The sequence below is a fragment of the Heptranchias perlo genome, chromosome 2, assembly GCF_035084215.1.
Source record: "Heptranchias perlo isolate sHepPer1 chromosome 2, sHepPer1.hap1, whole genome shotgun sequence".
Lineage (NCBI taxonomy): Eukaryota > Metazoa > Chordata > Chondrichthyes > Hexanchiformes > Hexanchidae > Heptranchias > Heptranchias perlo.
The window spans coordinates 2,707,419-2,847,994 of record NC_090326.1 but is presented as its reverse complement, the minus strand read 5'-3'; the positions used below and the strand labels follow the sequence as shown (position 1 = coordinate 2,847,994).

The 140,576-nt window shown below is 46.0% G+C and overlaps 1 protein-coding gene, 48 non-coding genes and 1 pseudogene across 49 annotated transcripts; all 50 read right to left on the bottom strand.

Moving 5' to 3' along the window:
- Positions 1 to 1,017: 1,017 nt before the first annotated feature.
- LOC137300377 (probable G-protein coupled receptor 139) lies at positions 1,018 to 8,162 on the bottom strand. Its single transcript, XM_067969466.1, has 2 exons — positions 7,790 to 8,162; positions 1,018 to 1,919 (listed from the first exon to the last, which is right to left on the bottom strand). The coding sequence occupies exons 1-2, from the start codon at positions 8,160 to 8,162 to the stop codon at positions 1,018 to 1,020; spliced, it is 1,275 nt and encodes a 424-aa protein (XP_067825567.1).
- A 26,756-nt stretch (positions 8,163 to 34,918) lies between these two features.
- trnae-cuc (transfer RNA glutamic acid (anticodon CUC)) lies at positions 34,919 to 34,990 on the bottom strand. Its single transcript has one exon. It is a non-coding gene; the product is annotated as a tRNA-Glu (tRNA).
- Positions 34,991 to 36,807: 1,817 nt separating this feature from the next.
- trnae-cuc (transfer RNA glutamic acid (anticodon CUC)) lies at positions 36,808 to 36,879 on the bottom strand. The gene has a single exon. It is a non-coding gene; the product is annotated as a tRNA-Glu (tRNA).
- A 1,826-nt stretch (positions 36,880 to 38,705) lies between these two features.
- trnae-cuc (transfer RNA glutamic acid (anticodon CUC)) lies at positions 38,706 to 38,777 on the bottom strand. The gene has a single exon. It is a non-coding gene; the product is annotated as a tRNA-Glu (tRNA).
- Positions 38,778 to 39,646: 869 nt separating this feature from the next.
- trnae-uuc (transfer RNA glutamic acid (anticodon UUC)) lies at positions 39,647 to 39,718 on the bottom strand. Its single transcript has one exon. It is a non-coding gene; the product is annotated as a tRNA-Glu (tRNA).
- An 885-nt stretch (positions 39,719 to 40,603) lies between these two features.
- Positions 40,604 to 40,675, bottom strand: trnae-cuc (transfer RNA glutamic acid (anticodon CUC)). The gene has a single exon. It is a non-coding gene; the product is annotated as a tRNA-Glu (tRNA).
- An 869-nt stretch (positions 40,676 to 41,544) lies between these two features.
- Positions 41,545 to 41,616, bottom strand: trnae-uuc (transfer RNA glutamic acid (anticodon UUC)). Its single transcript has one exon. It is a non-coding gene; the product is annotated as a tRNA-Glu (tRNA).
- Positions 41,617 to 42,501: 885 nt separating this feature from the next.
- trnae-cuc (transfer RNA glutamic acid (anticodon CUC)) lies at positions 42,502 to 42,573 on the bottom strand. Its single transcript has one exon. It is a non-coding gene; the product is annotated as a tRNA-Glu (tRNA).
- Positions 42,574 to 43,442: 869 nt separating this feature from the next.
- On the bottom strand, positions 43,443 to 43,514 carry trnae-uuc (transfer RNA glutamic acid (anticodon UUC)). Its single transcript has one exon. It is a non-coding gene; the product is annotated as a tRNA-Glu (tRNA).
- Positions 43,515 to 44,399: 885 nt separating this feature from the next.
- trnae-uuc (transfer RNA glutamic acid (anticodon UUC)) lies at positions 44,400 to 44,471 on the bottom strand. Its single transcript has one exon. It is a non-coding gene; the product is annotated as a tRNA-Glu (tRNA).
- An 883-nt stretch (positions 44,472 to 45,354) lies between these two features.
- Positions 45,355 to 45,426, bottom strand: trnae-cuc (transfer RNA glutamic acid (anticodon CUC)). Its single transcript has one exon. It is a non-coding gene; the product is annotated as a tRNA-Glu (tRNA).
- A 1,826-nt stretch (positions 45,427 to 47,252) lies between these two features.
- On the bottom strand, positions 47,253 to 47,324 carry trnae-cuc (transfer RNA glutamic acid (anticodon CUC)). Its single transcript has one exon. It is a non-coding gene; the product is annotated as a tRNA-Glu (tRNA).
- Positions 47,325 to 48,193: 869 nt separating this feature from the next.
- trnae-uuc (transfer RNA glutamic acid (anticodon UUC)) lies at positions 48,194 to 48,265 on the bottom strand. The gene has a single exon. It is a non-coding gene; the product is annotated as a tRNA-Glu (tRNA).
- An 885-nt stretch (positions 48,266 to 49,150) lies between these two features.
- trnae-cuc (transfer RNA glutamic acid (anticodon CUC)) lies at positions 49,151 to 49,222 on the bottom strand. Its single transcript has one exon. It is a non-coding gene; the product is annotated as a tRNA-Glu (tRNA).
- An 869-nt stretch (positions 49,223 to 50,091) lies between these two features.
- trnae-uuc (transfer RNA glutamic acid (anticodon UUC)) lies at positions 50,092 to 50,163 on the bottom strand. Its single transcript has one exon. It is a non-coding gene; the product is annotated as a tRNA-Glu (tRNA).
- An 885-nt stretch (positions 50,164 to 51,048) lies between these two features.
- On the bottom strand, positions 51,049 to 51,120 carry trnae-cuc (transfer RNA glutamic acid (anticodon CUC)). The gene has a single exon. It is a non-coding gene; the product is annotated as a tRNA-Glu (tRNA).
- An 869-nt stretch (positions 51,121 to 51,989) lies between these two features.
- Positions 51,990 to 52,061, bottom strand: trnae-uuc (transfer RNA glutamic acid (anticodon UUC)). The gene has a single exon. It is a non-coding gene; the product is annotated as a tRNA-Glu (tRNA).
- An 885-nt stretch (positions 52,062 to 52,946) lies between these two features.
- trnae-cuc (transfer RNA glutamic acid (anticodon CUC)) lies at positions 52,947 to 53,018 on the bottom strand. The gene has a single exon. It is a non-coding gene; the product is annotated as a tRNA-Glu (tRNA).
- An 868-nt stretch (positions 53,019 to 53,886) lies between these two features.
- trnae-uuc (transfer RNA glutamic acid (anticodon UUC)) lies at positions 53,887 to 53,958 on the bottom strand. Its single transcript has one exon. It is a non-coding gene; the product is annotated as a tRNA-Glu (tRNA).
- Positions 53,959 to 54,843: 885 nt separating this feature from the next.
- trnae-cuc (transfer RNA glutamic acid (anticodon CUC)) lies at positions 54,844 to 54,915 on the bottom strand. Its single transcript has one exon. It is a non-coding gene; the product is annotated as a tRNA-Glu (tRNA).
- Positions 54,916 to 55,783: 868 nt separating this feature from the next.
- trnae-uuc (transfer RNA glutamic acid (anticodon UUC)) lies at positions 55,784 to 55,855 on the bottom strand. The gene has a single exon. It is a non-coding gene; the product is annotated as a tRNA-Glu (tRNA).
- Positions 55,856 to 56,740: 885 nt separating this feature from the next.
- On the bottom strand, positions 56,741 to 56,812 carry trnak-cuu (transfer RNA lysine (anticodon CUU)). The gene has a single exon. It is a non-coding gene; the product is annotated as a tRNA-Lys (tRNA).
- Positions 56,813 to 57,680: 868 nt separating this feature from the next.
- Positions 57,681 to 57,752, bottom strand: trnae-uuc (transfer RNA glutamic acid (anticodon UUC)). The gene has a single exon. It is a non-coding gene; the product is annotated as a tRNA-Glu (tRNA).
- An 885-nt stretch (positions 57,753 to 58,637) lies between these two features.
- On the bottom strand, positions 58,638 to 58,709 carry trnae-cuc (transfer RNA glutamic acid (anticodon CUC)). Its single transcript has one exon. It is a non-coding gene; the product is annotated as a tRNA-Glu (tRNA).
- An 868-nt stretch (positions 58,710 to 59,577) lies between these two features.
- On the bottom strand, positions 59,578 to 59,649 carry trnae-uuc (transfer RNA glutamic acid (anticodon UUC)). The gene has a single exon. It is a non-coding gene; the product is annotated as a tRNA-Glu (tRNA).
- Positions 59,650 to 60,534: 885 nt separating this feature from the next.
- On the bottom strand, positions 60,535 to 60,606 carry trnae-cuc (transfer RNA glutamic acid (anticodon CUC)). The gene has a single exon. It is a non-coding gene; the product is annotated as a tRNA-Glu (tRNA).
- Positions 60,607 to 61,474: 868 nt separating this feature from the next.
- Positions 61,475 to 61,546, bottom strand: trnae-uuc (transfer RNA glutamic acid (anticodon UUC)). Its single transcript has one exon. It is a non-coding gene; the product is annotated as a tRNA-Glu (tRNA).
- An 885-nt stretch (positions 61,547 to 62,431) lies between these two features.
- trnak-cuu (transfer RNA lysine (anticodon CUU)) lies at positions 62,432 to 62,503 on the bottom strand. Its single transcript has one exon. It is a non-coding gene; the product is annotated as a tRNA-Lys (tRNA).
- An 868-nt stretch (positions 62,504 to 63,371) lies between these two features.
- trnae-uuc (transfer RNA glutamic acid (anticodon UUC)) lies at positions 63,372 to 63,443 on the bottom strand. Its single transcript has one exon. It is a non-coding gene; the product is annotated as a tRNA-Glu (tRNA).
- An 886-nt stretch (positions 63,444 to 64,329) lies between these two features.
- trnae-cuc (transfer RNA glutamic acid (anticodon CUC)) lies at positions 64,330 to 64,401 on the bottom strand. Its single transcript has one exon. It is a non-coding gene; the product is annotated as a tRNA-Glu (tRNA).
- Positions 64,402 to 65,270: 869 nt separating this feature from the next.
- Positions 65,271 to 65,342, bottom strand: trnae-uuc (transfer RNA glutamic acid (anticodon UUC)). Its single transcript has one exon. It is a non-coding gene; the product is annotated as a tRNA-Glu (tRNA).
- An 885-nt stretch (positions 65,343 to 66,227) lies between these two features.
- On the bottom strand, positions 66,228 to 66,299 carry trnae-cuc (transfer RNA glutamic acid (anticodon CUC)). Its single transcript has one exon. It is a non-coding gene; the product is annotated as a tRNA-Glu (tRNA).
- Positions 66,300 to 67,168: 869 nt separating this feature from the next.
- trnae-uuc (transfer RNA glutamic acid (anticodon UUC)) lies at positions 67,169 to 67,240 on the bottom strand. The gene has a single exon. It is a non-coding gene; the product is annotated as a tRNA-Glu (tRNA).
- Positions 67,241 to 68,125: 885 nt separating this feature from the next.
- trnae-cuc (transfer RNA glutamic acid (anticodon CUC)) lies at positions 68,126 to 68,197 on the bottom strand. The gene has a single exon. It is a non-coding gene; the product is annotated as a tRNA-Glu (tRNA).
- Positions 68,198 to 69,055: 858 nt separating this feature from the next.
- Positions 69,056 to 69,127, bottom strand: trnae-uuc (transfer RNA glutamic acid (anticodon UUC)). The gene has a single exon. It is a non-coding gene; the product is annotated as a tRNA-Glu (tRNA).
- Positions 69,128 to 70,012: 885 nt separating this feature from the next.
- trnak-cuu (transfer RNA lysine (anticodon CUU)) lies at positions 70,013 to 70,084 on the bottom strand. The gene has a single exon. It is a non-coding gene; the product is annotated as a tRNA-Lys (tRNA).
- An 858-nt stretch (positions 70,085 to 70,942) lies between these two features.
- trnae-uuc (transfer RNA glutamic acid (anticodon UUC)) lies at positions 70,943 to 71,014 on the bottom strand. Its single transcript has one exon. It is a non-coding gene; the product is annotated as a tRNA-Glu (tRNA).
- Positions 71,015 to 71,899: 885 nt separating this feature from the next.
- Positions 71,900 to 71,971, bottom strand: trnae-cuc (transfer RNA glutamic acid (anticodon CUC)). The gene has a single exon. It is a non-coding gene; the product is annotated as a tRNA-Glu (tRNA).
- An 869-nt stretch (positions 71,972 to 72,840) lies between these two features.
- trnae-uuc (transfer RNA glutamic acid (anticodon UUC)) lies at positions 72,841 to 72,912 on the bottom strand. Its single transcript has one exon. It is a non-coding gene; the product is annotated as a tRNA-Glu (tRNA).
- Positions 72,913 to 73,797: 885 nt separating this feature from the next.
- On the bottom strand, positions 73,798 to 73,869 carry trnae-cuc (transfer RNA glutamic acid (anticodon CUC)). The gene has a single exon. It is a non-coding gene; the product is annotated as a tRNA-Glu (tRNA).
- An 858-nt stretch (positions 73,870 to 74,727) lies between these two features.
- trnae-uuc (transfer RNA glutamic acid (anticodon UUC)) lies at positions 74,728 to 74,799 on the bottom strand. Its single transcript has one exon. It is a non-coding gene; the product is annotated as a tRNA-Glu (tRNA).
- An 885-nt stretch (positions 74,800 to 75,684) lies between these two features.
- On the bottom strand, positions 75,685 to 75,756 carry trnak-cuu (transfer RNA lysine (anticodon CUU)). The gene has a single exon. It is a non-coding gene; the product is annotated as a tRNA-Lys (tRNA).
- An 858-nt stretch (positions 75,757 to 76,614) lies between these two features.
- trnae-uuc (transfer RNA glutamic acid (anticodon UUC)) lies at positions 76,615 to 76,686 on the bottom strand. The gene has a single exon. It is a non-coding gene; the product is annotated as a tRNA-Glu (tRNA).
- Positions 76,687 to 77,571: 885 nt separating this feature from the next.
- On the bottom strand, positions 77,572 to 77,643 carry trnae-cuc (transfer RNA glutamic acid (anticodon CUC)). Its single transcript has one exon. It is a non-coding gene; the product is annotated as a tRNA-Glu (tRNA).
- Positions 77,644 to 78,512: 869 nt separating this feature from the next.
- On the bottom strand, positions 78,513 to 78,584 carry trnae-uuc (transfer RNA glutamic acid (anticodon UUC)). Its single transcript has one exon. It is a non-coding gene; the product is annotated as a tRNA-Glu (tRNA).
- Positions 78,585 to 79,469: 885 nt separating this feature from the next.
- Positions 79,470 to 79,541, bottom strand: trnae-cuc (transfer RNA glutamic acid (anticodon CUC)). Its single transcript has one exon. It is a non-coding gene; the product is annotated as a tRNA-Glu (tRNA).
- An 869-nt stretch (positions 79,542 to 80,410) lies between these two features.
- trnae-uuc (transfer RNA glutamic acid (anticodon UUC)) lies at positions 80,411 to 80,482 on the bottom strand. The gene has a single exon. It is a non-coding gene; the product is annotated as a tRNA-Glu (tRNA).
- Positions 80,483 to 81,367: 885 nt separating this feature from the next.
- trnae-cuc (transfer RNA glutamic acid (anticodon CUC)) lies at positions 81,368 to 81,439 on the bottom strand. The gene has a single exon. It is a non-coding gene; the product is annotated as a tRNA-Glu (tRNA).
- An 869-nt stretch (positions 81,440 to 82,308) lies between these two features.
- On the bottom strand, positions 82,309 to 82,380 carry trnae-uuc (transfer RNA glutamic acid (anticodon UUC)). The gene has a single exon. It is a non-coding gene; the product is annotated as a tRNA-Glu (tRNA).
- A 17,452-nt stretch (positions 82,381 to 99,832) lies between these two features.
- Positions 99,833 to 138,062, bottom strand: LOC137300374 (G-protein coupled receptor 39-like; annotated as a pseudogene).
- Positions 138,063 to 140,576: the final 2,514 nt, after the last annotated feature.

Here is a 140,576-nt window from a genome sequence, read left to right as displayed (position 1 = left end):
GCTCTCCCCAGGGGTGTGTGGGGAAAGAGTATGGACTTTACCACTCACTGCTCTCCCCAGGGGGGTGTGTGGGGGGAGAGTGTGGACTTTACCACTCACTGCTCTCCCCAGGGGGGTGTGTGGGGGGAGAGAGTGTGGACTTTACCACTCACTGCTCTCCCCAGGGGTGTGTGGGGGAGAGAGTGTGGACTTTACCACTCACTGCTCTCCCCAGGGGGGGTGTGTGGGGAGAGTGTGGACTTTACCACTCACTGCTCTCCCCAGGGGGGTGTGTGGGGGGAGAGAGTGTGGACTTTACCACTCACTGCTCTCCCCAGGGGTGTGTGGGGGGAGAGTGTGGACTTTCCCACTCACTGCTCTCCCCAGGGGTGTGTGGGGGAGAGAGTGTGGACTTTACCACTCACTGCTCTCCCCAGGGGTGTGTGTGGGGAGAGTGTGGACTTTACCACTCACTGCTCTCCCCAGGGGTGTGTGGGGGAGAGAGTTTGGACTTTACCACAACATAACTCATCTGTGTGTAAACTTAGGGATGGGACCTGCATCTGTGTTTTACGTGTGCGATGTCTGATCTCTGTTCAGACTCCGTGCAGACAGTAGACTGTTATTTTTAGCAAATAACAGGTACCAGCTACCTTTAAGAAATTTCTAAGAAACATCCTCCCTTTAAGGGATTGAGCTCCCCTGGTGGTGGAAAGTGCGAATTGCATTGATTCCACCTGCAAGGCCTGGAATGGAATCCTGATTGCAGGTCAGTCCTCTGGTGGGCTGAAACTTGTGACCTGCCTGTGCAGGAGTCATCGGGCGGGGGTAATAGCACATCACGCTACCAACGCCCGAAAACGGCCCCTATCCAATTTTTACCCCATGAACTTTGGGACACGCTCTGAAATGAGTTGATAAATAGCCTCAAGTTATAAAGGTTTCAGTGATTGCAGAATACACAGTGTCTGGTGGAGAGAGAATCAGACACCGTATGATACAAAACTGACTCTGCTCTGAGAAAGTCTTCAGATCCTCTCATGATTTAATGATTTGAACACTTGCAATGAAGGGATATTTCACCACATTCTTCAACTGCTCTCTGAATTTCGTTTGGGTCACGGCATAAATAAAAGTGTTTGTGCAGCAACTCAGGAGCTGGAGCATGTGTCCCAGTTCGAGTATCAACTCAGGTAGAAGTACAGACTCAAACCCCAAATAAAACATCCGGTTCCATATGGAATACACTAATAACAATGCCCATAACAGTATGAAATTCCCCGAGATAAGAAACAGTAAAATGATGGATTTCCTTCTGCTCTCCATCTCTGGGTCTCTGGGACTCTCCACACTGCTGTGACCCCGGAGTCTCCTGCGGGCTCTGCTGGCCACTAAAATGCATCTGACGGTGAAAGCATTGAGCAGCAGAATCAGAACAAATGGGACCCCCGGGGTGAGGATATACTGCAGGAGTTCGATCACTCCCCACACACGTGATTCCAGAACACTGATTGTTACCAAACAAAACCAGGGCGTATTGGAAAATTGATACCAACCCGTGAACATAAAGTACCAGGAAATGTTCTTCAAACAGCTCAGCAAAATCACTGTTCCCAGAACCACAGCCGCCGTTCTCTCGGTGCAATATTTAGTTTTCAGCTTCTCACAACAAATGGCCACAAATCGATCAAAGGTGAAAGTGACGGTGAACCAGACAGAACAGTCTGTGGCTGCAAAAAGCAGGACGGCGTGGATATTACACAAGGGGATGGAGTACAGGAAACGAAAGTGACTCTCATAAGCAATCGGAATCTGTCTGAGTATCAGATCGAAGATAATGACCATTAAATCCCCCGCTGCCATCGCCACCAGGTAGCGAGTGACACATTTGGAGAGACCGCACTTTCCCCGAGACAGGGTCACAATCGCCAGTAAGTTAACTGTAAGAAAGGGAAACAAACAGGGGAATTATACATCAGGCAGGGACACTGTGTAAATATTAGCACAGTCTCTGGAGCCCCTATAAGTATCAATACCGTCTCTGGATATTCTGTAAATATTAGTAACGCCTCTGGATCCCCTGTAAATATTAATACTGTGTCTGGATCCTCTGTAAATATTAATACCATCTCTGGAGCCCCTGTAAATATTAATACCGCCTCTGGATCCTCTGCAAATATTAATACCATCTCTGGATCCCCTGTAAATATTAATACCTCCTCTGGAGCCCCTGTAAATATTAATACCGCCTCTGGATCCTCTGTAAATATTAATACCATCTCTGGAGCCCCTGTAAATATTAATACTGCCTCTGGATCCTCTGTAAATATTAATACCATCTCTGGAGCCCCTGTAAATATTAATACCATCTCTGGATCCTCTGTAAATATTAATACCATCTCTGGATCCTCTGTAAATATTAATACCATCTCTGGATCCTCTGTAAATATTAATACCATCTCTGGAGCCCCTGTAAATATTAATACCATCTGTGGAGCCCCTGTAATTATTAATACCATCTCTGGAGCCCCTGTAAATATTAATACCATCTCTGGAGCCCCTGTAACTATTGGTAAATTCTCTGGATAACCTATAAATATTAATACCATCTCTGGATCCTTCGGTAAACATTATTACAGTCTCTGGTTCACCCTGCGAATATTAGCACTGTATCTGTATCCCATGTAAATATTAGTACTGTCTCTGGAGATCCTGTAAATATTAGTCCTGTCCCTTGATCCCCTGTAAATATTAGTAGTGTACGGGATGCTCTGTAGGTATTATTACCTTCCCTTGATCCCTTGTAAATATTAGTACCTTCTCTACATCCTCTGTAATCATTAATAACGTGTCTACATCCCATCTAAATATTAGTGACGTCTCTGGATCCTCTGAAAATATTATTACCATTTCTGGATCCTTCTTTAAATAGTAGTAGTGTCTCTGGATACAGTGTAAACATTAGTACCATCTGTGGATTCCCTGTAAATCTTAGTACAGTCTCTGGATCACCTGTAAATGTTAGTACCAAATCTGGATTCACTGTAAATAATAGGACTGCATCTGTATCTGTCTCTGGATCACCAGTGAATACTAGTACCATCTCTGGATCCCCAGTAAATTTTAGCACCATCTCCGGATCCCATGTAAATATTACTCCTGCCAGTGGATCCCCCTGTGATTTTTGTTACCATTTCTTTCTCGTCTGTGAATATTAGTAACTTCTCTGGATTCCTGTAAATATTAGTACTGTCTCTGGATAGCCTGTAAATATTAGCACTGTTTCTGGATCTTCTGTAAAAATTATTACCGTCTCTGTATCACTCTGTAAATATGAGTACCAACTCTAGAACTGCTATAAATATTGGATCCCCAGTATATATTAGTACTGTGCCTGGATCCGCTGTAAGTATTATTACTGCATATGGATCCTGCAATGAATATTAGTACCATCTCTGGATCAACTGTAAATATTAGTGCTGTCTCCAGATCCCATTGTAAATATTAGTACTGTCTCTGGATCCCCTGTAAAAATTAGTATCATCTCTGGATCCCCTGTAAATATTATTATTTTCACTGGGTCCCCTGTAAAAATTAGTATCATCTCTGGATCCCCTGTAGAATCAAAGAAAGGTTACAGCACGGAAGGAGGCCATTCAGCCCATCGAGTGCACACCGGCTCTATGCAAGAACAATCCAGCTAGTTCCATCCCCTGCCCTATCCCCGTAGTCCTTCAATTTCTTTTCCTTTCAAGTACTTATCCAGTTCCCTTTTGAAAGCCACAATTGAAACTGCCTCGGGCAGTGCATTCCAGATCCTAACCACTCGCTGTGTAAAGAAGTTTTTCCTCATGTCACCTTTGGTTCTTTTGCCAATCACCGTAAATCTATCTCCTCTGGTTCTTGACCCTTCCGCCAATGGGAATAGTTTCTCTCTAACTACTCTGTTCATGATTTTGAATACCTCTATCAAATCTCCTCGCAACCTTCTCTCTTCCAAGGAGAACAACCCCAGCTTCTCCAGTCTATCCACGTAACTAAAGTCACTCATCCCTGAAATCATTCTGGTAAATCTCTTCTGCACCCTCTCTAAGGCCTTCACATCCTTCCTAAAGTGCGGTGTCCAGAACTGGACACAATACTCCAGTTGTGGCCGAACCAGTGTTTTATAAAGGTTCATCATGACTTCCATACTTTTGTACTCTATGCCTCTATTTATAAAGCCCAGGATCCCGTATGCTTTTTTAACCGCTTTCTCAACCTGCCCTGCCATCTTCAACGATTTATGCACATATACCCCCAGACCTCTCTGTTCCTGTGCCCCTTTTAGAGTTGTGCCCTCTAGTTTATATTGCCTCTCCTCATTCTTCCTGCCAAAGTGTATCACTTTGCATTTTTCTGCGTTAAATTTCATCTGCCATGTGTCCACCCATGCCACCAGCCTGTCTGTATCCTCTTGAAGTCTATCACTATCCTCCTCACTGTTTACTACCCTTCCAAGTTTTGTGTCATCTGCAAATTTTGAAATTGTGCCCTGTACACCCAAGTCCAAGTCATTAATACATATCAAGAAAAGCAGTGGTCCCAGCACCGACCCCTGGGGAACATCACTGTACACCTCCCTCCAGTCCAAAAAACAACCGTTCACCACTACTCTCTGTTTCCTGCCTCTTACCCAATTCTGTATCCATCTTGCGACTGCCCCCTTTATTCCATGGGCCGCAATCTTTATGATAAGCTTACCGTGCGGCACTTTATCAAACGTCTTTTGAAAGTCTATATACACCACATCAACTGTATTGCCCTCTTCTACCCTCTCTGTTACCTCATCAAAAAACTCTATCAGGTTAGTTAAACACGATTTGCCTTTAACAAATCCATGCTGGCTTTCCATAATCAATCCACACTCGTCCAAGTGGCTGTTAATCCTGTCCTGGATTATCGTTTCTAAAAGTTTCCCCACAACTGAGGTTAAACTGACTGGTCTATAGTTGCTGGGTTTATCCTTACACACTTTTTTGAACAAGGGTGTAATATTTGCAATTCTCCAATCCTCTGGCACCACCCCCGTATCTAAGGATGTTTGGAAGATTATGGCCAGTACCTCCGCAATTTCCACCCTTACTCCCCTCAGCAACCTAGGATGCATCCCATCCGGACTGGGTGACTTATCTACTTTAAGTACAGCTAGCCTTTCAAGTACCTCTTCTTTATCAATATTAGGACCATCTCTGGATCTCCTGTAAATATTAGTAGCATCTCTGGATCCCCTGTAAATATTAGTACTGTCTCTGGATCCCCTGTAAATATTGGTACCCTCTCTGGATCCCCTGTAAATATTAGTAATGCATCTGGATCCTGTGCACCATTATTAGCAATATTAGCACCATCTCTGGACCCCCTATAAATTTCAGTACCATCTCTTGATTCCCTGTAAACATTAACACCATCTCCGGATCCCACTGTGAATATTAGTACCATTTTTGTTTCATGTTAGTATCATATCTGGATTCCCTGTAAATATTAGCACCGTCTCTGAATCCCCTGTAAAGATTAATACCATCTCTGGGTTTCCTGCAAATACTAGTAATGTCTTTGCATTCCTCAGTAAATATTATTACTGTCTCTGCATTCCACTCTGAATGATACTAACATTTTTTTGTCCCCTGTAAGAATTAGTACTGTCTCTGTTTCCCCTGTAAATATTAGTAGAGTCTCTAGATAACCTATAAATATTATTACCGTCTCTAGACCCACTGTAAATATTAGCAGTGTCTCCAGATCCCTTGTAAATATTAGTATCTTCTCCACAGCCCCTGTAAATAGTAATAACGTCTCTACACCCCTGTAAATATTAGTAGATTCTCTAAATCCACTGTAAATATTATCACGATTTACAGTGGATTGAGAGAATCTGTATATACTTGTACCGTCCTGTAAATATTTGTACCGTCTCTGAACCACATATAAATATGAGTACCATCACTGGAGCCCCTGCAAATATTAGTAGCATCTCTGGACCACATGTAATTATTATTAGCTCTCTAGATCCCTCTGAATATTAGTACCATCCCTGGGTCCCCTGTAACTACTAGTACAGTCTCTGGATCCACTATAAACGTTCTACTGACCCTGGATCCCCTGTAATATTAGTACCGTTCCTGGATCCCATGTAGTTATTAGTAGCTTCCCTACATCACCTGTAAATATTAATTATGTCTATACCTCCCCTGTAAATATTAGTACCATCTCTGGACCACCTTTAAACATTAGTACGGTTTCTGGATCCCTCTGTAAATATTATTACCATCTCAATATCAATGTGTGAATAATAGTACAATCCCTGGATCCCCTGTAAATACCAATGCATTTTCTACATCTCCTGTAAATATTAATTCCATCGCTGGATCCTGTGTAAATATTTGTACCATCTCTACATCCGCGATATTTATTTGTAACGTCTCTACATCACCTGTAACTATCAGTACCATCTCCAGATCCCTTGTAAATATTCGTACCCTCACTGGATGGCCTGTCAATATTGGAACAATCTCTGGATCCCCTGAAAATATTTGTATCTTCTCTACATCCCCTGTACATATTATTAATGTCTCTACATCCACTGTAAATATTAGTAACGTCTCTGTATCCCCTGTCAGTATTAGTACCGCCTCTGGATCCCCAGTAAATATTAGTACTGTCTCTGGATCCCCAGTAAATATTAGTACTGTCTCTGGATCCCCAGTAAATATTAGTACTGTCTCTGGATCCCCAGTAAATATTAGTACTGTCTCTGGATACCCAGTATGTATTATTTCCATCTCTTTATCCTCTGTTATTATTAATACCATTTCTGGATCCCCTGTAAATATTAGCACCGTCTCTGGATCCCCAGTACATTCGCACCGTCTATGGATCCTTTGTAGTTATTAGTAGTGTCTCTGGATCTCTCTGTAAATATTAGCACTGTCTCTCGATCCCCTGCAATTGTTCATAGCTTCCCTTTGTAAATATTAGCACCATCTCTGCACCCCCTGTATATTAACACCGCCTCTGGATCCCCTGAACATTAGCACCGTTTCAGTATCCCCTGTATATTAGTACCATCTCTGAATCTGCTGTATATTATCACTGTCTCTGGACCCCTTGTATATTAGTACCATTACTGGATCCCTTGTATATTAGTGCCATGCCTGGACCCCATTCAAACACTGACACACCCCAAGGACCCTGTGAAACATGCATACATTCAGAATCCCTGAAATACAGCCTCACTCTCAGGGATCCATTGTGAATTAAATCTCACACCCAGAAAATCACCTTAAATATATCTCCCATCCCTGTTCCACCCATCAATATATCTCCCTTCCCGAGTGCCCCCTTTAATTTTTGAGCTGGTTATAAAAACTTACCATCAAATCGTACAGCAGCAAATGCAGGGCAGGGGACAAAAATAACAGTGATACAGTGAAACCTGGTTTATAGAATTAATAACTGGATATAGTGAATTACCTGGAACAACAATGGCAGTGAGTATGGGACAGGGGAAAAAAGAACAGTAATGCAGTGAAACATGGTTCATAGAATTAACAGCTGGATATCGAGACTTACCAGTGACATCGACAGCAGCGAGTGTTGGTCAGTAAATGACTAGAAGAGCAATACAGTAAGATATGGTTTATATAATTAACAGCTGGATATGGAGACTTGTCATCAAATCGAACTGCAGCGAGTGTGGGACAGGGTACTACAAGAACAGTCATAAGTGAATCATTGGTTATAGGATTAATAGCTGGATATCGAGACTTACCAGAGACACCAACAGCAGCGAGGGGAGGATAGTAAATTACTTGTAGACCAAGAATCACATAAAGTGCCCGCTCCTCGAATGCTAGTGAATCATAAAGTAGATACACAACTTGAAAAGTCCATAATGGGCTGTTCCAATCTATTGTTCCCAGATTCCGATCCATTGTTGAAATATTCCAATCTGTTGTTCCCGGATTCCGATCCATTGTTGAAATATTCCAATCTATTGTTCCCAGATTCCGATCCATTGTTGAAATATTCCAATCTATTGTTCCCAGATTCCGATCCATTGTTGAAATATTCCAATCTGTTGTTCCCGGATTCCGATCCATTGTTGAAATATTCCAATCTATTGTTCCCAGATTCCGATCCATTGTTGTAACATTCCAATCTGTTGTTCTCAGATTCTGATCTATTCTTTCCCTCTCTGTGGAGTCGCTGATCCCTGTTAGTGCCGGAGGTGATGCTCCCACTGACACTATGGGATAACACGTTGAAAGAAGTCGCTTATTAATAGCAGAGAGAAACACTCCAGTGACACAATTAGGGCCCACGGAGACTGACATTAATTACACTCACTGAACAAACAGATTCAGTTAAACCAAACAATGTTTATAACATAACATATATTTAACCAAATATTACAAGGATAGAAAGCCCAAAGCCCAGTATACTATTTTAATGAATGTTTGGAAGAACAGAAACTATGAGACCCACAGTCTGGCAGCACTGATGTGAGGAGAGAGCAGGTTCATTTACATATTGAGCCCCACACAGAGCAGGAAAGGCCCAGGCTCGATCCTCGGCCTGTGCTGTGTTATTCAGGAATGAGGTGGGCCAAGTGGAGCAAGTGTCAGTGGGGGAGCATTTAGGGAGCAGCGATCATAGTATCATAAGGTTTTGAATAGCTATGGAAAAGGACACGGACCACTCTAAAGTAAAAATACTCAATTGGAGGAGGGCCAATTTCAGTGGAATGAGAACAGATCTGGCCCGGGTAAATTGGAATCAAAGATTGGCAGGTAAACTGTAATTGAACAATGGGCAGCATTTAAAGAGGAGATGATTCGGGTACAGTCTAGGCACATTCCCATGAGGGAGAAAGGTGGGGCAACTAAAGCCAGAACTCCCTGGATAATAAAAGAGATAGAGAGTAAGACAAAGCAGAAAAAAGAGCATATGACAGATGTCAGGTTGATAACACAAGTGAGAACCAGGCTGAATATAGAAAGTTCAGAGAGGAAGTGAAAAAGGAAATAAGAGGAGGAAAGAGAGAGTGTGAGAATAGACTGGCGGCCAACATAAAAGGGAATCCAAAAGTCTTCTATAGGCATGTAAACAGTAAATGGGCAGTAAGAGGAGGGTCGGGAATGACTAGCGACCAAAAAGGAGAGGGCATGGCCGAGGTGCTAAATGAGTACTTTGCATCTGTCTTTACCAAGGAAGAAGATGCTACCAGATGCTACCAGAGTCTCAGTAAATGAAGATGTAGTTAAGATATTGGATGGGCTACAAGTTGATAAAGAAGAGGTCGTAGAAAGGCTAGGTGTACTTAAAGTAGATAAGTCACCCGGTCCGGATGGGATGCACCCTAGGTTGTTGAGGGGAGTAAGGGTGGAAATTGCGGAGGTACTGGCCATAATCTTCCAAACATCCTCAGATACAGGGGTGGTGCCAGAGGACTGGAGAATTGCAAACGTTACACCCTTGTTCAAAAAAGGGTGTAAGGATAAACCCAGCAACTATAGGCCAGTCAGTTTAACCTCATTGGAGGGGAGACTTTTAGAAATGATATTCCGGGACAGAATTAACAGTCACTTGGACAAGTGTAGATTGATTAGGGAAAGCCAGCATGGATTTGATAAAGGCAAATCATGTTAAATCAAATTGATAACGTTTTTTGATGAGGTAACAGAGAGGGTAGATGAGGGCAATGCAGTTGATGTGATGTTTATGGACTTCCAAAAGGTGTTCAATAAAGTGCCGCATAATAGGCTTGTCGTCAAGATTGAAGACCGTGGAATAAAAGGTGCAGTAGCAACATGGATAAAGAATTGGCTAAGGAACAAGAAAGAGAGAGTAATGGTGAACGGTTGTTTTTCGGACTGGAGGGAGGTGTGCAGTGGGGTTCCACAGGGGTCAGTACTGGGACCCCTGCTTTTCTTGATATATATGAATGACTTGGACTTGGGTGTACAGGACATAATTTCCAAATTTGGGAGTGAAACAAAACTTGGAAGTGCAGTGAACATTGAGGATGATGGTGATAGACTTCAAGAGGCAATAGACAGGCTGGTGGACTGGGCGGACACATGGCAGATGAAATTTAATGCAGAAAAATGCGAGGTGATGCATTTCGGTAGGAAGAATGAGGAAAGGCAATATAAACAAGAGGGCACAATTCTAAAAGGGGTTCAGGAACAGAGAGATCTGGGGGTATATGTGCACAAATCATTGAAGGTGGCAGGGCAGGTTGAGAAAGCAGTTACAAAAGCGTAGGGGATCCTGGGCTTTATAAATAGAAGGCTGGAGTACAAAAGCAAGGAAGCTATGGAGAACCTTTATAAAACACTGGTTCGGCCACAACTGGAGTATTGTGTCCAGTTCTGGGCACCGCACTTTAGGAAATATGTGAAGGCCTTAGAGAGGGTACAGAAGAGATTTACTAGAATGATTCCAGGGATGAGGGACTTTAGTTACATGGTTAGACTGAAGAAGCTGGGGTTGTTCTCCTCGGAACAGAGACAGTTGCGAGGAGATTTGATCGAGGTATTCAAAATCATGAAGGGTCCAGACAGAGTAGATAGAGAGAAACTGTTCCCATTGGCGGAAGGGTCAAGAAACAGAGGATATAGATTTAAGGTGATTGGCAAAAGAACCAAAGGCGACATGAGGAAAAACTTTTTTACACAGCGAGTGGTTAGGATCTGGAATGCACTGCCCGAGGGGGTGGTGAAGGAGATTCAATCATGGCCTCCTTCTGTGCTGTAACATTTCTATGATTATCTGATCTCACCTGGGGTGGGAATGAGCCCCACTCTGAACTGGAAAGACACAGTCTCAGTCTCCAGCCTGTGCAAAGTGAACTGTTCTCAGGTTCATGGGATCGAGCCCCTCGTTGGGCGGTTCCTATTTTAATATTTAGGCTGATTTCACAGGCGATTCCCAGTTATGAATTCCCCAGGCAGAGAATTCAAGGAGTATTTGATATAAATTATATTCAAGGACAGTATCATAAATGTCCTCCTTGTTTCCGGACTCTGATCTCTCTCCAACGGCTCACTGCTGCAGGTTGAACTTTATTTCATTTCACCCGCAGCTCGGGGTCAGTGCGGATCAGAGGGAACTCGGGCCGTCTCCCCCTTCACAACCCATCAGAGGGAGCTCAGGTCCGTCTCTCCCTTCACAACCCATCAGAGGGAGCTCGGGCCCACCTCTCACTTCACAACCCATCAGAGGGAGCTCGGGCCCGTCTCTCCCTTCACAACCCATCAGAGGGAGCTCAGGTCCGTCTCTCCCTTCACAACCCATCAGAGGGAGCTCGGGCCCACCTCTCCCTTCACAACCCATCAGAGGGAGCTCGGGCCCGTCTCTCCCTTCACAACCCATCAGAGGGAGCTCGGGCCCGTCTCTCCCTTCACAACCCATCAGAGGGAGCTCGGGCCCGTCTCTCCCTTCACAACCCATCAGAGGGAGCTCAGGTCCGTCTCTCCCTTCACAACCCATCAGAGGGAGCTCGGGCCCACCTCTCCCTTCACAACCCATCAGAGGGAGCTCGGGCCCGTCTCTCCCTTCACAACCCATCAGAGGGAGCTCGGGCCCGTCTCTCCCTTCACAACCCATCAGAGGGAGCTCGGGCCCGTCTCTCCCTTCACAACCCATCAGAGGGAGCTCGGGCCCACCTCTCCCTTCACAACCCATCAGAGGGAGCTCGGGCCCGTCTCCCCCTTCACAACCCATCAGAGGGAGCTCGGGCCCGTCTCCCCCTTCATAACCCATCAGAGGGAGCTCGGGCCCGTCTCTCCCTTCACAACCCATCAGAGGGAGCTCGGGCCCGTCTCTCCCTTTGCAACCCATCAGAGGGAGCTCGGGCCCGTCTCTCCCTTCCCAACCCATCAGAGGGAGCTCGGGCCCGTCTCTCCCTTCACAACCCATCAGAGGGAGCTCGGGCCCGTCTCTCCCTTCACAACCCATCAGAGGGAGCTCGGGCCCGTCTCTCCCTTCACAGCCCATCAGAGGGAGCTCAGGCCCGTCTCTCCCTTCACAACCCATCAGAGGGAGCTCGGGCCCGTCTCTCCCTTCACAACCCATCAGTGGGAGCTCGGGCCCGTCTCTCCCTTCACAACCCAGCAGAGGGAGCTCGGGCCCGTCTCTCCCTTCACAACCCATCAGAGGGAGCTCAGGCCCGTCTCTCCCTTCACAACCCATCAGAGGGAGCTCGGGCCCTCTCTCCCTTCACAACCCATCAGAGGGAGCTCGGGCCCGTCTCCCCCTTCACAACCCATCAGAGGGAGCTCGGGCCCGTCTCTCCCTTCACAACCCATCAGAGGGAGCTCGGGCCCGTCTCTCCCTTCACAACCCAGCAGAGGGAGCTCGGGCCCGTCTCTCCCTTCACAACCCAGCAGAGGGAGCTCGGGCCCGTCTCTCCCTTCACAGCCCATCAGAGGGAGCTCGGGCCCGTCTCTTCCTTCACAACCCATCACTGCTGAGAAAACAAAGAAGAATTCTACGCACAAATTGTGTTCCGTGACTTTTTATAAACACTTCAGTGTATTTCACCCCATATCCAAGGCTGTGATTTCTCGGATACTGAGTGACACAGATTGTAATGTGTGTCAGTAAACATACCCAGATACTGAGTGAAACAGATTGTAATGTGTTTCACTAAACAAACCCAGATTCTGATTGACAGAGATAGTAATGTGTTTCTCTGAACATCCCCACATACTGAGTAACACAGATTGTAATGTGTGTCAGTAAACATCCCCACATACTGAGTGACGCAGATTGTAATGTGTGTCAGTAAACATACCCGGATACTGAGTAACACAGATTGTAATGTGTTTCAGAAAACATACCCAGATTCTGAGTGACACAGATTGTATCAAGTGTTTCAGTAAACATACCCACATACTGAGTGACACAGGTTGTAATGTGTTTCAGTAAACATACCCGGATACTGAGTGACACAGGTTGTAATGTGCGTCAGTAAACATACCCGGATACTGAGTGACACAGATTGTAATGTGTTTCAGTAAACATACCCGGATACTGAGTGACACAGGTTGTCATGAGTGTCAGTAAACATACCCGGATACTGAGTGACACAGATTGTAATGTGTTTCAGTAAACATACCCGGATACTGAGTGACACAGGTTGTAATGAGTGTCAGTAAACATACCCGGATACTGAGTGACACAGGTTGTAATGTGCGTCAGTAAACATACCCGGATACTGAGTGACACAGATTGTAATGTGTTTCAGTAAACATACCCGGATACTGAGTGACACAGGTTGTCATGAGTGTCAGTAAACATACCCGGATACTGAGTGACACAGATTGTAATGTGCGTCAGTAAACATACCCGGATACTGAGTGACACAGATTGTAATGTGTGTCAGTATGCATACACAGATACTGAGTTACTCAGATTGTAATGTGTGTCAGTAAACATACCCGGATACTGAGTGACACAGATTGTAATGTGTGTCAGTAAACATACCCGGATACTGAGTGACACAGATTGTAATGTGTTTCTCTCAATATACCCACATATTGTCAACAATTTTACAACAACAAGTTATAGTCCAACAATTTTATTTGAAATTCACAAGCTTTCGGAGGCTTCCTCCTTCCTCAGGTGAATGTTGTGGAAAATACCCACATACTGAGTGTACCCACATACTGAGTGACACAGGTTGTAATGTGTGTCAGTAAACATACCTGGATACTGACTGACACAGGTTGTAATGTGTGTCAGTAAACATACCCGGATACTGAGTGACACAGATTGTAATGTGTGTCAGTATGCATACACAGGTACTGAGTGACTCAGATTGTAATGTGTGTCAGTAAACAAAGCGGTATACTGAGTGATACACGGTGTCATGTGTGTCCGTAAGCATACCTGGATACTGAGTGATACAGGTTGTAATGTGCGTCAGTAAACATACCCGGACTCTGATTGACATTGGTTGTAATGTGTTTCAGTAAACTTTCCCACATACGGAGTGAAACAGATTGCAGACAGAGGTGGAAAGACAAAAAGACGGATGAAATCAGGAGGGAGAAAGAGAGAGAGAGAGAGAGGGGCACAGGGAGGCAGATGTAAAAAAGGCAGAATCATAGAAAGTTACCGCAGAGAAGGAGCCATTCGGCCCGTCGTGTCCGTGCCGGCCGAAAAACAGCTGTCCAGTTTAATCCCACTTTCCAGCACTTGGTCCACAGCCCTGTTGGCTACAGAACTTCGAGCGCACATCCAAGTACTTTTTAAATGACTTGAGGGTTTCTGCCTCTGCCACCCTTTCAGGCAGTGATTTCCAGACCCCCACCACCCTCTGGGTGAAAAAAATTCTCCTCAGCTCCCCTCTAATCCCCTTACAATCACTTTAAATCTATGCCCCATGTTCACTGGCACCTCTGCTAAGCGAAATAGGTCATCTCTCTTCACTCTATCTAGTCCTGTTATAATTTTACATACCTTAACTAAATCACCCCTCAACCTCCTTTGTTCCAAAGAAAACAACCCCATCCTATCCAATTTTTTCTCATAACTAAAATTCTCTAGCCCTGGCAGCATCCTCGTAAATCTCCTCTGTACCCTCTCTCGTGCAATCACGTTTTTCCTGTAATGTGGTGACCAGAAGTGTACGCAGTACTCAAGCTGTGGCCTAACCAGTATTTTATACAGTTCTGTCATAACCTCCCTGCTCTTATATTGTATGCCTCGGCTAGTAAGGAAGGTATCCCTTATGCCTTTTTAACCACTTTATCTACCAGTCCTGCTACCTTCATGGATCTGTGGACGTGCACTCCAAGGTCGCTTTTGATCCTCTACACCTCGAATTATCCTCCCATTTACTGTGTACTGCTTTGTCTTATTTGCCCTCTCCAAATGCATTAACTCACACTTCCTTGGATTGAATTCCATTTTCTCTGCCCACCTGTCCGGTCCATTGATATCTTCCTGCAGTCTGCAGCTTTACTCTTCACTATCAACTACACAGCCAATTTTTGTATCATCTGCAAACTTCTTGATCAAGCCTTCTCAAACTTCTCATTCAAGTCCAAATCATTAAAATATACCACAAAAAGCAAGGGACCTTGTATCACAGGGAACAGCCTTCCAGTCACAAAAACACTTGTCAACCATTACACTTTGCTTCCTGCCACTGCGACAATTTTGGATCCAATTAGCCACTTTCCCTTTCATCCCACAGGCTTTTACTTTTTTGACCAGTCTGCCATGTGGGACCTTGTCAAAAGCCTTGGTAAATCCATGTACACTACCTCAAATGCGTTACCCTCATGGCCCCTTCTTATTACCTGCTCAAACAAATCAATCAAATTAGTCAGACATGACCTTCCCTTAACAAATCCATGCTGACTATCCTTGATTAACTCGTTCCTTTTTAAATGACGATTTATGCTGTCCTTCAGAATCGATTCCAATAATTTGCCCACCATCGAGGTTAGACTGACTGGAATATAATTACTCGGTCTATCACTTTCTCCCTTTTTAAACAACGGTACGATGTTAGCAGTCCTCCAATCCTCCGGCACCATGCCTGTGTCCATGGGAGATTGGAATATGATTTTAGAGCCTCTGTTATTTTCTCCCTTGCTTCTCTTAGCAGCTGGGGATATATTTCCTCTGTGTCTGGCGATTTATCGACTTTCATAGATGCTAAACATCTTTACCTCATTCAATATTTCATAATCCTCCTCCTTAACTACATTCTCTGCATCGTCCCTCTCTTTTCTGAAGAAAGACGCAATGTATTCATTAAATAACATACACACATCTTCAGACTCCACACATAGGTTAACTGTACTTTCTTTAGTTATCTTTTTACTCTTTATGTATTTTCAAACATTTTTGGGTATTCCTTAATTTTAGTTGCAGGATTTCTTAATGCCCCCCCCAACTTTGCTTTCCTAATTTCCTTTTTAATATCACCCCTGCACGTTCTATACTTGTCTTGGCTTTCTGCAGTATTGAGATCTCGCTGTCTGACATAAGATTCACTTTTTGACTTATCTTATCCTGTATGCTTCTTGTCATTCACGGGGCTTTAGATTTGGCAGTCCCGCCCTTTTTCTTTGTGGGAACATGTTTCCTCTGAACCCCTTGAATCTCCCTCTTGAATGCCTCCCACTGCTCTGACACTGATTTACCTTCAAGTAGCTGTTTCTGTCCACTTTTGCTAAATCACTTCTCAGCTTAGTAAAATTGGCCTTTCCCCAATTTAGAACAGTAATCCTGTTCTATTTCTGTCCTTTTCCATAACTATACTAAATCTAACTGAATTATGATCACTACCAGCAAAATGCTCTCCCACTGATACTCCTTCCACGTGCCCAGCTTCATTCCCCAAAACTAAGTCCAGAACTGCCCCTACTTGTTGGGCTTGCTTCGTACTGGCTAAAAAAGTTTTCCTGAATGCACTTTAAGAATTCTGTGCTCTCTATACCTTTAGCACCGATTCGATCCCAGTTAATATTAGGGTAGTTGACATCCCCTACTATTATTGCTCTATTGTTTTAGCACTTCTCAGAAATTTGCTTACATATTTGCTCTGCTATCTCCCTCTGAATGTTTGGTGGTCTATAGTACACTTCCAGCAGTGTGGCTGCCCCTTTTTTGTTCTCCAGCTCAACCCATGTGGCCTAATTTGATGATCCTTTTAACATATAATTCCTCCTCACAGCCATAATTGTTTTTTTGTAACCAATATTGCAACTCCCCCTATTTCTTTATCTCCCTCTCCATCTCGTCTGAAAACTCTGTAACCAGGAAGGTTGAGCTGCTATTCCTGCCCCTGTTTAAGCCATGCTTCTGTACTAGCTAAGATATCGTACTTCCACGTATCTATCTGTGCCTTTAGCTCATCTGCCTTATATTCACTATAATCCTTGCATTGAGGTATATACCATTAAGCATGGCCAAATACTTTTGTTGTCTAGTATCTAACCTTTGTTTCCTCTGCCTTTAAAACTAATTTTCTGCCTTCCATTTCCAGCTCTGCTTCTCGCCCTTCTGAATCTATGCTCAGGTTCCCATCCCCCTGCCAAGCTCATTTGAACCCTCCCCAACATCACGAGCAAACCACACCACAAGGATATTGGTCCCGGCCCTGTTGAGGTGCAACCTGTCCGACTTGTACAGGTCTCACCTCCCCCTGAAGTGAACCCAATGCCCCAGGAATCTAAAGCCCCCCCTCCTTCCCCATCTCTCCAGCCACGCGTTCATCTGCTTTATCCTCCTATTTCTACAACCGATAGTGCATGGCACTGGGAGTAATCAAGAGATTACTTCCTTTGAGGTCCTGCTTATTAATCGCTTTCCTAACTCCTTAAAATCTGTCTACAGGACCTCATCCCCCTTTCTATCTATGTCATTGGTACCAATATGGGCCATGACCTCTGGCTGTTCACCCTCCCCCTTCAGAATGTACTGCATCTGCTCGATAACATCTTTGACCCTGGCACAAGGGAGGCAATATACCATCCCGGAATCATGTCTGCAGCCGCAGAAACGCCTATCTGTCCCCCTAACTATAGAATCCCCTATCACTATCGCTCTCCTGACCATGCTCTTCCTCCCCTTACAGCTGAGCCACCCATGGTGCTGTGGACTTGGATCTGGCTGCACTCCCCAGAGGAACCCTCTCCCCCACCAGTATTTACATTTGAATACTGGCTGGAGAGTGAGATGCCCTCAGTGGAGACCTGCTCTACCTGCCTCGTCCTCCTTCTCTGTCAGGCGGTCACCTAGTCCCTCTCTGCCTGCACTCTCTTAAACTGTGGGGTAACCACCTTCTGAAACGTGCTATCCATGAAACTTTCAGCCTAGCGGCTGCACTGCAGTGACACCAGCCGCTGCTCAAGCTCCGAAAACCGGAGCTCAAGCTCCTGCAGTTGATGACACTTCCTGCACTCCAGGAGAGGGAAAGTTTCCTGGAGTTCCCACATGGCACAGGCCGTGCATTCAACTGGTCTGAGGTGCCCTGTATGACTCGATTTATTATATTATTAACTAAACTTAAAAAAACGAAAAAACTTTTAAAAAAACTCACCAGAAAAAATACTCACCTGCTACTCACCAATCAGCTCCTTCCCTTGTGCTGAATTCACTTCAGGTGTTTTTTTTTTACCTCTCTTCCCGCCGGTGCTCCGCTCTCCGTCCCTTCTCTTGTATTATCCATGATCCGGCGCTCCGCTCTCTCGCTCCTCCTTTTATCGCTGATCCCGCGTTCCGCTCTCTCTCTCCTCTCTCGCTCCTCTTATCGCTGATCCCGCGCTCATCTCCCTCTCCTCTCTCGCTCCTCTTATCGCTGATCCCGCCTTCCGCTTTCTCTCTCCTCTCTCGCTCCTCCTTTTATCTCTGATCCCGTGCTCCGTTCTCTCTGCCTGCAGAGAAGGCAGAGAGAGAAGACAGGCAGCGACATAGAAACAGAGAGAGAGAGATGAGTAGAAAAGAAGCCAAGAGTAACAGATGGAAAAGGTTGAGACATAAACAGCGGCAGAGAGATGGAAATTAAATAGAAGTAGAAATAACAAGATAGAAAAACAAACAGAAAATAAAGAAAGGATCAACGATATTACACAGAGAACAAACACAATAAAAGATGGACAACCATATACATTGACAGAAGGGTAGAAACAGGAATGAGAATAGAACACAGAAAGCATGCAATAACCAAACAAACTGTGTAATCAGCCTGGAGTGTGTGAGAGTGCTGACTAGCAGAACAGCAGCAGATGGAGCAGGCCAGACAGTTCATGTTTGTTCCGGGGTAATGCTCTTGTTTATATAATGTTGAGAGTTCTAAAGGTGATGCCTCGAGGCTGCAAAATAAAGTCACCCAGTCTTGTTCAACTGACCCTGACCATTACTTATTGCAGGAGTTTCCCCAGAGCATTTTTGTAGTAAAAATTCACCTGATAAACGAAAGCCTGGTATTAAATCGGCTCCAGTATGTCTGAACAAAAAGGATTCTTAAAAAGTGAAAGGACTCTTAAAAGGAGTGTTAAGGACACATTGTAAAAGATCACACAACAGAGGATGGATCGCCAGAGCATCAAGAACGATTCCAGAAGGGCTAGAGGTCGTTTGAACACCTGCCTGCTTAATGTGGTTACGTTGTGGCCGCTAAGACAAAACAAGTGAAGTGTCAATCAATCGTGGGTTGTATTTGTAGCAACCTGTTGTGGAAAAGCCACCGCCCCAGAGGTGTGGTTCTGTGTTAAAAAGGTCTTTGAAAGCTGGCAGAAGTTGAGTGGGAAGAGACACAGATCCACCAGGACTGCTCCAATCTCGCCCTTCGCTTCCTGGCAGCGCCACCACACTTCAATCTTCAAGGCTGCTCCCTGCCTCCCAGTTTGATGCCTCCATGCAGGTTTAGAGACTGCCTGTGAATCAGATGAACTGGTTGCAAGAGAAAGCCATGCGACCCTACAACGGTATCCATCAAAATACCTGGAATCTTTCCGGCAATCTTGAGCCAACTATAAGGATATGACTTTCCTTATGGGGTTAGTCTAAGATAAACATTTGATTTCCAAACTGTTATGCATTTTGAGAATTCAGAATGTGTTGTTTTGCTGTTGTTAAAGCAATTCTAAATCGGGCACCAACCCAATATTTTGTTTAAAATCTAATGTCAATTTTCTAGTGTATTAATAATAAATGATTGTTTTTTTTTTATAAAACCCTGGTTTGTACCTGAAGTTTCTTTAGAAAAAAGACTCCATAAAATTAAATCTTGTGGAGATAAAAAGACATTGCCCCAAATTAAAATGTAAAATCACTTTGCACTTTTTTGCTCCAACATCTGTGCCATGTGTAACTTTCCCAGAGACCTGTTGGATTCTATAATAAATCACAATGTACTCTTACCCCCTCTGCAGTGTTACTAAACTGGACAGGGTCCCGCAGCTCTCTTCTGCAATGCTACTGTTACAAATACTGTTATTATAGAATCATAGAAGTTACAACATGGAAACAGGCCCTTCGGCCCAACATGTCCATGTCGCCCAGTTTATACCACTAAGCTAGTCCCAATTGCCTGCACTTGGCCCATATCCCTCGATACCCATCTTCCCCATGTAACTGTCCAAATGCTTTTTAAAAGACAAAATTGTACCCGCCTCTACTACTGCCTCTGGCAGCTCGTTCCAGACACTCACCACCCTTTGAGTGAAAAAATTGCCCCTCTGGATCCTTTTGTATCTCTCCCCTCTCACCTTAAATCTGTGCCCCCTCGTTATAGACTCCCCTCCCTTTGGGAAAAGATTTTGACTATCGACCTTATCTATGCCCCTCATTATTTTATAGACTTCTATAAGATCACCCCTTAACCTCCTACTCTCCAGGGAATAAAGTCCCAGTCTGTCTAACCTCTCCCTGTAAGTCAAACCATCAAGTCCCGGTAGCATCCTAGTAAATCTTTTCTGCACTCTTTCTAGTTTAATAATATCCTTTCTATAATAGGGTGACCAGAACTGTACACAGTACTCCAAGTGTGGCCTCACCAATGCCCTGTACAACTTCAACAAGACATCCCAACTCCTGCATTCAATGTTCTGACCAATGAAACCAAGCATGCCGAATGCCTTCTTCACCATCCTATCCACCTGTGACTCCACTTTCAAGGAGCTATGAATCTGTACTCCTAGATCTCTTTGTTCTATAACTCTCCCCAACGCCCTACCATTAACGGAGTAGGTCCTGGCCCGATTCGATCTACCAAAATGCATCACCTCACATTTATCTAAATTAAACTCCATCTGCCATTCATCGGCCCACTGGCCCAATTTATCAAGATCCCGTTGCAATCCTAGATAACCTTCTTCACTGTCCACAATGCCACCAATCTTGGTGTCATCTGCAAACTTACTAACCATGCCTCCTAAATTCTCATCCAAATCATTAATATAAATAACAAATAACAGCGGACCCAGCACCGATCCATGAGGCACACCGCTGGACACAGGCATCCAGTTTGAAAAACAACCCTCGACAACCACCCTCTGTCTTCTGTCGTCAAGCCAATTTTGTATCCAATTGGCTACCTCACCTTGGATCCCATGAGATTTAACCTTATGTAACAACCTACCATGCGGTACCTTGTCAAATGCTTTGCTGAAGTCCATGTAGACCACGTCTACTGCACAGCCCTCATCTATCTTCTTGGTTACCCCTTCAAAAAACTCAATCAAATTCGTGAGACATGATTTTCCTCTCACAAAACCATGCTGACTGTTCCTAATTAGTCCCTGCCTCTCCAAATGCCTGTAGATTCTGTCCCTCAGAATACCCTCTAACAACTTACCCACTACAGATGTCAGGCTCACTGGTCTGTAGTTCCCAGGCTTTTCCCTGCCGCCCTTCTTAAACAAAGGCACAACATTTGCTACCCTCCAATCTTCAGGCACCTCACCTGTAGCGGTGGATGATTCAAATATCTCTGCTAGGGGACCCGCAATTTCCTCCCTAACCTCCCATAACGTCCTGGGATACATTTCATCAGGTCCCGGAGATTTATCTACCTTGATGCGCGTTAAGACTTCCAGCACCTCCCTCTCTGTAATATGTACACTCCTCAAGACATCACTATTTATTTCCCCAAGTTCCCTAACATCCATGCCTTTCTCAACCGTAAATACCGATGTGAAATATTCATTCAGGATCTCACCCATCTCTTGTGGTTCCGCACATAGATGACCTTGTTGATCCTTAAGAGGCCCTACTCTCTCCCTAGTTACCCTTTTGCCCTTTATGTATTTGTAGAAGCTCTTTGGATTCACCTTTGCCTGATCTGCCAAAGCAATCTCATATCCCCTTTTTGCCCTCCTGATTTCTCTCTTAACTCTACTCCGGCAATCTCTATACTCTTCAAGGGATCCACTTGATCCCAGCTGCCTATGCATGTCATATGCCTCCTTCTTATTTTTGACTAGTGCCTCAATCTCCCGAGTCATCCAAGGTTCCCTACTTCTACCAGCCTTGCCCTTCACTTTATAAGGAATGTGCTTACCCTGAACCCTGGTTAACACACTTTTGAAAGCCTCCCACTTACCAGACGTCCCTTTGCCTGCCAACAGACTCTCCCAATCAACTTCTGAAAGTTCCTGTCTAATACCATCAAAATTGGCCTTTCCCCAATTTAGAATTTTAACTTTTGGGCCAGACCTATCCTTCTCCATAGCTATCTTAAAACTAATGGAATTATGATCACTGGTCCCAAAGTGATCCCTCACTAACACTTCTGTCACCTGCCCTTCCTTATTTCCCAAGAGGAGGTCAAGTTTTGCCCCCTCTCTAGTCGGGCCATCCACATACTGAATGAGAAATTCCTCCTGAATACACTCAACAAATTTCTCTCCATCCAAGCCCCTAATGCTATGGCTGTCCCAGTCAATGTTGGGAAAGTTAAAGTCCCCTACTATTACCACCCTATTTTTCTTGCAGCTGTCTGTAATCTCCTTACATATTTGCTCCTCAATTTCCCGTTGACTATTTGGGGGTCTGTAGTACAATCCTATCAAAGTGATCTCTCCCTTCTTATTTTTCAGTTCTACCCATATGGACTCAGTGGGCGAACCCTCGGATATATCCCCTCTCACTACTGCTGTGATGTTCTCCCTAATCAAGAACGCAACTCCCCCTCCTCTCTTACCTCCTGCTCTATCTTTCCTATAGCATCTGTACCCTGGAACATTGAGCTGCCAGTCCTGCCCCTCCCTTAGCCATGTTTCAGTAATAGCTATAACATCCCAGTCCCATGTACCCATCCATGCCCTGAGTTCATCTGCCTTGCCCATCAGACTTCTTGCATTGAAATAAATGCAGTTTAATCTAGACTTCCCTTGGTCTTTGCCCTGCTTTCTCAGACCATCTGTCCGGTCATGTTCTGTACACTCTCCCTTACTGCCTTTTGTTTCTGTCACCACTTTATTTCCCACTGACTTCCTGCATCGGTTCCCATCCCCCTGCCACATTAGTTTAAACCCTCCCCAACAGCACTGGCAAACACTCCCCCTAGGACATTGGTTCCAGTCCTGCCCAGATGCAGACCGTCCAATTTGTACTGGTCCCACCTCCCCCAGAACCGGTTCCAATGGCCCAGGAATTTGAATCCCTCCAGCTTGCACCATCTCTCAAGCCACGTATTCATCTTAGCTATCCTGTCATTCCTACTCTGACTAACCCGTGGCACTGGTAGCAATCCTGAGATTACTACCTTTGAGGTCCTACTCTTTAGTTTAACTCCTAACTCCCTAAATTCAGCTTGTAGGACCTCATCCTGTTTTTTACCTATATCGTTGGTGCCTATATGCACCACGACAACTGGCTGTTCACCCTCCCCCTCCAGAATGTCCTGCAGCCGCTCCGAGACATCCTTGACCCTTGCACCAGGGAGGCAACATACCATCCTGGAGTCTCGGTTGCGTCCGCAGAAACGCCTGTCTATTCCCCTTACAATCGAGTCCCCTATCACTATAGCTCTGCCACTCTTTTTCCTGCCCTCCTGTGCAGCAGAGCCAGCCACGGTGCCATGAACCTGGCCACTGCCACCTTCCCCTGTTGAGCCATCTCCGCCAACAGTATCCAAAACGGTATACCTGTTTTGGAGGGAGATGACCGCAGGGGACCCCTGCACTGCCTTCCTACTCTTCCTCTGTCTGTTGGTCACCCATTCACTATCTCCCTCAGTAATTTTTATCTGCGGTGTGACCAACTCACTGAACGTGCTATCCACGACTTTCTCAGCATCGCGGATGCTCCAAAGTGAGTCCATCCGCAGCTCCAGAGCCGTCAAGCGGTCAAACAATAGCTGCAGCTGGACACACTTCCCGCAGGTGAAGGAATCAGGGATACAGGAAGGAGCCCTGAATTCCCACATCCCACAAGAGGAACATGACACGGCGCTGGGATCTCCTGCCATGACTTAACCCTTAAATTAGCTTAAGAACAACTACAATGTCAAGAGAAAAAAAAAGGAAAGAAAAACTACTTACCACTCCCTTTAAGGAGTTTACTCCTTTAAATTGTTCTCAATTTAGAGAATGTTAACTACACTAGGGACCTTGATTCACTAAAAAATAAACGCTACTTCCTATAAGACCTGCAGACCTTCCCTTTCCTTTTACTTCAGTTACTGTAGATAAGGAGAAATACTCACCTGAACCTACTCACCAATCAGGTGCCTCCCCTGTGTCGCGTCCCGATCTGATTCCTGACGTCACTTCGAACTCGGTCGCAGCTCCGCTCGGCTCCTCTCAGCGCTCTGAAATCCCGCCTTTTATCGGACGCTCCCTCCGCTCGGCTCGGCTCCTCTCAGCTGTTCTCAGCGCTCTGAAATCCCGCCTTTTATCGGACGCTCCCTCCGCTCGGCTCGGCTCCTCTCAGCTGTTCTCAGCGCTCTGAAATCCCGCCTTTTATCGGACGCTCCCTCCGCTCGGCTCCTCTCAGCTGTTCTCAGCGCTCTGAAATCCCGCCTTTTATCGGACGCTCCCTCCGCTTGGCTCGGCTCCTCTCAGCTGTTCTCAGCGCTCTGAAATCCCGCCTTTTCTCGGACGCTCCCTCCGCTCGGCTCCTCTCAGCTGTTCTCAGCGCTCTGAAATCCCGCCTTTTATCGGACGCTCCCTCCACTCGGCTCGGCTCCTCTCAGCTGTTCTCAGCGCTCTGAAATCCCGCCTTTTATCGAACGCTCCCTCCGCTCGGCTCCTCTCAGCTGTTCTCAGCGCTCTGAAATCCCGCCTTTTATCGGACGCTCCCTCCGCTCGGCTCGGCTCCTCTCAGCTGTTCTCAGCGCTCTGAAATCCCGCCTTTTATCGGACGCTCCCTCCGCTCGGCTCGGCTCCTCTCAGCTGTTCTCAGCGCTCTGAAATCCCGCCTTTTATCGGACGCTCCCTCCGCTCGGCTCGCAAACCTAGATCCGAACTACTTTAACGTTGAGTTCAATTTTACTTTGATTTATTTACTAGAAGCTGGAATTGCATTCTCTACACAAAATGGCTAATTTGACCTTCCCTCCGAATGTCTGGTCTCTCCATCTCTGTAAGCATTATGTCGAAATAACCAAATGTTAATCGATTTTATTTGCAGAAGTTCACGTTTTAGTGTTTAATTCACTCACTGCACCACTGTCTTTGTCTTAAACACCAGATAGTGCCATTCTCACTCAGTTTGTATCTTTAATTATAGTGCAACAGTGATTTAACAGGAACAGCAAATGACCCCTCTCCGTGGCTCTCACCATAACAAGTTTTGACTGGAATGTGTGTTTTGTTCATGACGAAGATGAAACAATTTTGCACGGTTATAATCACCACACTTTAATAGAATAGTAACGGTTGAAACATAAGATATGTTGTCTCCAAACCAGCTATGATTTTTACACAAAGCCTTTGATTCTTCATTAAATTTCGTTAAACTGACACCGTCATCCTTACTTTGCCTACCCCGGCAGAATCCTAACGACCTAATCTAAAACAAGTGTAGCCTCTATTAAAATAATACATTCTCATAATACATTAATACTGACTTTTGTATTCTTATTCTTTTTTTACTATATTATACACATGGATATAGAGATTTAAATATAAACTAAATCTGCTCCGGAAGGAGAGAGTGTAAACATAAGAACATAAGAAATTGGAGCAGGAGTAGGCCAATCGGCCCCTCGAGCCTGCTCCGCCATTCAATAAGATCATGGCTGATCTGATCCCAACCACAAATCTAAAGAACACAAGAAATCGGAGCAGGACCCGGCCACATAGCCCCTGGGCCCTCTCCGCCACCCACAGGGCATTGACCGATCCGAACTCAGCTTCATGTCCAATTTCCTGAAACGGTCTGAAATTTGGGAACGACATAAAATTAAAGACATAAATCACCAAAGGAAGGGAAAAAATGAAATTACAAACAGAGAATGGCCTGTAACTGTTCACGAACACTTCAGCAGTGAGACTGGGAATAAGCTGCGAAGAGGGCCTTAAACTGATCACAGGCACGTCAGGAGAGAGACTGGGAATAACCTGCAGAGAGGGAATGAAATTAGGAATGAACAGAGATTAAACATGGAAATCACCTCAGGAAGAAGAGAGCGAATAAATTAGTGGAAGGATCTGATGCCAAGAATCAGCAAAGATTTCAATCTAAAAATGACTTCTGGCAGAGACACAAGGAAAAACACAGAGATCGGATCCGGAAGTAGGAATACAGATTTAGCAGCAAAATCATGATAGCAGGGAGAGAGGGAAAACATGAAGATAGGGGCAAATATTGGGAAGAAACAAGGACCTAAATATAAAAATCACCTCAGGGAGCAGATGTGGAATAAAAATGTGTAGGGGACTTGCGAAAAATAGAGAATTAACCGTAAATATCACCCCGGAAGGGGGGAATTAAACACATAATAATCGCTGGACAAAAGATGAGCAAGGTCCAGCTAGTCCGATACAATGATAATGAAGTTGGTGATTAATCATAGCACTCGATCACCATCAATGGGCTAGATTGTGACACATTGTGATCGTGTAAAAGGGGTGAGAATGAATTGACAGTCCCTTTTACATCTCTCCAATTTTTATTTCATTGAGATGTAAAACCTGCTGCGGATTCCCTGTCACCCGTTTTACACGACCGCACAAAGTCCCAATCTACCCCAATGAGTCGACAACAGACCCAGATATGAGCTATGGAAAGCTTTGTGAACCATAGGGCATAAATTGATTTCTGGCCGTAGTGTAAAACGTTCGGTAACGAATCAGCAGCCCCTTCTACAATCCGCCCGATTTCCTTTAACATTGAAATCAATTGTTTGGAAAATCGGACCAACAATAAAACGGGCTGCTGGTGCTCTATCGCTCATTTTACACTGTCGCTCATTTTGCGCTTTCGCTCATTTTGCACTACTGCCGGAGACCAATTTCAGCCCCAGTTTTTTTTCAGAGAGCATTGAATTTTGTAAGTCATCTGGGGAAGTAGTGTGCGATGGGATACTCTGCGATTGTGTGTACAGTCTGCCAGAGAACAGTTTGTGATGGAAAGATTTCATTCTGCAAGTGCTGTTGATGTCAGGGCTGATTCCACGAATGGGCGCTCCCAGCGATGAGCGCCACTCTCGGGGAGAGCCGAGCTCTCAAACACAAGGCCGCAGCGCTTTATTTTCCACCCACTAATTTAAACCGACTGGAGTCAGACGCAACCCGTCTGTGGGCCCGAGATTTCCCCATCCCGCCACTCCACCAGTTGTGTCAGACCTTTAGTTTCTAAAGAAGCAGATTCTAAACGTGCAAAGACAGAAAACCCTGGTGAAAGCAACTCAGAAACAACGAGGGTAAAATTCAACTTCGACCAGGGCACAACACAGACGGTAATGGATGGGCCGCCCATTATACATCCCACTCAATTCTCCTTTCCATTGAAGTCATGGGGTGCAAAACGAGCGGCCGATGCACTGCGGCCTATAATTCCGCCCCGCCGAAGTTACATTTCATCCCTGATAATCCACAGGGTGCAGCCACCAGCCTCCGACCTGATCCGGGGCACTCAGCCGATTGACTCCAGACTGAAATCATTGAACACCTGTCAAGCAGCCCATATCTTTCCACATCTCGGATAGTCGAACACTTAATTCCTGCACCAAAACATTGTTTAAGCCTGGTCAACTTGAGTATAAGGAATATAACATTTTAATTTATGACTGTTATCAATCTAACGCAAACTATCTTCCCGTCAGCCATTCTGTGTCAGGTTCAATACCGGAACAGCAATGAGACTTGGACATGAGATAAAGGATCAGCCATGATCATATTGAATGGCGGAGCAGGCTCGAAGGGACGAATGTCCTACTCCTGCTCCTATTTTCTATGTTTTCTATGTTTATGTTTTCTAAGGAATTCAGGAGAAACTTCTTTATCGAGAGAGTGGTTAGAATGTGCAATGTGCTACCACAAGGAGTAGTTGAGGCGACTCGCATAGATGCATTCAAGAGGAAGTTAGATAAGCACACGAGGGAGAAAGGAATAGGAGGATATTCTGATACGGTGAGGTGAAGTAGGGAGGGAGGAGCGTAAAAACTGGCTGGACCTGTTGGGCCGAATGGCCTGCTTCTGTGCCGCAGCTTCTACGAGATAGAATGTTGATGTGCTCGCAGGGCCTGCTTCTGCTCTCATCTCACTTGTACTTGCCATGCCTACTGGGTTCAGTCCATAACCACAAACTGGAATGAAACAACCTCATTAACCACGTCATCAGAAACACTGAAATCAGCAACCATTTCTTGCATGTCATTGGTACTGGGAATGGGCTCGGTTGCGCTGAAGGTCAGCGTGAGACAGACCAAATTGTTACAATGAAGTTGTGAAAGCCCTGAGATATGATGTTGTTAAAGGCATCACACAATTAATCTATGGAAGCCGTAATAGCTGCCATTCAGAAGTAACGAACTCCCTTAGAATCTCCACCAGATTCCTTGCTGCTGCTGGATTCACCTGGACTGTCACATTGTCCAGAGTGATCTGCCTGGCCTTACATACCTCATGCGTTGTCTTACAAATGCGGCTCTTGAACTTCTCCAACTAATCGGCCATCTCCAGAATGTGGGAGATGAATGTCTCCACGGCCTGCACATTAGGTCTGTGCGAGCAAGTCTTAATTCTCTTGAAGACTGGGACCCTCAGCCAAGGACAGTTGTTTCTCGGCCTCCCCAGGGGAGAAATATAGAACTATTTCCAGCTCCTCCTGCTCGCTGGTGCTTGGTGCTTCACCCCGTGATATATCCTTAGCCGCACTTTATACATCCTCTCGAGAGGGTTCATCTGGGTTGGTGATGGACACGGTGCAGCAATAGATGCTTCGCAGTTATCAAGCTCACTACCATATCCTTACTTCTTTAAATGGTGGGAGACCTTACAATTAACAACAACTTGCATACATAGCGCCTTTAACTAAAGAAAACACCCCAAGGTGCTTCACAGGAGTGTTATCAGATAAAATTTGGTACCGATCCACAAAATGAGATATTAGGGCAGGTGACCTAAAACTTGGTCAAAAAAAGTTACGTTTTAAGGGGCGTCTTAACGGATGAGTGAGAGGTAGAGAGGCTGAGAGATTTAGAGAGTGAATTCCAGAGCTTCGGGCCTAGGTATTTGAAGGAACTGCCGCGATTGGTGGAGCGATTAAAATCGGGGATGCGCAAAAGGCAGTAATTGAAGGTATGCAGAGATGGTTATAGGGCTGGAGGAGGTTACAGAGATAGAGGGGGATTTGAACGAAAGAATGTTAATTTTAAATCGAGCCATTGTCGGAATGGGAGCTAATGTATGTCAACAAGCATAGGGGTGAAGGGTGAACGGGCCTTGGTGTGAGTTTGGATACGGACAGCAGGGTTTTGGATGAGCTCAAGTTTATGGAGGGTGGGATACCGGAGGTCGGCCAGGAGAGCATTGGAATAGTCAAGTCTAGAGGTAACAAAAGCATCGATGAGGGTTTCAACGGGAGATGGGCAGGGTGTAGACGGGCGATGTTACAGAGGTGGAAATAGACCGACTTGGTGAGGAGAGACTATGTGGTCAAAAGCTCAGCACAGAGTCAAATAGGACTCCGACGTTGTGAAAAGTTTGGTTCAGCTTGAGACAGTGGCTCAGCAGGTGGATCGAGTCGGTGGCTATGGAATGGAGTTTGTGGTGGGGCCAAAGACAATGGTTTCGGTCTTCCCAATATTTAATTGGAGGAAAATTCATTACTGAATTTCGGACAAGCAGCGTGACAAATCACAGGCAGTGGAAGGATCGAGAGATGTAGGTAGGTGAGGTAGAGCTGGGTATGGTTAGAGTACATGTGTGTATCTGATGCTGCATGTAGCGGAGAAATCGGAGGGTGTCAAGGATAGATCCTTGCGGGCTGTTGACCTTCTTCCTCCTAAGTTTCACCACCACACACTTCGAGTAAGTACAAGACACTTGATGGTGGAATATACAGAACAGACTGTAATCCTTTACAGTGCAGGTGGTCAATTTATACCGTATACAGGAATAGCTCCGGATCCCTCTCTCTTTCGAGCTCTCCCAACTAACTCTGGAACTATCCACCCTTCTTATATACTTCAGTTTTCTGACTTCAAAGGTATACCTCACAGATAAGACTTCATGACTGATCTGTTCTTGGATTCTTTCAAGAACAACTTATTAAATAAACAGTCTTAGTTGAGTACATTCCATAAACAAGACTTCCTGACAAACTGTCCTCGGAACCTTTCAAGAACAGTTTATTGACAGCTTATTTACCTAAACCACCACTCTATACCATGGTTAATTGATCCCTCTACCTATGTTTATTACACTAATCACTAAGTTGTACAATAATCACTCATGGTCGATGCAATCCCAAACACTATCTCTTTGCAACACCCCTTTGTAGATTGTTATCAGACACTTGAAGAAGTCCATCGCCTCTTCTCCCAATTCCCTTCTAGTTTCCTGTTTATCTTATAAAGCCTGTTGCTTTCATAACCATTTGTAGTTATACAGGTTATTTCGATTATTAACCATTAACTCTCCAACATTTCCAACATATTCACCACTTTTTATTTCTTCTTATGCATCATATAGTGATGATGTGGAGATGCCGGTGATGGACTGGGGTTGACAATTGTAAACAATTTTACAACACCAAGTTATAGTCCAGCAATTTTATTTTAAATTCACAAGCTTTCGGAGACTTCCTCCTTCCTCAGGTAAATGTTTCAGGAGCTCCTTGAAGCCTACGCATTTATACATATAGAACAATACATGGTGTTTACAGACTGCCCCTGCAACTGCCCGTTGCCAAGGCAATCACCGTGTTCAGACAGAGAGGTGTCACCTGCAGAACCCCCGAATACACATTCAACAAAAAAACAAACAGGGAAAAAAAACAGAGAGAGGCAGAAACATCCGGAAGGCAGAGAGAGCCAGCAAATGACCCATTATATTAAAAACAGATAACATTTGTTCGCTGGTGGGGTAACGTGTAGCGTGACATGAACCCAAGATCCCGGTTGAGGCCGTCCTCATGGGTGCGGAACTTGGCTATCAATTTCTGCTCGATGATTTTGCGTTGTCATGTGTCTCGAAGGCCGCCTTGGAGTACGCTTACCCGAAGGTCGGTGGATGAATGTCCATGACTGCTGAAGTGTTCCCCGACTGGGAGGGAACCCTCCTGTTTGGCGATTGTTGCGCGGTGTCCGTTCATCCGTTGTCGCAGCGTCTGCATGGTCTCGCCAATGTACCATGCTCTGGGGCATCCTTTCCTGCAACGTATGAGGTAGACAACGTTGGCCGAGTCACAGGAGTATGAACCATGCACCTGGTGGGTGGTGTCCTCTCGTGTGATGGTGGTATCTGTGTCGATGATCTGGCATGTCTTGCAGAGGTTACCGTGGCAGGGTTGTGTGGCGTCGTGGACGCTGTTCTCTTGAAAGCTAGGTAATTTGCTGCGAACGATGGTCTGTTTGAGGTTGGGTGACTGTTTAAAGGCGAGTAGTGGAGGTGTGGGGATGGCCACAGCGAGGTGTTTGTCCTCATTGATGACATGTTGAAGGCTGCGGAGAACATGGCGTAGTTTCTCCTATAGTGAGGTGGACTGTGTATGATGAGATGGACTGTGTATGGTGAGGTGGACTGTGTGTACATTACAGGCTTCAGTTGCTCTTCTGACAGTTGGGTCAATGACATTATCTTCTTCGCCCAACTGCAAAGTGTTAACATGATGATCAGTAACAGAATCTGAGAGGTCACAATGCAAACTATGGGGTGCAATGCAATATTCGAAATTTCCAGTGGCTGATGGTGACCACGCTAGTTACTGCTCCCACTTAGAAACGACTCCCACCCTTGTAATATCTCCCACCCTAGTAACAGCTCCCACCCTAGCAAAGACTCCCAGCCTAGTAACAATGCGACCCAGTAAAGGCTCCCACCCTCTTAACGGCTCCCACCCTAGTAACGACTCCCACCATGAGTGCTTAAACTCACGCTCTGTTCTCGTTTGGATCACCTTTATCTGATCCATATCGTCTTCAGTTCCCAAATCTAACCTCCAATCACTATATTTCAACTTGTTCAGTTCCATCTTCACATGCTCATTACCTATTAATTGTCTACTTTTCTTGATATTTAGTCCCACCTCCATATTACTAATCGAATAGTTAAACTGTCCCACAGTCTTACAATATACCATTGTGGAGCATTCAACAAGGAACCGTCACACATTGATATCGATCGAGTACCGTGTACACAATACAATACATATATATAGTCTGACAATCGATCATATCAATAGTCACAATATTACATTTAGTTCTAAAACATAACAGTCCACGTCTAGCACTATATAACATAGGCTCACAAGTTTCCACACATGGGTTACAATCACCCGAGTTACGTTCTCTCTAATCGGCTGAGTGGGTGGAAAGCTTATCCATCCAAACTTATTATCCAGGCAACTTGTTACATGATAGTGCAGATAGCTGCCTGTTGCGGTATCAAAGGTGGATCCCCAGTCTTCTCGGTCTTTACAAACGTATCGGAGCCCCCCTATAATTAGTCTCACGTCGACATAAGAGTATAGCATTAACATCCTGTGGGATTCACCAGAACTATTGGCAAACCATTTCAGTACACAGTCCGGACAGTAGGGCCCAGGAGCGCAGGTTACCATTAGCAAACTGGCTAAGATGACTAGAAAGTTGACTCCAGCCCAGTAGGGTAATTGAGTGCCTATGGTCTGTTGTAGTGACATTTTCTAGCCATCCATGACAGCTTGAATATCGAGACAGACCACAGCCCAAGATATCTTTAAAGGATCCGAAGTAATTGCTCTTAATTTTATCCCATAAATCTTATGATTCAGTAATTACCATATTTACAAGCTCCTGAGCCATGGCTGATTCAGCCCCGAGCTCACCTTTCATGGAGTGGGCCACTGCTTGTACATCTTACAACGCTTTGTAATTTGTTCATGAGGACCTCATTACTCAGCATTAAGGGACGCCGCTCCCAGTGTTACTCAGGCCGCTTGGGTATCTAGACGGTCATGTTTTACTCTAATTTGGACACTGGACAAGGACCGTGAACATTTATTATACTTCTGCGACAAATCACATTAGGATAGGATAAATGTTTCACCCTTATAGGAAACGATATCATATTGCCTGCTCTCCCACACAAAAATGTCAGGAGAGTGGAAGTGTTACGTGCAACCTCCCAATATTGCCTGTGTACGTATGTGAAGTATTTACACAGATGTTCATGGCAATATTCTATTGTTGGTTGAAAAGTTTTACGTGTAAGAGGTTTCATTACCATGCCACCACGCAGTGAGAAAGTGACTGAGGATGGTTCCATCATTACCCCAGACCATTGAGATCACTCCACACGGAGGCCGAGCCCCTTTTGTGAACTATCTGATAACGGACTTTTTATTGTAAACAATCATAGTGTCCCATACATTCGTCACTGCATCACATAAAAGGCTGCAGCTGCGACGCGCAATCCTCTTTCTTAATACACGTACAAAGTTGTTATTTAATTTACACCGTAAGCACCCTGGCGCAAACATAACAGAAATATAATATTGTCCCCGCATTCCATTGTTGTAAGGACCTTAACTCTGCCGTCCAAAACTGATTCATTGATTCTCAAAGCATTTCACCGAGCAATTATACCAACACAAATCCTCATCTCGGGTCACATCGGTAAAAGCAGTCCCAGAGATACGACAGTGATCATTTACTTCTTCCACCCATTCAGCCCGATGGATAACAAGGCTCGGTTGGACAAAGGCAAACGTTTCATAGGTGAGAGTTTTATTCAGTACCATTGTAAACCAACCATGAGCAAAAACATACCACAGACAAGAGAGTATAACCACAATGCCATTTCTCTCAATCGCATTGGATCGTGGCTCGATTCACTACCAGGGATTCTTTATTAGCGCTCATCTGTAAGAGTAACAACGTTTTCATCGTTCACTTCAACATTTTCTCCTTCTTCTGATTGTTGACAAGGTTCAAGCAGAGTCAAGCACATACTAGAAACCAAAAAAAAAAGATACACAATTTTTTGTGGAAGCCGTCAACTTCTTAGCAGGAAGAAGACGGACACAGGCATCACCAACCTGTGCCACACAGCCATTCACAGCTTTCAAGTTAACTTTTAAAAAAAACTTTGCCAAATGAAGAAGAGCAACATTCCATTCTTCTCTTATAAAGATATCGTGTCTGCTAAACATGCTCAAAGTTCCGAATACAACTAAACCCAGATTTTTTTTTCGAAGTCGTCTACTCTGACTTTAACACTGTGCAACAATGCTGTAGTCCATTTCACTAGATTTCATCAGATTGTTATCACAGAGACAGCAGTAGATCCTTTAAACTTGAGGGAAGGAAACGGAGCCACAGCCAACAGCATCGAAATATTGACAAAGGCTTTTAAAGAGACAATACCATTCAGACAGTCTTTTTACAGAGACAGTGAAAACAAAATAATTTGTACGATGGAATAATGTGTCTCACTCCTGATTTTTTCTCATTTCCCCCTTTTGTGTTCCAAGTGGTTTAATTTGCGTTACACGCGACCATGAGACTCCCAATGACCCAATGTTGACAGCATCTTCAGACAGAAAATCTTCCCACAAACTTTGATCAGCGTCAACACTTTTTAAAGAAAAATAGGCATTTTACAGAAGGCATCAAAGTCGCTCGAATGGCTTGTTAGATTAAAGAATGATCGGCTGCCCGCTGCTCGATTAGCATTTATGGTGGCGAAAAAGCAAATGTTGATCAGGAACAAGCATTGGGCTCAGTGGTGGGACATTCGTTGGGACCAGAACGACGAGCACCAAGAAAGCAATGTTCCCTGAACGGGAATCGAACCCGGGCCGTGGCGGTGAGAGCACCAAATCCGAACCACTAGACCACCAGGGAAGCTACGGCTGATGCCTGCGAGAGAGGAGTCCAACCTTTTCTTTCCTAATTGTCCCTTTGAAATTCAGGTCTCTTTCGATCCAAAAAAAAGCTGCTGGCCCAAAATGGCATTTTCTTTTAGTACATCGGAACATGGAACATTCACGGCACAGTGGGAGGCCATTCGGCCCATCGTGTTTGTGACGGTCATTGAACAACATAAAACACTGGTTCAGACTATGACAGCACCAAGTTCGGGTAGGCATGCACACAAAATGGATGAAAGATGATGGACTTTGAGAGACGATGGGTTTTGCAGATGCCAGGATAAATAAACTGAAAGAGCTCATCAGCCTGCTTCTTTCAGATACTGAATGTCTTTGTGCTCAAGAGATGTTCTCACTGCCCATTATCTCCAGTCGCACACTCCTTCCAATCTTGCACACCTCCCTTCGCTTTGAAACCGTGCATTTTTTTACACTGGGCCTCATTTTGAAGAAAGCGGTGCTGTGATCAGCTGGTGTTGTTAAGGAGATGTAGTGGCAGAAGAGACATAAAAGACTTATATAACAGAGACTGTTCTGACACTGTGAGCTATAGTTAAAGGTAGGCGACAATTAGAGTGTCAGGCAGCAGATCTTTTCCAAATCTGTTAGAAATGGCAACAAAAACCTTCCCACAAACTTTGATCAGCGTCACGACTCTTTAAAAATAAATACTGGCATTTTACAGAAGGCAAGAAAGTACATTGTGTGTCACTCTAATGGGTTGTGAGATAAAGGAATGATGGGCAGCCCCTTGTTGCAACCACAGCAGTGTAAAACTGATAGCGATCAGGAGCAATCACTGGCATCAGAACGAACAGCACTTTGCAAATAACGTTCCCTGACCGGGAATCATACCCGGGCCGCGGCGGTGAAAGCGCCGAATCCTAACCACTAGACCACCAGAGAAGCACATGGCACGATCTTGCAGGCCATCAGTCCAAGCCTCTTTTTCCTATTTGTCTCTGCAATTCACGTCCCTTTCTCCCCAAACAAGCTGCTCGGCCAAAATGGCATTTTCTTTTAGTACATAGAAACACAGAACATTCAGGGCACAGAAGGAGGCCATTCGGCCCATCGTGTCTGCGACGGTCATCGAAGAACATGAAACACTTGTTCAGACAATGACAGCACCAAGTTCGGGTCGGCATGCACTCGAAATGGATGAAAGATGTTGGGCATTGAGGGACGATGGGTTTTGCTGATGCCAGGAGAAATAAACTCAAAGATCTCATCTCCCTCCTTTCAGGTACTGATAATGTTCAAGAGATGTTCTCACTGCCTCAGGCCCATTATCTCCAGTCGCACACTCCTTCCAATCTTGCACATCTTCCTTAGCTTTGAAAACGCTCATTTTTTACACTGGAATTCAATTTGAAGAAAGAGGTGCTGTGATTAGTTGGTGTTGTTAAGGAGATGTCGTGCCAGGAGAGACATGAATGGCTAATGAGAACAGTTACTGTTCTGACACTGTGAGCTACAGTTAAAGGTTGGCGACAATTAAAGTGACAAGCAACAGGTCTTTTCCGAATCTTGGGAGAAATGGCAACAAAAATCTTCCCACAAACTTTGATCAGCGTCAACACATTTTAAAGAAATGTAGGCATTTTACAGAAGGCATGAAAGTGCATTGTATGTCGCTCTAATGGCTTGTTAGATTAAAGAATGATCGGCTGCCCGCTGCTCGATTAGCATTTATGTTGGCGAAAAAGCGAATGTTGATCAGGAGCAAGCATTGGGCTCAGTGATGGGACATTCGTTGGCACCAGAACGACGAGCACCAAGAAAGCAATCTTCCCTGACCGGGAATCGAACCCGGGCCGCGGCGGTGAGAGCGCCGAATCCTAACCACTAGACCACCAGGGAAGCTACGGCTGATGCATGCGAGAGAGGAGTCCAACCTTTTCTTTCCTAATTGTCCCTTTGAAATTCAGGTCTCTTTCGATCCAAAAAAAAGCTGCTCGCCCAAAATGGCATTTTCTTTTAGCACATTGGAACATAGAACATTCACGGCACAGTGGGAGGCCATTCGGCCCATCGTGTTTGTGACGGTCATCGAACAACATAAAACACTGGTTCAGAAAATGACAGCACCAAGTTCGGGTAGGCATGCACACAAAATGGATGAAAGATGATGGACTTTGAGAGACGATGGGTTTTGCAGATGCCAGGATAAATAAACTGAAAGAGCTCATCAGCCTGCTTCTTTCAGATACTGAATGTCTTTATGCTCAAGAGATGTTCTCACTGCCTCAGGCCCATTATATCCAGTCGCACACTCCTTCCAATTTTGCACACCTCCCTTCGCTTTGAAACCGTGCATTTTTTTTTACACTGGGCCTCATTTTGAAGAAAGCGGTGCTGTGATCAGCTGGTGTTGTTAAGGAGATGTAGTGGCAGAAGAGACATGAAAGTCTAAAAAAACAGTGACTGTGCTGACACTGTGAGCTATCGTTAAAGGTTGGCGACAATTAGAGTGTCAGGCAGCAGATCTTTTCCAAATCTGTTAGAAATGGCAACAAAAACCTTCCCACAAACTTTGATCAGCATCACGACTCTTTAAAAATAAATACTGGCATTTGACAGAAGGCAAGAAAGTACATTGTGTGTCACTCTAATGGGTTGTGAGATAAAGGAATGATGGGCAGCCCCTTGTTGCAACCACAGCAGTGTAAAACTGATAGCGATCAGGAGCAATCACTGGCATCAGAACGAACAGCACTTTGCAAATAACATTCCCTGACCGGGAATCGAACACCGGCCGCGGCGGTGAAAGCGCCGAATCCTAACCACTAGACCACGAGGGAAGCACATGGCACGATCTTGCAGGCCATCAGTCCAAGCCTCTTTTTCCTATTTGTCTCTGCATTTCACGTCCCTTTCTCCCCAAACAAGCTGCTCGGCCAAAATGGCATTTTCTTTTCGTACATAGAAACACAGAACATTCAGGGCACAGAAGGAGGCCATTCAGCCCATCGTGTCTGCGACGGTCATCGAAGAACATGAAACACTTGTTCAGACAATGACAGCACCAAGTTCGGGTCGGCATGCACTCGAAATGGATGAAAGATGTTGGGCATTGAGGGACGATGGGTTTTGCTGATGCCAGGAGAAATAAACTCAAAGATCTCATCTCCCTCCTTTCAGGTACTGATAATGTTCAAGAGATGTTCTCACTGCCTCAGGCCCATTATCTCCAGTCGCACACTCCTTCCAATCTTGCACATCTTCCTTAGCTTTGAAAACGCTCATTTTTTACACTGGAATTCAATTTGAAGAAAGAGGTGCTGTGATTAGTTGGTGTTGTTAAGGAGATGTCGTGCCAGGAGAGACATAAATGGCTAATGAGAACAGTTACTGTTCTGACACTGTGAGCTACAGTTAAAGGTTGGCGACAATTAAAGTGACAAGCAACAGGTCTTTTCCGAATCTTGGGAGAAATGGCAAAAAAAATCTTCCCACAAACTTTGATCAGCGTCAACACATTTTAAAGAAATGTAGGCATTTTACAGAAGGCATGAAAGTGCATTGTATGTCGCTCTAATGGCTTGTTAGATTAAAGAATGATCGGCTGCCCGCTGCTCGATTAGCATTTATGTTGGCGAAAAAGCTAATGTTGATCAGGAGCAAGCATTGGGCTCAGTGATGGGACATTCGTTGGCACCAGAACGACGAGCACCAAGAAAGCAATCTTCCCTGACCGGGAATCGAACCCGGGCCGCGGCGGTGAGAGCGCCGAATCCTAACCACTAGACCACCAGGGAAGCTACAGCTGATGCATGCGAGAGAGGAGTCCAACCTTTTCTTTCCTAATTGTCCCTTTGAAATTCTGGTCTCTTTCGATCCAAAAAAAAGCTGCTCGCCCAAAATGGCATTTTCTTTTAGCACATTGGAACATAGAACATTCACGGCACAGTGGGAGGCCATTCGGCCCATCGTGTTTGTGACGGTCATCGAACAACATAAAACACTGGTTCAGACAATGACAGCACCAAGTTCGGGTAGGCATGCACACAAAATGGATGAAAGATGATGGACTTTGAGAGACGATGGGTTTTGCAGATGCCAGGATAAATAAACTGAAAGAGCTCATCAGCCTGCTTCTTTCAGATACTGAATGTCTTTATGCTCAAGAGATGTTCTCACTGCCTCAGGCCCATTATATCCAGTCGCACACTCCTTCCAATCTTGCACACCTCCCTTCGCTTTGAAACCGTGCATTTTTTTTTACACTGGGCCTCATTTTGAAGAAAGCGGTGCTGTGATCAGCTGGTGTTGTTAAGGAGATGTAGTGGCAGAAGAGACATAAAAGTCTAAAAAAACAGTGACTGTGCTGACACTGTGAGCTACAGTTAAAGGTTGGCGACAATTAGAGTGTCAGGCAGCAGATCTTTTCCAAATCTGCTGGAAATGGCAACAAAAACCTTCCCACAAACTTTGATCAGCGTCACGACTCTTTAAAAATAAATACTGGCATTTTACAGAAGGCAAGAAAGTACATTGTGTGTCACTCTAATGGGTTGTGAGATAAAGGAATGATGGGCAGCCCCTTGTTGCAACCACAGCAGTGTAAAACTGATAGCGATCAGGAGCAATCACTGGCATCAGAACAAACAGCACTTTGCAAATAACGTTCCCTGACCGGGAATCGAACCCGGGCCGCGGCGGTGAAAGCGCCAAATCCTAACCACTAGACCACCAGGGAAGCACATAGAACAATCTTGCAGGCCATCAGTCCAAGCCTCTTTTTCCTATTTGTCTCTGCATTTCACGTCCCTTTCTCCCCAAACAAGCTGCTCGGCCAAAATGGCATTTTCTTTTCGTACATAGAAACACAGAACATTCAGGGCACAGAAGGAGGCCATTCGGCCCATCGTGTCTGCGACGGTCATCGAAGAACATGAAACACTTGTTCAGACAATGACAGCACCAAGTTCGGGTCGGCATGCACTCGAAATGGATGAAAGATGTTGGGCATTGAGGGACGATGGGTTTTGCTGATGCCAGGAGAAATAAACTCAAAGATCTCATCTCCCTCCTTTCAGGTACTGATAATGTTCAAGAGATGTTCTCACTGCCTCAGGCCCATTATCTCCAGTCGCACACTCCTTCCAATCTTGCACATCTTCCTTAGCTTTGAAAACGCTCATTTTTTACACTGGAATTCAATTTGAAGAAAGAGGTGCTGTGATTAGTTGGTGTTGTTAAGGAGATGTCGTGCCAGGAGAGACATAAATGGCTAATGAGAACAGTTACTGTTCTGACACTGTGAGCTACAGTTAAAGGTTGGCGACAATTAAAGTGACAAGCAACAGGTCTTTTCCGAATCTTGGGAGAAATGGCAAAAAAAATCTTCCCACAAACTTTGATCAGCGTCAACACATTTTAAAGAAATGTAGGCATTTTACAGAAGGCATGAAAGTGCATTGTATGTCGCTCTAATGGCTTGTTAGATTAAAGAATGATCGGCTGCCCGCTGCTCGATTAGCATTTATGTTGGCGAAAAAGCTAATGTTGATCAGGAGCAAGCATTGGGCTCAGTGATGGGACATTCGTTGGCACCAGAACGACGAGCACCAAGAAAGCAATCTTCCCTGACCGGGAATCGAACCCGGGCCGCGGCGTAGAGAGCGCCGAATCCTAACCACTAGACCACCAGGGAAGCTACAGCTGATGCATGCGAGAGAGGAGTCCAACCTTTTCTTTCCTAATTGTCCCTTTGAAATTCTGGTCTCTTTCGATCCAAAAAAAAGCTGCTCGCCCAAAATGGCATTTTCTTTTAGCACATTGGAACATAGAACATTCACGGCACAGTGGGAGGCCATTCGGCCCATCGTGTTTGTGACGGTCATCGAACAACATAAAACACTGGTTCAGACAATGACAGCACCAAGTTCGGGTAGGCATGCACACAAAATGGATGAAAGATGATGGACTTTGAGAGACGATGGGTTTTGCAGATGCCAGGATAAATAAACTGAAAGAGCTCATCAGCCTGCTTCTTTCAGATACTGAATGTCTTTATGCTCAAGAGATGTTCTCACTGCCTCAGGCCCATTATATCCAGTCGCACACTCCTTCCAATCTTGCACACCTCCCTTCGCTTTGAAACCGTGCATTTTTTTTTACACTGGGCCTCATTTTGAAGAAAGCGGTGCTGTGATCAGCTGGTGTTGTTAAGGAGATGTAGTGGCAGAAGAGACATAAAAGTCTAAAAAAACAGTGACTGTGCTGACACTGTGAGCTATTGTTAAAGGTTGGCGACAATTGGAGTGTCAGGCAGCAGATCTTTTCCAAATCTGTTAGAAATGGCAACAAAAACCTTCCCACAAACTTTGATCAGCGTCACGACTCTTTAAAAATAAATACTGGCATTTTACAGAAGGCAAGAAAGTACATTGTGTGTCACTCTAATGGGTTGTGAGATAAAGGAATGATGGGCAGCCCCTTGTTGCAACCACAGCAGTGTAAAACTGATAGCGATCAGGAGCAATCACTGGCATCAGAACGAACAGCACTTTGCAAATAACGTTCCCTGACCGGGAATCGAACACGGGCCGCGGCGGTGAAAGCGCCGAATCCTAACCACTAGACCACCAGGGAAGCACATGGCACGATCTTGCAGGCCATCAGTCCAAGCCTCTTTTTCCTATTTGTCTCTGCATTTCACGTCCCTTTCTCCCCAAACAAGCTGCTCGGCCAAAATGGCATTTTCTTTTCGTACATAGAAACACAGAACATTCAGGGCACAGAAGGAGGCCATTCGGCCCATCGTGTCTGCGACGGTCATCGAAGAACATGAAACACTTGTTCAGACAATGACAGCACCAAGTTCGGGTCGGCATGCACTCGAAATGGATGAAAGATGTTGGGCATTGAGGGACGATGGGTTTAGCTGATGCCAGGAGAAATAAACTCAAAGATCTCATCTCCCTCCTTTCAGGTACTGATAATGTTCAAGAGATGTTCTCACTGCCTCAGGCCCATTATCTCCAGTCGCACACTCCTTCCAATCTTGCACATCTTCCTTAGCTTTGAAAACGCTCATTTTTTACACTGGAATTCAATTTGAAGAAAGAGGTGCTGTGATTAGTTGGTGTTGTTAAGGAGATGTCGTGCCAGGAGAGACATAAATGGCTAATGAGAACAGTTACTGTTCTGACACTGTGAGCTACAGTTAAAGGTTGGCGACAATTAAAGTGACAAGCAACAGGTCTTTTCCGAATCTTGGGAGAAATGGCAACAAAAATCTTCCCACAAACTTTGATCAGCGTCAACACATTTTAAAGAAATGTAGGCATTTTACAGAAGGCATGAAAGTGCATTGTATGTCGCTCTAATGGCTTGTTAGATTAAAGAATGATCGGCTGCCCGCTGCTCGATTAGCATTTATGTTGGCGAAAAAGCTAATGTTGATCAGGAGCAAGCATTGGGCTCAGTGATGGGACATTCGTTGGCACCAGAACGACGAGCACCAAGAAAGCAATCTTCCCTGACCGGGAATCGAACCCGGGCCGCGGCGGTGAGAGCGCCGAATCCTAACCACTAGACCACCAGGGAAGCTACAGCTGATGCATGCGAGAGAGGAGTCCAACCTTTTCTTTCCTAATTGTCCCTTTGAAATTCTGGTCTCTTTCGATCCAAAAAAAAGCTGCTCGCCCAAAATGGCATTTTCTTTTAGCACATTGGAACATAGAACATTCACGGCACAGTGGGAGGCCATTCGGCCCATCGTGTTTGTGACGGTCATCGAACAACATAAAACACTGGTTCAGACAATGACAGCACCAAGTTCGGGTAGGCATGCACACAAAATGGATGAAAGATGATGGACTTTGAGAGACGATGGGTTTTGCAGATGCCAGGATAAATAAACTGAAAGAGCTCATCAGCCTGCTTCTTTCAGATACTGAATGTCTTTATGCTCAAGAGATGTTCTCACTGCCTCAGGCCCATTATATCCAGTCGCACACTCCTTCCAATCTTGCACACCTCCCTTCGCTTTGAAACCGTGCATTTTTTTTTACACTGGGCCTCATTTTGAAGAAAGCGGTGCTGTGATCAGCTGGTGTTGTTAAGGAGATGTAGTGGCAGAAGAGACATAAAAGTCTAAAAAAACAGTGACTGTGCTGACACTGTGAGCTACAGTTAAAGGTTGGCGACAATTAGAGTGTCAGGCAGCAGATCTTTTCCAAATCTGCTGGAAATGGCAACAAAAACCTTCCCACAAACTTTGATCAGCGTCACGACTCTTTAAAAATAAATACTGGCATTTTACAGAAGGCAAGAAAGTACATTGTGTGTCACTCTAATGGGTTGTGAGATAAAGGAATGATGGGCAGCCCCTTGTTGCAACCACAGCAGTGTAAAACTGATAGCGATCAGGAGCAATCACTGGCATCAGAACAAACAGCACTTTGCAAATAACGTTCCCTGACCGGGAATCGAACCCGGGCCGCGGCGGTGAAAGCGCCAAATCCTAACCACTAGACCACCAGTGAAGCACATAGAACGATCTTGCAGGCCATCAGTCCAAGCCTCTTTTTCCTATTTGTCTCTGCATTTCACGTCCCTTTCTCCCCAAACAAGCTGCTCGGCCAAAATGGCATTTTCTTTTCGTACATAGAAACACAGAACATTCAGGGCACAGAAGGAGGCCATTCGGCCCATCGTGTCTGCGACGGTCATCGAAGAACATGAAACACTTGTTCAGACAATGACAGCACCAAGTTCGGGTCGGCATGCACTCGAAATGGATGAAAGATGTTGGGCATTGAGGGACGATGGGTTTTGCTGATGCCAGGAGAAATAAACTCAAAGATCTCATCTCCCTCCTTTCAGGTACTGATAATGTTCAAGAGATGTTCTCACTGCCTCAGGCCCATTATCTCCAGTCGCACACTCCTTCCAATCTTGCACATCTTCCTTAGCTTTGAAAACGCTCATTTTTTACACTGGAATTCAATTTGAAGAAAGAGGTGCTGTGATTAGTTGGTGTTGTTAAGGAGATGTCGTGCCAGGAGAGACATAAATGGCTAATGAGAACAGTTACTGTTCTGACACTGTGAGCTACAGTTAAAGGTTGGCGACAATTAAAGTGACAAGCAACAGGTCTTTTCCGAATCTTGGGAGAAATGGCAAAAAAAATCTTCCCACAAACTTTGATCAGCGTCAACACATTTTAAAGAAATGTAGGCATTTTACAGAAGGCATGAAAGTGCATTGTATGTCGCTCTAATGGCTTGTTAGATTAAAGAATGATCGGCTGCCCGCTGCTCGATTAGCATTTATGTTGGCGAAAAAGCTAATGTTGATCAGGAGCAAGCATTGGGCTCAGTGATGGGACATTCGTTGGCACCAGAACGACGAGCACCAAGAAAGCAATCTTCCCTGACCAGGAATCGAACCCGGGCCGCGGCGGTGAAAGCGCCGAATCCTAACCACTAGACCACCAGGGAAGCACATGGCACGATCTTGCAGGCCATCAGTCCAAGCCTCTTTTTCCTATTTGTCTCTGCATTTCACGTCCCTTTCTCCCCAAACAAGCTGCTCGGCCAAAATGGCATTTTCTTTTCGTACATAGAAACACAGAACATTCAGGGCACAGAAGGAGGCCATTCGGCCCATCGTGTCTGCGACGGTCATCGAAGAACATGAAACACTTGTTCAGACAATGACAGCACCAAGTTCGGGTCGGCATGCACTCGAAATGGATGAAAGATGTTGGGCATTGAGGGACGATGGGTTTTGCTGATGCCAGGAGAAATAAACTCAAAGATCTCATCTCCCTCCTTTCAGGTACTGATAATGTTCAAGAGATGTTCTCACTGCCTCAGGCCCATTATCTCCAGTCGCACACTCCTTCCAATCTTGCACATCTTCCTTAGCTTTGAAAACGCTCATTTTTTACACTGGAATTCAATTTGAAGAAAGAGGTGCTGTGATTAGTTGGTGTTGTTAAGGAGATGTCGTGCCAGGAGAGACATAAATGGCTAATGAGAACAGTTACTGTTCTGACACTGAGCTACAGTTAAAGGTTGGCGACAATTAAAGTGACAAGCAACAGGTCTTTTCCGAATCTTGGGAGAAATGGCAAAAAAAATCTTCCCACAAACTTTGATCAGCGTCAACACATTTTAAAGAAAAGTAGGCATTTTACAGAAGGCATGAAAGTGCATTGTATGTCGCTCGAATGGCTTGTTAGATTAAAGAATGATTGGCTGCCCGCTGCTCGATTAGCATTTATGTTGGCGAAAAAGCTAATGTTGATCAGGAGCAAGCATTGGGCTCAGTGATGGGACATTCGTTGGCACCAGAACGACGAGCACCAAGAAAGCAATCTTCCCTGACCGGGAATCGAACCCGAGCCGCGGCGGTGAGAGCACCGAATCCTAACCACTAGACCACCAGGGAAGCTACGGCTGATGCATGCGAGAGAGGAGTCCAACCTTTTCTTTCCTAATTGTCCCTTTGAAATTCAGGTCTCTTTCGATCCAAAAAAAAGCTGCTCGCCCAAAATGGCATTTTCTTTTCGCACATTGGAACATTGAACATTCACGGCACAGTGGGAGGCCATTCGGCCCATCGTGTTTGTGACGGTCATCGAACAACATAAAACACTGGTTCAGACAATGACAGCACCAAGTTCGGGTAGGCATGCACACAAAATGGATGAAAGATGATGGACTTTGAGAGACGATGGGTTTTGCAGATGCCAGGATAAATAAACTGAAAGAGCTCATCAGCCTGCTTCTTTCAGATACTGAATGTCTTTATGCTCAAGAGATGTTCTCACTGCCTCAGGCCCATTATATCCAATCGCACACTCCTTCCAATCTTGCACACCTCCCTTCGCTTTGAAACCGTGCATTTTTTTTTACACTGGGCCTCATTTTGAAGAAAGCGGTGCTGTGATCAGCTGGTGTTGTTAAGGAGATGTAGTGGCAGAAGAGACATAAAAGTCTAAAAAAACAGTGACTGTGCTGACACTGTGAGCTATTGTTAAAGGTTGGCGACAATTAGAGTGTCAGGCAGCAGATCTTTTCCAAATCTGCTGGAAATGGCAACAAAAACCTTCCCACAAACTTTGATCAGCGTCACGACTCTTTAAAAATAAATACTGGCATTTTACAGAAGGCAAGAAAGTACATTGTGTGTCACTCTAATGGGTTGTGAGATAAAGGAATGATGGGCAGCCCCTTGTTGCAACCACAGCAGTGTAAAACTGATAGCGATCAGGAGCAATCACTGGCATCAGAACGAACAGCACTTTGCAAATAACGATTCCTGACCGGGAATCGAACACGGGCCGCGGCGGTGAAAGCACTGAATCCTAAACACTAGACCACCAGGAAAGCACATGGCACGATCTTGCAGGCCATCAGTCCAAGCCTCTTTTTCCTATTTCTCTCTGCATTTCACGTCCCTTTCTCCCCAAACAAGCTGCTCGGCCAAAATGGCATTTTCTTTTCGTACATAGAAACATAGAACATTCAGGGCACAGAAGGAGGCCATTCGGCCCATCGTGTCTGCGACGGTCATCGAAGAACATGAAACACTTGTTCAGACAATGACAGCACCAAGTTCGGGTCGGCATGCACTCGAAATGGATGAAAGATGTTGGGCATTGAGGGACGATGGGTTTTGCTGATGCCAGGAGAAATAAACTCAAAGATCTCATCTCCCTCCTTTCAGGTACTGATAATGTTCAAGAGATGTTCTCACTGCCTCAGGCCCATTATCTCCAGTCGCACACTCCTTCCAATCTTGCACATCTTCCTTAGCTTTGAAAACGCTCATTTTTTACACTGGAATTCAATTTGAAGAAAGAGGTGCTGTGATTAGTTGGTGTTGTTAAGGAGATGTCGTGCCAGGAGAGACATAAATGGCTAATGAGAACAGTTACTGTTCTGACACTGTGAGCTACAGTTAAAGGTTGGCGACAATTAAAGTGACAAGCAACAGGTCTTTTCCGAATCTTGGGAGAAATGGCAACAAAAATCTTCCCACAAACTTTGATCAGCGTCAACACATTTTAAAGAAATGTAGGCATTTTACAGAAGGCATGAAAGTGCATTGTATGTCGCTCTAATGGCTTGTTAGATTAAAGAATGATCGGCTGCCCGCTGCTCGATTAGCATTTATGTTGGCGAAAAAGCTAATGTTGATCAGGAGCAAGCATTGGGCTCAGTGATGGGACATTCGTTGGCACCAGAACGACGAGCACCAATAAAGCAATCTTCCCTGACCGGGAATCGAACCCGGGCCGCGGCGGTGAGAGCGCCGAATCCTAACCACTAGACCACCAGGGAAGCTACGGCTGATGCATGCGAGAGAGGAGTCCAACCTTTTCTTTCCTAATTGTCCCTTTGAAATTCAGGTCTCTTTCGATCCAAAAAAAAGCTGCTCGCCCAAAATGGCATTTTCTTTTAGCACATTGGAACATAGAACATTCACGGCACAGTGGGAGGCCATTCGGCCCATCGTGTTTGTGACGGTCATCGAACAACATAAAACACTGGTTCAGACAATGACAGCACCAAGTTCGGGTAGGCATGCACACAAAATGGATGAAAGATGATGGACTTTGAGAGACGATGGGTTTTGCAGATGCCAGGATAAATAAACTGAAAGAGCTCATCAGCCTGCTTCTTTCAGATACTGAATGTCTTTATGCTCAAGAGATGTTCTCACTGCCTCAGGCCCATTATATCCAGTCGCACACTCCTTCCAATCTTGCACACCTCACTTCGCTTTGAAACCGTGCATTTTTTTTTACACTGGGCCTCATTTTGAAGAAAGCGGTGCTGTGATCAGCTGGTGTTGTTAAGGAGATGTAGTGGCAGAAGAGACATAAAAGTCTAAAAAAACAGTGACTGTTCTGACACTGTGAGCTATAGTTAAAGGTTGGCGACAATTAGAGTGTCAGGCAGCAGATCTTTTCCAAATCTGTTAGAAATGGCAACAAAAACCTTCCCACAAACTTTGATCAGCGTCACGACTCTTTAAAAATAAATACTGGCATTTTACAGAAGGCAAGAAAGTACATTGTGTGTCACTCTAATGGGTTGTGAGATAAAGGAATGATGGGCAGCCCCTTGTTGCAACCACAGCAGTGTAAAAGTGATAGCAATCAGGAGCAATCACTGGCATCAGAACGAACAGCACTTTGCAAATAACGTTCACTGACCGGGAATCGAACCCGGGCCGCGGCGGTGAAAGCGCCGAATCCTAACCACTAGACCACCAGGGAAGCACATGGCACGATCTTGCAGGCCATCAGTCCAAGCCTCTTTTTCCTATTTGTCTCTGCATTTCACGTCCCTTTCTCCCCAAACAAGCTGCTCGGCCAAAATGGCATTTTCTTTTCGTACATAGAAACACAGAACATTCAGGGCACAGAAGGAGGCCATTCGGCCCATCGTGTCTGCGACGGTCATCGAAGAACATGAAACACTTGTTCAGACAATGACAGCACCAAGTTCGGGTCGGCATGCACTCGAAATGGATGAAAGATGTTGGGCATTGAGGGACGATGGGTTTTGCTGATGCCAGGAGAAATAAACTCAAAGATCTCATCTCCCTCCTTTCAGGTACTGATAATGTTCAAGAGATGTTCTCACTGCCTCAGGCCCATTATCTCCAGTCGCACACTCCTTCCAATCTTGCACATCTTCCTTAGCTTTGAAAACGCTCATTTTTTACACTGGAATTCAATTTGAAGAAAGAGGTGCTGTGATTAGTTGGTGTTGTTAAGGAGATGTCGTGCCAGGAGAGACATAAATGGCTAATGAGAACAGTTACTGTTCTGACACTGTGAGCTACAGTTAAAGGTTGGCGACAATTAAAGTGACAAGCAACAGGTCTTTTCCGAATCTTGGGAGAAATGGCAACAAAAATCTTCCCACAAACTTTGATCAGCGTCAACACATTTTAAAGAAATGTAGGCATTTTACAGAAGGCATGAAAGTGCATTGTATGTCGCTCTAATGGCTTGTTAGATTAAAGAATGATCGGCTGCCCGCTGCTCGATTAGCATTTATGTTGGCGAAAAAGCTAATGTTGATCAGGAGCAAGCATTGGGCTCAGTGATGGGACATTCGTTGGCACCAGAACGACGAGCACCAAGAAAGCAATCTTCCCTGACCGGGAATCGAACCCGGGCCGCGGCGGTGAGAGCGCCGAATCCTAACCACTAGACCACCAGGGAAGCTACGGCTGATGCATGCGAGAGAGGAGTCCAACCTTTTCTTTCCTAATTGTCCCTTTGAAATTCAGGTCTCTTTCGATCCAAAAAAAAGCTGCTCGCCCAAAATGGCATTTTCTTTTAGCACATTGGAACATAGAACATTCACGGCACAGTGGGAGGCCATTCGGCCCATCGTGTTTGTGACGGTCATCGAACAACATAAAACACTGGTTCAGACAATGACAGCACCAAGTTCGGGTAGGCATGCACACAAAATGGATGAAAGATGATGGACTTTGAGAGACGATGGGTTTTGCAGATGCCAGGATAAATAAACTGAAAGAGCTCATCAGCCTGCTTCTTTCAGATACTGAATGTCTTTATGCTCAAGAGATGTTCTCACTGCCTCAGGCCCATTATATCCAGTCGCACACTCCTTCCAATTTTGCACACCTCCCTTCGCTTTGAAACCGTGCATTTTTTTTTACACTGGGCCTCATTTTGAAGAAAGCGATGCTGTGATCAGCTGGTGTTGTTAAGGAGATGTAGTGGCAGAAGAGACATAAAAGTCTAAAAAAACAGTGACTGTGCTGACACTGTGAGCTATAGTTAAAGGTTGGCGACAATTAGAGTGTCAGGCAGCAGATCTTTTCCAAATCTGTTAGAAATGGCAACAAAAACCTTCCCACAAACTTTGATCAGCGTCACGACTCTTTAAAAATAAATACTGGTATTTTACAGAAGGCAAGAAAGTACATTGTGTGTCACTCTAATGGGTTGTGAGATAAAGGAATGATGGGCAGCCCCTTGCTGCAACCACAGCAGTGTAAAACTGATAGCGATCAGGAGCAATCACTGGCATCAGAACGAACAGCACTTTGCAAATAACGTTCCCTGACCGGGAATCGAACCCGGGCCGCGGCGGTGAAAGCGCCGAATCCTAACCACCAGACCACCAGGGAAGCACATGGCACGATCTTGCAGGCCATCAGTCCAAGCCTCTTTTTCCTATTTGTCTCTGCATTTCACGTCCCTTTCTCCCCAAACAAGCTGCTCGGCCAAAATGGCATTTTCTTTTCGTACATAGAAACACAGAACATTCAGGGCACAGAAGGAGACCATTCGGCCCATCGTGTCTGCGACGGTCATCGAAGAACATGAAACACTTGTTCAGACAATGACAGCACCAAGTTCGGGTCGGCATGCACTCGAAATGGATGAAAGATGTTGGGCATTGAGGGACGATGGGTTTTGCTGATGCCAGGAGAAATAAACTCAAAGATCTCATCTCCCTCCTTTCAGGTACTGATAATGTTCAAGAGATGTTCTCACTGCCTCAGGCCCATTATCTCCAGTCGCACACTCCTTCCAATCTTGCACATCTTCCTTAGCTTTGAAAACGCTCATTTTTTACACTGGAATTCAATTTGAAGAAAGAGGTGCTGTGATTAGTTGGTCTTGTTAAGGAGATGTCGTGCCAGGAGAGACATAAATGGCTAATGAGAACAGTTACTGTTCTGACACTGTGAGCTACAGTTAAAGGTTGGCGACAATTAAAGTGACAAGCAACAGGTCTTTTCCGAATCTTGGGAGAAATGGCAACAAAAATCTTCCCACAAACTTTGATCAGCGTCAACACATTTTAAAGAAATGTAGGCATTTTACAGAAGGCATGAAAGTGCATTGTATGTCGCTCTAATGGCTTGTTAGATTAAAGAATGATCGGCTGCCCGCTGCTCGATTAGCATTTATGTTGGCGAAAAAGCTAATGTTGATCAGGAGCAAGCATTGGGCTCAGTGATGGGACATTCGTTGGCACCAGAACGACGAGCACCAAGAAAGCAATCTTCCCTGACCGGGAATCGAACCCAGGCCGCGGCGGTGAGAGCGCCGAATCCTAACCACTAGACCACCAGGGAAGCTACGGCTGATGCATGCGAGAGAGGAGTCCAACCTTTTCTTTCCTAATTGTCCCTTTGAAATTCAGGTCTCTTTCGATCCAAAAAAAAGCTGCTCGCCCAAAATGGCATTTTCTTTTAGCACATTGGAACATAGAACATTCACGGCACAGTGGGAGGCCATTCGGCCCATCGTGTTTGTGACGGTCATCGAACAACATAAAACACTGGTTCAGACAATGACAGCACCAAGTTCGGGTAGGCATGCACACAAAATGGATGAAAGATGATGGACTTTGAGAGACGATGGGTTTTGCAGATGCCAGGATAAATAAACTGAAAGAGCTCATCAGCCTGCTTCTTTCAGATACTGAATGTCTTTATGCTCAAGAGATGATCTCACTGCCTCAGGCCCATTATATCCAGTCGCACACTCCTTCCAATCTTGCACACCTCCCTTCGCTTTGAAACCGTGCATTTTTTTTTACACTGGGCCTCATTTTGAAGAAAGCGGTGCTGTGATCAGCTGGTGTTGTTAAGGAGATGTAGTGGCAGAAGAGACATAAAAGTCTAAAAAAACAGTGACTGTGCTGACACTGTGAGCTATAGTTAAAGGTTGGCGACAATTAGAGTGTCAGGCAGCTGATCTTTTCCAAATCTGCTGGAAATGGCAACAAAAACCTTCCCACAAACTTTGATCAGCGTCACGACTCTTTAAAAATAAATACTGTCATTTTACAGAAGGCAAGAAAGTACATTGTGTGTCACTCGAATGGGTTGTGAGATAAAGGAATGATGGGCAGCCCCTTGTTGCAACCACAGCAGTGTAAAACTGATAGCGATCAGGAGCAATCACTGGCATCAGAACAAACAGCACTTTGCAAATAACGTTCCCTGACCGGGAATCGAACCCGGGCCGCGGCGGTGAAAGCGCCGAATCCTAACCACTAGACCACCAGGGAAGCACATGGCACGATCTTGCAGGCCATCAGTCCAAGCCTCTTTTTCCTATTTGTCTCTGCATTTCACGTCCCTTTCTCCCCAAACAAGCTGCTCGGCCAAAATGGCATTTTCTTTTCGTACATAGAAACACAGAACATTCAGGGCACAGAAGGAGGCCATTCGGCCCATCGTGTCTGCGACGGTCATCGAAGAACATGAAACACTTGTTCAGACAATGACAGCACCAAGTTCGGGTCGGCATGCACTCGAAATGGATGAAAGATGTTGGGCATTGAGGGACGTTGGGTTTTGCTGATGCCAGGAGAAATAAACTCAAAGATCTCATCTCCCTCCTTTCAGGTACTGATAATGTTCAAGAGATGTTCTCACTGCCTCAGGCCCATTATCTCCAGTCGCACACTCCTTCCAATCTTGCACATCTTCCTTAGCTTTGAAAACGCTCATTTTTTACACTGGAATTCAATTTGAAGAAAGAGGTGCTGTGATTAGTTGGTGTTGTTAAGGAGATGTCGTGCCAGGAGAGACATAAATGGCTAATGAGAACAGTTACTGTTCTGACACTGTGAGCTACAGTTAAAGGTTGGCGACAATTAAAGTGACAAGCAACAGGTCTTTTCCGAATCTTGGGAGAAATGGCAACAAAAATCTTCCCACAAACTTTGATCAGCGTCAACACATTTTAAAGAAATGTAGGCATTTTACAGAAGGCATGAAAGTGCATTGTATGTCGCTCTAATGGCTTGTTAGATTAAAGAATGATCGGCTGCCCGCTGCTCGATTAGCATTTATGTTGGCGAAAAAGCTAATGTTGATCAGGAGCAAGCATTGGGCTCAGTGATGGGACATTCGTTGGCACCAGAACGACGAGCACGAAGAAAGCAATCTTCCCTGACCGGGAATCAAACCCGGGCCGCGGCGGTGAGAGCGCCGAATCCTAACCACTAGACCACCAGGGAAGCTACGGTTGATGCATGCGAGAGAGGAGTCCAACCTTTTCTTTCCTAATTGTCCCTTTGAAATTCAGGTCTCTTTCGATCCAAAAAAAAGCTGCTCGCCCAAAATGGCATTTTCTTTTAGCACATTGGAACATAGAACATTCACGGCACAGTGGGAGGCCATTCGGCCCATCGTGTTTGTGACGGTCATCGAACAACATAAAACACTGGTTCAGACAATGACAGCACCAAGTTCGGGTAGGCATGCACACAAAATGGATGAAAGATGATGGACTTTGAGAGACGATGGGTTTTGCAGATGCCAGGATAAATAAACTGAAAGAGCTCATCAGCCTGCTTCTTTCAGATACTGAATGTCTTTATGCTCAAGAGATGTTCTCACTGCCTCAGGCCCATTTTATCCAGTCGCACACTCCTTCCAATTTTGCACACCTCCCTTCGCTTTGAAACCGTGCATTTTTTTTTACACTGGGCCTCATTTTGAAGAAAGCGGTGCTGTGATCAGCTGGTGTTGTTAAGGAGATGTAGTGGCAGAAGAGACATAAAAGTCTAAAAAACAGTGACTGTTCTGACACTGTGAGCTATTGTTAAAGGTTGGCGACAATTAGAGTGTCAGGCAGCAGATCTTTTCCAAATCTGCTGGAAATGGCAACAAAAACCTTCCCACAAACTTTGATCAGCGTCACGACTCTTTAAAAATAAATACTGGCATTTTACAGAAGGCAAGAAAGTACATTGTGTGTCACTCTCATGGGTTGTGAGATAAAGGAATGATGGGCAGCCCCTTGTTGCAACCACGGCAGTGTAAAACTGATAGCGATCAGGAGCAATCACTGGCATCAGAACGAACAGCACTTTGCAAATAACGTTCCCTGACCTGGAATCGAACCCGGGCCGCGGCGGTGAAAGCGCCGAATCCTAACCACTAGACCACCAGGGAAGCACATGGCACGATCTTGCAGGCCATCAGTCCAAGCCTCTTTTTCCTATTTGTCTCTGCATTTCACGTCCCTTTCTCCCCAAACAAGCTGCTCGGCCAAAATGGCATTTTCTTTTCGTACATAGAAACACAGAACATTCAGGGCACAGAAGGAGGCCATTCGGCCCATCGTGTCTGCGACGGTCATCGAAGAACATGAAACACTTGTTCAGACAATGACAGCACCAAGTTCGGGTCGGCATGCACTCGAAATGGATGAAAGATGTTGGGCATTGAGGGACGATGGGTTTTGCTGATGCCAGGAGAAATAAACTCAAAGATCTCATCTCCCTCCTTTCAGGTACTGATAATGTTCAAGAGATGTTCTCACTGCCTCAGGCCCATTATCTCCAGTCGCACACTCCTTCCAATCTTGCACATCTTCCTTAGCTTTGAAAACGCTCATTTTTTACACTGGAATTCAATTTGAAGAAAGAGGTGCTGTGATTAGTTGGTGTTGTTAAGGAGATGTCGTGCCAGGAGAGACATAAATGGCTAATGAGAACAGTTACTGTTCTGACACTGTGAGCTACAGTTAAAGGTTGGCGACAATTAAAGTGACAAGCAACAGGTCTTTTCCGAATCTTGGGAGAAATGGCAACAAAAATCTTCCCACAAACTTTGATCAGCGTCAACACATTTTAAAGAAATGTAGGCATTTTACAGAAGGCATGAAAGTGCATTGTATGTCGCTCTAATGGCTTGTTAGATTAAAGAATGATCGGCTGCCCGCTGCTCGATTAGCATTTATGTTGGCGAAAAAGCTAATGTTGATCAGGAGCAAGCATTGGGCTCAGTGATGGGACATTCGTTGGCACCAGAACGACGAGCACGAAGAAAGCAATCTTCCCTGACCGGGAATCAAACCCGGGCCGCGGCGGTGAGAGCGCCGAATCCTAACCACTAGACCACCAGGGAAGCTACGGTTGATGCATGCGAGAGAGGAGTCCAACCTTTTCTTTCCTAATTGTCCCTTTGAAATTCAGGTCTCTTTCGATCCAAAAAAAAGCTGCTCGCCCAAAATGGCATTTTCTTTTAGCACATTGGAACATAGAACATTCACGGCACAGTGGGAGGCCATTCGGCCCATCGTGTTTGTGACGGTCATCGAACAACATAAAACACTGGTTCAGACAATGACAGCACCAAGTTCGGGTAGGCATGCACACAAAATGGATGAAAGATGATGGACTTTGAGAGACGATGGGTTTTGCAGATGCCAGGATAAATAAACTGAAAGAGCTCATCAGCCTGCTTCTTTCAGATACTGAATGTCTTTATGCTCAAGAGATGTTCTCACTGCCTCAGGCCCATTTTATCCAGTCGCACACTCCTTCCAATTTTGCACACCTCCCTTCGCTTTGAAACCGTGCATTTTTTTTTACACTGGGCCTCATTTTGAAGAAAGCGGTGCTGTGATCAGCTGGTGTTGTTAAGGAGATGTAGTGGCAGAAGAGACATAAAAGTCTAAAAAACAGTGACTGTTCTGACACTGTGAGCTATTGTTAAAGGTTGGCGACAATTAGAGTGTCAGGCAGCAGATCTTTTCCAAATCTGCTGGAAATGGCAACAAAAACCTTCCCACAAACTTTGATCAGCGTCACGACTCTTTAAAAATAAATACTGGCATTTTACAGAAGGCAAGAAAGTACATTGTGTGTCACTCTCATGGGTTGTGAGATAAAGGAATGATGGGCAGCCCCTTGTTGCAACCACGGCAGTGTAAAACTGATAGCGATCAGGAGCAATCACTGGCATCAGAACGAACAGCACTTTGCAAATAACGTTCCCTGACCGGGAATCGAACCCGGGCCGCGGCGGTGAAAGCGCCGAATCCTAACCACTAGACCACCAGGGAAGCACATGGCACGATCTTGCAGGCCATCAGTCCAAGCCTCTTTTTCCTATTTGTCTCTGCATTTCACGTCCCTTTCTCCCCAAACAAGCTGCTCGGCCAAAATGGCATTTTCTTTTCGTACATAGAAACACAGAACATTCAGGGCACAGAAGGAGGCCATTCGGCCCATCGTGTCTGCGACGGTCATCGAAGAACATGAAACACTTGTTCAGACAATGACAGCACCAAGTTCGGGTCGGCATGCACTCGAAATGGATGAAAGATGTTGGGCATTGAGGGACGATGGGTTTTGCTGATGCCAGGAGAAATAAACTCAAAGATCTCATCTCCCTCCTTTCAGGTACTGATAATGTTCAAGAGATGTTCTCACTGCCTCAGGCCCATTATCTCCAGTCGCACACTCCTTCCAATCTTGCACATCTTCCTTAGCTTTGAAAACGCTCATTTTTTACACTGGAATTCAATTTGAAGAAAGAGGTGCTGTGATTAGTTGGTGTTGTTAAGGAGATGTCGTGCCAGGAGAGACATAAATGGCTAATGAGAACAGTTACTGTTCTGACACTGTGAGCTACAGTTAAAGGTTGGCGACAATTAAAGTGACAAGCAACAGGTCTTTTCCGAATCTTGGGAGACATGGCAACAAAAATCTTCCCACAAACTTTGATCAGCGTCAACACATTTTAAAGAAATGTAGGCATTTTACAGAAGGCATGAAAGTGCATTGTATGTCGCTCTAATGGCTTGTTAGATTAAAGAATGATCGGCTGCCCGCTGCTCGATTAGCATTTATGTTGGCGAAAAAGCTAATGTTGATCAGGAGCAAGCATTGGGCTCAGTGATGGGACATTCGTTGGCACCAGAACGACGAGCACCAAGAAAGCAATCTTCCCTGACTGGGAATCGAACCCGGACCGCGGCGGTAAGAGCGCTGAATCCTAACCACTAGACCACCAGGGAAGCTACGGCTGATGCATGCGAGAGAGGAGTCCAACCTTTTCTTTCCTAATTGTCCCTTTGAAATTCAGGTCTCTTTCGATCCAAAAAAAAGCTGCTCGCCCAAAATGGCATTTTCTTTTAGCACATTGGAACATAGAACATTCACGGCACAGTGGGAGGCCATTCGGCCCATCGTGTTTGTGACGGTCATCGAACAACATAAAACACTGGTTCAGACAATGACAGCACCAAGTTCGGGTAGGCATGCACACAAAATGGATGAAAGATGATGGACTTTGAGAGACGATGGGTTTTGCAGATGCCAGGATAAATAAACTGAAAGAGCTCATCAGCCTGCTTCTTTCAGATACTGAATGTCTTTATGTTCAAGAGATGTTCTCACTGCCTCAGGCCCATTATATCCAGTCGCACACTCCTTCCAATCTTGCACACCTCCCTTCGCTTTGAAACCGTGCATTTTTTTTTACACTGGGCCTCATTTTGAAGAAAGCGGTGCTGTGATCAGCTGGTGTTGTTAAGGAGATGTAGTGGCAGAAGAGACATAAAAGTCTAAAAAACAGTGACTGTTCTGACACTGTGAGCTATAGTTAAAGGTTGGCGACAATTAGAGTGTCAGGCAGCAGATCTTTTCCAAATCTGCTGGAAATGGCAACAAAAACCTTCCCACAAACTTTGATCAGCGTCACGACTCTTTAAAAATAAATACTGGCATTTTACAGAAGGCAAGAAAGTACATTGTGTGTCACTCTAATGGGTTGTGAGATAAAGGAATGATGGGCAGCCCCTTGTTGCAACCACAGCAGTGTAAAACTGATAGCGATCAGGAGCAATCACTGGCATCAGAACAAACAGCACTTTGCAAATAACGTTCCCTGACCGGGAATCGAACCCGGGCCGCGGCGGTGAAAGCGCCGAATCCTAACCACTAGACCACCAGGGAAGCACATGGCACGATATTGCAGGCCATCAGTCCAAGCCTCTTTTTCCTATTTGTCTCTGCATTTCACGTCCCTTTCTCCCCAAACAAGCTGCTCAGCCAAAATGGCATTTTCTTTTCGTACAGAGAAACACAGAACATTCAGGGCACAGAAGGAGGCCATTCGGCCCATCGTGTCTGCGACGGTCATCGAAGAACATGAAACACTTGTTCAGACAATGACAGCACCAAGTTCGGGTCGGCATGCACTCGAAATGGATGAAAGATGTTGGGCATTGAGGGACGATGGGTTTTGCTGATGCCAGGAGAAATAAACTCAAAGATCTCATCTCCCTCCTTTCAGGTACTGATAATGTTCAAGAGATGTTCTCACTGCCTCAGGCCCATTATCTCCAGTCGCACACTCCTTCCAATCTTGCACATCTTCCGTAGCTTTGAAAACGCTCATTTTTTACACTGGAATTCAATTTGAAGAAAGAGGTGCTGTGATTAGTTGGTGTCGTTAAGGAGATGTCGTGCCAGGAGAGACATAAATGGCTAATGAGAACAGTTACTGTTCTGACACTGTGAGCTGCAGTTAAAGGTTGGCGACAATTAAAGTGACAAGCAACAGGTCTTTTCCGAATCTTGGGAGAAATGGCAACAAAAATCTTCCCACAAACTTTGATCAGCGTCAACACATTTTAAAGAAATGTAGGCATTTTACAGAAGGCATGAAAGTGCATTGTATGTCGCTCTAATGGCTTGTTAGATTAAAGAATGATCGGCTGCCCGCTGCTCGATTAGCATTTATGTTGGCGAAAAAGCTAATGTTGATCAGGAGCAAGCATTGGGCTCAGTGATGGGACATTCGTTGGCACCAGAACGACGAGCACCAAGAAAGCATGGTTCCCTGACCGGGAATCGAACCCGGGCCGCGGCGGTGAGAGCGCCGAATCCTAACCACTAGACCACCAGGGAAGCTACGGCTGATGCATGCGAGAGAGGAGTCCAACCTTTTCTTTCCTAATTGTCCCTTTGAAATTCAGGTCTCTTTCGATCCAAAAAAAAGCTGCTCGCCCAAAATGGCATTTTCTTTTAGCACATTGGAACATAGAACATTCACGGCACAGTGGGAGGCCATTCGGCCCATCGTGTTTGTGACGGTCATCGAACAACATAAAACACTGGTTCAGACAATGACAGCACCAAGTTCGGGTAGGCATGCACACAAAATGGATGAAAGATGATGGACTTTGAGAGACGATGGGTTTTGCAGATGCCAGGATAAATAAACTGAAAGAGCTCATCAGCCTGCTTCTTTCAGATACTGAATGTCTTTATGCTCAAGAGATGTTCTCACTGCCTCAGGCCCATTATATCCAGTCGCACACTCCTTCCAATTTTGCACACCTCCCTTCGCTTTGAAACCGTGCATTTTTTTTTACACTGGGCCTCATTTTGAAGAAAGCGGTGCTGTGATCAGCTGGTGTTGTTAAGGAGATGTAGTGGCAGAAGAGACATAAAAGTCTAAAAAAACAGTGACTGTGCTGACACTGTGAGCTATAGTTAAGGTTGGCGACAATTAGAGTGTCAGGCAGCAGATCTTTTCCAAATCTGTTAGAAATGGCAACAAAAACCTTCCCACAAACTTTGATCAGCGTCACGACTCTTTAAAAATAAATACTGGTATTTTACAGAAGGCAAGAAAGTACATTGTGTGTCACTCTAATGGGTTGTGAGATAAAGGAATGATGGGCAGCCCCTTGTTGCAACCACAGCAGTGTAAAACTGATAGCGATCAGGAGCAATCACTGGCATCAGAACGAACAGCACTTTGCAAATAACGTTCCCTGACCGGGAATCGAACCCGGGCCGCGGCGGTGAAAGCGCCGAATCCTAACCACTAGACCACCAGGGAAGCACATGGCACGATCTTGCAGGCCATCAGTCCAAGCCTCTTTTTCCTATTTGTCTCTGCATTTCACGTCCCTTTCTCCCCAAACAAGCTGCTCGGCCAAAATGGCATTTTCTTTTCGTACATAGAAACACAGAACATTCAGGGCACAGAAGGAGACCATTCGGCCCATCGTGTCTGCGACGGTCATCGAAGAACATGAAACATTTGTTCAGACAATGACAGCACCAAGTTCGGGTCGGCATGCACTCGAAATGGATGAAAGATGTTGGGCATTGAGGGACGATGGGTTTTGCTGATGCCAGGAGAAATAAACTCAAAGATCTCATCTCCCTCCTTTCAGGTACTGATAATGTTCAAGAGATGTTCTCACTGCCTCAGGCCCATTATCTCCAGTCGCACACTCCTTCCAATCTTGCACATCTTCCTTAGCTTTGAAAACGCTCATTTTTTACACTGGAATTCAATTTGAAGAAAGAGGTGCTGTGATTAGTTGGTGTTGTTAAGGTGATGTCGTGCCAGGAGAGACATAAATGGCTAATGAGAACAGTTACTGTTCTGACACTGTGAGCTACAGTTAAAGGTTGGCGACAATTAAAGTGACAAGCAACAGGTCTTTTCCGAATCTTGGGAGAAATGGCAACAAAAATCTTCCCACAAACTTTGATCAGCGTCAACACATTTTAAAGAAATGTAGGCATTTTACAGAAGGCATGAAAGTGCATTGTATGTCGCTCTAATGGCTTGTTAGATTAAAGAATGATCGGCTGCCCGCTGCTCGATTAGCATTTATGTTGGCGAAAAAGCTAATGTTGATCAGGAGCAAGCATTGGGCTCAGTGATGGGACATTCGTTGGCACCAGAACGACGAGCACGAAGAAAGCAATCTTCCCTGACCGGGAATCAAACCCGGGCCGCGGCGGTGAGAGCGCCGAATCCTAACCACTAGACCACCAGGGAAGCTACGGTTGATGCATGCGAGAGAGGAGTCCAACCTTTTCTTTCCTAATTGTCCCTTTGAAATTCAGGTCTCTTTCGATCCAAAAAAAAGCTGCTCGCCCAAAATGGCATTTTCTTTTAGCACATTGGAACATAGAACATTCACGGCACAGTGGGAGGCCATTCGGCCCATCGTGTTTGTGACGGTCATCGAACAACATAAAACACTGGTTCAGACAATGACAGCACCAAGTTCGGGTAGGCATGCACACAAAATGGATGAAAGATGATGGACTTTGAGAGACGATGGGTTTTGCAGATGCCAGGATAAATAAACTGAAAGAGCTCATCAGCCTGCTTCTTTCAGATACTGAATGTCTTTATGCTCAAGAGATGTTCTCACTGCCTCAGGCCCATTTTATCCAGTCGCACACTCCTTCCAATTTTGCACACCTCCCTTCGCTTTGAAACCGTGCATTTTTTTTTACACTGGGCCTCATTTTGAAGAAAGCGGTGCTGTGATCAGCTGGTGTTGTTAAGGAGATGTCGTGGCAGAAGAGACATAAAAGTCTAAAAAACAGTGACTGTTCTGACACTGTGAGCTATTGTTAAAGGTTGGCGACAATTAGAGTGTCAGGCAGCAGATCTTTTCCAAATCTGCTGGAAATGGCAACAAAAACCTTCCCACAAACTTTGATCAGCGTCACGACTCTTTAAAAATAAATACTGGCATTTTACAGAAGGCAAGAAAGTACATTGTGTGTCACTCTCATGGGTTGTGAGATAAAGGAATGATGGGCAGCCCCTTGTTGCAACCACAGCAGTGTAAAACTGATAGCGATCAGGAGCAATCACTGGCATCAGAACGAACAGCACTTTGCAAATAACGTTCCCTGACCTGGAATCGAACCCGGGCCGCGGCGGTGAAAGCGCCGAATCCTAACCACTAGACCACCAGGGAAGCACATGGCACGATCTTGCAGGCCATCAGTCCAAGCCTCTTTTTCCTATTTGTCTCTGCATTTCACGTCCCTTTCTCCCCAAACAAGCTGCTCGGCCAAAATGGCATTTTCTTTTCGTACATAGAAACACAGAACATTCAGGGCACAGAAGGAGGCCATTCGGCCCATCGTGTCTGCGACGGTCATCGAAGAACATGAAACACTTGTTCAGACAATGACAGCACCAAGTTCGGGTCGGCATGCACTCGAAATGGATGAAAGATGTTGGGCATTGAGGGACGATGGGTTTTGCTGATGCCAGGAGAAATAAACTCAAAGATCTCATCTCCCTCCTTTCAGGTACTGATAATGTTCAAGAGATGTTCTCACTGCCTCAGGCCCATTATCTCCAGTCGCACACTCCTTCCAATCTTGCACATCTTCCTTAGCTTTGAAAACGCTCATTTTTTACACTGGAATTCAATTTGAAGAAAGAGGTGCTGTGATTAGTTGGTGTTGTTAAGGAGATGTCGTGCCAGGAGAGACATAAATGGCTAATGAGAACAGTTACTGTTCTGACACTGTGAGCTACAGTTAAAGGTTGGCGACAATTAAAGTGACAAGCAACAGGTCTTTTCCGAATCTTGGGAGACATGGCAACAAAAATCTTCCCACAAACTTTGATCAGCGTCAACACATTTTAAAGAAATGTAGGCATTTTACAGAAGGCATGAAAGTGCATTGTATGTCGCTCTAATGGCTTGTTAGATTAAAGAATGATCGGCTGCCCGCTGCTCGATTAGCATTTATGTTGGCGAAAAAGCTAATGTTGATCAGGAGCAAGCATTGGGCTCAGTGATGGGACATTCGTTGGCACCAGAACGACGAGCACCAAGAAAGCAATCTTCCCTGACTGGGAATCGAACCCGGACCGCGGCGGTAAGAGCGCTGAATCCTAACCACTAGACCACCAGGGAAGCCACGGCTGATGCATGCGAGAGAGGAGTCCAACCTTTTCTTTCCTAATTGTCCCTTTGAAATTCAGGTCTCTTTCGATCCAAAAAAAAGCTGCTCGCCCAAAATGGCATTTTCTTTTAGCACATTGGAACATAGAACATTCACGGCACAGTGGGAGGCCATTCGGCCCATCGTGTTTGTGACGGTCATCGAACAACATAAAACACTGGTTCAGACAATGACAGCACCAAGTTCGGGTAGGCATGCACACAAAATGGATGAAAGATGATGGACTTTGAGAGACGATGGGTTTTGCAGATGCCAGGATAAATAAACTGAAAGAGCTCATCAGCCTGCTTCTTTCAGATACTGAATGTCTTTATGCTCAAGAGATGTTCTCACTGCCTCAGGCCCATTATATCCAGTCGCACACTCCTTCCAATCTTGCACACCTCCCTTCGCTTTGAAACCGTGCATTTTTTTTTACACTGGGCCTCATTTTGAAGAAAGCGGTGCTGTGATCAGCTGGTGTTGTTAAGGAGATGTAGTGGCAGAAGAGACATAAAAGTCTAAAAAACAGTGACTGTTCTGACACTGTGAGCTATAGTTAAAGGTTGGCGACAATTAGAGTGTCAGGCAGCAGATCTTTTCCAAATCTGCTGGAAATGGCAACAAAAACCTTCCCACAAACTTTGATCAGCGTCACGACTCTTTAAAAATAAATACTGGCATTTTACAGAAGGCAAGAAAGTACATTGTGTGTCACTCTAATGGGTTGTGAGATAAAGGAATGATGGGCAGCCCCTTGTTGCAACCACAGCAGTGTAAAACTGATAGCGATCAGGAGCAATCACTGGCATCAGAACAAACAGCACTTTGCAAATAACGTTCCCTGACCGGGAATCGAACCCGGGCCGCGGCGGTGAAAGCGCCGAATCCTAACCACTAGACCACCAGGGAAGCACATGGCACGATCTTGCAGGCCATCAGTCCAAGCCTCTTTTTCCTATTTGTCTCTGCATTTCACGTCCCTTTCTCCCCAAACAAGCTGCTCAGCCAAAATGGCATTTTCTTTTCGTACAGAGAAACACAGAACATTCAGGGCACAGAAGGAGGCCATTCGGCCCATCGTGTCTGCGACGGTCATCGAAGAACATGAAACACTTGTTCAGACAATGACAGCACCAAGTTCGGGTCGGCATGCACTCGAAATGGATGAAAGATGTTGGGCATTGAGGGACGATGGGTTTTGCTAATGCCAGGAGAAATAAACTCAAAGATCTCATCTCCCTCCTTTCAGGTACTGATAATGTTCAAGAGATGTTCTCACTGCCTCAGGCCCATTATCTCCAGTCGCACACTCCTTCCAATCTTGCACAATCTTCCGTAGCTTTGAAAACGCTCATTTTTTACACTGGAATTCAATTTGAAGAAAGAGGTGCTGGGATTAGTTGGTGTTGTTAAGGAGATGTCGTGCCAGGAGAGACATAAATGGCTAATGAGAACAGTTACTGTTCTGACACTGTGAGCTGCAGTTAAAGGTTGGCGACAATTAAAGTGACAAGCAACAGGTCTTTTCCGAATCTTGGGAGAAATGGCAACAAAAATCTTCCCACAAACTTTGATCAGCGTCAACACATTTTAAAGAAATGTAGGCATTTTACAGAAGGCATGAAAGTGCATTGTATGTCGCTCTAATGGCTTGTTAGATTAAAGAATGATCGGCTGCCCGCTGCTCGATTAGCATTTATGTTGGCGAAAAAGCTAATGTTGATCAGGAGCAAGCATTGGGCTCAGTGATGGGACATTCGTTGGCACCAGAACGACGAGCACCAAGAAAGCATGGTTCCCTGACCGGGAATCGAACCCGGGCCGCGGCGGTGAGAGCGCCGAATCCTAACCACTAGACCACCAGGGAAGCTACGGCTGATGCATGCGAGAGAGGAGTCCAACCTTTTCTTTCCTAATTGTCCCTTTGAAATTCAGGTCTCTTTCGATCCAAAAAAAAGCTGCTCGCCCAAAATGGCATTTTCTTTTAGCACATTGGAACATAGAACATTCACGGCACAGTGGGAGGCCATTCGGCCCATCGTGTTTGTGACGGTCATCGAACAACATAAAACACTGGTTCAGACAATGACAGCACCAAGTTCGGGGAGGCATGCACACAAAATGGATGAAAGATGATGGGCTTTGAGAGACGATGGGTTTTGCAGATGCCAGGATAAATAAACTGAAAGAGCTCATCAGCCTGCTTCTTTCAGATACTGAATGTCTTTATGCTCAAGAGATGTTCTCACTGCCTCAGGCCCATTATATCCAGTCGCACACTCCTTCCAATCTTGCACACCTCCCTTCGCTTTGAAACCGTGCATTTTTTTTTACACTGGGCCTCATTTTGAAGAAAGCGGTGCTGTGATCAGCTGGTGTTGTTAAGGAGATGTAGTGGCAGAAGAGACATAAAAGTCTAAAAAAACAGTGACTGTGCTGACACTGTGAGCTATAGTTAAAGGTTGGCGACAATTAGAGTGTCAGGCAGCAGATCTTTTCCAAATCTGTTAGAAATGGCAACAAAAACCTTCCCACAAACTTTGATCAGCGTCACGACTCTTTAAAAATAAATACTGGCATTTTACAGAAGGCAAGAAAGTACATTGTGTGTCACTCTAATGGGTTGTGAGATAAAGGAATGATGGGCAGCCCCTTGTTGCAACCACAGCAGTGAAAAACTGATAGCGATCAGGAGCAATCACTGGCATCAGAACGAACAGCACTTTGCAAATAACGTTCCCTGACCGGGAATCGAACGCGGGCCGCGGCGGTGAAAGCGCCGAATCCTAACCACTAGACCACCAGGGAAGCACATGGCACGATTTTGCAGGCCATCAGTCCAAGCCTCTTTTTCCTATTTGTCTCTGCATTTCACGTCCCTTTCTCCCCAAACAAGCTGCTCGGCCAAAATGGCATTTTCTTTTAGTACAGAGAAACACAGAACATTCAGGGCACAGAAGGAGGCCATTCGGCCCATCGTGTCTGCGACGGTCATCGAAGAACATGAAACACTTGTTCAGACAATGACAGCACCAAGTTCGGGTCGGCATGCACTCGAAATGGATGAAAGATGTTGGGCATTGAGGGACGATGGGTTTTGCTGATGCCAGGAGAAATAAACTCAAAGATCTCATCTCCCTCCTTTCAGGTACTGATAATGTTCAAGAGATGTTCTCACTGCCTCAGGCCCATTATCTCCAGTCGCACACTCCTTCCAATCTTGCACATCTTCCTTAGCTTTGAAAACGCTCATTTTTTACACTGGAATTCAATTTGAAGAAAGAGGTGCTGTGATTAGTTGGTGTTGTTAAGGAGATGTCGTGCCAGGAGAGACATAAATGGCTAATGAGAACAGTTACTGTTCTGACACTGTGAGCTACAGTTAAAGGTTGGCGACAATTAAAGTGACAAGCAACAGGTCTTTTCCGAATCTTGGGAGAAATGGCAACAAAAATCTTCCCACAAACTTTGATCAGCGTCAACACATTTTAAAGAAATGTAGGCATTTTACAGAAGGCATGAAAGTGCATTGTATGTCGCTCTAATGGCTTGTTAGATTAAAGAATGATCGGCTGCCCGCTGCTCGATTAGCATTTATGTTGGCGAAAAAGCTAATGTTGATCAGGAGCAAGCATTGGGCTCAGTGATGGGACATTCGTTGGCACCAGAACGACGAGCACGAAGAAAGCAATCTTCCCTGACCGGGAATCGAACCCAGGCCGCGGCGGTGAGAGCGCCGAATCCTAACCACTAGACCACCAGGGAAGCTACGGTTGATGCATGCGAGAGAGGAGTCCAACCTTTTCTTTCCTAATTGTCCCTTTGAAATTCAGGTCTCTTTCGATCCAAAAAAAAGCTGCTCGCCCAAAATGGCATTTTCTTTTAGCACATTGGAACATAGAACATTCACGGCACAGTGGGAGGCCATTCGGCCCATCGTGTTTGTGACGGTCATCGAACAACATAAAACACTGGTTCAGACAATGACAGCACCAAGTTCGGGTCGGCATGCACACAAAATGGATGAAAGATGATGGACTTTGAGAGACGATGGGTTTTGCAGATGCCAGGATAAATAAACTGAAAGAGCTCATCAGCCTGCTTCTTTCAGATACTGAATGTCTTTATGCTCAAGAGATGTTCTCACTGCCTCAGGCCCATTATATCCAGTCGCACACTCCTTCCAATCTTGCACACCTCCCTTCGCTTTGAAACCGTGCATTTTTTTTTACACTGGGCCTCATTTTGAAGAAAGCGGTGCTGTGATCAGCTGGTGTTGTTAAGGAGATGTAGTGGCAGAAGAGACATAAAAGTCTAAAAAAACAGTGACTGTGCTGACACTGTGAGCTATAGTTAAAGGTTGGCGACAATTAGAGTGTCAGGCAGCAGATCTTTTCCAAATCTGCTGGAAATGGCAACAAAAACCTTCCCACAAACATTGATCAGCGTCACGACTCTTTAAAAATAAATACTGGCATTTTACAGAAGGCAAGAAAGTACATTGTGTGTCACTCTAATGGGTTGTGAGATAAAGGAATGATGGGCAGCCCCTTGTTGCAACCACAGCAGTGTAAAACTGATAGCGATCAGGAGCAATCACTGGCATCAGAACGAACAGCACTTTGCAAATAACGTTCCCTGACCGGGAATCGAACCCGGGCCGCGGCGGTGAAAGCGCCGAATCCTAACCACTAGACCACCAGGGAAGCACATGGCACGATCTTGCAGGCCATCAGTCCAAGCCTCTTTTTCCTATTTGTCTCTGCATTTCACGTCCCTTTCTCCCCAAACAAGCTGCTCGGCCAAAATGGCATTTTCTTTTAGTACAGAGAAACACAGAACATTCAGGGCACAGAAGGAGGCCATTCGGCCCATCGTGTCTGCGACGGTCATCGAAGAACATGAAACACTTGTTCAGACAATGACAGCACCAAGTTCGGGTCGGCATGCACTCGAAATGGATGAAAGATGTTGGGCATTGAGGGACGATGGGTTTTGCTGATGCCAGGAGAAATAAACTCAAAGATCTCATCTCCCTCCTTTCAGGTACTGATAATGTTCAAGAGATGTTCTCACTGCCTCAGGCCCATTATCTCCAGTCGCACACTCCTTCCAATCTTGCACATCTTCCTTAGCTTTGAAAACGCTCATTTTTTACACTGGAATTCAATTTGAAGAAAGAGGTGCTGTGATTAGTTGGTGTTGTTAAGGAGATGTCGTGCCAGGAGAGACATAAATGACTAATGAGAACAGTTACTGTTCTGACACTGTGAGCTACAGTTAAAGGTTGGCGACAATTAAAGTGACAAGCAACAGGTCTTTTCCGAATCTTGGGAGAAATGGCAACAAAAATCTTCCCACAAACTTTGATCAGCGTCAACACATTTTAAAGAAATGTAGGCATTTTACAGAAGGCATGAAAGTGCATTGTATGTCGCTCCAATGGCTTGCTAGATTAAAGAATGATCGGCTGCCCGCTGCTCGATTAGCATTTATGTTGGCGAAAAAGCTAATGTTGATCAGGAGCAAGCATTGGGATCAGTGATGGGACATTTGTTGGCACCAGAACGACGAGCACCAAGAAAGCAATCTTCCCTGACCGGGAATCGAACCCGGGCCGCGGCGGTGAGAGCGCCGAATCCTAACCACTCGACCACCAGGGAAGCTACGGCTGATGCATGCGAGAGAGGAGTCCAACCTTTTCTTTCCTAATTGTCCCTTTGAAATTCAGGTCTCTTTCGATCCAAAAAAAAGCTGCTCGCCCAAAATGGCATTTTCTTTTAGCACATTGGAACATAGAACATTCACGGCACAGTGGGAGGCCATTCGGCCCATCGTGTTTGTGACGGTCATCGAACAACATAAAACACTGGTTCAGACAATGACAGCACCAAGTTCGGGTAGGCATGCACACAAAATGGATGAAAGATGATGGACTTTGAGAGACGATGGGTTTTGCAGATGCCAGGATAAATAAACTGAAAGAGCTCATCAGCCTGCTTCTTTCAGATACTGAATGTCTTTATGCTCAAGAGATGTTCTCACTGCCTCAGGCCCATTATATCCAGTCGCACACTCCTTCCAATCTTGCACACCTCCCTTCGCTTTGAAACCGTGCATTTTTTTTTACACTGGGCCTCATTTTGAAGAAAGCGGTGCTGTGATCAGCTGGTGTTGTTAAGGAGATGTAGTGGCAGAAGAGACATAAAAGTCTAAAAAACAGTGACTGTTCTGACACTGTGAGCTATAGTTAAAGGTTGGCGACAATTAGAGTGTCAGGCAGCAGATCTTTTCCAAATCTGCTGGAAATGGCAACAAAAACCTTCCCACAAACTTTGATCAGCGTCACGACTCTTTAAAAATAAATACTGGCATTTTACAGAAGGCAAGAAAGTACATTGTGTGTCACTCTAATGGGTTGTGAGATAAAGGAATGATGGGCAGCCCCTTGTTGCAACCACAGCAGTGTGAAACTGATAGCAATCACTGGCATCAGAACGAACAGCACTTTGCAAATAACGTTCCCTGACCGGGAATCGAACCCGGGCCGCGGCGGTGAAAGCGCCGAATCCTAACCACTAGACCACCAGGGAAGCACATGGCACGATCTTGCAGGCCATCAGTCCAAGCCTCTTTTTCCTATTTGTCTCTGCATTTCACGTCCCTTTCTCCCCAAACAAGCTGCTCGGCCAAAATGGCATTTTCTTTTCGTACATAGAAACACAGAACATTCAGGGCACAGAAGGAGGCCATTCGGCCCATCGTGTCTGCGACGGTCATCGAAGAACATGAAACACTTGTTCAGACAATGACAGCACCAAGTTCGGGTCGGCATGCACTCGAAATGGATGAAAGATGTTGGGCATTGAGGGACGATGGGTTTTGCTGATGCCAGGAGAAATAAACTCAAAGATCTCATCTCCCTCCTTTCAGGTACTGATAATGTTCAAGAGATGTTCTCACTGCCTCAGGCCCATTATCTCCAGTCGCACACTCCTTCCAATCTTGCACATCTTCCTTAGCTTTGAAAACGCTCATTTTTTACACTGGAATTCAATTTGAAGAAAGAGGTGCTGTGATTAGTTGGTGTTGTTAAGGAGATGTCGTGCCAGGAGAGACATAAATGGCTAATGAGAACAGTTACTGTTCTGACACTGTGAGCTACAGTTAAAGGTTGGCGACAATTAAAGTGACAAGCAACAGGTCTTTTCCGAATCTTGGGAGAAATGGCAACAAAAATCTTCCCACAAACTTTGATCAGCGTCAACACATTTTAAAGAAATGTAGGCATTTTACAGAAGGCATGAAAGTGCATTGTATGTCGCTCTAATGGCTTGTTAGATTAAAGAATGATCGGCTGCCCGCTGCTCGATTAGCATTTATGTTGGCGAAAAAGCTAATGTTGATCAGGAGCAAGCATTGGGCTCAGTGATGGGACATTCGTTGGCACCAGAACGACGAGCACCAAGAAAGCAATCTTCCCTGACCGGGAATTGAACCCGGGCCGCGGCGGTAAGAGCGCCGAATCCTAACCACTAGACCACCAGGGAAGCTACGGCTGATGCATGCGAGAGAGGAGTCCAACCTTTTCTTTCCTAATTGTCCCTTTGAAATTCAGGTCTCTTTCGATCCAAAAAAAAGCTGCTCGCCCAAAATGGCATTTTCTTTTAGCACATTGGAACATAGAACATTCACGGCACAGTGGGAGGCCATTCGGCCCATCGTGTTTGTGACGGTCATCGAACAACATAAAACACTGGTTCAGACAATGACAGCACCAAGTTCGGGTAGGCATGCACACAAAATGGATGAAAGATGATGGACTTTGAGAGACGATGGGTTTTGCAGATGCCAGGATAAATAAACTGAAAGAGCTCATCAGCCTGCTTCTTTCAGATACTGAATGTCTTTATGCTCAAGAGATGTTCTCACTGCCTCAGGCCCATTTTATCCAGTCGCACACTCCTTCCAATTTTGCACACCTCCCTTCGCTTTGAAACCGTGCATTTTTTTTTACACTGGGCCTCATTTTGAAGAAAGCGGTGCTGTGATCAGCTGGTGTTGTTAAGGAGATGTAGTGGCAGAAGAGACATAAAAGTCTAAAAAACAGTGACTGTTCTGACACTGTGAGCTATAGTTAAAGGTTGGCGACAATTAGAGTGTCAGGCAGCAGATCTTTTCCAAATCTGCTGGAAATGGCAACAAAAACCTTCCCACAAACTTTGATCAGCGTCACGACTCTTTAAAAATAAATACTGGCATTTTACAGAAGGCAAGAAAGTACATTGTGTGTCACTCTCATGGGTTGTGAGATAAAGGAATGATGGGCAGCCCCTTGTTGCAACCACAGCAGTGTGAAACTGATAGCAATCACTGGCATCAGAACGAACAGCACTTTGCAAATAACGTTCCCTGACCGGGAATCGAACCCGGGCCGCGGCGGTGAAAGCGCCGAATCCTAACCACTAGACCACCAGGGAAGCACATGGCACGATCTTGCAGGCCATCAGTCCAAGCCTCTTTTTCCTATTTGTCTCTGCATTTCACGTCCCTTTCTCCCCAAACAAGCTGCTCAGCCAAAATGGCATTTTCTTTTCGTACAGAGAAACACAGAACATTCAGGGCACAGAAGGAGGCCATTCGGCCCATCGTGTCTGCGACTGTCATCGAAGAACATGAAACACTTGTTCAGACAATGACAGCACCAAGTTCGGGTCGGCATGCACTCGAAATGGATGAAAGATGTTGGGCATTGAGGGACGATGGGTTTTGCTGATGCCAGGAGAAATAAACTCAAAGATCTCATCTCCCTCCTTTCAGGTACTGATAATGTTCAAGAGATGTTCTCACTGCCTCAGGCCCATTATCTCCAGTCGCACACTCCTTCCAATCTTGCACATCTTCCTTAGCTTTGAAAACGCTCATTTTTTACACTGGAATTCAATTTGAAGAAAGAGGTGCTGTGATTAGTTGGTCTTGTTAAGGAGATGTCGTGCCAGGAGAGACATAAATGGCTAATGAGAACAGTTACTGTTCTGACACTGTGAGCTACAGTTAAAGGTTGGCGACAATTAAAGTGACAAGCAACAGGTCTTTTCCGAATCTTGGGAGAAATGGCAACAAAAATCTTCCCACAAACTTTGATCAGCGTCAACACATTTTAAAGAAATGTAGGCATTTTACAGAAGGCATGAAAGTGCATTGTATGTCGCTCTAATGGCTTGTTAGATTAAAGAATGATCGGCTGCCCGCTGCTCGATTAGCATTTATGTTGGCGAAAAAGCTAATGTTGATCAGGAGCAAGCATTGGGCTCAGTGATGGGACATTCGTTGGCACCAGAACGACGAGCACCAAGAAAGCATTGTTCCCTGACCGGGAATCGAACCCGGGCCGCGGCGGTGAGAGCGCCGAATCCTAACCACTCGACCACCAGGGAAGCTACGGCTGATGCATGCGAGAGAGGAGTCCAACCTTTTCTTTCCTAATTGTCCCTTTGAAATTCAGGTCTCTTTCGATCCAAAAAAAAGCTGCTCGCCCAAAATGGCATTTTCTTTTAGCACATTGGAACATCGAACATTCACGGCACAGTGGGAGGCCATTCGGCCCATCGTGTTTGTGACGGTCATCGAACAACATAAAACACTGGTTCAGACAATGACAGCACCAAGTTCGGGTAGGCATGCACACAAAATGGATGAAAGATGATGGACTTTGAGAGACGATGGGTTTTGCAGATGCCAGGATAAATAAACTGAAAGAGCTCATCAGCCTGCTTCTTTCAGATACTGAATGTCTTTATGCTCAAGAGATGTTCTCACTGCCTCAGGCCCATTATATCCAGTCGCACACTCCTTCCAATCTTGCACACCTCCCTTCGCTTTGAAACCGTGCATTTTTTTTTACACTGGGCCTCATTTTGAAGAAAGCGGTGCTGTGATCAGCTGGTGTTGTTAAGGAGATGTAGTGGCAGAAGAGACATAAAAGTCTAAAAAAACAGTGACTGTGCTGACACTGTGAGCTATAGTTAAAGGTTGGCGACAATTAGAGTGTCAGGCAGCAGATCTTTTCCAAATCTGCTGGAAATGGCAACAAAAACCTTCCCACAAACTTTGATCAGCGTCACGACTCTTTAAAAATAAATACTGGCATTTTACAGAAGGCAAGAAAGTACATTGTGTGTCACTCCAATGGGTTGTGAGATAAAGGAATGATGGGCAGCCCCTTGTTGCAACCACAGCAGTGTAAAACTGATAGCGATCAGGAGCAATCACTGGCATCAGAACGAACAGCACTTTGCAAATAACGTTCCCTGACCGGGAATCGAACCCGGGCCGCGGCGGTGAAAGCGCCGAATCCTAACCACTAGACCACCAGGGAAGCACATGGCACGATCTTGCAGGCCATCAGTCCAAGCCTCTTTTTCCTATTTGTCTCTGCATTTCACGTCCCTTTCTCCCCAAACAAGCTGCTCGGCCAAAATGGCATTTTCTTTTCGTACATAGAAACACAGAACATTCAGGGCACAGAAGGAGGCCATTCGGCCCATCGTGTCTGCGACGGTCATCGAAGAACATGAAACACTTGTTCAGACAATGACAGCACCAAGTTCGGGTCGGCATGCACTCGAAATGGATGAAAGATGTTGGGCATTGAGGGACGATGGGTTTTGCTGATGCCAGGAGAAATAAACTCAAAGATCTCATCTCCCTCCTTTCAGGTACTGATAATGTTCAAGAGATGTTCTCACTGCCTCAGGCCCATTATCTCCAGTCGCACACTCCTTCCAATCTTGCACATCTTCCTTAGCTTTGAAAACGCTCATTTTTTACACTGGAATTCAATTTGAAGAAAGAGGTGCTGTGATTAGTTGCTGTTGTTAAGGAGATATCGTGCCAGGAGAGACATAAATGACTAATGAGAACAGTTACTGTTCTGACACTGTGAGCTACAGTTAAAGGTTGGCGACAATTAAAGTGACAAGCAACAGGTCTTTTCCGAATCTTGGGAGAAATGGCAACAAAAATCTTCCCACAAACTTTGATCAGCGTCAACACATTTTAAAGAAATGTAGGCATTTTACAGAAGGCATGAAAGTGCATTGTATGTCGCTCCAATGGCTTGCTAGATTAAAGAATGATCGGCTGCCCGCTGCTCGATTAGCATTTATGTTGGCGAAAAAGCTAATGTTGATCAGGAGCAAGCATTGGGATCAGTGATGGGACATTTGTTGGCACCAGAACGACGAGCACCAAGAAAGCAATCTTCCCTGACCGGGAATCGAACCCGGGCCGCGGCGGTGAGAGCGCCGAATCCTAACCACTCGACCACCAGGGAAGCTACGGCTGATGCATGCGAGAGAGGAGTCCAACCTTTTCTTTCCTAATTGTCCCTTTGAAATTCAGGTCTCTTTCGATCCAAAAAAAAGCTGCTCGCCCAAAATGGCATTTTCTTTTAGCACATTGGAACATAGAACATTCACGGCACAGTGGGAGGCCATTCGGCCCATCGTGTTTGTGACGGTCATCGAACAACATAAAACACTGGTTCAGACAATGACAGCACCAAGTTCGGGTAGGCATGCACACAAAATGGATGAAAGATGATGGACTTTGAGAGACGATGGGTTTTGCAGATGCCAGGATAAATAAACTGAAAGAGCTCATCAGCCTGCTTCTTTCAGATACTGAATGTCTTTATGCTCAAGAGATGTTCTCACTGCCTCAGGCCCATTATATCCAGTCGCACACTCCTTCCAATCTTGCACACCTCCCTTCGCTTTGAAACCGTGCATTTTTTTTTACACTGGGCCTCATTTTGAAGAAAGCGGTGCTGTGATCAGCTGGTGTTGTTAAGGAGATGTAGTGGCAGAAGAGACATAAAAGTCTAAAAAACAGTGACTGTTCTGACACTGTGAGCTATAGTTAAAGGTTGGCGACAATTAGAGTGTCAGGCAGCAGATCTTTTCCAAATCTGCTGGAAATGGCAACAAAAACCTTCCCACAAACTTTGATCAGCGTCACGACTCTTTAAAAATAAATACTGGCATTTTACAGAAGGCAAGAAAGTACATTGTGTGTCACTCTAATGGGTTGTGAGATAAAGGAATGATGGGCAGCCCCTTGTTGCAACCACAGCAGTGTGAAACTGATAGCAATCACTGGCATCAGAACGAACAGCACTTTGCAAATAACGTTCCCTGACCGGGAATCGAACCCGGGCCGCGGCGGTGAAAGCGCCGAATCCTAACCACTAGACCACCAGGGAAGCACATGGCACGATCTTGCAGGCCATCAGTCCAAGCCTCTTTTTCCTATTTGTCTCTGCATTTCACGTCCCTTTCTCCCCAAACAAGCTGCTCGGCCAAAATGGCATTTTCTTTTCGTACATAGAAACACAGAACATTCAGGGCACAGAAGGAGGCCATTCGGCCCATCGTGTCTGCGACGGTCATCGAAGAACATGAAACACTTGTTCAGACAATGACAGCACCAAGTTCGGGTCGGCATGCACTCGAAATGGATGAAAGATGTTGGGCATTGAGGGACGATGGGTTTTGCTGATGCCAGGAGAAATAAACTCAAAGATCTCATCTCCCTCCTTTCAGGTACTGATAATGTTCAAGAGATGTTCTCACTGCCTCAGGCCCATTATCTCCAGTCGCACACTCCTTCCAATCTTGCACATCTTCCTTAGCTTTGAAAACGCTCATTTTTTACACTGGAATTCAATTTGAAGAAAGAGGTGCTGTGATTAGTTGGTGTTGTTAAGGAGATGTCGTGCCAGGAGAGACATAAATGGCTAATGAGAACAGTTACTGTTCTGACACTGTGAGCTACAGTTAAAGGTTGGCGACAATTAAAGTGACAAGCAACAGGTCTTTTCCGAATCTTGGGAGAAATGGCAACAAAAATCTTCCCACAAACTTTGATCAGCGTCAACACATTTTAAAGAAATGTAGGCATTTTACAGAAGGCATGAAAGTGCATTGTATGTCGCTCTAATGGCTTGTTAGATTAAAGAATGATCGGCTGCCCGCTGCTCGATTAGCATTTATGTTGGCGAAAAAGCTAATGTTGATCAGGAGCAAGCATTGGGCTCAGTGATGGGACATTCGTTGGCACCAGAACGACGAGCACCAAGAAAGCAATCTTCCCTGACCGGGAATTGAACCCGGGCCGCGGCGGTAAGAGCGCCGAATCCTAACCACTAGACCACCAGGGAAGCTACGGCTGATGCATGCGAGAGAGGAGTCCAACCTTTTCTTTCCTAATTGTCCCTTTGAAATTCAGGTCTCTTTCGATCCAAAAAAAAGCTGCTCGCCCAAAATGGCATTTTCTTTTAGCACATTGGAACATAGAACATTCACGGCACAGTGGGAGGCCATTCGGCCCATCGTGTTTGTGACGGTCATCGAACAACATAAAACACTGGTTCAGACAATGACAGCACCAAGTTCGGGTAGGCATGCACACAAAATGGATGAAAGATGATGGACTTTGAGAGACGATGGGTTTTGCAGATGCCAGGATAAATAAACTGAAAGAGCTCATCAGCCTGCTTCTTTCAGATACTGAATGTCTTTATGCTCAAGAGATGTTCTCACTGCCTCAGGCCCATTTTATCCAGTCGCACACTCCTTCCAATTTTGCACACCTCCCTTCGCTTTGAAACCGTGCATTTTTTTTTACACTGGGCCTCATTTTGAAGAAAGCGGTGCTGTGATCAGCTGGTGTTGTTAAGGAGATGTAGTGGCAGAAGAGACATAAAAGTCTAAAAAACAGTGACTGTTCTGACACTGTGAGCTATAGTTAAAGGTTGGCGACAATTAGAGTGTCAGGCAGCAGATCTTTTCCAAATCTGCTGGAAATGGCAACAAAAACCTTCCCACAAACTTTGATCAGCGTCACGACTCTTTAAAAATAAATACTGGCATTTTACAGAAGGCAAGAAAGTACATTGTGTGTCACTCTAATGGGTTGTGAGATAAAGGAATGATGGGCAGCCCCTTGTTGCAACCACAGCAGTGTGAAACTGATAGCAATCACTGGCATCAGAACGAACAGCACTTTGCAAATAACGTTCCCTGACCGGGAATCGAACCCGGGCCGCGGCGGTGAAAGCGCCGAATCCTAACCACTAGACCACCAGGGAAGCACATGGCACGATCTTGCAGGCCATCAGTCCAAGCCTCTTTTTCCTATTTGTCTCTGCATTTCACGTCCCTTTCTCCCCAAACAAGCTGCTCAGCCAAAATGGCATTTTCTTTTCGTACAGAGAAACACAGAACATTCAGGGCACAGAAGGAGGCCATTCGGCCCATCGTGTCTGCGACTGTCATCGAAGAACATGAAACACTTGTTCAGACAATGACAGCACCAAGTTCGGGTCGGCATGCACTCGAAATGGATGAAAGATGTTGGGCATTGAGGGACGATGGGTTTTGCTGATGCCAGGAGAAATAAACTCAAAGATCTCATCTCCCTCCTTTCAGGTACTGATAATGTTCAAGAGATGTTCTCACTGCCTCAGGCCCATTATCTCCAGTCGCACACTCCTTCCAATCTTGCACATCTTCCTTAGCTTTGAAAACGCTCATTTTTTACACTGGAATTCAATTTGAAGAAAGAGGTGCTGTGATTAGTTGGTCTTGTTAAGGAGATGTCGTGCCAGGAGAGACATAAATGGCTAATGAGAACAGTTACTGTTCTGACACTGTGAGCTACAGTTAAAGGTTGGCGACAATTAAAGTGACAAGCAACAGGTCTTTTCCGAATCTTGGGAGAAATGGCAACAAAAATCTTCCCACAAACTTTGATCAGCGTCAACACATTTTAAAGAAATGTAGGCATTTTACAGAAGGCATGAAAGTGCATTGTATGTCGCTCTAATGGCTTGTTAGATTAAAGAATGATCGGCTGCCCGCTGCTCGATTAGCATTTATGTTGGCGAAAAAGCTAATGTTGATCAGGAGCAAGCATTGGGCTCAGTGATGGGACATTCGTTGGCACCAGAACGACGAGCACCAAGAAAGCATTGTTCCCTGACCGGGAATCGAACCCGGGCCGCGGCGGTGAGAGCGCCGAATCCTAACCACTCGACCACCAGGGAAGCTACGGCTGATGCATGCGAGAGAGGAGTCCAACCTTTTCTTTCCTAATTGTCCCTTTGAAATTCAGGTCTCTTTCGATCCAAAAAAAAGCTGCTCGCCCAAAATGGCATTTTCTTTTAGCACATTGGAACATCGAACATTCACGGCACAGTGGGAGGCCATTCGGCCCATCGTGTTTGTGACGGTCATCGAACAACATAAAACACTGGTTCAGACAATGACAGCACCAAGTTCGGGTAGGCATGCACACAAAATGGATGAAAGATGATGGACTTTGAGAGACGATGGGTTTTGCAGATGCCAGGATAAATAAACTGAAAGAGCTCATCAGCCTGCTTCTTTCAGATACTGAATGTCTTTATGCTCAAGAGATGTTCTCACTGCCTCAGGCCCATTATATCCAGTCGCACACTCCTTCCAATCTTGCACACCTCCCTTCGCTTTGAAACCGTGCATTTTTTTTTACACTGGGCCTCATTTTGAAGAAAGCGGTGCTGTGATCAGCTGGTGTTGTTAAGGAGATGTAGTGGCAGAAGAGACATAAAAGTCTAAAAAAACAGTGACTGTGCTGACACTGTGAGCTATAGTTAAAGGTTGGCGACAATTAGAGTGTCAGGCAGCAGATCTTTTCCAAATCTGCTGGAAATGGCAACAAAAACCTTCCCACAAACTTTGATCAGCGTCACGACTCTTTAAAAATAAATACTGGCATTTTACAGAAGGCAAGAAAGTACATTGTGTGTCACTCCAATGGGTTGTGAGATAAAGGAATGATGGGCAGCCCCTTGTTGCAACCACAGCAGTGTAAAACTGATAGCGATCAGGAGCAATCACTGGCATCAGAACGAACAGCACTTTGCAAATAACGTTCCCTGACCGGGAATCGAACCCGGGCCGCGGCGGTGAAAGCGCCGAATCCTAACCACTAGACCACCAGGGAAGCACATGGCACGATCTTGCAGGCCATCAGTCCAAGCCTCTTTTTCCTATTTGTCTCTGCATTTCACGTCCCTTTCTCCCCAAACAAGCTGCTCGGCCAAAATGGCATTTTCTTTTCGTACATAGAAACACAGAACATTCAGGGCACAGAAGGAGGCCATTCGGCCCATCGTGTCTGCGACGGTCATCGAAGAACATGAAACACTTGTTCAGACAATGACAGCACCAAGTTCGGGTCGGCATGCACTCGAAATGGATGAAAGATGTTGGGCATTGAGGGACGATGGGTTTTGCTGATGCCAGGAGAAATAAACTCAAAGATCTCATCTCCCTCCTTTCAGGTACTGATAATGTTCAAGAGATGTTCTCACTGCCTCAGGCCCATTATCTCCAGTCGCACACTCCTTCCAATCTTGCACATCTTCCTTAGCTTTGAAAACGCTCATTTTTTACACTGGAATTCAATTTGAAGAAAGAGGTGCTGTGATTAGTTGGTGTTGTTAAGGAGATGTCGTGCCAGGAGAGACATAAATGGCTAATGAGAACAGTTACTGTTCTGACACTGTGAGCTACAGTTAAAGGTTGGCGACAATTAAAGTGACAAGCAACAGGTCTTTTCCGAATCTTGGGAGAAATGGCAACAAAAATCTTCCCACAAACTTTGATCAGCGTCAACACATTTTAAAGAAATGTAGGCATTTTACAGAAGGCATGAAAGTGCATTGTATGTCGCTCTAATGGCTTGTTAGATTAAAGAATGATCGGCTGCCCGCTGCTCGATTAGCATTTATGTTGGCGAAAAAGCTAATGTTGATCAGGAGCAAGCATTGGGCTCAGTGATGGGACATTCGTTGGCACCAGAACGACGAGCACCAAGAAAGCAATCTTCCCTGACCGCGAATCGAACCCGGGCCGCGGCGGTGAGAGCGCCGAATCCTAACCACTAGACCACCAGGGAAGCTACGGCTGATGCATGCGAGAGAGGAGTCCAACCTTTTCTTTCCTAATTGTCCCTTTGAAATTCAGGTCTCTTTCGATCCAAAAAAAAGCTGCTCGCCCAAAATGGCATTTTCTTTTAGCACATTGGAACAAAGAACATTCACGGCACAGTGGGAGGCCATTCGGCCCATCGTGTTTGTGACGGTCATCGAACAACATAAAACACTGGTTCAGACAATGACAGCACCAAGTTCGGGTAGGCATGCACACAAAATGGATGAAAGATGATGGACTTTGAGAGACGATGGGTTTTGCAGATGCCAGGATAAATAAACTGAAAGAGCTCATCAGCCTGCTTCTTTCAGATACTGAATGTCTTTATGCTCAAGAGATGTTCTCACTGCCTCAGGCCCATTATATCCAGTCGCACACTCCTTCCAATTTTGCACACCTCCCTTCGCTTTGAAACCGTGCATTTTTTTTTACACTGGGCCTCATTTTGAAGAAAGCGGTGCTGTGATCAGCTGGTGTTGTTAAGGAGATGTAGTGGCAGAAGAGACATAAAAGTCTAAAAAAACAGTGACTGTGCTGACACTGTGAGCTATAGTTAAAGGTTGGCGACAATTAGAGTGTCAGGCAGCAGATCTTTTCCAAATCTGTTAGAAATGGCAACAAAAACCTTCCCACAAACTTTGATCAGCGTCACGACTCTTTAAAAATAAATACTGGCATTTTACAGAAGGCAAGAAAGTACATTGTGTGTCACTCTAATGGGTTGTGAGATAAAGGAATGATGGGCAGCCCCTTGTTGCAACCACAGCAGTGTAAAACTGATAGCGATCAGGAGCAATCACTGGCATCAGAACGAACAGCACTTTGCAAATAACGTTTCCTGACCGGGAATCGAACCCGGGCCGCGGCGGTGAAAGCGCCGAATCCTAACCACTAGACCACCAGGGAAGCACATGGCACGATTTTGCAGGCCATCAGTCCAAGCCTCTTTTTCCTATTTGTCTCTGCATTTCACGTCCCTTTCTCCCCAAACAAGCTGCTCGGCCAAAATGGCATTTTCTTTTCGTACATAGAAACACAGAACATTCAGGGCACAGAAGGAGGCCATTCGGCCCATCGTGTCTGCGACGGTCATCGAAGAACGTGAAACACTTGTTCAGACAATGACAGCACCAAGTTCGGGTCGGCATGCACTCGAAATGGATGAAAGATGTTGGGCATTGAGGGACGTTGGGTTTTGCTGATGCCAGGAGAAATAAACTCAAAGATCTCATCTCCCTCCTTTCAGGTACTGATAATGTTCAAGAGATGTTCTCACTGCCTCAGGCCCATTATCTCCAGTCGCACACTCCTTCCAATCTTGCACATCTTCCTTAGCTTTGAAAACGCTCATTTTTTACACTGGAATTCAATTTGAAGAAAGAGGTGCTGTGATTAGTTGCTGTTGTTAAGGAGATATCGTGCCAGGAGAGACATAAATGGCTAATGAGAACAGTTACTGTTCTGACACTGTGAGCTACAGTTAAAGGTTGGCGACAATTAAAGTGACAAGCAACAGGTCTTTTCCGAATCTTGGGAGAAATGGCAAAAAAAATCTTCCCACAAACTTTGATCAGCGTCAACACATTTTAAAGAAATGTAGGCATTTTACAGAAGGCATGAAAGTGCATTGTATGTCGCTCTAATGGCTTGTTAGATTAAAGAATGATCGGCTGCCTGCTGCTCGATTAGCATTTATGGTGGCGAAAAAGCTAATGTTGATCAGGAGCAAGCATTGGGCTCAGTGATGGGACATTCGTTGGCACCAGAACGACGAGCACCAAGAAAGCAATGTTCCCTGACCGGGAATCGAACCCGGGCCGCGGCGGTGAGAGCGCCGAATCCTAACCACTAGACCACCAGGGAAGCTACGGCTGATGCATGCGAGAGAGGAGTCCAACCTTTTCTTTCCTAATTGTCCCTTTGAAATTCAGGTCTCTTTCGATCCAAAAAAAAGCTGCTCGCCCAAAATGGCATTTTCTTTTAGCACATTGGAACATAGAACATTCACGGCACAGTGGGAGGCCATTCGGCCCATCGTGTTTGTGACGGTCATCGAACAACATAAAACACTGGTTCAGACAATGACAGCACCAAGTTCGGGTAGGCATGCACACAAAATGGATGAAAGATGATGGACTTTGAGAGACGATGGGTTTTGCAGATGCCAGGATAAATAAACTGAAAGAGCTCATCAGCCTGCTTCTTTCAGATACTGAATGTCTTTATGCTCAAGAGATGTTCTCACTGCCTCAGGCCCATTATATCCAGTCGCACACTCCTTCCAATTTTGCACACCTCCCTTCGCTTTGAAACCGTGCATTTTTTTTTACACTGGGCCTCATTTTGAAGAAAGCGGTGCTGTGATCAGCTGGTGTTGTTAAGGAGATGTAGTGGCAGAAGAGACATAAAAGTCTAAAAAAACAGTGACTGTGCTGACACTGTGAGCTATAGTTAAAGGTTGGCGACAATTAGAGTGTCAGGCAGCAGATCTTTTCCAAATCTGTTAGAAATGGCAACAAAAACCTTCCCACAAACTTTGATCAGCGTCACGACTATTTAAAAATAAATACTGGCATTTTACAGAAGGCAAGAAAGTACATTGTGTGTCACTCTAATGGGTTGTGAGATAAAGGAATGATGGGCAGCCCCTTGTTGCAACCACAGCAGTGTAAAACTGATAGCGATCAGGAGCAACCACTGGCATCAGAACGAACAGCACTTTGCAAATAACGTTCCCTGACCGGGAATCGAACCCAGGCCGCGGCGGTGAAAGCGCCGAATCCTAACCACTAGACCACCAGGGAAGCACATGGCACGATTTTGCAGGCCATCAGTCCAAGCCTCTTTTTCCTATTTGTCTCTGCATTTCACGTCCCTTTCTCCCCAAACAAGCTGCTCGGCCAAAATGGCATTTTCTTTTCGTACATAGAAACACAGAACATTCAGGGCACAGAAGGAGGCCATTCGGCCCATCGTGTCTGCGACGGTCATCGAAGAACATGAAACACTTGTTCAGACAATGACAGCACCAAGTTCGGGTCGGCATGCACTCGAAATGGATGAAAGATGTTGGGCATTGAGGGACGTTGGGTTTTGCTGATGCCAGGAGAAATAAACTCAAAGATCTCATCTCCCTCCTTTCAGGTCCTGATAATGTTCAAGAGATGTTCTCACTGCCTCAGGCCCATTATCTCCAGTCGCACACTCCTTCCAATCTTGCACATCTTCCTTAGCTTTGAAAACGCTCATTTTTTACACTGGAATTCAATTTGAAGAAAGAGGTGCTGTGATTAGTTGCTGTTGTTAAGGAGATGTCGTGCCAGGAGAGACATAAATGGCTAATGAGAACAGTTACTGTTCTGACACTGTGAGCTACAGTTAAAGGTTGGCGACAATTAAAGTGACAAGCAACAGGTCTTTTCCGAATCTTGGGAGAAATGGCAAAAAAAATCTTCCCACAAACTTTGATCAGTGTCAACACATTTTAAAGAAATGTAAACAATTTTACAACACCAAGTTATAGTCCAACAATTTTATTTTAAATTCGCAAGCTTTCGGAGGCTTCCTCCTTCCTCAGGTGAACGAAATGAAATCCTCGAAATGAAATCGCATTTATAATTCACAGAACATTGCTTGATGATTACAGACAGTTTTTTCAACTGCCCGTTGCCAAGGCAATCAGTGTGCAGACAGACAGTTGTTACCTGCAAGGTCTCAGAATATACAAATCACCAAAAAAAAAAAAAACAAAAATAAACAGAGATAGAGAGGTAGAAACATAGAAAAGACAGCAACTGACCCGTTATATTAAAAACAGATAACATTTGTTCGCTGGTGGGGTAACGTGTCGCGTGACATGAACCCAAGATCCCGGTTGAGGCCGTCCTCATGGGTGCGGAACTTGGCTATCAATTTCTGCTCGACGATTTTGCGTTGTCGTGTGTCTCGAAGGCCGCCTTGGAGTACGCTTGCCCGAAGGTCGGTGGATGAATGTCCATGACTGCTGAAGTGTTCCCCGACTGGGAGGGAACCCTCCTGTTTGGCGATTGTTGCGCGGTGTCCGTTCATCCGTTGTCGCAGCGTCTGCATGGTCTCGCCAATGTACCATGCTCTGGGTCATCCTTTCCTGAAACGTATGAGGTAGACAACGTTGGCCGAGTCACAGGAGTATGAACCATGCACCTGGTGGGTGGTGTCCTCTCGTGTGATGGTGGTATCTGTGTCGATGATCTGGCATGTCTTGCAGAGGTTACCGTGGCAGGGTTGTGTGGTGTCGTGGACGCTGTTCTCCTGAAAGCTGGGTAATTTGCTGCGAACGATGATCTGTTTGAGGTTGGGTGGCTGTTTGAAGGCGAGTAGTGGAGGTGTGGGGATGGCCATAGCGAGGTGTTCGTCGTCATTGATGACATGTTGAAGGCTGCGGAGAACATGGCGTAGTTTCTCCGCTCCGGGGAAGTACTGGACGACAAAGGGTACTCTGTTGGTTGCATCCCGTTATGAACCTTCTCTGTCGGTTCAGCCCACAGAAGCTGCTTGGCGGCTTCCCACCTTCGGAAGTCCAGTTGGGAGCCTGAGTCCGACCACAACCTCCAGTCACTGAGGCTTATTCATGTATTCAACACATGTGTGACGCAGAGTCTGAAACTGGAGGTTCTGGAAGTCCCTGCACCTGGAGAATTGAGTCTTTATTGGGGTCTTGCAAAGGTCTCAGCCATCGACCTTTGCTGGATGCGATCTACCAAACTCCAGGGCCGTTTGGTCGGTCTTGATCAGCACCCTCCGGTTGTGGCCAATGTAGACAGCGTCTATAGTGCCTCCGCCAACCTGCTTCACACTTTTCAGTTCATTGATCCAACTGCTGAACTTCAGTCGTGAAAGCATCAGAGGGAAAGTCATCGCTCAGGAAACTAGTCCTGTTCCACCCACCACAATCCAAATAGTGGGACATGTGGGTTTGGCGGAGCTTCCTTCAGTGTTTGACGCATATTCGTGTTCTCCACCACCAAATCCATAGTGGCCAGCTTTACTTATTGCAGGATAATGCCTCACAGGTGAATTGAGGGAGCAATCCCTGCCACAGAGTGAGGACCACTTTCAGAGAGCATCACTGCAGCAGCAGGTTGTGTGGCTGCCATTAATAAAGGAGCAGGGTCTATCGTCCAGTGGATCTTGTATCACCACTTAGCTTGGCTGCGCATCTTGGAGTTCCTTCAGTAACTGCAGCAACAACCACTGCAGATGCCCTTAGATGCTGAGGGCTTCTGTGGCGAGCGAGTGGAGGAGCTGCTTCAGGGTACAAGCATCTCCAGCAGAACTTTCAGGCATTCCCGGATTGGCATGCAAGGAGACACTGTCTCACTTTGCAGCTGAGCCCACCCCATCTACAGGCCCTTTCAGGGACAGCAGTCTTTTCAAAGCTTTCGCCGGACTGCAATGTCTTTGTGTCATGTTAGCCCGTGTTTCCAGATTAGGACCTGGAAAGCAGGGAGCACGCAACAAGTAACCTTCAAGGCCCTCTCCAGCTCTCCCTCTCCAAGCAGTGATTCCTGCCTTTGATAGCCCACCACAGATGTGGATGGATGAGCCATTTCTACTACTTCCATGTGGAAATGGATCACTCGGGACACTTGGGCCTAGGAGACCAGAATTAGTGAGCATCCAATGCATTAGCTCCTTGAGCCTTCATGTTTTCATAATGTAGTTTGGTTTGACCATCAAAGCAACCAGCTACTAATGGGCAAACTGGCAGTTGAGATCAGTATCTTCGACCATCCACACTGAGAGCGAGTGAGTGATAGTCATAGTCATCTTCTTCCTCCAGAAGGACGAACTGTTGGGGATATTTCACCAGTTAAGCCTTGCTCCATCAATTAAGTTTCCACAGGCCTCCTTTGTCACAGCATCTGAACTAGAGCTGCTGGTCCTGAGATCACAGTGTTCTCCAGGTATTGGTGCTGCAGCCATCAGGCTGTTCAGCTTCGATATGGGTGGGAGGCTACATTCAGGATCAATGGACTTCTAGGCCAATCGATATGGATGAGTTCACTTGGCATTTCAACAGGCTCAAGGTTTGAATGCTACAATAAGACATTATATACCTTCAGACTTGATGCGGCGTAAGTCACTGCGCCTCCAGACACACAATTTGACAGTAGTCCGGAGCGCCTACAAACAGGGAGGGGCCCAGACCCGGTACCTCTGTCAACATGACACGTTACTTCCCATTGGTGCTTGAAGCATGGGTTGATATTCTTGGTGCCAATTTTGGTCGGGATGGACAATAAAACAGTCGGCACACTCAGCTAACTTGTAATCCACCCTGACGAGTGGATGATCCACACGTAGGTAGTCCAGAATATCATCAGGAGTTGGGGAGTTAACAAATCAATCAACTTGCTCACATTACTGGACAATCACCAATCTGCTAAAGGACCTCAGGCAGTCAGGGTGGAGACTGGGATAGTCTCTCATTCTTTTGTTTCTAGATTATGTTGTTCAGGATTGCCTGATCTCCAGAATGCTGTAGAAAATTACAGCAGAACGTGATTCTCGTTAAACCTTTCCTGGCCTCACAAACCGTGCTTCTCAGGCACTCCGGTTTTGAATGCTGCCAGTCTGACTTGAGGAGTCCACGGGAGAACACCAAGTCTTTTGAAGACCCTATAAGGTCTATTAGAGATCGAAAAGTTAACATATGTGTGGAGATGGAAGATATGGGTATGGTTCTCAATTAATACTTTGCATGTTTCTTCACAAAAACAGGGAATGATGCAGAGATTGAAATTAAGAATGAGTGTGAAATAATGGATGGGATTAACATAGTGAGAGAGGAAGTATTAAGGGGTTTAGCATTTATGAAAGTAGATAAACCGCCAGGCCCGGATGGAATGCATTTCAGGCTGTTAAGAGAAGCAAGGGAGGAAATAACGGAGGCTTTGACTATCACTTTCCAATCCTCACTGGCTCGGCCAGAGGATTGCAGGAATGCTAATGTTGTACGGTTGTTTAAAAAGCGAGAAACAGAAAGACCGAGTAATTAAAAACCAGTGAGTGTAACCTCGATGGTGGGCAAATAATTGGAATCGATTCTGAGGGACAGCATAATCGTCATTTAGAAAGGCACAGGTTAATCAAGGACATTCAGCATGGATTTGTTAAGGGAAGTTTGTGTCTAAATAATTTGATTCAATTTTTTGTGCACTTAACAAGGAGGGTTGATCAGGGTAACATATACGATGTAGTGTACATGGATTTTTGCAAGGCTTTTGACAAGGTCCCACATGGCAGACTGGTTAACAAAGTAAAAGCCCATGGAATCCAAGGGAAAGGGGCTAGTTGCTCCAGAATTGGCTCAGTGGTAAGAACAAAGGGTAATGGTTGATGGTTTTTTTCGTGATTGGAAGGCTGTTTCCAGTGGGTTACCACAAGGCTCAGTACTAGGTCCCTTGCTTTTTGTGGTATATATTAATGATTTGGACTTGAATGTGGGGGGCTTGATCAAGAAGTTTGCAGACGATATAAAAATTGGCTGTGAGTTTGGTAGTGAGGAGGAAAGCTATAGTCTGCAAGACGATATCGATGGACTGGTCAGGCGGGCAGAAAAGTGGCAAATAGAATTCAATCCAGGGAAGTGTGAGGTAATGCATTTGGGGAGGTCAAACAAGGTAAGGGAGTACACAATAAATGGTAGGATATTGAGAAACAAAAGGGACCTTGGAGTGCATGTCCACAGATCCTGAAAGTAGCAGGACAAGTCGATAAGCTGGTTAAAAAGGCATACGGAATACTTCCCTTTATTAGCCGTGGCATAGAATATTAGAGCAGGGAGGTTATGCTGGAAATGTATAAAACATTGGTTAGTCCACAGCTTGAGTACTGCGTACAGTTCTCGTCACTATATTACAGGAAATATGTGATTGCACTAGAGAGGCTACAGAGAAGATTTACGAGGATGTTGCCAGGGCTTGAGAATTTTAGCTATGAGAAAAGATTGGATAGGCTGGGGCTGTTTTCTTTGGAACAAAGGAGGCTAATTGGGAGATTTAATTTAGGTATGTAAAATTATGATGGGACTAGATAGAGTGGATAGGGAGGACCTTTTTCCCTTAGTAGAGGGGTCAGTGATCAGGGGGCATAGCTTTAAAGTAATTGGTCTGCGGATTAGTCGGCAGCTGAGGAGAATTTTTTTTTTACCCAGAGGGTGGTGGAGGTCTGGAACTCACTGCCTGAAAGAGTGGTGGAGGCAGAAACCCTCAAATCATTGGCAAAGTAATTGGATGCACACTTGAAATGCCGTAACCTACAGGGCTACGGACCATGTGCTGGAAAGTGGGATTAAGCTGGATAGCTCTTTTTCTGCCGGCACGGACGCAATGGGCCGAATTACGTCCTTCTATGCCGTAACTTTCTGTGGTTCTATGACTCTACCTTTCTTATGGAATCTTCATTCTTCATTCGGACGTACTCCACACACTGCTGGACACAGTCCGAGTGGTACTCAGGGCGAGAAGGGTGGGCACTGCAAGGGAACACACTCTGGCTTCCAGCACAAACAGATCTAATTGATTGTTATTCACGGCTGCTAGATCCAAACAGTAAGGTGAACCTTCAGGATCAGGATCCTGCTAGCTTTTGATTGATGGCCTGGCTTTTGAGATGGAATGTCTATCAGATTCGGGTAGATTAGCAGTATGGTACTGACCGTGGTGGACACAGTACTTGTTTCCCAAACACACCTCTAACATGGAGCCACCCTCCTATCTTTACCAGGTATCACTGCTCAGGTTGGCATTCATGGGTAATGCTCACTTTATCATAAGTGTCCTGGTCACTTATGATAACGTCCCTTTTAAACTCAACCCTTGTAAACTGCTCCCTTTTAAACTGCCCTCTTGGCAGCTGCTCCCTTGTAAACTGTCCCCTTGTAAAATGATCCCTTGCAAACCGCCCCTTTGTAAATGGATCCGTTGTAAACTGCTCCCTTATAAACTGGTCCCTTGTAAACTGATCCCTTGTAAATTGGTCCCTTGTAAACTGCCCACTTGTAACTTGATCCCTTGTATAATGCTCCCTTGTAAACTGCTCCCTTGTAAATTACCCCCTTGTAAACTGATCCCTTGTAAACTGTTCCCTTGTAAACTGATCCCTTGTAAACTTTCCTCTTATAAATTGTTCCCTTGTAAACTGATCCCTTGTAAACTGATCCCTTGTAAACTGTCCCCTTATAAACTGTTCCCTTGTAAACTGATCCCTTATAAACCGTTCCCTTGTCAACTGATCCCTTGTAAACTTTCCCCTTATAAATTGTTCCCTTGTAAACTGATCCCTTGTAAACTGATCCCTTATAAACTGTTCCCTTGTAAACTGATCCCTTGTAAACTGTTCCCTTGTAAACTATTCCCTTATAAACTGGTGCCTTAAAAACTGCCTCCTTGTAAAATGATGCCTTGTAAGCTGATCTCTTGTAAACAGATCCCTTGTAAACTGCGTCTTGTAAACTGTTCCCTTGTAAACTGTCCCCTTTTAAACTGCCCCGTTGTAAACTGCCTCCTTGTAAATTGCCCCCTTGTAAACTGATCACTCGTAAACTGCCCCATTGTAAACTGACCCTTTGTAAACTGATCCATTGTAAACTGATCCCTGTAAACTGATCCCTTTTAAACTGCTCTCTTTTAAACAGCCCCTTGTAAACTGATCCCTTGCAAGCTGCTCTCGTGTAAACTGCCCCCTTGTAAACTGATCCCTTGTAACCTGCTCTCGTGTAAACTGCCCCCTTGTAAACTGATCCCTTGTAACCTGCTCTCGTGTAAACTGCCCCCTTGTAAACTGATCCCTTGTAACCTGCTCTCGTGTAAACTGCCCCCTTGTAAACTGATCCCTTGTAACCTGCTCTCGTGTAAACTGCCCCCTTGTAAACTACCACCTTGTAAGTTGATCTCTTTTAAGCGCCTCTTCATTCTTCAAATAACTCGTCACTTTCCACCCGCCAGCTTGTCTCTTGGGCCTTGTGGGAAGTGTTTGGTCCGTTTCTTTTCCTTGTCCTGATTTGCCTTTGGGTGCAGATTATTGAATATTTTCACGGCTGAGATGAATAGATTTTGGACTCTAGTGGAATCAAGCGATATGAGAATCGGGCGGGAAAGTGGAGTTGAGGTCGAAGCTGAGCCATGATCTGATTGAATGGTGAAGCAGGTTCGAGGGGCCATATGGCCTACTCCTGCTCCTATTTCTGATGTTCTTATGTTCTTATATCAACAAACTGAGTTTTGTGGTGTGCTAAAAGTTAACGTTGCTCGGGAGCCGGTGAGGGAGGGGAAAACCTGTGTCGTGCCCTGCAAAGTCAGGATGCTTATAAAATGTCTTGAAGAGGAGGTCACGTTATCAGTGATTTTCCCTTACATCGTGATAATTAGATTTACATTCTAGCCCATTCGTCCCGTCAATGTTTTGGAACTGGTGTTTCATCCAGTTACTGCTGGCTCAGTAACTGTATTCCAATCCACTGAGCACAGTACGGCCGAAAGGAATGGGATCAGATCCCAGTGAATTAAAGGAATGGGATCAGCTCCCAGTGAATTAAAGGAATGGGATCAGATCCAATGGATTAAATGCATGGGATCAGATCCCAGTGAATTAAAGGAATGGGATCAGATCCAGTGGATTAAAGGCATGGGATCGGATCCCATGGAATTAAAGAAATGTGATTAGATCCCAATGAATTAAAGGAATGTGATCAGATCGCTGAGAATTAAAGCAATGTGATCAGATCGCAGAGAATTATGGAATGGGATCAGATCCCAGTGAATTAAAGGAATGTGATCAGATTCCAGAGAATTAAAGGAATGTGATCAGATCGCAGAAAATTATGGAATGGGATCAAAACCCAGTGAGTTAAAAACATGGGATCAGATCCCAGCGAATTAAAAGCATGGGATGAGATCGCAGCCAATTAGATGGTTGGAATCAGATCTCAGCAAATTAAATGAATGGGATCAGATTCCAGTTAATTAAAGGCATGGGATCATATCCCAGAGAATTAATTGAATGGGATCAAATCACATCGAATTAAAGGCATGGGATCAGATCCCAGCGAATTAAACGCATATTATCAGATCCCACCGAATTGAATGAATAGGATCAGACACAGTCCCCTCCCCCCACAATCAGACACAGTCCCCTCCCCCAAAAATCAGACACAGTCCCCTCCCCCACAATCTGACACAGTCCCCTCCCCCCACAATCAGACACAGTCCCCTCCTCCAAAAATCAGACACAGTCCCCTCCCCCCACAATCTGACACAGTCCCCTCCCCCAAAAATCAGACACAGTCCCCTCCCCCACAATCTGACACAGTCCCCTCCCCCCACAATCTGACACAGTCCCCTCCTCCAAAAATCAGACACAGTCCCCTCCCCCCACAATCTGACACAGTCCCCTCCTCCAAAAATCAGACACAGTCCCCTCCCCCAAAAATCAGACACAGTCCCCTCCCCCAAAAATCAGACACAGTCCCCTCCCCCAAAAATCAGACACAGTCCCCTCCTCCAAAAATCAGACACAGTCCCCTCCTCCAAAAATCAGACACAGTCCCCTCCCCCAAAAATCAGACACAGTCCCCTCCTCCAAAAATCAGACACAGTCCCCTCCTCCAAAAATCAGACACAGTCCCCTCCTCCAAAAATCAGACACAGTCCCCTCCCCCAAAAATCAGACACAGTCCCCTCCCCCAAAAATCAGACACAGTCCCCTCCCCCAAAAATCAGACACAGTCCCCTCCTCCAAAAATCAGACACAGTCCCCTCCTCCAAAAATCAGACACAGTCCCCTCCCCCAAAAATCAGACACAGTCCCCTCCTCCAAAAATCAGACACAGTCCCCTCCCCCAAAAATCAGACACAGTCCCCTCCCCCAAAAATCAGACACAGTCCCCTCCCCCCACAATCAGACACAGTCCCCTCCCCCCACAATCTGACACAGTCCCCTCCCCCAAAAATCAGACACAGTCCCCTCCTCCAAAAATCAGACACAGTCCCCTCCCCCCACAATCAGACACAGTCCCCTTCCCCAAAAATCAGACACAGTCCCCTCCCCCAAAAATCAGACACAGTCCCCTCCTCCAAAAATCAGACACAGTCCCCTCCCCCCACAATCTGACACAGTCCCCTCCCCCCAAAAATCAGACACAGTCCCCTCCCCCAAAAATCAGACACAGTCCCCTCCTCCAAAAATCAGACACAGTCCCCTCCTCCAAAAATCAGACACAGTCCCCTCCCCCAAAAATCAGACACAGTCCCCTCCCCCCACAATCTGACACAGTCTCCTCCCCCAAAAATCAGACACAGTCTCCTCCCCCAAAAATCAGACACAGTCTCCTCCCCCAAAAATCAGACACAGTCCCCTCCCCCCACAATCTGACACAGTCCCCTCCCCCCACAATCTGACACAGTCCCCTCCCCCAAAAATCAGACACAGTCCCCTCCCCCAAAAATCAGACACAGTCCCCTCCTCCAAAAATCAGACACAGTCCCCTCCCCCCACAATCAGACACAGTCCCCTCCCCCCACAATCAGACACAGTCCCCTCCCCCCACAATCAGACACAGTCCCCTCCCCCAAAAATCAGACACAGTCCCCTCCTCCAAAAATCAGACACAGTCCACTCCTCCAAAAATCAGACACAGTCCCCTCCCCCAAAAATCAGACACAGTCCCCTCCCCCAAAAATCAGACACAGTCCCCTCCCCCAAAAATCAGACACAGTCCCCTCCCCCAAAAATCAGACACAGTCCCCTCCTCCAAAAATCAGACACAGTCCCCTCCCCCCAAAAATCAGACACAGTCCCCTCCCCCAAAAATCAGACACAGTCCCCTCCCCCAAAAATCAGACACAGTCCCCTCCCCCAAAAATCAGACACAGTCCCCTCCCCCAAAAATCTGACACAGTCCCCTCCTCCAAAAATCAGACACAGTCCCCTCCCCCAAAAATCAGACACAGTCCCCTCCCCCAAAAATCAGACACAGTCCCCTCCCCCAAAAATCAGACACAGTCCCCTCCTCCAAAAATCAGACACAGTCCCCTCCCCCCACAATCAGACACAGTCCCCTCCCCCAAAAATCAGACACAGTCCCCTCCTCCAAAAATCAGACACAGTCCCCTCCCCCCACAATCAGACACAGTCCCCTCCCCCAAAAATCAGACACAGACCCCTCCTCCAAAAATCAGACACAGTCCCCTCCTCCAAAAATCTGACACAGTCCCCTCCCCCCACAATCAGACACAGTCCCCTCCCCCAAAAATCAGACACAGTCCCCTCCTCCAAAAATCAGACACAGTCCCCTCCCCCAAAAATCAGACACAGTCCCCTCCCCCCACAATCTGACACAGTCCCCTCCCCCAAAAATCAGACACAGTCCCCTCCCCCAAAAATCAGACACAGTCCCCTCCCCCCACAATCTGACACAGTCCCCTCCCCCCACAATCTGACACAGTCCCCTCCCCCAAAAATCAGACACAGTCCCCTCCTCCAAAAATCAGACACAGTCCCCTCCCCCAAAAATCTGACACAGTCCCCTCCTCCAAAAATCAGACACAGTCCCCTCCCCCAAAAATCAGACACAGTCCCCTCCCCCCAAAATCTGACACAGCCCCCTCCCCCAAAAATCAGACACAGCCCCCTCCCCCCAAAATCTGAAACAGTCCCCTCCTCCAAAAATCAGACACAGTCCCCTCCCCCAAAAATCAGACACAGTCCCCTCCCCCAAAAATCAGACACAGTCCCCTCCCCCAAAAATCAGACACAGCCCCCTCCCCCCAAAATCTGAAACAGTCCCCTCCTCCAAAAATCAGACACAGTCCCCTCCCCCAAAAATCAGACACAGTCCCCTCCCCCAAAAATCAGACACAGTCCCCTCCTCCAAAATCTGACACAGTCCCCTCCCCCCAAAAATCAGACACAGTCCCCTCCTCCAAAAATCAGACACAGTCCCCTCCCCCCAAAAATCTGACACAGTCTCCTCCCCCAAAAATCTGACACAGTCCCCTCCTCCAAAAATCTGACACAGTCCCCTCCCCCCACAATCTGACACAGTCCCCTCCCCCAAAAATCAGACACAGTCCCCTCCCCCAAAAATCAGACACAGTCCCCTCCCCCAAAAATCTGACACAGTCCCCTCCCCCAAAAATCAGACACAGTCCCCTCCACCCAAAAATCTGACACAGTCCCCTCCCCCAAAAATCAGACACAGTCCCCTCCCCCAAAAATCTGACACAGTCCCCTCCCCCAAAAATCTGACACAGTCCCCTCCTCCAAAAATCTGACACAGTCCCCTCCCCCAAAAATCAGACACAGTCCCCTCCCCCAAAAATCAGACACAGTCCCCTCCCCCAAAAATCAGACACAGTCCCCTCCCCCCAAAAATCAGACACAGTCCCCTCCCCCAAAAATCAGACACAGTCCCCTCCCCCAAAAATCAGACACAGTCCCCTCCTCCAAAAATCAGACACAGTCCCCTCCCCCCAAAAATCAGACACAGTCCCCTCCCCCAAAAATCAGACACAGTCCCCTCCCCCAAAAATCAGACACAGTCCCCTCCCCCAAAAATCAGACACAGTCCCCTCCCCCAAAAATCTGACACAGTCCCCTCCTCCAAAAATCAGACACAGTCCCCTCCCCCAAAAATCAGACACAGTCCCCTCCTCCAAAAATCAGACACAGTCCCCTCCCCCCACAATCAGACACAGTCCCCTCCCCCAAAAATCAGACACAGTCCCCTCCTCCAAAAATCAGACACAGTCCCCTCCCCCCACAATCAGACACAGTCCCCTCCCCCAAAAATCAGACACAGTCCCCTCCTCCAAAAATCAGACACAGTCCCCTCCTCCAAAAATCTGACACAGTCCCCTCCCCCCACAATCAGACACAGTCCCCTCCCCCAAAAATCAGACACAGTCCCCTCCTCCAAAAATCAGACACAGTCCCCTCCCCCAAAAATCAGACACAGTCCCCTCCCCCCACAATCTGACACAGTCCCCTCCCCCAAAAATCAGACACAGTCCCCTCCCCCAAAAATCAGACACAGTCCCCTCCCCCCACAATCTGACACAGTCCCCTCCCCCCACAATCTGACACAGTCCCCTCCCCCAAAAATCAGACACAGTCCCCTCCTCCAAAAATCAGACACAGTCCCCTCCCCCAAAAATCTGACACAGTCCCCTCCTCCAAAAATCAGACACAGTCCCCTCCCCCAAAAATCAGACACAGTCCCCTCCCCCCAAAATCTGACACAGCCCCCTCCCCCAAAAATCAGACACAGCCCCCTCCCCCCAAAATCTGAAACAGTCCCCTCCTCCAAAAATCAGACACAGTCCCCTCCCCCAAAAATCAGACACAGTCCCCTCCCCCAAAAATCAGACACAGTCCCCTCCCCCAAAAATCAGACACAGCCCCCTCCCCCCAAAATCTGAAACAGTCCCCTCCTCCAAAAATCAGACACAGTCCCCTCCCCCAAAAATCAGACACAGTCCCCTCCCCCAAAAATCAGACACAGTCCCCTCCTCCAAAATCTGACACAGTCCCCTCCCCCCAAAAATCAGACACAGTCCCCTCCTCCAAAAATCAGACACAGTCCCCTCCCCCCAAAAATCTGACACAGTCTCCTCCCCCAAAAATCTGACACAGTCCCCTCCCCCAAAAATCAGACACAGTCCCCTCCCCCAAAAATCAGACACAGTCCCCTCCCCCAAAAATCTGACACAGTCCCCTCCCCCAAAAATCAGACACAGTCCCCTCCACCCAAAAATCTGACACAGTCCCCTCCCCCAAAAATCAGACACAGTCCCCTCCCCCAAAAATCTGACACAGTCCCCTCCCCCAAAAATCTGACACAGTCCCCTCCTCCAAAAATCTGACACAGTCCCCTCCCCCAAAAATCAGACACAGTCCCCTCCTCCAAAAATCAGACACAGTCCCCTCCTCCAAAAATCAGACACAGTCCCCTCCTCCTAAAATATGACACATTCCCATCCCACAAAATTTGACATAGTTCCCTCCCCCAAAAATCAGACACAGTCCCCTCCCCCAAAAATCAGACACAGTCCCCTCCCCCAAAAATATGACACAGTCCCCATCCCACAAAATTTGACATAGTTCCCTCCCCCAAAAATCTGACACATTCCCCTCCCCCAAGATTAACTATTTAGATATCTGACATTTTAACAGCATTAGCTCGCCTGTCTACTGAACAGATTACAGAATAATTTCGCCTCGGACGTTGGAGCAAAACGGGCGATAGCGATTAGGCAGCCCTGTTTTGTGCTCGGTCCGATTTCCTTTTCCATTGACTGTTGCTTTTCCCGATGAGATGTTGAACCAGGGCCCCCTCTATCTGTTTCAGTGGACGGAACAGATCCGACAGCACTAAGGCGTGAAGAGTAGGAGAGTCCCCCGATGTTCCAATGAACATTTATCCCCCAACTTTCTGCTCGGGTGTGAAACTGGCGGTAGAAATCAGCGGATTCACAGAAGTTGTTCGATTTTCATTTCAATCATCAGAAACACCAGTTCTACGCCCGAGTGTTAAGTTTTTGTTTGTTCATTCTTGAGCTGTGGGCGTCGCTGGTAAGGCCACATTAATTGCTCACTTCAATTACCCTGAGAAGTTGCTGGTGGGCCTTCTTCAACGGTTGACGTCGCTGTTTCAGACAACTGAATGGCTCACTCGGGCACTTCTGAGAGCAGGTAACCTAACAGTCGAACACATTGCTGAGGGATTGGAGTCATATATAGGTCAGACCGGGTAAAGACGGCTGGTTTCCTTCCCAAAAATCATTGATAAACCTGTTTTTAAATGAAACTGGGACAGTTTAATGGTCTGTAATATCACTTTTTAAAAGATCCAATTTCTTTTCAACTGAATTAGAATTCTCAAACTGCCATTTGAACTCAAGTTCGATGGGTTATTAACACCGTTTCTGGATTATCAGTCCAGTAATATAATCACTACACTACCGTATCGTGATAGTTGGAATCTAGTCCATTAAATGGCCTGATATCTCATTGCAATTTGTTGGGATATGAGAGAGAATTGGTTGCCTGGTGTGCCTACATTACCACAGTTACTCAGCTCAAAAGTACATGAAAGGTGTTAGAAAATGCAAGTATTTTCTTTTCTTCTTCCGATTACTTGTTCAACCCACTATATATATATTATTGCTTCGTGTATAGTGATTATTATGACATGTCTGTGTTGTGATATTTGGCATTAAACCATAGTCGAGTCTCCCGCCCCCTCGATCGGTCAGTCTGTAGATCGGTTCATATTCCTTGTATGTGTTTGTTGTTCTAATCTGACCATTGCTCAGTACAATGGATTATTGGGTCCCATCTCTTGATTTTTGACGTATGATGAAGACAGTGAGAAGTTTTGGTATTTTGTTATCCCAGAGTGGAGAGGGGAGAGAAACTGCTTATGATGGTGAACTTAAAATAAAACAGAAAATAATATAAATATACAGCAGATCTGTCAGGACCTGAAAAATAGTCTCATCACAAAAAGTTACATCATAAGCAACATGACCAGAAACATCAAACTATCTTCTTTCCGCTCAAATGCTGACGAACCAGCTGTGTATTTAGACCATCTTCTGCTTATTTTTTAGGCCCAGAGTAGTTCAGACTGGAGGGCCTGACATGGGTCCTGCCCACTTGCTGCAGTATAATTTCCACTGGTTGAATAAACTTTCACAACGTTTTACTTTATGAGCGGGTGGGTGAATTTATCATTACAAGTTCTTCAATTTCACTCTCTCCAGTCCCCTTGTGTAGTTCCAGCTGTTTAAAAATTCACCCTTCAGTGTGTAAATGACAGGAATCTGTACCAAAGAAATTGTTTCAGCAACGATTGTTTTCTCATTTTGGGAAGGCAGGAAAGTATTGATAATTTACCCAGTTTCCATTGCAGGCCAGACTGAGCCCCACCCTGGGACCTTACTGTCTGTGATTTTACCCAGATTCCCACTGCAGCCCAGACTGAGCCCCACCCTGGGACCTCACTGTCTGTGCATTTACCCAGATTCCCACTGCAGCCCAGACTGAGCCCCACCCTGGGACCTTACTGTCTGTGATTTTACCCAGATTCCCACTGCAGCCCAGACTGAGCCCCACCCTGGGACCTTACTGTCTGTGATTTTACCCAGATTCCCACTGCAGCCCAGACTGAGCCCCATCCTGGGACCTCACTGTCTGTGATTTTACCCAGATTCCCACTGCAGCCCAGACTGAGCCCCACCCTGGGACCTTACTGTCTGTGATTTTACCCAGATTCCCACTGCAGCCCAGACTGAGCCCCACCCTGGGACCTTACTGTCTGTGCATTTACCCAGATTCCCACTGCAGCCCACACTGAGCCCCACCCTGGGACCTTACTGTCTGTGCGTTTACCCAGATTCCCACTGCAGCCCAGACTGAGCCCCACCCTGGGACCTTACTGTCTGTGCATTTACCCAGATTCCCACTGCAGCCCACACTGAGCCCCACCCTGGGACCTTACTGTCTGTGATTTTACCCAGATTCCCACTGCAGCCCAGACTGAGCCCCACCCTGGGACCTTACTGTCTGTGCGTTTACCCAGATTCCCACTGCAGCCCAGACTGAGCCCCACCCTGGGACCTCACTGTCTGTGCGTTTACCCAGATTCCCACTGCAGCCCAGACTGAGCCCCACCCTGGGACCTTCCTGTCTGTGCGTTTACCCAGATTCCCACTGCAGCCCAGACTGAGCCCCACCCTGGGACCTTCCTGTCTGTGCGTTTACCCAGATTCCAACTGCAGCCCAGACTGAGCCCCACCCTGGGACCTTACTGTCTGTGCGTTTACCCAGAGTCCCACTGCAGCCCAGACTGAGCCCCACCCTGGGACCTTACTGTCTGTGCGTTTACCCAGAGTCCCACTGCAGCCCAGACTGAGCCCCACCCTGGGACCTCACTGTCTGTGATTTTACCCAGATTCCCACTGCAGCCCAGACTGAGCCCCACCCTGGGACCTTACTGTCTGTGCGTTTACCCAGAGTCCCACTGCAGCCCAGACTGAGCCCCACCCTGGGACCTTACTGTCTGTGATTTTACCCAGAGTCCCACTGCAGCCCAGACTGAGCCCCACCCTGGGACCTCACTGTCTGTGCGTTTACCCAGATTCCCACTGCAGCCCAGACTGAGCCCCACCCTGGGACCTCACTGTCTGTGCGTTTACCCAGATTCCCACTGCAGCCCAGACTGAGCCCCACCCTGGGACCTCACTGTCTGTGCGTTTACCCAGAGTCCCACTGCAGCCCAGACTGAGCCCCACCCTGGGACCTCACTGTCTGTGATTTTACCCAGATTCCCACTGCAGCCCAGACTGAGCCCCACCCTGGGACCTTACTGTCTGTGATTTTACCCAGATTCCCACTGCAGCCCAGACTGAGCCCCACCCTGGGACCTTACTGTCTGTGATTTTACCCAGATTCCCACTGCAGCCCAGACTGAGCCCCACCCTGGGACCTTACTGTCTGTGCGTTTACCCAGATTCCCACTGCAGCCCAGACTGAGCCCCACCCTGGGACCTTACTGTCTGTGATTTTACCCAGATTCCCACTGCAGCCCAGACTGAGCCCCACCCTGGGACCTTCCTGTCTGTGATTTTACCCAGATTCCCACTGCAGCCCAGACTGAGCCCCACCCTGGGACCTCACTGTCTTTGCGTTTACCCAGATTCCAACTGCAGCCCAGACTGAGCCCCACCCTGGGACCTTACTGTCTGTGCGTTTACCCAGATTCCCACTGCAGCCCAGACTGAGCCCCACCCTGGGACCTCACTGTCTGTGATTTTACCCAGATTCCCACTGCAGCCCAGACTGAGCCCCACCCTGGGACCTCACTGTCTGTGATTTTACCCAGATTCCCACTGCAGCCCAGACTGAGCCCCACCCTGGGACCTTACTGTCTGTGCGTTTACCCAGTTCCCCATTGGGGACCATCCAGTCCCAGGTCACCGGCGGAATCAGCGCTGGGGGACCGGGTGACTGAGCCTCGTGACACTGTCGCTGGGCCTCTGACGTCACAATGGGAGATGGCGCTCGCTCAGCTCGAGCCGGAAACCGTTAAAGGGCCGTTAGGATTTAAACCTGGAGCGGGGCCGGTTAAAGGGGAGGGACAGAGAATCGGCCAAAAATGTCCAGACAATGAGACCAATAATGTTTATAAACTGAAATGACCAAATTCCGCTCTCAATCCGGGTCTGGATTGCCACAGCGATTCCAGGTGTCTCCTGCCGTTTGATCCCTCGACAGCCTGAAACAGATTAAAGATTAAACAGGAAATAATCCGAATGCACATCAGTATAAGTAACAGGGAGACTCGAGCTAATATTTCAATCATAATTACAGACAAGTATCACCATAAAAGGGACTGAATCCCATTGATATTTTATTCATTACATTATGCATTAACACAAATACTCACCCGATCCACTCCAGACTCTCGCGGGTCAGTATGAGGGAGCGGAGAGCGGGGACAGGTCGGTCTGTGAAGGAGTTTAATCTCAGGGACAGAAACGTCAGTGACCGGTTTGTCCTGAGGCCAGAGACGAGATCAATTAGTACAAGAATCTGTGAAACCCACACGATCCAGTCTGGGGACCATGGAGAGAGAAATAACAGGAATCAGGGTAAATCCCCAGTGTTCATTAATAACAGTATTACTGATATTAATAAACACTACTTTACTTTTAGTAACATTGACACTAATAATGTACAGTGTTTGTTAATAACAATATTACTGATACTAATAATAATGTAGTGTTAGGCATCCAGTTATTAAAAACACAATCTCACACAGTCTGGTACTTACTGCAGTTTCTGTATTTTACACTCCGGGTTCCTCAGAGCTGCAGACAGCAGTTTCACTCCTGAATCTCCCTGATTATTTTTATCCAAGAACAGAACCGTCAATGACCGGTTGGTATTCAGAGCGGAGGCGAGATCCTCTGCAAAAGATTCTGTGCGACCGTAATAATTCAGCCTGGGGATCACTGAGAGTGAAAGCGAGAGCGAGACATATAACGAGACAGAGAGAGAAATAACAGGAATCAGGATAAACCACCTGTGTTTATTAATAACACTGTCACTGATACTAATAATCATGTGCAGTGTTAATTAATAACACATTAATAGCTTTATTACTGATAATAATAATGTGCAGTGTTTATTAACACTATTAATCATACTAATAATGTACAGTGTTTATTAATAACAGTATTACTGATACTAAAGGTGACATGAGGAAGAAGAACCAAGGGTGACATGAGGAAACACTTTTTTACACAGCGAGTGTTTCGGATCTGGAATGCACTGCCCGAGGGGATGGTGGAGGCAGATTAAATCATGGCCTTCAAAGGGGAACTGGATAAGTACTTGGAGGTAAAAACAATTGCAGAGCTTCGGGGAAAGGGCGGGGGAGTGGGACTGGCTGGATTGCTCTTGCATAGAAACCGACGTGGACTCGCAAGCTGTATTTTGCTCTTTGTTACTGAATGTTTGGTGTTTCTGCTTCCCTCTCCTACACACGTTGACAGTCCGGTGGCTGAGGCTTGCCCCTAAACCTCAGCAAGAGGGTGGGATGCTCTGACATACAGACTGCTGTAGTTGGTGTCGGCCGACGTGCAAGAAACAGTGAGAAGGAGCCTCTTCAGTGGACGTATCTTGGGCAGTGAGAAAAACAGCAATAAATGTCATTTATTGCAATTAAATTATCAGACTCTTTCAGTGACCTGTATTTACTGATCCGATAATGATTGTCAAATCCCTACTTGTTCAGAGGATCTATTTTAGATACTCCGATCCTGTTATCCTTTGTCACAGTTGTGTAAAATCTGCTTCTTTCTGGTTTAACTGAAATGTTTGTTTTCTTTCATTACTGAGCAACAACACAATCCAAGTCTGTTCTATAATTTGCCTAACAGTTATAGATAAATAAACAGTTCCCTCACACCCGGCATTTGTATAGTGCGGGTGCCAGTCACTGGAGCCTTTCACACAGAATGTCGCAGCTCTGTAGATCGAGCTGTTATATTATATCGCAGAATTCGATGACATGAGCCAGCACTGCACAGCCAATTGGGGTCAGTCTTAATGCTTTGTGTGGGTTCCAGTCTCCAAATACATTTTTTTCCACAGCTCCTACTGTGGCCCGTGTTAGTGCTTTATTCTGAGACTCAAACAGGTAGTGAAATGTGTTCAGGAGGTCCCTTTTACCAGTAAAACTCCCTGTATTTCCAATCTGCCTTCAACCATCTCCTTCAACAAGTCAGTAACTCGTCAGGTGGTTTGATGAAGAAATGGACCCAGAATCTCCTTCAGGTGCCGAGCTGACTGTGTGGAGAGGAGAGACCAGCAACAAAATGGAGAAATATCTCAAACCGCCTATCTTCCTTGCTGTGGGCTTCACTGAGGCGTTTCCGGTTGTCACCTGGATCTGGAGTCAGGAATTGTGGGAGGCCAGCTGCAAACTCTTGGATGGTGACATGCGGGAATGTGTACACCACGGTCTGGGCAGAATGATCTCTCTCCAAAAGTTCCATCATGAACCTAGACAGGAACTGGGAAGGTTGCAGATTGTACTTGTACTCAAATCTTTATTTCTAAACACAATATTCTACTCGGAGACTCATGTGAAGGCCATCTCACCGATCTTCAGTAACACATTATGGGGGCTTTCAATCTCTCGGCCATGGTTTTACAGAATACTATAAATATAATAGGAATATAGTTGGGTGATGGTCTTTCTCTCCACTTTTCATGGCCACGGCCTCTTGCCAACATTTCATGTTCCACAAGTGTCCAACGTCGAACAATAGAAATGACCGTTAGCTCAACGAATCGATCAACCAGCTGGGAAATCAATGTTTCAGTTTGTTCCCGGAATGTTTCCTTGTGTTTCTGTTGAACATCTTCAATTAGAGTAGAAAAAAGTGGTTTTCAATGTCAGCTGTATTGAGATAAAACAACTTCTCAATATCATTGTACTATTTGGTAAAATGTTGCAAGACTTCATTAACAGGTTCATGAGAGGAGAGTGCAGGAAATGAAAACAACGTTAATGGAAACCTCGCTTGAAGGTAACCAATGGCTGTGAAAAGTTTCAAATCCTCACTTGATTCCAACATTTATTGAACATGGAGACATCTATGGAGGTGATATTTTCCCTCTGATGGTTATAGCTATCAGCCCTGCCTTGTATTGTAGACCTTTCTTTACAAATCCACCCATGATTCTGGTTATACAGCAGTAGAGGTTCTAGTGGATCGATCTTTGAAACCGTCAGTGGTGCTTACCTGCTGCAGAAATGGCAAATAGAGTGTTGGGTATCAGTGGGAGCGGGACAGACTGTGAATGGACAGAAGTTCGACTGTTACTCTATCAGGCCTAGGGCAGGTTATCTGGGGTAATGTGTGCAATGGGAGAGAGACAGACTGTGAATGGACAGAAGTTCCACTATTACTCTATCAGGCCTAGGGCAGGTTATCTGGGGTATTGTGTGCAACGGGAGAGGGACAGACTGTGAATGTTATTGTATCAGGCCCAGGGCAGGTTATCTGGGGTGTTGTGCGCACTGGGAGGGGGACAGACTCTGAATGGACAGAATTTCCACTGTTATTGTAACAGGCATTGAACAGGTTACCTGGGGTATTGTGTCTAGTCGACTGAACAGGATGAATAATTTGACACAGAGGGAGATGAGAACAGTGATTACATGTCAGGAATTAAGGCTGAGGAAAGCGCATAGGAGTTGGATTTGTTTTATTTGGGGAAGAGTCTCAATTATTGAAATATCTGAACGGAGTTCACAAAATTAATGCAGGAAAGACACTTGAGTGACCCCAATTAATTAATAACGGAGAAAACTGAAATGGGGATGTCGGGATCAAGAAGCGAATTCAGAATAATAGAGCGGAAGTGTTAATTATTGACATGCGATTTGTGCCAAATTATGTTATTGGGTTCAGGAGCACGTATCAATCAGGAAATTTCTTAGAATTATTTATAAGGGAGCAAGCTTAGGAAGGGGAGAGCTTTTTGTAAAGCATGGTGTGCGATGTGCATCTCAGTAAATAAAAGCTTGTGAACAACAGACGACTTGGTTTCAGTATCCAATCCTTCACCGCCTGAATATTCTGATGTAGCAGGGGGTACCAGGGAAGGACACTAAAGGGGCAGTGTAAGTGGGGTGAAAAGATAATTTGAATGTGTTTCTGTAGATACACTGAGAGGAGTGGTAGGTGGCGTCCTCTGTAACAGGGACAGGCTTATTTGGGATAGATGGGCTTTTCCTGTCCCTAAACATTCTCCTGTTGTATTGTGTTTTATAAAATGCGAAGAGTTTTTAAGTGGTTATACACATACGGAAACTGGATGTATACTTTTATTTAACAACCCTGGCATATCACCGATCAGTGTAATATTAGAACTGAAAACATTCGGAGTTCTTTTCAATTGTTTTGCCAATAATTACACCCCATTGTTACATTTTAATATATGAGATTCAGATACTGCAGCTTTGGAAATTACAAAAATGTTTCTGCTAGGGAGCAAATTGGCAAGTAAGGGGCTCCATAATTAAGAAATATATAATATATATATATATTTTTCTCAGGGTGTGGAAGCGTCAATGGCAAGGTAGCCACTTATTTCTCAGTGCATTAGGATCCTGCTTGGTGTGTATGGCCGTTCAGACTGTATCAGGATCCTGCCAGTTCTGTTTGCGGTTTCACAGTGTACCAGGATCGTGCCAGGTGTGTATGGCGTTTCAGCCCCATGCTGCCAATGAATCTGTGCAAAAAAAATGGCAATCGAGAAAATAAGGAGACTAAAGACAGACAAATCTCCAGGACGTGATGGTCCCCACCCCAAGGTAATAAAAGTAATAGATGAGGTAATTGTAGATGTTTCAGCCATGATCTTCCACATCTCGCTTGATTCGGAAAATGTCCTCTTGGATTGGAAAATTGCAAGCCATTATTTCAGAAGGGCGGGAGAGATAAACTAGGAAATTATAGGTCTAATTGTGTTGCGTCTGTTGTGGGGAAGTTCAAAGAACCTGTTATTAGGGACAGGGTTACTGAGCCCTTCGACGAACATGAACTGATCAGATATAGCAAGCATGGCTTTTTAAAGTGTAAGTCACGTCTAACGAACCTAATTAAATCTTTTGACGATGTAAGCAACGTGGTGGATAAGGGAACGTCTGTTGATGTTATTTATATGGAATTCTAGAGGGCATTCGGCAAGGTTCCACACAACAGAATGTTAATAAAAAATGAGAGCACATGGAATTGGAGGCAACCTATTGACACGGATAGGGAATTGGTTAAGAAGTAGGAGATAGAGATTAGGTATTATGATTATGTATTCAAATTGGCAAGATGTGACTAGGGGTGTCTACCAGAAATTTCTATGGGGGCTGCAGCTTTTCACTTTATTTATAAATGACTTCGATGAAGGAATGGAGAGATATACATCCAAGTTTGCTGACGACGCCAAATTAGGTGGGAACGTAAATAATGTAGATAGGAGCTGAAATGTGCAAAAGGATATTGATAAATAATTGCGTGGACAAACTGTGGCAGATGGCGTTCAACGTGGAGAAATGTGAGGACATTCACTTTGGACCTAATATACATATATATATATATATCAGAATATTTTCTAACTGGTGAGTAGCTTGGAACTGTGTAGCAGCAGAGAGATGTAGGGATCAAAGTACATAAATCATTAAAATCTAGTACACAGGTACACAAGATAATTGAAAAGGCGAATGGAATCTCAAGGGGGTTGAAATACAAAGGCGTGTTATATAAAACTCAGGTTAGACTGCAACTGGAGCACTGCATTCAGTTCTGGACACCGCAAATCAGGAAGGACATACTGGCCTTGCGGGGCGGGGGTGCAGTGCAGATTCACTGGAATGATACCGGGGCTATAAGGGTTAAATTTTGAGGACAAGCTCCTTATACAAGTCTTGTATTCCCTTAAATATAGAACATTAAAGGGTGATCTGATGGACGTGTTCAAGATGATTAAAGGAGTTGATAGGGTAGATGGAGAGAAACTATTTATTCTCGTGGGATTTTCTGGAACAAGGAGGCATAACCTTTAAATTAGAGCTAGGCCTTTCAGAGCTGTTGCCAGGAAACACTTCTTTATACAAAGGCTATTGGAAATTTGGAACTTTTTCCGCAAAAAAAGCTGTCGAAGTTAATTGAAAATGTTAAAACTGAGATTGATAGATTTTTGTTAGGCGAGTTTATTAAGGGTTAGGGAACCAAGACGGGTAGAATGAGTGAAGACACAGATCAGCCACGGTCCAATAAAATGGCGAAACAGACTCGAGGGGCTGAATCACCTACTTCTGTTCCTATGTTCCTATAAACATCACATACACACCCAGTCTTCAATATAAACTTCACACTGATTCATACACACCCACACTTCATATGGAAACCTCGCACTCATATATATATATATATATATATATACTCCCATATTTTATAAAGCAAAAGCGCAGTCATGTACACGGGCCGAGTTTATAAATTCCATGGATCCTGTTTACAGTTCTCACCAAAATCTGCTCACTGAACGGTGAACTGTTTCCAGACACTGTTCGTATTGCTTTGTATATTAAGCATTGGGTTTGCTGCCGTCCGCTGAGAGCAGGCCATGAATCCGAGCGCGATATCGGCCCGAGCGTTGAATGCTGCTTCTGACGGATGTCTCCATCTCCAGGAGCTGGTAGTGATTAGAAAGGTCTTGTGTCACACGAAGTGTCTGAACAGCCCATAGATTAATGAAGGTCATCAGTGCAGTGCCTAAACCTCGAGGTTCAATAATAGCATGCCTGACATCAACTTAAAAGGCGTTTTTTTCGAAATATGTTGTGGTCAGAGTTTCTTTTTGGACGTCACTAAGGCTACATCATTCAAGATGGCATCTTTTCTTTGCTGCATCACAATAAAATTTGGCTGATTAGTTCCTCAGTGTCAAAGGGTGAATTGCATGATCCCCTCATTTATTTCATGTAAGAACCAAACACAAACACACGTTTACATTCAGATGGACACAGAGATAAACACAGCGAGATACACAGGCAGTCTCTGGAAACCATAGGGAAATAGGCAAGAGAAATTGATGAGTAAAAAGTGGCCTCACATTCATCAAACTAACCTGATCTGCTCTAAGGCAACCGATAGATATCAACGAGAGAGCTGGCGAGATTTGGCACCGTGGCTTAGTTAAAGAAATAACTTGTTTAATAAATAGGATTTAGATCCCGGGTTCGACTCCCAGCGAGACTTTCGTTTGTCTTACTTTCCGTAGTGATACTTACTAATTTGTGAATTGAAGTAAAAAAAAACCCACAACGTTATTTGTCTGAGTTCAGGAGCCAACAAGGAACGGATTCCAGAATTGCAGCGCAGAAGTGCTCCTGCATACTGCTGACACGCAGAATGTATCCGGAACACATTTTGTGGATTCTGGTCTTGGGGGCTGATTTTAAGAACTTCTTTATTTATAACCAGCAACCCACCTCCCACCCAAGGGTGCGAAGCGAAGCTGGTTTCAGAGCAGTTTTCGATGTTCAGCTTTTGTCCACAATGTGCAAATAGTAGAAACTCTTTTAAAGCACATCTTAGTGTCAATAAGAATATTAGACATGGGTAGTTGGGATGGAACCATCTCTTACAATAAGTACAAATGGTAATGAATTATAAAATGAAACAGCCGTTCTAACCTTTCAGTCTCTCCGTCATTTTCTCGGTGAGTGGGTGAAAACCAACAGAACAAGGCAGAACAAAGGGCGAATCAGTTTATGTTGTTTCCTTTTCCTTCGGGCGAGAACAGTTGAAGAGAATGATTTCTGTTTGCTGCTGGACAAATAAATGGAATGAGCGGTGCATCTGATCCCCATGATACCCAATGAAGCATCCAATTATATATCTGATGTAGGTGGTGGAAAGACTTTGGGGAGTCAGGAGGTGAGTCGCTTGCCACAGAATACCCAGCTTCAGACCTGCTCTTGTAGCCACAGTATTTATTTGGCTGGTCGAGTTAAGTTTCTGGTCAATGGTGATCCCCAGATGTTGATGATGCGGGAGTAGGCAATGATAATGCCGTTGAATGTCAAAGGGATGTGGTTAGACTGTGTATTGTTGGAGATGGTCATTGCCTGGCACTTGCCTGGCGCAAATGTTAATTGCCACTTATCAGCCCAAGCCTGGATGTTGTCCAGGTCTTGCTGCATTCGGGCACGGACTACGTCATTATCTGAGGGGCTGTGAATGGAACTGTAAACTGTGCAATCGTCCGCGAACTTCCCGATTTCTGACCTTATGATGGAGGGTAGGTCATTGATGAAGCAGCTGAAGATGGTTGGGCCTCAGACACTGTCCTGAGGAAATCCTGCAGCAATGTCCTGCGGCTGAGATGATTGGCTTCCAACAACCACTACCATCTTCCTTTGTGCTAGGTATAACTCCAGCCACTGGAAAGTTTCCCCCCTGATTCCCATTGACTTCAATTTACGAGGGCTCCTTGGTGCCACACTCCACTCGGTCAAATGCTGCCTTGATGTTAAGGGCATTCACTCTCACCTCACTTCTGGAATTCAGCTCTTTTGTCCATGTTTCGACCAAGGCTGTAATGCGGTCTGCAGCCGAGTGGTCTTGGCAGAACCCAAACTGAACATAGGTGAGCAGGTTATTGGTGAGTAAATGCCGCCTGATAGCACTGTCGATGACACCTTCCATTACTTTGCTGATGATTGAGAGCAGACTGCTGGGGCGGTAATTGGCCAAATTGGATTTGTCCTGCTTTTTGTGGACAGGACATACCTGGGCAGTTTTCCACATTGTTTGCTAAATATCAGTGTTGTTACTGTACTGGAATAATTTGGCTAAAGGAGCGGCTAGTTCTGGAGCGCAAGTGTTCAGAACTAAAGCCTGGATGTTGTCGGGGCCCGTAGCCTTTGTTGTATCCACTGCACTCAGCCGCTTCATGATATCACGTGGAATTAATGGAATTGGCTGAAGACTGGCTTCTGTGATGGTGGGGATATCGGGAGGAGGCCGAGTTGAATCATCTACTCGGCACTTCAGAAGTCCAGAAGCATAAAGAATAACAGATATATCCTGATGATGTCAAATAGAGATGAGAGAATTTTGTCGATGTGTAGAATCATAGAACCATATGTGCCGTCTCTATGAAGGATCTGTCCAAATTAGCCCCACTCCCCAGCTTGTTCTCCGTAGCCCTGCAGGTTATTTCTTTTTAAGTACATGTTCAATTGCCTTTGGAAAGTTTCTATCGAGTCTGATACCAACACAATTTCATGAAGTGCGTTCCAGATCTTAACAACCCTTAGTGTGAAAAAACTCCGAATTTCCCCTCTCGTTCGTTTGTCAATTATTTTAATTTTATGACCTCTGGTTCTGACCCACTTACCAGAGGAAACAGTTTCTCCTTACTTGCTCCATCAAAACCCCTCACAGATGTGAATACTTCTATTAGGTCCCTTGTTAACCTTCTCTGCACTAAGGAGAGCAATCCCAGCTTCTCCAATCTCTCCACATAACTGAAGTCCCTCATCCCTGATATCATCCTGGTAAACCTCCTCTGATCCATCTCCAAGGCCTTGACACCCTTCCTAAAGTGTGGTGTCCAGAATTATTCACAATATTCCAGCTGAGGCCTAACCAGTGATTTCTAAAGTATTAGCATGACTTCCTTGTTTTTGTATTCAACGCCCCTATTTAAGAAATATAAGAAATAGGAACATGAGTAGGGCATACGGCCCCTCGAGCCTGCTCCACCATTCAATAAGATAATGGCTGATCTTCTACCTCAACTCCACTTTCACGCCCGATCCCCTTATCCCTTGATTCACTTGGTGTCCAAAAATCTATCGATCTCAGTCTTGAATATTCTCAACGACTCAGCATCCGCAGCACAATGGGGTAGATAATTCCAAATATTCACGACCCTCTGAGTGAAGAAATTCCTCCTCATTTCAGCCTTAAATGCCCGACCCCATATCCTGAGACTATGTCGCCTAGTTCTTGGCTCTCCAGCCATGGGTAACATCCTCTCAGAAACGACCCTTTCCAGACCAAAGCTGAGTGTCCCATATATTTAATGAACCATATTATCAAATTGTCCTGCCACCTTCAAAGATTTGTGAATATGCATCCCCAGGTCCCTCTGCTCTTGCTCCCCCTCAAAACAGTACCATTTAGTTCAAACTGCCTCTCCATGTTGTTCCTCCCAAATTGAGTTATTTCACACTTATCGGCATTAAGTTGCACTTGCTATGTGTCTGCCCGTTTCACCCGTCTGTCTATGTTTTCCTGAAGTCTGCTGCTATCTTGCTCACCAATTAGGATATGGGCAGCAGAGACTTAGATGAGCTCAAGTTTATGGAGGGTGGAAGATGGGAGGAAGGCCAGGAAAGCATTGGAATATTCGAGTCTGGAGGTAAAAAAGGCATGGATGAGGGTTTCAGCAGCAGATAAGCTGAGGCAGGGGCATGGACAGGCGATGTTATGAAGGTGGATGTAGACTGCCTTGGTTATGGAGCGGGTATGTTGTCACAAGCTCATCTCCGGGTTAAGTAAGGCACCAAGGTTACGAACGGTCTGGATCAACTTCAGACAGTGGCCGGGGAGAGGGATGAAGCCACTGGCTCTGGAACGGAGTTTGTCGTAGGGTTGAAAACCATTCGCTTCAGTCTTCCCAATATATAGTTGGAGGAGATCTATTGCACTATCTCATTCCACCCTGACTATTACTTCGTCAAATAACTCAATCAGGTTAGTCAGATACGATTTACCTTAAACAAATCCGTGCTGGCTTCCCTTATTAACCCATGCTTCTCAAAGTTAGAATTAATTTTGTCTTTGAAAATGGTCTCTCGCAGTTTTCCCAGCATCGAAGTGAGATTGATCGATCATAACATAAGAACATAAAAAATAGGAGCAGGAGTAGGCCATACGACCCCTCGAGCCAGCTCCGTCATTCAATCATATCATGGCTGATCTTCAACCTTAACTCCACTTTCTTGACCGATCGCCTTATTCCTTGGTTCCTCGAGAGTCCAAAAATCTATCCAACGCAGCCTTCAATAGACTCAACGACTCAACATCCACTGCCCTCTTGAGTAGAGAATTCCAAAGATTCACAAACCTTTGATTGGTGAAATTCCTTCTCATCGCAGTCTTAAATGGCTGACCCCTTTTCTTGCGACTATGCCGGCTAGTTCTGGACTCTCCAACCAGGGGAAACAACCTTTCAGCATCTACCCTGTCAAGCCCCCTCAGAACCTTATAAGTTTCAATGAGATCATCTCTCATTCTTCTAAATTCCAGAGAATATAGACCCATTTTCTGAGTGTAGCAGACACAGAGCGAACAGCTTGAGAGTTTGGTAAGTGTGGGAGTTTAAGAGTGAATCGCTTTTAAAATCTAGTGTGAATGAACTGTTAAAGTTCAATTTTAAACGTTAATTTTTTAAGTATCTGTCAGGCTTAAGCAGAGACAAACAAGCAAGCTCTCCTACTGCAGAGCTGCTGCAGTTAGTTAATTGGTTAGCAAGATTAAACTGGTTCCTGAATCAGTAGCAGAGCAGGGCTGACTCATCTGAGTCAAAAACAGTAGAAACACAGGGGCTTGTGAGTGCAACCAGCACAGGGTGAACAGCTTCAGAGGTTGGTAAGTGTGGGAGTTCGGTGAAGTGGTGGATGGAGATGCTGATTCGCCTTGATTTTCCTAACTTGTTCTGCAGAGCGGCGGCGGACCTGAGCAGCAGAAGTTCGAGAGCGGGGATAAAAGCAGCAGACCTGCAACAAGAGAACACTGCAGTGTGACTCACAGGTGAGACAGGTAAGTGATTGATAGTGACTTTGGGCTAAGATTTAAGTTAACATGGAGCATATAACTAAATTTTAACAATTAAACTTAATTTAATTAATCTAAAATTAAACAAGGTAAATAATTTGATTAACACTAAATTAATTAAATACAATAATGGGAGAACAGGAAATGTGTTGCTGCTGCAATATGTCAGAGCTTGTGGACATTTTGTCCAGGGCGACGACAGCCCTGTCTGCAGCTCGAGGAACTTCGGCTCCGAGTTGAGGAGCTGGAGTTCGAGCTGTGGACATTGCGAGATATCAGGGAGGGAGAAAGCTACCTGGACATTTTGCTTCAGGACACAACCATACCCCTTAGATTAAATACTTCAAAATTGACACGTGGTCATGGACAGGAAGGTTTGACTGCGAGTGAGGCAGGCACGGGGATCCAGCAGTTAGTATTGAAGGAGCCTCAGTCCCTGCGCTAGTCCAATAGATTTGAGGTTCTTGCAACCCTTGTGGACAAGTGCGGGGACTGCGGGGAGGACAAGCAAACTGACCACGGCACCATGGAACACGAAGCCGTTCAATTCGGGGGAGTGAAAAGGAAGGTGGTTGTAGTTGGCGACAGTATAGTTAGGGGGATAGACACTGTTCACTGCAGCCAGAGTCCCGAAGGTTATGTTGCCCACCCGGTGCCAAGGTTAAGGACATCTCCTCCGGGCTGGAGAAGAAATTGAAGTGAAAGGGGAAGGATCCAGTTGTCGTGGTCCACGTATGTACCAACGACATAGGTAGGACTAAGAATAAGGTTCTGCTAAGAGAGCTTGAGCAGCTCAGGACTAAATTAAAAAGCAGAAACACAAAGGTGATGATCTCTGGATTATTACCTGAGCCACGAGCAAATTGGCACAGGGTCAATAGGATCAGGAAGATGAATGCGTGGCTTAAAGATTGTTTTGGAGAACTGGGTTTCGATTCGTGGGGCAATGGCACCAGTACTAACAACAGTTGGGACGGACTACACCTGAACCATGCTGGGATCAGAGTTCTAGCGAATCGAATAACTAGGGAGGTCGATAGTGCTTTAAACTAAATAAGCGGGGGAGGGGAGGGTCCCGATGGAGGGAAGTCTAGAATGCTAAAGAGAAAAGACAAAGAAGCAGCGCTGGAAAGTAATTGGGGTAAGGAAAACCCGATTGTGTCAGGAAGGGACAGAGGGTACCAACAAAAGACAAAAAATAGGGTCTGAGTCAGAAAAAATGGTCATAAGACAAATAGGATCATAGTACACAAAATATCAAGATGTCTAAAAATGTTAAAAAGATAAATCTAAAGGCATTGTATCTGAAAGCACAAAGCGTTTGTAATAAGTTAGACGAATTAACAGCTCAAATAGATGTAAATGGATATGATATAATAGCAATAACAGAGACATCGCTACAGGGTGACCAAGGCTGGGAACTGAGTATCCAAGGTTAATTGATATTTAGGAAGGACAGGCAAAAAGGAAAAAGTGGTGGGGTGGCGTTGTTAATAAAGGATGAACTCAAAGCATTAGTGAGAAAGGATAATGGCTCAGAAAATCAAGATGTAGAATCAGTCTGGTTGGAGTTAAGATGCACCAAGGGGCAGAAAACACTGGTAGGAGTTATGTATAGGACTCCAAACAGTAGTGATAATGTAGGGGATGGGATCAAACAGGAAATTAGAGATCCATGTAACAAGGGTACTACAGTAATCATCGGTGACTTTGATCTGCATGTAGACTGGCCAAACCAAATTAGCAAAAATACTGTGGAGGATGAATTCCTCGAATACTTACGAGATGTTTTTTTAGACCAGTACGTTGAGGAACCAACCAGGGAACAGGCTATCCTAGATTGGGTATTGTGCAATGAGAAGGGGTGAATTAATAATCTTGTTTTTCTTGGTCCTTTAGGGAAGAGTAACGATGACATGCTAGAATTCTTCATTAAGATGGAATGTGAAGCAGTCCACTCCGAAACTAGGGTCATAAATCTTAACAAAGGAAACTACAAAGTTATGAGGAGTGAGTTGGCGATGATAGATTTGGAAGCTTCATTAAAAGACATGACGGTGGATAGGCAATGGCTAACATTTAAGGAACAAATACGTGAATTGCAACAATTATACATTCCTTTCTGGCGCAAAAAAACACAAACGAAAATGCGGCCCAAACATGGCAAACAAAAGAAATTAAGGATAGTGTTATATCCAAAGATGAGTCATGTCATGTTATCAAAATAAGTAGCAAGCCTGAGGATTGGGAGCAGTTTAGAAATCAGCAAATAGGACCAAGAGATTGATTAAGAGGGGACAAATAGAGAATGAGAGTAAACTTGCGAGGAACATAAAAGTGGACTGTAAAAGCTCCTACAAGTATGTAAAAAGAAAAGGATTAGTGAAGACAAATGTAGGTCCCTTACAGTCAGAAACGGGGGAATTTATAATGGGGAACAGGGAAATGGCAGAACAATTAAACAAATACTTTGTTTCTGTCTTCACGGAAGAGGACACAAATAACTTCTCAGAAATGCTAAGGAATCAAGGGACTAGTGAGAAGAAGGAATTGAAGGAAATTAATATTACTAAAAAAATAGTGCTGGAGTAATTAATGGGACTGAAATCCAATAAATCCCCAGGACCTGATAATCTGCATCCCAGAGTACGAAAAGAGGTAGCCATGGAAATAATGGATGCATTGGTTGTCATGTTCCAAAAATCTATAGATTATGGAACAGTTCCTGAAGTATGGAGGGTGGCAAATGTAACCCCACTATTTGAAAATGGAGGGAGAGAAAAAACAGGGAACTACAGACCGGTTAGACTAACATCAGTAGAAGAGAAAATGCTAGCTTCCATTATAAAGGATGTGATAACAGGACACTTGGAAAATATCAACGGGATTCGTCAAAGCCACCATGGATTTATGAAAGAGAAATTATGTTTGACAAACCTATTGGGGATTTTTGAGGATGTAAATGGTAGAATAGATAAGGGAGAACCAGTGGATGTGGTGCATTTGGAATTTCAGATGGCCATTTATAAAGTCCCACATATGAGGTTAGTGTGTAAAATGAAAGCACATGGGATTGGTGGTAATATACTGACATAGATTGAAAACTGGCTGGCAGACAGGAAACAGAGAGTAGGAAGAAATGGGTCCTTCTCGGGGTGGCAGGCAGTGACTATCGGGTACAGGAGGGATCAATGCTTGGGCCCTAGCTATTCACAATATATATCAATGATTTGGATAAGGGAACCAAATGTAATATTTCCAAGTTTCCTGACGACACAAAACTAGATGGAATCTTGAGTTGTGTGGAGGATGCAAAGAGGCTTTAAGGCGATTTAGACAAGTTGAGTGAGTGGGTAAATACATGACAAATGCAGTATAATATGGATAAATGTGAAATTATCCCCTTCGGAGGGAAAAACAGAAAGGCAGAGTATTATTTAAATGGTGATAGATTGGGAAATGTTGATGTACAAAGGGACCTGGGTGTCCTTGTACACCAGTTACTGAAAGCAAACATGCAGGTGCAGCAAGCAGTTAGGAAGGCAAATGATATGTTGGCCTTCATTGCAAGAGGATTTGTGTACAGGAGCAAGGATGTCTTACTGCAGTTATACAGGGCATTGGTGAGGCCACAGCTGGAGTATTGTGTGCAGTTTTGGTCTCCTTACCTAAGAAAGGATAAACTTGCCATAGAGGGAGTGCAGCGAGGGTTCACCAGACTGATCCCTGGGATGGCAGGACTGTCATATGAGGAGAGATTGGTTCGACTCGGCCTGTTTCACTCGAGTTTTGAAGAATGAGAGGTGATCTCATTGAAACATATAAAGTTCTGACAGGGCTAGACAGACTGGATGCAAGGAGGATGTTTCCCCTGGCTGGAGGGTCCAGAACGAGGGGTCACAGTCTCAGGATACGGGGTAGGACACTTAGGACTGAGATGAGGAGAAATGTATTCACTCAAAGGGTGGTGAACCTGTGGAATTCCCTACCACAGAACATATTTAAGAAGGAGCTAGTTAGATTTCCAGACACAAAAGGCATCAATGGGTATTGGGAGAGTGCGGGAATATGATATTGAGATGGAGGATCAACCATGATCATATTAAATGGTGTAGCATGCTCGGAGTGCCGAATGGCCTACTCCTGCGTCTACTTTCTATGTTTCTGTGTTTCTGGTCAACCTTTCCTCATAAGAAAACCCTCTTGTCCCAGGAATTAATCTAGTGGACCTTCATTGCATCGCCTCTAAGGCAAGTGTGTCCTTCCTTAGGTAAGGAGACCAAAACTCTACGCAGTACTCCAGTTAAGGTCTCACCAACGCCCTATACAATTGCAGTAAGACTTCCTTACTCTTGTACTCCAAACAACTTGCAGTAAAGGACAACATGCCATTTGCTTTCCTAATTGCCTGCTGTACATGCATGCTAACGTTTTGTGTTTCTTTTACCAGGACATCTAAGTCTTTCTTGACACCAACATATAATAGCTTCTCACCATTTAAAACAAAATTCTGTTTTTCTATTCTTCCTACCAAAATGAATAACCTCACATTTCCCAACATTTTAATCCACCTGACACCTTCTTGCCAATTCACTTAACCTGTCTATATCCCTTTGCAGACTCTTTGTGTCCTCCTTAATGTTTACTTTCCCACCTAGCTTTGTATCACCAGCATATTTGGATACATTACACTCGGTCCCTTCATACAAGTCATTATAGATTGTAAATAGCTGAGGCCCAAGCACTGATCCTTGTGGCACCACACTAGTTATAGCCTGACAACCTGAAAATGACCCGTTTATCCCTACTCTCTATTTTCTGTCCTTTAACCAATCCTATATCCTTGCTAATAGGTTATCCCCCAACCCCATGAGCCCTTATCTTGTGTTACAACCTTTTATGTAGCACCTTATCAAATGCCTTTTGGAAATCCTTATATACTACAACCACTGGTTCCCCTGTATCTACCCTGCTAGTTACCTCATTAAAAGTCTAATACATTTGTTAAACACGGTTTCCCCTTCTTAAAGCCACGTTGACTCTGTCTAGTCATATTATGTTTTTCTAAGTGTCCTGTTACCGCTTCCTTAATAATGGATTCCAGCATCTTCCCACGACAGATATCAGGTTAACTGGCCTGTAGTTCCCTATTTTCTCTCTCCGTCCTTTCTTAAATCGCGGGGTCACATTTGTTACCTTCCAATCCGCTGGGACCGTTCTAGAATCTTGGGAATTTTGGAAGGTCATAACTGATGCATCCATTGCCTCTGCAGCCACATCTTTTAGAACCCTCGGATGTAGGCCATCGGGTCCAGGGGATTTATTGGCTTTTAGTCCCGTTAGTTCCTCAAGTACTTTTTCTCTACTGATAATAATTACTTTAAGTTCCTCACTGTCATTAGCCTCTTGGTCCCCCACTATTTCTGGTATGCTTTTTTCTTCTACTGTGAAGACAGATACAAAATATCTGTTTAACACATCTGTCATTTCCTGATTCCCCATTATAATTTATCCTGTGACAGCCACCACGTGACCAACGTTTACATTTGCTGCTCTCTTTCTTTTTACATACTTGTGGAAGCTCTTAAAATCCAATTGTATATTTCCTTCCAGTTTATTTTCATATTCTATTTTCTCCCTTTTCTCATTTTTTTTGTTCGTCCTTTGCTAGTTTTTGAACCTTTCCCAAACTTCAGACTTCCTACTCTTCTTGGCAACATTGCAGACCTCTTCTTTTAATCTAATATATTCTTAACTTCCTTAATTAGTCACAGGCGAATCACTTTTCCCATGGAGTTTTATTTCTCAATGGAATGTAAATTGTTGAGAATATTGAAATATTTATTTAAATGTTTGCCATTGCTTTTCAACTGTCATACAGGTTAATTTAATTTCCCAATTTACCTTAACCAACTCGCCGCTCTTATCTATGTAATTGGCTTCATTCAAATTTAGGACTCTAGTGTCCGACTTAAGTACGTGACTTTCAAACTCAAGGTGAAATTTAAACATATTTTGGTCATTCTTCCCCAGAAGATCATTTACTGTTTGATTATTAATTAACATGTCTCATTACACAAAACGTTGTTTAAAATAGCCTTTTCCCTAATTGGCCTGTAATTACTCAGTTTATCCCTCTCCCCTCTTTTGAACAGGGGTGTAACATTTGCAATCGCCCAGTCCCCTGACAACACTCCCATATCCAAGGAGGATTGAAAGATTGTGGTCAGAGCTCCTGCTATCCCCATCCTTGATTCCCTCAGCAACCTAGTATGTATCCATCTGGAAAGGGTGACTTGTTAACTTTGAATTATGTCAACTTATTTGGCACCTCCTTTCTGTCTGTTTTTATCCAATCCAATATCTCTACTCCCGCCCTCCTCTACTGCGACATTAACGTCCATCTTTTTTGAAGAGAGATGCAAATATTAATTTAGTATCCCAGTCATGCCCTTTGCCTCCACAAGAAGATTGCCTTTTCTGTCCCTAGTCGGCCCCACCCTTCCTTTAACTATCCTTTTACTTTTTATAAATTTGTAAAAGATTTTTGGGTTCCCTTTTGTGTTACCCATTAATATTTTCTCATACTTTCTCTTTGCCCTGCTCGTATCCGTTTTCAATTTCCCCCTACACTCTGCCTGATTTTCGAATGTTATCTTTACCTGACATTTGTCATAAACCTCCTTTCTCTATTTTACTACAACGTCTATTTCCTTTGTCGTGCAGGGAGCTCTAGCTTTGGACGCCCCATATGTCCCGACGTATGGGAAAGTTGTATGCTACTTTGCCGGGCGAACCCCACTCTGAATTCCCGGCAATGTGACCCCGCTGAAATTGAGGCTGTCACAAGTATGTTTCAATTAACATCATAATTGCTGTTTTAAGAGAAAAGATCCAACTGCCATGAAAACGAAACCCAATTCTTCAGTTAGCATTCCCCATAGCACAAGATTCCACAAGAAAGTGTTCCCGCCTCAGCTTCGAACTGGGGACTATTTCGCATGTTAAGTGATCAGGATAATCACTGCACTCCGGAAACTGTTGCTTGCAAGTTATTATGGGATCAACTCAGAAGAAACCGTATTTGCGGTCGACAAAGGCTTTCAGCACAGCTTTCGATTCCTCTTCAGCGAATTAACTTTTACAAAACAGTATTAATTACACAAAACTCATTAAACTCTGTAAAAAGATGAAAATTGTTACAAACGCCATTAATCAACCGAAAAGATTCTTTTTCAGACTGAAGGAAATCCTAACATGGTTACCGAGTGACAGTCCAAAGTTTAAAAAGTTCCTTGTGATTTGCATGTGTTGAATCCGTTCTCATTTTACAGACGGTATTTTAGGAGTTGGTTAAAATGTTAAGGGTTTATGGCACCAGGGGCTCGATTTTAGGGTCGGGTTACCTGCGGGTTTCCAGCGGGGGGCCCCCGAAAATCCCGATCTCCGATCACGTGACCGGATTCGGACGAAATCCCGGCCACTTCCGGGTACCGCGCTGACGTGCGGGGCTGCGCGCGAAAGCCCCGCTGGTGGGAATCCCGCAGGCAATTAAAGCCAGCGGGGTTCCACTTGAGAGCACTTAACTTGCTCGTTGTGGTCAGTTAATGAGCTGAAGCAGCTGTCAAAAGAGGAAGTGTGGGATTTTAGGTTCAAGGCAGTCAGTTTCCCACACTGGGGGAAACAGGACCCTTCAAACCAGGCGTGTTGCAGCCAGCAGCCTGTGGCAGGTGCCAAGGTGCGCTCCACGGGGGAGAGCCCTCACCCACGCAGGAGGCCACCGCGTCACATAGGGCAACCCCTGCCCTCCACCAACCCCCGCCAAGCCAGAGGACAGACCGACACGAAACCGCAGCCCCACTCCGAGGACCCACCCACCTACCCTGCACAACCCCACAGACCAACACCTGCCAGATGGGTGGTGCGTTGACATCGTCGGAGGACGAACAGGATGACCAGCCCCAGCAGCCTCGCAGTCCACGCCGTCCGCCTCGGAGAGGTGGGGCCCCCCAACACGGTGCTGCGGCACACCCACCTGCACAGCAGGAGGGAGGGCAACCGCAGAGAGAGATGCGTCGCAGGAGGCACTACCCTCCGCACAGGGTGTACAGAGCGAGGCTCAGCTTCATGGACCTCTCCGAGGAGCAGTGCATACGGAGGCTCAGAGTCAATCGCCAGGTAGTCGCTGACATCTGCAGCCTCCTTAACGACGAGCTGCTCCCTGATGGACCAAGCAGCATCTTCTTACCTGTCGCCGTCAAAGTCACCACTGCCCTCAACTTCTTCGCATCCGGTTCCTTCCAGGGTGCCACCGGGGACATCACCGGGGTCTGTCAGTCCTCTGCACACAAGTGCATAAGGCAGGTCACCGATGGGTTGTTCCGCAGGGCCTCCCACTACATCAACTTCGCCATGGACGAGCGCAGCCAGATGGAGAGGGCGGTTGGATTCCATGCCATGGCCGGCTTCCCACGGGTGCAGGGTGTAATCGACTGCACCCACATCACAATACGGGCACCTCCGCATGAGCCAGGGCTGTTCAGCAACAGGAAGGGGTATCACTCCATGAACGCCCAGCTCATCTGTGACCACCGCCAGAGATTCCTACACGTGTGCGCCAGATACCCCGGCAGCTGCCACGATGCCTTCGTCCTCAGGGAGTCCGCCGTCCCGCCCATCCTGCAGGCACCCAACGCCGGCAACGGCTGGCTCCTCGGCGACAAGGGGTATCCCCTCCACACATGGCTCATGACACCTCTGAGGAACCCCATCACCGAGCCGGAGCGTCGGTACAATGACAGCCACACTGCTACCAGGTCTACAATTGAGCAGACCATAGGGCTTCTCAAAATGCGGTTCAGGTGCCTTGATCGTTCTGGGGGAGCGCTCCAATACACACCATTCAGAGTGGGACGAATCATAGTTGTCTGCTGTGCCCTGCACAACATGGCCCAACAGAGAGGGGTGCCGCTGGAGGAGGCCCCATTAACACCCGCCACCCACATTGAGGAAGGCGAGGGCGAGGAGGAGGAGGAGGAGGAGGAGGAGGCGGAGGAGGAGGAGGCGGACGCGCCCGAGGATGTTGGACGACCCATGCGCCGAGCCGCGACTCACCGGGATGGTCGCCGGGCCAGGGAGGCACTCATACGTCAACGGTTCTCCTAGAGTCAGACACTGCGAGGCGCTCGCATCTCCTCACCTGCACATGTGAGCGGCCATACCAGCCCCCTCCACTGAAGAGTGCTGCCAGTAATCCTGCACCCACAGCAGTGTGCCCAATGGGTGGCAGCAGGTGTTCGCCGTCATGATGGCCTCCACGGAACGCAACTATTGCACAAGCCGCGGAAGAATGGACGAGAGGTGGCAGGAGTGGTGAGAATAGACTATTTAATATCTGGAATGTGACATCATTTAAGAAACAAAGTACAAAATAATAAACACCCTGGTGTATTCCCTTTGTGATTATAAGGCCTTTGCAATTCTTCTCCGGGAACCCCTACGTGGTGCTACCCCTGTGGCTCCAGCAGAGGTAGTGGCAGGTTGCTCGTCTTCTTACCTTGACCGGGTAGATGCTTTTAGCGGACGGCCCCTGGGTTTCGGTGCCCATGAGGGCACCTCCACAGACTGCTCCTCCTGCACCGGGGCTGGGGCAGACTCGGCCACCTGGAGAGGAGGCACCATTGCGGGTGCTGGTTGAGAGGTGGGCGACGGGTGGGACGTGGGGACGCCTTGAGAGGCGTCCCCGCTTCCATGTCCCCGGTCACCATCATCCCTCTCTTGGCCTCGGCCCACATCACCCCTTCCACCCTGCTGGACGGCAGTTTGGATGGCATGTGTGAGGCCTTGCAAGGCCACCCCTAGTGTATCCCTCAGCCTGTTGGTGGCGTCGGAATGTTGCTCACCCTGAATCCGTACAGACGTTGTGAGGGCCTGCAAGGACTCGAAGTGGAGCTGTGCGTGACGCTCGAGGGAGGCCAGCCTGTCCTCCACCGCAGACAGTCCCGCACCTACCTGCGACACTGTGTCGCCGGTACCCTCCTGTGCCTGCGCCACCAATGCCCGCATGCAGGAGGTGGACTCCTCCATCGCCTGTGCTATTGTGGACAATGCGCGCGGCACCTCTGCCAGCACCTCAGCAATTAGCTGGTGGTCCTCGACGACTCTCCTTTTCTCTGGTGGCCCCCTGGGTTCAGCATCTGGGTCCGGCTGAGCAGAGCCTGGAGATGAGTGCTCCCTCCGTCGCGGACCCTCCGCGGCTGCCCCTGCCACCAGGGTCTGCACATGCTCACTCGTGCGCAGTGACTCACCAAGTGCTACCCCAACTAGTAGGCGAGGGGGACCCACCGAGGTGCGTGTCTCTGCGCTGGTGGATGGTTGGCTCTGATGTGACGATGCACCCTCAGAGACCGCCATGTCCTCTGAGGAATCGCCCTCCACGCTCGCTTGACCCAAAGACGGACCTGCAAGAGAACAGAGGGCACTTTGAGGCATGTGGACCAACTTGACAGTGCGCCTGATGGCAGGTGATGAGACGGTAACTCGCGATCATGGGTGTTGAGTGTCAGCTTTCCCTTACCGGCCGTTTCGGCAGCGACACACTCGCCATCTGCCACCGACAGGCAATGTCGCGTGCGGGCGAGGTCGAGCGCCTCCACCTCTGCGTCGGTGAGCTCCACCACTTGCGGCAGCCCACCTCCGGTGCGTGCCCTTTCGCGGTTGTTCTTGCTCCTCTTCTCCTGTGAAGGCAAAACACAGATGTGTGAGTGGGTGCGTCTTGCATCGTGAGACGCATTGAGCATCGGTGTGGTTGGGTTGAGCGTGGCGCGGAACGGATGGGAGGACGCGTGGGCCACGTGCCCATCCCATTGCATGGGGATTGGGGTGTGTGGTAGTGTTCGGGTGGGGTCAGGGACGGTGGGTACTTGCGTGCACGGCGAGGATGGTGAATGAGTGGCTGTGAGGATTGCTGATGGAGCGCAGTGGTGGCTGTGCAGGAGGGGGTTGTGATCTGCTTGGCGTGATGGTGGGGACGGGATGTGGGAGGGTGCGTTGGTGTACTCACCTTGCCAGACCTAGTCAGGTCATTGAAGCGCTTGCGGCACTGCTCCCAAGTCCTTGGGGTGTTGCCCCTGCTGCTCACCTCCGCCGCCACCTCTGCCCATGCCTTCCTGGTTGCGGCGGCAGGGAACTTGCGCCCATCCTCAGGGAAGAGTGTTTCCCTCCTCCTCCTCATGCCCTCCAGCATCAGCTGCAGTGCCAGATCTGAAAAACGGGACGCAGCCTTTCCCCTTTGTTGAGCCATTCTCCCAGACCTCTTGCTTGCAGCAGGAGGGGCTTTGGGAGACTGCCCCTTTAACTGGAGCTCCTACATCGCGTCGACGGTACTGCGCATGCGCAGCCGGCCGGCACGCAGCTGGGGAGCGCAGAACCCGGAAGCAGGGCTTAATGGGTCCAATTATCCCGCGATCGCGTGGGGGACGCACACAATTACCCGTCCGCGTTTTCCACGCTCCCGGAGGACCACCCGCTGGGAACCCGCAGGCCTGCTAAATTCGAGCCCCATGTAACCGGATCGCGCCGCGATCCCGACCACTTCCGGGTTCCCCGATGACGTGCTGGGCTGCGTGCGTGGCCCCCGCTGGTGGGAATCCCGCAGGCAATTAAAGCCAGCGGGGTTCCACGTGAGAGTACTTACCTTGCTTGTTGAGGTCAGTTAATGAGCTGAATCAGCTGTCAAAAGAGGAAGTGTGGGATTTTACCTACATCGCAGACTGTTTCACACACTGGGGGAAACAGTCTCTCTCCAACCAGGCGTGTTGCTGCCAGCAGCCTGTGGCAGCTGCCAAGGTGCACTCTACGGGGGAGTGCCCTCACCCACGCAGGAGGCCACCGCGTCACATAGGGCAACCCCTGCCCTCCACCACCCCCCGCCAAGCCAGAGGACAGACCGACACGAAACCGCAGCCCCAGTCCGAGGAACCACCCACCTACCCTGCACAACCCCTCAGACCATCACCTGCCAGATGGGTGGTGCGTGGACACCCTCGGAGGACGAACAGCATGACCAGCCCCAGCAGCCTCGCAGTCCACGCCATCTGCCGCAGAGACGTGGAGCCCCCCAACACGGTGTTGTTGCACGCCCACCTGCACAGCAGGAGGGAGGGCTACCGCAGAGAGAGACGCATCGCAAAGGGCACTACCCTCGCCACATGGTCCACAGACCGAGGCGAAGCTCCCCGGACCTCTCCGAGCAGCAGTGCACACGGAGGCGCAGATTCGCTCGACATGTAGTCGTGGAGATCTGCAGCCTCTTTCATGCCGAGCTGCTCCTGGCTGGCCCCAGCACCAAGTGCTTACCTGTCACTACGAAAGTCACCACTGCCCTCCACAACTTCTCCTCCGCATCCTTCCAGGGTGCAACCGGCTACGCTGCCGATGTCTCTCAGTGGTCTGCGCGGAAGAGCCCTGCAAATACAACTGCACCTACTCTGCAATAACACGATGGGTGGCATCAGTGGTGGGTCCTCATATTGATACCCAGGAGCGGGCATTATTGGACACAACAGACAGGATTCGTGGAAACATGGCAGTAGTGGTGCCAATATAATGTGTGATGTTTGTTGCTCTGAAATTCAATATAGGTAGCACCCATGGCAAACCCTCCGACACGCTTGTGCACCCCCTTCATGCTCACGAAACATTTGCCGTACGCTGCCTACTGCACATATGTGATGCATGCCCTGTGGCTGCAGCACAGGTGGTGGCAGGTTGAGTGAGGCTGGCCGTGAGGGAGATGCACGAGAGGGTGAGTATGGGATAGAGCCATGAGATTGTATGAGGATTGGGTCGCTTGTTAGTGGCAGGATAAGTACTGGCGAGGTGAGTAGGTGGAGGTAAGATGAGGATGGGGTTTGAGTGGGTATGAGGGGTGATGTGACATAGTAGTGTTGGCGGTGCCGAAGGAGATGTGGGGTTGGGGCAGTGTTGTGGCAGATGGAGTGTAAGGGAAAGACTTCGTGTTCTCACTGTGGCTGACCTACTGAGGTTATTGCAGCGCCTCCTGCACTGTATGCAGGTGGGCGATATGTTGGTTGCGCAGGTGACCCCCTCTGCCACCTCGAGCCAGGCCTTATTGGTGGCAGAGGATGGCCGCTTCCTCCCGTCCGCCGGGTGGAAGATCTCTGTCTTCGCCCTCCTCCTCACCCCATCTGATGATACCTGGGGTGAGGCATCATTAAACTGGGAGCAGCCTTCCCCCTGGGCTGTTCCATGCTGAAATTTGTTCCATTGGTTGCAGCATCTGTCGGTGGAGGACTGCCCCTTTAAATAGAGCGCCTCCAGCTGACAGATCGTACTGCGCATGCGCAGCCCGCCCGACGCGCAGACCAGCAGCGCGGACCCCGGAGGAGCAGATAATTGATTCCTATTAGTGCATTGCCTCCTACGATCGCGCGGGCAACCCACTAATTTCACCGAGCGTGTTGACCACGCTCCCGAAACCCAACCCGCCGGAAACCCGCAGGCCTGCTAAAATCAGGCCCCAGGAATCTGGTTCAGCCTTTGTTAAATTCCCCTCATCACTAACACACAAGGGCAACTATTGCTCCACCCTATCATACAACTCCAACTCGTGTCACCTCAATTAAAGAATCTTAACGAGTGCCCTCCACTACTGTACAACCTGAAATATGTATACACAAAGTGCTAGTGTGTTCGTTTAACTGTGATGTTTATGCAACAATCAATCCATCTGTGTCTATGGAAAGTTTATAATCGTTCGCACCCTGACAATACTGGAGCATCAATATCCGGGCTCAGACCACTCGACCATGCTCAATGCCAGTGTTGTCCAATAGAAATTGCTGACGAGTCGCAGGTGTGGCTATGGCGGCACCATTTTAGCCACATGAACGAATTTTAGTAGAAAACACCTTACACGCGTACAATACAGGGAGATATACTTCACATATGTACATTCCGTAACAAATATCGACCACCATTCAGTAACCAAAAAAGTAAAACATTCACAACAGCGAAACAACACTCGCACACTTTGCTTTTCATTTTACCGTTTTACTAACAACACAAAAAAGGTTAAAGCTCACATGCATACGTCATGCGAATATGAGTATTGAGATCACAGGCCCAAACACTGTATCCATGACTCAATTTTTATTTCGTAATCGCAAATATAATTAGGTATATTTGGATTCCCATTTAGCCATATGAGGGTAATAGCTGAGTTATTGGGCAACACTGGTCAATGTTACAATAGATTGATTCCACGGGCCGTGTTTTGCTGACCCCCAAAACTATACATTATCATAGCAAATAAAAACAAAACTAACGTGGACAGATGTCTGGTTGGTTTTCTGGAAGGAGCAAATCAACTGGGCAGAAAAATCCCGTCCAGCCAAAGGCATAAAAGACAACTTAGTACATGAAATATAATGCAAAGGAACAAATATCAGAAGTGAGATTTGAATCCACGCCTACCAAACAAGGATGTTACAATTAAAAACATAGTGTTTTAGACCGCTCGCCCATTCTAACGCCGCAACTTTGCTTTTAATTACCCTCAGTTTCGCACTGAGGCCCAATGAAAGTTTCACGCTCTCTGGTTCTCTGTTAATCCTGCTGGATGGCCGAGTGAACAGGATACAAGCTCCCCGGATTTTCCTCTGCCTGTGCTTGGTTTATGGGGAGTTTTGTTCGGGCCGTGGTATCCAGTTTCCCAGGGATGGACAGTAATATGCGGTCTGAGACTGCATTCGCTGCTTTTAGTCAGCAGCGGGTGGTTGGAGAGGGCGGGGCCGGACAGGCGGCCCGAATGTTACTGCTGTCACGGTCTCATTCACTCCGGGAGCTGGGGAACACCGAGAAACTGATAGGTTTGTTGCTGCATCCGAAATGCGGCTTAGAACTGCGGTTATTAACGGAGGCAGTTTTGTAGGATCCTTAATAATCTCTCACAAAGCAAATGAAACCTGTGCGAATGTGAACACTGTTTTCCAAAATAGAGGGAATGACATTCATTATGGAAACAAGGAAACAGTCTGGTCTCGCTCATTACACAAATATCCATGTCACAGCGAACCAGCTATCGGGCGACAAATGAGTCCTCGCTTCGGACCTTGTCTGTGAAGAAGAATTCTGATTTGAGTGAAGCCAACCTCGGTTTTTTATATGTTGTTCGACCTCCTATCCGACCGCAGATTAAATCGTGGAACATCAGCCGTGCTCAGCTGGCAATGTTTATGCCACATTTTCTTGCAAACAAGACTCACATGAAAAACCTGGAAATGTGAGACAACGAATGTGACCCGATCGTCTCTGGGTGGATTTGAATTACTAATTGTTCAGTTAATAGCCGAACGCGCGAATTGATTGCGCCACAGAGACAAGGCGCCTGGTACAGAACACCACCAATACAGCGAGCTAAAAGGTCACGTTGCAGCGAACAATATAGATCTCTGTACTATCAGTTTAATGTCGTGGATAATAGGGAGAACAGAGTAATTACTCAGTTAGAAATGGAATAGAGTGTAACATCACAGGAGCACTGTAGTTGTTCTATTACAAATAGAATAACGTGGATAATAGGGGGAACACAGTAACTGTTCACATAGAAATAGTATAAATTGTAATATGGTAAGAACAGAGTAAATGCACAATTATACATAGACTAAAGTGGAAAATCGGGGCAACACAGTGACTGTTCAAATAGAAATAGAATAAAATGGAATACAGAGGAAAACAGTGACGGTTCAATTAGAACTAGCTAAAGTGAAAGATGGGGGGATACATTTAACTGTTCAATTTGAAATAGAATAGAGTGGACGTTAGGGTAACACAGAAACTGTTCAATTACAAAAAGAATAAAGTGGATCATAGGAAAAACACAGTAACTATTCAGTTAGAAATAGAATAGAGTGTAATACCGGAGGAACATAGCATTTGTTCTATTGTAAACAGAATAAAGTGGATAATAGGGGGAACACAGTAACTCTTCACCTAGAAGTAGAATAAGTGGAAAATAGGTGAAGACAGCAATTGTTCTATTAGAAATATAATGGAGTGGAAAATGGGGAAAGCAGTAACGCTTCAATTAGAAATAGTATAAAGTGGAATAATGGGGGAGCACAATAACTGTTTTTATTTATTCGTTCATGGGCTGTGGGCGTCGCTGGCAAGGCCAGCCTCTATTGCCCATCCATAATTGCCCTTGAGAAAGTGTAACTCGAATTAGAATAAAGTGGAATATCAGGCGACCACAGTAACTGATCAACTAGAAATATAATACATTGGAATATAGGGGAACACAGTAACAGTTCTATTGGAAAGAGAATAAAGTCGAATATCAGGGGTACACAGTAACTGTTCAAGTATAAAAAGAATAAAGTATATTATAATAGTACACAGTAACTGTTTAATTAGAAATAGAATAAAGTGGATGACAGGGGAATACAGAACAACACAGTAATCGTTCAGTTAGAAATATGGTAGAGTGGAATATAGGAGACCACAATAACTTTTCAGTTAGAAATAAAATCTACTGGAATATAGGGAGAGCACAGTAACTGTTCAATTAAACATTAGAAATAGAATAATGTGGACTATCGGGGGACCACATTAACTGTCCAATTAGAAATAGAATAAATTGGAATATATGGGGATAACAGTTAATGTTCAATTAGAAATAGAATCAAATGCACTATTGGGGAAACGCAATAACTGTTCAATTAAAAATAGATTAAAATGGGATATCGGGGTTGCACAGTGACTGTTGAATTAGAAATAGAATAATTTGGAATATCGGTGGACCACAGTAACTTTTCAATTAGAAATAGAATAGAATTGAATGCAGGGGAACAAAGTAACTGTTCAATTAGAAATAGAATAAAGTTGAATATAGGGGGAACACAGTAACTGTTCAATTTGAAATAGAATAATGTGCAATATGTGGGGAACACAATAATTTTTTAATTAGAAGTAGAGGATAGGGGTATTTAGGGCAACACAGTAGCTGTTCAATTAAAATAGAATAGACTGGAATACAGGAGAACAGATTAACCTTTCAATTAGAAATAGAATAAAGTGGAATATCGGGGAAACATAGTAACTGTTCAATTCAAAATGGAACGAAGTGGAGTGTATGGGCAACCCAGTAGCTGTTCAATTAGGAATATAATACAGTGGAATATAGGAGAACGCAGTAACTGTTCAATTAGCAATAGAAGAACGTGGAATATAGGGGGAACACCTTTGCGAACAGTGGAAATTAGGAGAATACAGCAAATGTTTAATTAGAAATGGGGACCGGAGGAACACAATCACCATTTATTTCGAAGTAGGCGGCTGGGAAACACAGTAACTGTTTAATTATAAATAGAGGTCACGGGAATGTAGCAAGTGTCTTATTAGAAATAGAACAAAATGGAATATAGGGGAATATAGCAACCGCTTATTTAGAAGTTGTGGCAGGGGAAGACTGTGACGGTTTAATTAGAAATAGGGGAGAATGGAATATTCGGCGGTCTCAGCAACTGTTTAGTCATCGATAGAGAAAGCCAAGAGAACACAACAACTATTTAATTGGAAACATGGGGCGGGATTCACAACCATAAGGGATTGTATATGACACGGTAATGCATTGGTTTAATTAGCTTTTTATTTTACCTGTTGACATTGGGTGATTTGGATGATTACGCATCGCCTTCTCACGATTGGAGCTTGGTGCAGATACATCGCTGACCGATCAACTTAAAACCTCTACCTGCTGCCTGATTTGTGTCTTAAATACTGTTGTTCACCTGAATCCAGATAAATGAGAATCTGCCGATTGCACCGACTGCCGGCAACCCATCACCACTTCCACTAGAAGCTGGATGCCAGACGGATTGACAGAGCCCGGCTGCATGCGGTCCTGAAATCAAGTGGAGTTTGGCTTTTGGAGAACCTCAGGATGAAGCGGAAGGTTAAAGAGTGAGTGCAAAATTTCTTCTAATTTAATCAATGAAGCTCATTCACAATTGAAGTGCTAAGGCTGTTGTCAGTGTAAGGTTTTCAAAAAGGTTCATGAACATTGAAGTGAGGTATCATAGCTTTACGAACCATACAGTACATGCAATAGTACTTAAACATACTCTTAAAAGGTAGAACTTATTATCACACCGGATGATGGTTGGCTGGGAACTCAATCGTTTTCTAATTCTGAGCTCAGTATCTTAGGTCTTTACGAATTCAAATACTCATGAGAAACATCTAGTTTGTATCCATTTCTCCACTGCCTCCACGTGACATTCCACACAATTCTGCATTACATAATTATATGAAGTTAAAATACAACTCTATACAAGGAGAATGATATTAGTTTCTCCTTTAACATTAACGATAGTTCTCCTTTCTTAACGAGCTATTTTTCCATTGAGCTAAGAATTATATCTCCCTTAGTTCGTTATCTTATCGATAATTTCACTCTTGATCCATATAATTGCAATTCTACCAATTAAAACTTTAATTATCGTCTGTCTTTGTTTTGGTAACATATATACCAATCAACAATTATGATGTATGCCGAGGTGTTTGTAGAACTGATTCCTTTCCCACACTATCTTGAAATGACTAATGTTCTCTGAAATGTATGAATCAGTATGCAATCGTATGACTTCAATTAAATCTTTGATATTTCATCCTGAAACTCATCATTGCTGCAGGATTATCCCTGGCCCGACAGCTCAATGGTACTTTAAATTGACTATTGCTTCCCAGCTTAAAAGCAATGGCTAAATGTTAACATCACTACAAGATAAAGAGAAACCAATACAGTCTAACATGAGCAGATTTAAGGACAGTCTGATTAACCCTTTCCTTACAGTGCCCCCTCTGTCGGCATTAGAGTATTTTAGATCAACACGAAACAAAGCTAATCAGTCATATATATCTTGAACTATTATATTGCACAGATATCTAGTCATTGATTGTACACATCTTCTCCCTCTCCAGAGCCACATTAACCATTCCATAGTGGTGTTGTCAGCGTGACTAACCATGTCTTGGACCCGTTCTTCAGGTTATCTTCATTATTCATGATCCACGCTGGTTGCTTCACCTGTCACTTCTGTACACACAACGATATCCCAAGATCATGCAGCACGAAACATCCGATGCACTCCATTCCTGCCCTTTCTGGCTACCTATCAAAAGATCGGGGGCTTGATTTTACCACCCGATATCGGGTGCGTTCTCGGCGGGGGGGGGCCCGAAAATCGGGGATTCCCGGAGCGGGACCGGATCCCGTCTCGAACCCGCCCACTTCCGGGTTCCCCACGGACGCGCCGGCGTGCGCGCGCAGACCCGGCAGGTGGGAATCCCGCAGGCAATTAAAGCCAGCGGGATGCCACTTGTGAGTATTGATCTTGCTCGTTCAGGTCGTTTACAGGCCTGATTGAGCTGTTTTATTAGGAAGGGTGGGATTTTACCTTGAACTGAGACTGTTTCCCATACTGGGGGAAACACTCTCACTTCAAACGGACGTGTTGCAGCCAGCAGCCTGTGGCAGCTGCCAAGGTGCATTCCACAGGTGGGTGGGGCGGGGGGTGGGGAGACCCTTCACCAACGCAGGAGGACACTCCGTCACATAGGGCAACGCTTGCCCTCCACCACCCTCCTCCTAGCAAGAAGATTTACCGACGTGGAACCGCAACACCGGTGCGAGGACACACTTACCGACCTTGCAGAACCCCTCAGACCTACACCTTCCAGATGGGGGCCGCCTTGACCTCCTCGGAGGACGAACAGCATCACCAGCCTCAGCAGCCTCGCAGGCCACGCCGTCCGCCTCAGACACGTGGAGCCCCACAACACAGTGCTGTGGCACATCCACCTGCACAGCAGGAGGGAGGGCAACTGCAGAGAGAGATGCGTCGCAGGAGGCAGTACCCTCGGCACAGGGTCTACAGACCGAGGCTCAGCTTCCTGGACCTCTCTGAGCAGCAGTGCATACGGAGGCTCAGAGTCAATCGCCAGGTAGTCGCCGACATCTGCAGCCTCCTTAATGACGAGCTGCTCCCGGATGGACCAATCAGCATCTTCTTACCCGTCGCCGTCAAAGTCACCACTGCCCTCAACTTCTTCGCCTCTGGATCCTTCCAGGGTGCCACCGGGGACATCACCGGGGTCTGTCATTCGTCTGCACACAAGTGCATAAGGCAGGTTACCGATGGGTTGTTCCACAGGGCCTCGCACTACATCAACTTTGCCATGGATGACCGCAGCCAGATGGAGAGGGTGGTTGGATTCCATGCTGTGGCTGGCTTCCCACGGGTGCAGGGTGTAATCGATTGCACCCACATAGCAATACGGACACCTCCACATGAGCCAGGGCTGTTCATCAACAGGAAGGGGTATCACTCCATGAACGCCCAGCTCATCTGTGACCACCGCCAGAGATTCCTACACATGTGCGCCAGATACCCTGGCAGCTGCCACGATGCCTTCGTCCTCAGGGAGTCCACCGTCCCGCCCCTCTTCCACTCACCCAACACCGGCAACGGCTGGCTCCTCGGCGACAAGAGATATCCCCTGCACACGTGGCTTATGACACCTCTGAGGAATCCCATCACCGAGCCGCAGCGTTGATATAATGACAGCCACATCGCTACAGGTCTACAATTGAGCAGGCTATAGGGGTGCTAAAGATGCGCTTCAGGTGCCATGATCGTTCTGGGGGAGCGCTCCAATACGCGCCACTCAGAGTGGGACGAATTATAGTTGTCTGCTGTGCCCTGCACAACATGGCACAACAGAGAGGGGTGCCACTGGAGGAGGCCCCATGCACATCCGCCACCCATATTGAGGACGACGATGAGGAGGAGGAGGAGGAGGAGAAGGAACAAGAGGAGGAGGAAGGACCCATGGGCCGAACACTGGCTCACCTGGATGCTCGTCAGGCCAGGGAGGCACTCATATGTCAACGGTTCTTCTAACATCAGACTCTCTGATGCGTCCAGACCTCATCACGTGCACAGAGGAGCGGCCATACAAGCCCCCTCCACAGAAGAATGGTGCCATTACTCCTGCACCCACTGTAGTGTGACCCAATGGGTGGGACCAGGTGTTTGTCGTCATGATGAGCCCCACGAAAGGGACCTATTGCACAAGCCGCTCAAGAATGGACAAGAGGTGGCAGTAGTGGTGAGAACAATTGTGTTTATTGTGTATGTGCAGTAAACGACTATAAATAAAAACATAACAAATTGTCATACACCCTGGTGCATTCCCTTTGTGTTCATAACACCCTAGCCTCACGTTTGCGGGAACCCCTACGTGGTGCTACCCCTGTGGCTCCAGCAAAGGTAGTGGCAGGTTGCTCTTGTTCGTGCCCTGACCGGGTAGATGCTTTGGGCCGACGCCCCCTGGGTTTCGGTGCCCGTGAGGGCACCTCCACAGACTGCTCCTCCTGCACCTGTGCAGGGGCAGACTCAGCCACCTGGAGAGGAGGCAGCATTGCGGGAACTGGTTGAGAGGGGGGCAACGGGTGAGACGTTGGGGCACTTTGAGTAGTGTCCCCACTTCCATGTCCCCGTTCACCATCTTCCCTCTCATGGCCTAGGCCCATATCACTCCTTCCACCCTGCTGGACGGCAGTTTGGATGAGCTGTGTGAGACCTTGCAAGGCCACCTCTAATGTATCTGTCAGCCTGTTTATGGCGGCAGAATGTTGCTCACTCTGAATCCGAACAGCCGTTGTCAGGGCCTGGATGGACTCAATGTTGAACTGTGCGTGACGCTCGATGGAGGCTAGCCTTTCCTCCACCGCAGACGTTCCCGCACCTACCCGCGACACTATCTCGCGGATACCCTCCTGTACTTGTGCCACCATTGCCCTCATGCAGGAGTTGGACTCCTCCATCACCTGAGCGATTGTGGGGAGTGCGCGTGGCACCTTTTCCAGTACCTCGGCAATGTGCTGGTGCCCCTCGACGACTCTCCTTTTGACTGGTGGCCCCCGGGGTTCAGCATCTGGGTCCGGCTGAGCAGAGCCTGGAGAAGAGTGCTCCCACTGACGCGGACCCTCCGCGGCTGCCCCTGCCACCAGGGTCTGCTCTTGCTCACATGTGCGCGGTGACTCACCATGTGCAATCCCAACTAATTGAGGAGGGGGACCCACCGAGGTGTGTGTATCTGCGCTGGTGGATGCTTGGCTCATATGTGACGATGGACCCTCAGAGACCGGCATGTCCTCTGAGGAATCGCCCTCCACAGACACGGCGCTCGCAGACGGCCCTGCAAGAGAACAAAGGGCAATATCAGGCATGTGGACAAATGTTGAGGTGCGGCAGATGCCAAGTGATGCTAAGATCATTCGCGATCATGACTGCTGAGTGTCAGCTTTCCGTTACCGGACTTTTCTGCAGCCCCAGCCTCGCCATCCGCCACGGACAGGCAATGCAGCGTGTGGCTGATCTCCAAGGCGTCCAGCTCTGCGTGCGTTAGAACCACCTCGTGTTGCTGGCCTCCTCTGGTGCGTGCCCTTTCCCGGGCGTTCTTGCATCTCTTCTCCTGTCAAGGCAAAACACAGATGCGTGATTGAGTGATGATTGCATTGTGAGATGCTTCAAGCATTGGTGTGGGTGGGTTGAGCGTGTGGGAGATGGATGGGAGGATGCGTGTGCCACATGCCCATCCCATTTTATGGGGATTGGGGTGTGTGGTAGTGTTCGAATGGGGACAGGGACGGTGGGTACGTGCAGGCACGGTGAGGATGATAGTTGAGTGGCTGTGAGGATGGATGCGGGAGCGCTGTGGTGGCAGTGCAGAAGGGGTTGTGAGGTGTTTGAGGTGATGTGGAAGACGGAGTGTGGGAGAATGCGTTAGTGTACTCACTTTGCCGGACCTAGTGAGATCATTGAATCTCTTGCGACACTGGATCCATGTTCTTGTGGTGTTGCCCCTGCTGCTAACCTCCGCGGCCACCTCCGCCCATGCCTTCCTGGTGGCGGAGGCAGGGCACTTCCTTCCATCGCTGGGGAACAACGTCTCCCTCCTCCTCCTTACCCCGTCCAGCAGCAGCTGGAGTGAGTCGTCAGAGAATCGTGGGGCAGCCTTACCCCTGGGGTGCTCCATGGTGTGCTCCTTCTTGTTTGCAGCAGGAGGAGCATTGGTGGACTGCCCCTTTAAATAGAGCTCCACCATCACTCAGGCGTCACTGCGCATGCGCAGGCCGCCGGCGCGCAGCTGAGCAGCGGAAAACCCGTCACCTCAGGTAAATGACTTTAATTATCCTGTGATCGCGCGGGAGTCGCACTCATTTCACCGGGCGCGATACCCATGCGCCCGATAGCCCCCTTCCGCCGGGAACCCGCAGGCCTGCTAACATCGGGCCCCCGGTGTCTGGAGGTGTTTGATTAGTATCACCCCCCTGCATGGTCCCGATGTATAGGGTAGTGGCCAAGCTATAAAATTCATTCTTCCCACTGTTCAATATAATCAAGGACACAATCATCTCCAAGAGAAAGCTATCAACTAACGATCTTAATTAAGCTGTCCTTATTTTCACTAGATTGCGTATTGATAACAGATTGATAACTTTTGTCGCGTTGTACCCAGGTGATTTAGGTTAAGTACGGATGGGACATGATAGATAGAAACAGATTGCCCCCATTAGTTGGGGGATCAAAATCTAATAGCCATAGATAAAAGAATAAATGTAAGAGATTTCGAGTCGGAGAAACCTCTTCACTCCGAGAGTTGTGAAGCTGTGAATTAACGGAGGCAAAAATTACGTTAATATTCAAGATTGGATAGATGTCTGAATAAAAATATATTGAATACATGTTAGGACAGGGCGGGTAAAGTGATTGGAACTATTTGCCCGTGTGTAGGATAAACGCCAACAAGCACTGGTCGGGTCGAATGGTTTGTTCTCCTGGTATAACAATCCAAATTTTTGTTGATCAGTTGATATGTTAAGTAAATAAAGATGCCTAACTTCACATTGTCGAGCCAAGTTCCTACTGTCTCCTTCATAAGATCACTTATCAGTGGACAGGGCCCCTTTCTATTGGGCTGGGAGGCAATGTGGAGACCAGCGCCTGTAACATTCACGTCAAAATTACAGAAGAATTACAAATAACCCAGTTTATAGCACTCTTCAATGTTGCGACACGAAAGAAAACTATTAATTAAACTGGCGCGTATCATTCCGGTCCCTGCGGTGCAAGGCAGTTAACTCTGATGCCCACATGTCCTACACCACTGCTGAAGCTCAATCATGAACTGTTCTCTTTGAATCTTGAGCGGGAAGCGCGCTTTCTTACCAGGCAACGATTCTGTTCACCCTGGGAAAGCGGCAGACATCAAACACACGGCACACAATGGAAAAAATATTCTCTGATTCCTGTTCATTTTCACAAGAACAATCCATTTTCATCGTAACAGCAAGGAGGCCATTCTAAAATGGAGCACGGATGCAATTGAACTCCAGTTAGGACAGGAAGCTTTGGTTTCTTGTTTATTTTTTTACCAATGTCAGAATAAATGTCAAAGGAGATGTCATCACTTGCTTCAGCTCCTCCCTGAATTTAGTTTGGGTAGCTGCATAAATACACGTGTTTGTACAGGAACTCAAATACATAAGCATATATCCGGTTTCAGTTGCTATATAAGCGGGAGCTGAATAATCGCCTAGATATTGCGCGGTGCTGGTCAGTCTAGTGGTTAAAAAACTCACGCCAGCTGTCATCCACAACAGTATAAAACTGCCCGACACAGTGAACAGTAATATTATGGATTTCCTTCGGTTCTCCATCTCAGGATCGCTCTGATTCTCACTAGTGTGACCCCGAAGGCCCCTGCGGGCTCTGTTGGCCATTAAAATACGTTTGACTGTCAAACAATTAAACAGTAATATCAAAGCAAACGGAAGCCATGTCATGAAAATACTTTCCAACCAGGAGAACGCTACACCGGCAGGCGATGAAAAAAATTCCACCCTGATGCGGCAACCCCAGTGAATATTGTTAATTATTCGTTCAGGTTCATATGCAAACCAAAAGGGGATGTCCTTTAAACAGTGCAGGACAGTGACGGTTGTTAAAACCGAGGCTACCGTTCACACGATGCAATACTTTGCCTTAAACTTCTCACAACATATAGCTACAAATCGGTCAAATGTGAACAAGACTGTAAACCATACCGACACATTCCGGGTAGTAGCATTCATGTATAGATTGAACTTACAAACGGCAGTGTAGGACAGGAATGAAAGTACAAAGAGATAACTGAAAATATGATACATTATTACATTGAAGATCATGACCAGGAGATCTGCGGTTGCCATGGCCACCATGTAGCCAGAGATACATTTGGAAAGTCCGCAATTTCCTCTGGAGAGAATCACGATTGTCATGATGTTCGCTGTAAGAAAGGGGGAGAAGAGTTAAGTAACGGGGCCACTCTGATAAATCTCACAGCATATTGTGCGTAATGTACAGATGTGTTCCCACTTAGGTTGATAAACACGGATTGTTTCTTTTATTATATAGGCGAGCGTTGACGACAATGTGTTTAAAATAAAGAAATGATTAAACACGCAGTATAGAGGAACTGAAAATCCGCCGTCCTTCCGGCATGTTTCAGGTATGAAATATAATGTTGCGGAAATTACTGGAAAGATATGAATTCAAATGAAACATTCAGCTGAGAAAATAATCATTTAATTTAGGTGAAAACTCTGGCCTTTTTCTATTTATAATCGAGTCGAGGGAGCTGCTCGGGAACAGAGCAGCAACTGGTGCGATTTTTTTTATATTTCAAAATAAACTTGATTGATAACATTTGTAGAAGTACATACAATGCAATTCAAGCCATGCTTCAAACACAATACAGGTCATACAATTTACAACGGTACGTACAATGCAATTCAACGGTGCCGGTGCAATCAATGCAGTTGCACACCAGACGTTGTGCACACAGTTCATGGCACCCTAGGGTGGGACCGTGAAAGTTCTTTACAGCCGAGGGGAGGGAAACAGTTCTGTGAGCGGCAATTATTTATCCAAATATTTTTTAAAGTCCCCTGTTGGGTGCTGGTGGCTGCATTCTAAGGAATTATCAACTTAAAGCATAAAAAAACAACTGTACAAATGAAATGATTACCATGGACACTAAGCAACACATCCCTTGGTGATTTATATACTGTTGGAGGGACCGGGGAATCAGCCTTGCCCTCCATCAGTATAGGGAGCGAACTTGAGCGCCCGGTGCCCACCATCTACCGACCAGAGCAATGCCTCACCGGCCAAACTGACTGATAGGATTATCGGTGATATTCACCAATTTGTCGCGGAGGATAACAGACTCTGCAATGAGGACATTCTCGGAATCTGTTACATAATCAATAACAGTGAGATAATCGACAGCTAGGAGACAAAAGGATACCTACCGGGCACACCAAAGGTGGCGAGAATGGGGTAGTAAATATCCGTTATCAGTAGAATTGTTGGCCGTTCCATTTTTTAAAGGAATGTGTGAATTCCGTCCAGCTTTACGGTTCCGACTGGAGTGCATCTAAAATTCGTAAATGCTCCTCCTTTATAGGCCAGACAGTGCCCGGTAAGAAAATCAGATTACACAATATTTGGCGTTAGTTACAGTCACTTAACAAACAAGGTGAGATTTTCCACTTCAGCGAACCCGAGAGGGCCAATCTGGAAATAATGTACCTCAGTCGATGGAACTCCGTCAATTAGAATAAATGAACGGAAAGTAATGCCAGGCCCAATGTGCTCTGGTCGCGTACTGTGATCCGTGCAGGGAATATCACTGCTGAGCATTGTGTTAGCTTCTTGGGGCCTCACAATAAATCAGTGAAATCTTAACTCAACCATTACATAATTAAAATTGCTTTCTACTGTGATTATGACTGGTGTTGAATCTACTGTAACATTATTAATTGGCACCCTGCTCTAAAATTAATGGCGATGTCGCTACTCTAACATTAATGATGGTGACCCTAATCTAACGCTATTTCTGCTGGCTTTAATCTAACATTATTGATGGTGATCCTACACTAGCATTACTGCTGCTGACCCAGCTCTAGCATTACTGATATTGAGCAACACTAACATTCCTGGTGGTGTGCCTAATCTAGTATTATTGTTGGTGATCATACTCTAACATTACTGGTGTTGACACTAGCGTAACCTTACTGGTGGTGACTCTTCTCTAACGTTAATTGTGGTGACTTTAGACAAACATTACTGGTAGTGACCTTACTCTAACAATACTCGTTGTGACTCTGCTCCAACATTGTTGGTGGTGAACCTATTCTAAAATTAATGGGGGTTACCCGACTCTAACATTAGTGGTGGTGACTCGACTCTAACATTACTGGTGTTGACTCTACTCCAATATTACTGGTAGTGACCCTACTCTAACATAACTGGAGTTTACCCTAGTCTAATATTACTGATGGTGACGATACTCTAACATTGCACGTGGTGATCCTACTCGAACATAACTGGTGGTTACCTCAATCTAATATTACTGATGATGACTCTAAGTTATCATTATTGGTGTTGTCTCTACACAAACATTACTGGTAGTGAACCTACTCTAACATTACTGGTGGTAACCCTACTCTAACATTACTGGTAGTGAAGCTACTCTATCATTAGTGGTAGTGACCCTTCTCTAACATTACTGGTGGTAACCCCACTCTATCATCACTGTAGGTGACTATACTCTAATATTAATGGTGGCAACCCTGCTCTGACATTACTGATGGTGATCATACACTAACATTATTATTGGCGACCCGACTCCAACATTACTGGAGGTCACCCTACTCTATCATTACTGGTGGTGAGCCTAATCTAACATCACTGGTGGTGACCGTCCTTTAACGTCAATGGTGGCGACTCTACTCTAATATTAATTGTGTTGAATCTACTCAAATAATACTGACAGTGAACCTATTCTAACATTAATGCTAGTGACCCTACTTTATCAGTAATTATGGTGACTATTCTCCAACATTAATGTAGTGACCCTAATCTAACATTAGTGGTGATGATCCGAGTCTAACGTTACTGCTGATGACCCTAATATAACATTAATGGTGGTGCCCCACTCTAAACAACTATTGGTGACCCTACATTTACATTACTGGTGGAGAGCCTAGTCCAATATTAATGTTGGTGACCCTAATCTAACATTACTGGTGGTGACCATATTCGAACATTAATTGTAGTGACCCGACACTAACATTACTGGTGGTGAACCTATTCTAACATTCATGGTCGTGACACCATTCTAACATTAAATGTATTGACACTACTCTAACATTACTGGTGGTGACCCTACCCTAAAATTAATTGTGGTGACGCCACTCTAACATTACTGGTGGTGACCCTGCTATAACGTTACGGTTGGTGAACCTACTCTAACATTTTTGGTGGTGACCCCATACTAGCATCAATGTTGTTGACCCTGCTCTAATATTAATGCTCCTGCCTCCACTCTATCATTACAGGTGATGACTCGACTCTAACATTGTTACTGGTGACCCCACACTAAAAATAACGGTGTTGAAACCACTCGAACATTAATGGTCCTGACTCGAGTCAAACATTACAGCTGTCGACTCTACGCCAATATTACTGGTGGTGACCTGACTCTGATAGTATTATGGTGACCCTGTTCTAACATTACTGGTGGTGATCCTAATCGAACATGACTCGTGGTGCCCCTACTATTACATTAATGGTGGTGACTCTCATCTAAAATTATTGGTTTTGACACTTCTCTACCATTACCGGTGGTGGACACTAATCTAACATCACTGGTGGTGACGATACTCTAACATTACTGGTGTTTACCCTACTCTAATATTACTGGTGGTGATTCTAAGTTAACAATACTGGTGCTTAATCTACTCAAACATTACTGGTGGTTAACCCACTCTAAAACTACTTGTGGTGACCCTACTTTAACGTTACTGGTGGGGACACTTCCCTAACATTACC

Excerpts from the sequence above, each read along its gene's own strand:
- LOC137300377 (XM_067969466.1), bottom strand. The coding sequence starts at position 8,162 with ATGGATCGGAATCTGGGAACAATAGATTGGAATATTTCAACAATGGAT. Across the intron at positions 1,920-7,789 it reads CGCTGCTGTTGGTGTCTCTG|TTAACTTACTGGCGATTGTG; the intron begins GTAAGTCTCGAT and ends CCTTTCTTACAG.